Source organism: Fundulus heteroclitus, chromosome 22, assembly GCF_011125445.2.
Source record: "Fundulus heteroclitus isolate FHET01 chromosome 22, MU-UCD_Fhet_4.1, whole genome shotgun sequence".
NCBI lineage: Eukaryota > Metazoa > Chordata > Actinopteri > Cyprinodontiformes > Fundulidae > Fundulus > Fundulus heteroclitus.
In genome coordinates this window covers 20,268,657-20,412,835 of record NC_046382.1, presented here as the reverse complement: position 1 = coordinate 20,412,835, position 144,179 = coordinate 20,268,657, and the positions used below count along the sequence as shown (strand labels likewise).

The window sequence follows — 144,179 nt, the reverse complement described above, 5'->3', positions numbered from 1 at the left end:
GTGCTGGTGACACCAACGGGAAGAACAGGTTTGCTGACTGGCCTCATAAAGCCTGACGCTGCTTTTCAAGCCAACAGCTGATAAGAGCGGAGAGGCCCGTCAAGCACGGCTCTTTGTTATTCCCCGTTATCGTTCTCAGCCCCCGTAGAGAAAGAACCGCTGCTGGTGGCGTGTTTTATCTGTTTTCTGAAGCGGTCCTATGGATCTATGGAATTAGATCCTATGGATCTAATTTATCCGTCATAATCTGGTTCAGTGGTCTGGAACGGGTTTCAGTAACGGGAGACAAACACCAGCGCGTCCCTTGTCGTCAGAAGAACCGGTTTGGGGCATTTGTTTTTAAGGAGACAGAAAAGTGAAATTAAAGCAGTTAGAGCCTAAACGCCTGATCAAACATGGCGTACAGGTTTGTTTGCGCGATGAAATGATGGATTAGAGGCTGCTTAAACTGTCTTAAGATGCTGGAACGCGTTCCGCTGCGGGGCGAAGTTTGACTTTTGGACTCCTGGCTTCATTTATTGTTGCCCACGTGATCATTTCTGGATCTGAATCTGGTTCAGACCTCTTGAAGAATCCCAGTGGCAGACGTTTAGAGGTGGTTGACACCAAGATCGTTTCTCCTGGTGACTTTAGCTTGACCTTTTAGCTCTCTTCTATGGATAAAGTTTCCAGGTTCAGCTGTGAGGCGTCAGTGTTAAAAAAGTTAGGCATTTAGAGCAATGATTAAGTTGCTGAGAATCAGACACAAGCTGGCACGAAAACCTTAAGGGAAAAATTACCACAATTTCTTAATATCACAGTATTCACACCAAATACAACATGAGCTGTTGGCTTTGATTTACCACAGAAAAGCATCAATTATTCCTCCTGTTGCTAGAATCATTTATTGGTTATTACAGTCGTATTATAACATCAACGTATTCCTTTGATACATGGCCATATGCAAAGATAAAGAATAAACTCTTAAATTATGTAGCAGTTATTGAGCAAAGTATTATTCATTTTAATCATTCAGTTTTTTTTGTAGCTTAGCGCTCGTCTGACAACTTTATAGTAGGGCTAGGCAACAAATCTGTTTCATTGAGTAATTAAAATTTGCAGACTATGAAGATTTAATTTTTTGGAAAATCAAGTTTTTTTTATAATTAATGAATTCATTTATTTATTTTTTGCCAATACACTCTGCTGGACTTGCATGAAACTTTGCAACGTATCAGGCCCGAAAGGGGAAATAGTTTTGGTAAGAGCATAAAATGTTGAATATATAAGAAAATATGTTGTTGAAATACTTTAAAGAGGAGCCACTTTAATCTTGTTTTAAGATTGATTTTTGCTTAATTTTTAAAGTTAGTTTGAAGTGACACAAGGCCTGCCCTTAGAGGTATACTCAAAACTGGCTCGTTGTGTAGAACCACTGGCAGCAAACATGTCGTTTTGTCATCGTTTTCAACGGCAGGGCCGGCCGTCTTTGTCTTACAAGCATGTCTCACAGCTTGTGTTTAGTTGCACTTTGAATTCAGGTCAACTCCCTAAGATGATTGAAAAAAAAAAACAAGTTTTTCAAAATAATTTGTGTAATTTTTTGTCATAAAACGAGAGGAAGGGATTTGGTTTAATAAAATCTGAGATTTTATCTTTAAGCTATATCACTCTGGCCTACTTGATATTGGCCTGATAATAATCAGTCGAGCTTTCTGCTGTGGTAGGCCTGCTTAACACACGTGCCGCTCATAGCTTGGGTTTCTGAGCACCGATATTTTATTTAGTGTTCTCGCCTCGGCTCTGTGTTTTTTTTTCTTTTCTTTTCTTTTTTCTTTTTTTTTTTACCACCAGGGAAATATATCACAAATTCTGTAATTGGAAAGTGAAGGAGCCTTTTTTTCCCCCACCCAGCTGACTGGCAGTGTGCAGCAACATGTAGCAGGCCTTATTATTATTCAACGCATCGGGTGTTGAAGCCTAACTGCGTGCCAGCCTGGCGATAGCGAACCAAAAGGGGAACAGCTGTCTAGTTTCCTCCTTCCTAAAACTGCTCATCTTTACAGGTCTGAAGCATTCAGCTGAAGCTTTTTAAAAATCCGCACACCTCCCCGCCCCAGAAAGCATTCAGGGTGTTGTAAAAGTAGAACAAGTTAGTGCATGAAACGAGGGAAGCTTTTTCAAAGAAAATAGAGACTTACAGCTGAGCGGAGCACAGAACGTGTTACAAACTATGAGGCCGAATTTAAGGACGAGCAAGGTCCGCAAATGAAACAGCAGGTTTCACAGACAGGTCCTCGTGGGTTCATACTTACGAAGCTGAGAAAATACAAAGCCCCAAGGGGAAGCTCACAAGTTCTTCATTTCCTGCCAATATAGCTATAAAGGCGACCCAAAGCTGTATTGTTAGCTACCTGCGGCAGTGCCGTGCACGGCAGTTTCTGTCTGTTCTTGTCAACCTTTAAAAAGAACAAAAAAAAAATTATTCAGGCCTTTAAAGCCAGATCTGTATCTCTTGAGCTGATAATTATATCAGCAGGTTCTGCTTCGGTTGTTCAGACTTACGAAAACTGAACGGGAGGCTCAAAAGCCGTGGATTAAAAGCTTAAAGGGAGAACTCGTACTTCTTTGTAGCATCTGATGCGAACAATGAGGGGAAAAAGCTGTTGTGATGCCAGACCTCAGGTCCCCAGGTCCTTTCTGTTGATCTTTTTTTGTTTATTTGATTGATTTTCCTCTTTCTTCCATTAGGATTGTAGCACAGAAAAGGAAAACAAATAGTTATTTGATGAAGAATCTAGTACAAAGTGTAGGAAATACAAGAATAAACCATTTATGCATAAAAGCATTCAAATTAAAATCAATTAAACGTTCACTCAGAAAAGTGCAGAAAATTACATGCAGCTGGTTTGTGTATTTATGCACCGAAAGAAGTGAACAGAAACAAATCTGGCTTCTTATTGGTTGACCTGCTGGCGCAGAATGTCTCATTTGCCTTCGTGTTCTTAATCTTACCGTTGTGGCAAAAAAACATAAAAAACGATTAAAAAAGTAAATAAAAAAAAATTTAAAAAAGAGGAAAAACTGAATAATTCTGATTCTGGATATATATATTTTCATTAATTAAAACTATTTTCTGACCTTATTTTTTTCTAATGCACAAAACGAAGCTGATTTATTACAATAAGTATCGGACTTCCCTCAGTGCAGAGTAGGAAAGCGTAGCTGTAATATTTCAGCTGTAGACGCTATCTGGTGAGGCAGCAAAAACAATCTAAATACAAGGAAACTGTATCCAGCAGTTGTACAAAATAAGACCCCAGTGAACTGGACATAAAAACCCCTCTTTAAACCTCTCTTTTTAATCAATTTTCCAAAATAAAATTTGATAAACACAGTATACAGATGTTCAGTATGATGCCTGAGACTTTTTTTTCTAGTGTTTTTTCCACCTTAAAATAGTCTTCATATTGTGTTTCTACTGACTTTCTTCTTTTTCTCTAAATGAGAAGCATGAATGAAGTGGTACAGAAATGGTTTCAGGACAGCCTTATACTGACATCTCTGAAATCAAAGGATCCAAAATCCATTTTTAGATTTAAAAATGTAATCTAATCTAATATGCTGCCTAAAATGTAGGGAGCGGTGTTAACCTAGGGATTATAGATTGTGAATCTAAGTAGATATATTTATCTTTCTTTTCATAGATGATAAACTTTATATTCTCATGTTTTTTTTTCTTCGTCAAAATAAAAAGGGGGGTAACTATAAAAACAATGCCCCCCTATAACATTCATTTGTTCTGTTTGATAACATGAAATGTTAATTTTATTTGTGAAATCAATCAATCAAATCAAAAGCCTTATAATTAATAGTGCTTTGTATTGTCGTATTTATCGTTGCCGTTATAAACAGTAATCATTGGTCCATGATGTCCAGAGTGAAGTGTGCTGCTTACAACGGGCTTCCTCATGAAATGTTTCACTGAAAATATGCTGTTTGTTTTTTCCAGCCATTGTTCCAGCTGTTGAAACTTCGGAAACTCACCATAAGCGACAATGAAATCGCGGTTCTTCCGTCAGAAATCGGCAACTTGAGGGAGCTGGTCGAACTGGATCTTTCTCGAAACGGTAAGAAGAAACAAGCCCCCTGTGCGGATTATTCTAGTTTACCAAAGTAAACTAGAATAATCTGCACATACAGCTGTGTTTCCCTGCTTTTTTTTTTTTTCTCTTTTTGCCTGAACATTCTGCATTGAGCAACAGTGCAGAAATCAGCGAATGAATCAACTTTGACAGGTTTACTCCTCGTTCGTGAAGCTGATGTAACCGCGGAGCATGAAAACAGAGTGGTTTCCATTAGCACGAAGCTGCGTGTCTGTGTTGAAGTTAGGGTGAAGAACCACACTCAGAGAGGCAACAGAACTCACATTTCTGCTTTTTAAAATTATTTTCTGGGTTTAAGTTCAAAAATAGTTTTCATTTTTAATATATATTGGTTTGGGATCGGCTTAAAGAAACCTTTCAGTGAAATGTTGATGTGCAAAATAATGAATACTTGAACTCTTTCACCTTTTTCCGTCTTGAAGCTACACACCTCGATGTGTTTTGACAAGATTTAATCTGACAGACCAGCGTACTGCACATGTTGAAGTAGACAAAAACAGATTCATGCTTTATAAATGCTCACAAAGGAAACTCTGAAAGCTGTGACGTGCATTTCTATTTAACGCTAATTGCTCTGATAAGTCTAAGTAAAAGCTAGTCCAACCATCCAGTCATCAGAGGTCACCTAATGAGGGAGAAGAGCGTAACTGTGAGTAATTCAATCCAAGTGAGAAACAGCACCTACAAGTCCCAGGAACCCAGCAGACAGGCCAGGGATCAAGTTGTGGGGAGATTTGAAGCAGAGTTTGGTTCTTAAAACAGTATTTCACAGGGAACTGTTCAATTTATGATCCAAAAGGTATGAAACAAGTGCAAACCTACCAAGACACGGCTGTCTGCTTGGAGGTTTCAGACGTACTCAGGTCTTTAAATGTCCCAGTCAAAGTTCGGGAACAGGTTCAAAGAAGAATCTGTGGCTGGAGTAATGGTTAAGTCTGAGTTAATTTTTCAAAGAACAGGGAAAGGAAGTATGTAGATTTGCTGAGCTGCTTCACTCATACAGACTTGCAGCTTTAATTGCAGCAACAAGGTCGATGGCTGTAGAAAAGAGGATGCAACGCACAATCTTCCAAAATAAAATCCCCCCAAAAAAATCCCTAAAAGTTTTCATTTTTTATGTGTAGGGCTGTCACGATACAAAAATGTCAAACTCTCAATACTAAGAAAAACCCACTTGATACCCTTTTGCAAAACTGTGTCAACGTGTCTTTGGAGGGGCCGGTTTATTTCTGGTTAGGAGCAAAACAAATGATTAATTACAGTACGCCAAACCTAACTAACTTCCTTTATGAGGGCAAACCCAACGAGTAGGGGACAATTCAGCCCTGGTTTAGAGAAATCCATACTTTAAGTCTCACTTCCCTGTTAGCAAAACAGAAGTTAAGATCGTACTTGGTAAAAGGGTTATTATCCTTTATGATTCAGTCAGCAGTTATTCTGTTGTATTGCCGTATTTTTTGGACCATAAGGTGCAGTGGATTATTAGGCACACCGTGAATTAACGTGACTCTGTGTGTCCTCCTCCCCCTGCTGGACGAGCGGCTAGCAGGGGGAGGAGAGGCCGTCAGTGCAGCGCTGCGGTCGAAAGTGCAACAATTTGGGCAAATGTGAACGAGTCATTCACTTTTGATGCAAATTTTTATTTTTGAATAATACATGTATTTGGTATCCATTACTTACCTGACTCCGCCAGATAGATTTGCTCCAGTTTTTTAATTAGGGCAAAATTATTACAGAAAAGTTAAATTCCTGCAATTGAAAATGCAAAGTACAACACAAAGTATTAATCTTTTTATAAACACACTTTTGACATTCTCTTTAATTTGGTAACATCTACCCAATGCCATGTGATTACTCAAATGCAGACTTTGGTGCATTAAAATCATCTTTAAGTTCAAAATTAATATTAAAAAATTGAATATATAAAAATTATTATAATTTATTAAAATTAAATAGAATATTAAAATTGGCTAATTACAGCAAATGTTTTCAAAGAACAACTGACCCAAATACTGTTCTTACACTGCTACACCAAACAGAGTAAAGTTTATCATTGTTAAAGAGGGAAGGTAAAATCTGCTGGAGGTTTTTCCTTCCCGTTAAAGGGGAGTTTTTCTTTCCACTGTCGCTTCATGCTTGTTCAGTATGAGGGATTGCTGCAGAACCATGGACAATGCAGACGACTGTCCCTGTGAATGCTACTTGTGGGGACTTTGATGCAATCTACTCGGTTCTCTTATATGGGAAATTTTTGACCAATCTGTATAATCTGATTGAATTTGACTTTCGAAAGTGCCTTGAGATGACGTGTTTCTTGAATTGGCGCTATATAAATAAAATTAAGTTGAATAGATAATTAAATAGTCAAATTAATTATTCAAAATAGTTTGCAAACTGGATGATCATCTTTTAATTCAACAAATGAGCAAAACCCGTTTTTTATTTTTATTTCAGATCTACAATGATTTACACATTCATTTCCTACAAAAAATCAGACTAATTTATTTAATTAAAATTATCATATTTTGTAGAGCAGGTAACAAAAAAAATTAAGTTTCTTTGACTTGACAATTTTGGCACATGTACCTAAAAGTTTGGAAACTCCTGCATTACAGGGTTTCATCGAGAAATTTGGTCATGGAGGAGATACGGCAGAACATTCCCGAAGAAGAAAGAAGTCCTGGAAATGTTCTTTGCTCATTTTCTATCGTCTGCGTTTTATCTCTCGTTGTTACTTTATCTATTTTTTTTATCTGTCTGTCTCCGTGTTTTTCTTATTTATCCATCTTCCTGTCGCTCTCTTTATCTGTTTCTGTCTCTCCCCACCTTTCGGTCTTTATCTGCTGCATCTTTCCCTGCATCATGCATCATGGATGTATTTACTTATTATACAGCCACGGGGAGTATTTCCAGATGTCAGAGGGTGGAATAAAAACCATGCTGTGGGGATTCTTCCGGCTAATTAGGGTGATGGGCGTCGTTGGGTGTAAATATGATCCTATCCTGGATAAGAATAAAGCTTCAATAGACGGTGAGATGAATGTGTGACGTCTTTGTGTCCAAAATGGCTAAGAATTGGTGAATTTTTAATCATCCGCATTACGAGAGTTGAGTAAAACATTTAATGGGAGAACCCTGTGTACATCTAGAGCAAAGTTAGAAATCTTAAATGAACTGCAGCGATCATCACTTTGTCAGGCAGCGCTGCTGCAGCGGCAGCTCGGGTCTGTGACCCACAGATGTGTCCCTTAGACCACCTGACTGACCTGAGAGGACCATTTTAGGGTCTTCAGTGCATTTTCTCTTATTCCCTCAAGTCTTTCCGTCTTTGTAAAAGGTATGTCCATTATTCAGGCGTTAACGGCAGCCCCGCCTGTTTCTGTTTGTTATGGATGTTTTGTTTGTGTGTGCTTTATGAATGAAAAAAGGAAGGAAGGAAGGATGATGATGTGTATTTGCTTGGCCAAAAAAATGTCCAGGACGGTTCTGTGGACTCGCAAGGAAATGAGTGAATGTGTGTGCTGACTATTGTTGCCCATCTTCAACGCAGGTCCATTTAAAGGCCTCGTCTCCCTGGTGTATCCCACGTTGACCCCATGACTTTGGTTAATTTTTAAATTCGACGTGTGTTAAATCGTTTAGAAATGTTTGCATTTTTTTTTTTTAATTGACTCCACACATCCCTTGTTTGAACACAGCGCTGTATAGCCTCACTACACCATTATCTTACACATTATGTGACTAATGTAAACATTTGCTTTGTCTTTCAATCAGATGTTCAAGAAATCCCAGAGAGCATTTCGTACTGCAGAGCCCTCCAAGTGGCAGATTTCAGTGGAAATCCATTACTGAGGTAATTAACAGACATTTTTCCCAGAATACTCTAGGGCTCAGTCAATTTAACGACGGTTTCAATGATTTTTTTTTTTTCTAAGATAATGAAGCTTTGTTGCCTTTTTCAAAGCTTTTAACTCCCTTTGCTGTTCTGTTTACTGTCGGAGACGTTTGAGCTTCTAACAGTCTGCAGATTGGTTTCTGTTTTTAGCTGCGATCAGGTCCAATTTACACCTCGGCGTGAGCAGCGCCACATGCCTGTACAGTGCTGTGTTTGGGAAGCTGCAGCGGCTGGAAGCGAAAGTCATTGCAATTCAATAGTTTACACATTTAAAACCTCATCAGCCCTTTTCCGCAGTAGTAACCCAATTTCAACCCTTTGTGCACTGCTTGTTTTCTAGCTGTGGTTCAAGTTGTGGTTCAACCCTGGGTTCGTTGTGATGTGAAGTCAATCATGTCCATCTTAAATGGACATAAAAACAGGTTCAGTGCGTAGAAAGAAATTCATTATAAGAACTTAATAGGATTCTACTGGCGAATAACAAATTCAAGGTTTGTTTGAGGTCTGACCTGCTTATTCTTGACAGTGTTTCTTCTTCTTGTGTTTTGTCCTCATGGACAATAAATGTTTTAGATCCAACAGAAAATGACGGAATATTAAATTATTTTTTTGCTTAGATTGTGGTTAATGTATCTGTTTATTTTTCTTATCAGTTTAGTTTTTTTATTATTTAGAGAAGTAAATAAACATAAATATTCTGACATCTTATGTCCAATTTCTGTTAATAACTCCTAATGACCACCTTCTGGTAGGTAGTTATTGTGGTGACAAAAATCACATTTTGTTACAGGAGCCTATGAGCAGATTTCCTGAAATCACGTGTTGTCAAAGCAGGAACAAAATGTTCCCAAAGCGGGTACAAATCATTGTATGGTTGTTAGCAGAGGTGGGTTGAGTAGCCAAAAATTGTACTCAAGTAAGACTAGCTCTATTCCAACATATTTTTACTCAAGTAAAATTAAAAAGTAGTCAGCCGAGAAATTACTCAAGTAAGAGTAAAAAAAAGTATTCAGTAAGAAGGCTACTCAGGTACCGAGTAACTAATCATAACAGCTGATGATTTAATATCTAAGAATGATGTAATCGGATAGACAAAAATATAAGGTTATTTGCAAATTCTAGTATTTTAAAGACAAAACTGAAAAATATACAAAGAATAAAATAATTAAAACAACTAATTAATGCAGAAGAAACCCTTTTCTAAGTATTTTTCAACATTAAACTTGAAAGCAACACTTGCAGCAGTTAAAGTATATTAAGTATGTTGGAACAGTGAAAAGTACGTCCAATGACAATATCTACTGTTTACTGTACGTTTATTCGACTTCCAAATGGCTCAATGAGCTCAGCAGATAGAAAATAACTTTAAAACAACAAGGCTTGTGTACAAATAAGAAGTTTCACTTTAACATAAACTCTAGGTTTTTGTCGTTGGTGCATTTTGGTTAAAACAAGTTTGTTCTTTATTCGTGAAGTTACTCACAGCAGGTAGAGTAGCCACACTGCAAAAACAGAACCAAAAATAAGTAATAATTTCTTAAATTGAGTGCATTTGTCCTTTGTTTGAGCTGGTAAATAAGATGATCTGCCAATGGAATAAGATTTTTGCACTTAAAATAGGAACAACTCATCTCCATCATCTTATTTCAAGTGCAGGATGTCTAATTATCTTATTTTAGGGGTCAAAATACTCATTCCATTGGCAGATAATATTATTTACCTGCTCAAATCTACAAAAACACAAATTTTAAGAGCATTTCCCTTATTTTTAGATCTGTTTTTGCAGTGCAGAAATGTTACTTGAGAGTAGCGATACTTGAGTAATAACATAACTCAAGCAAAAAGTACAGTGCAGAAAAGCTACTCCTAAAAGTATTAGCATAATTATTTAAAAAAAAAAGCGATCTAAACAGCTATAAATTGTAGATGATTGCGGTTGCTCTTAAAAAGCAAAGCAGTTAGTAACGGTATCCTTACTGAACAACAGCAGAAGCAAACTGATGCATTCATTTTCTAACCAATCCGCCCAACTTATACGGCATGTTCTCTTGTCTTTCCTATCTTGAGGAGAGGCAAAGCGAACCCTGTGTGTCATGTCATTTTCATACCCCGGGGAAAAGGGGGGGGGGGGGTCATTTGGATTATTTATTTAGATTTCTTGGAATCTAGTTATTAAAAAGAATATTTTCAGGTACCATTACTAGTGGTAACCTGCATTTTTGTAAAAACTGCTATATTATCCTAATGTGGGATCTCCTCCCCACCTTCTAAATAGTTAAAGGTTGAATTCTTCTATTATTGTTTCTTTTTTCCTGTGTTAAATGACGCTACAGTAATAAAAAATGGATTTAGTGTAAGGCTTCTTACCCGAAGCGGTGTTACTCGTGTATTAGTTGTATCTAAGCCACTCAACGTTACTGAAGCAAGTTCAGGATGACCCATCGACTGATAAATGTTAATCTAATAGTCATCATCTGCAATGTTGAATAATGTTTGTGTCTGTAAATGTATTTGGCTTCTAAAATTCTGCTGTCTTTCTCTCTTGTTCACCCCCCCCCCCCCCCACACCCCCAGGTTACCTGAAAGCTTTGCGCAGCTTCAGCATCTAGCATGTCTGTCCATCAATGATATTACACTGCAGAGTCTTCCGGAAAACATTGGAAAGTAAGGAGATGCACTTAAAAGCTTTTGAATTACTGCGATGTCAATTATTTTATACAGAGCAATGATGTTCACTTCATTTGAGCTTTTGCTAATTGAACCCAACAAGTATGTGCGTGTTTATTTAGAAAACTTTGCTGAAATCGTAACTTTACATTTCCAGGGTGTGCTTTCTAATAAAGCTTCACCGCCAAAAGGACTAAAAACAAAAAAACAAAAACATAGCAGCCCTTCTCTTTGTGAGTAATTCTCTGTGGGCTCTGGAACAAGCCATGCCTACAATAGTTTCTGTTCTTTTAAATCCACTGGACTTTAAATCTCCCACACATTCTTGTTTTCCCTTCAGAAGGAAAAAAAAAAACATAACTATGTTGTTTCCAGATTATAACTAAACAGTAAATGATGCCAGAAACGGGGCCAGACACGGCATGGCTACTGTCTTTTATGTCTTCATTTCTTCCCCAAAAGAACCACATTAGTGCTTCCGCAGACATTAGTCACTGTCCGTTATTGGGCCGCTTTGTCTTTGTTCATAGATAGTGCCAGCAGTGAATGACGTGGCTGCCAATATTCATGCTCCGTAAGCTCTCCTTTATTGTGGAGTTTAGCTGTAAGTGAATTTAATAACAATGCTATGTGTTTTTGGATCCAGAGGCCACATGGGGATGATTTTGAAAGAGGTTAGGAATGCAGGGATAAATTGGATTTGAACCTTACAGAGAAAGGCAGTTAATGAGGAAACATACAGTGCCAGTCCAGAGTCAATATGCACTCATCTCCAGGGTGAATGTCGTGTTTTGGGGTTATAATGATGCATTTGATGGTTTTTTTTTTTTTTTTTTTTTTTACTTGGATCGCTTTGGTTATACAACAAAAAATGCAATAAATAAAAACAATAGCTTGGCACAAAGGTTTGCATTTATTGTAGACTTTCTCTAAGCCAAACACGGTCAAAATATAAATACAGACTCCAATATATGTACAGATTCTCAATTATATTCGGTTTAAATTCCCATAGCGAGAAATCACATTCCTTTAGTAGCAGTCAAGACGCTTCTGGTTTAATTCTGGCTGCATATTTGACCGTTCTCATGAAAAAAATGGTGGAGCTCTTTTCATTTGGTTGGTTTCAAGCCAAGATTCTATAAATTGTTAATAGGGTGAACTCTTTGAAGGGGCAGAGCTTAGTGACGATACATTCTTGGGTCTGTGTTTGTGATTGGTTAGAAGGATATGATACCTGTAATATTAATCTACATGGCTAGACTGGGAAAGGAAGGAAGACTTTTGAACTCTTTATTGTCCCTTTTGTTTACATCATCGATATACGTCTATCGATCGATATATATTGTTATTGAATATCGTCCAGCCCTAAATATCATCTAGCTTTTGATCAGAGGTCACAGACATTTTGCAATGCACTGGCACCACCGTCAGGGAAAAGGACCCTCAGCATGGTGCTATCACCACCATGCTTTACAATTGGTACCATACTCTTAGCTTTTAAAAAATTCACATTCAGTCCTTCAAATTTTCTTATTGTTACTGTGGCCAGAAATATCAGTCTTTCTCTCACCTGACTGTAAAACGCATCCTCAGAAGAAGTTTGTTTGGCCATGAGTGCAGCTGCAAATCTCAGTCAAGCTTGAATTTATCTATTTTGGTCCATGGTTGATGTTGATCTATCTTTACTCTAGATACTGCCAGTGTCAAATTTTACACAGTTTGGTCTTCCAATCTGACAGTGATCCCAAAGACTCATTGTAATGTTTTTATTTATTTATAAATCTGGTTACTATTAAGATCTGGAATGGCTTTGATGTCAGCCATATTCATAAATGAGATATGCTTTACAAGCCCGAGCCATGCCAAGAAACCAACCAATTTAAAGGAACTGTACCACTACTGACATGACAAGTGGCCAAATGTCCAGCCAGAATTAAAGCATAAGCTGTTAATGGATGCAGAAATATGTGGTTTCCAGAGATGAGATTTATTGTTCTTTGGAGGTAGCACAATCTCTAATTCCAAATCCAGTCATATCCAGGAGCTCTGCAAAAGTCTGACTTATTTTTATTTGTAAGTATGGGGTAATTTATTTGATCTACGAAATAATCACTGGGAGGAATGATAATTCAGACTTAAACATCCCACCAATACATATTCTAATGGTGCTATATCTTAAATTTTAATTACTTTATTAACTTAAATTTGTGATTTTTATCTGGCAAATATTGCACTTTGCCTTGTTGTATTTCGTCATCAAAAAGTGCATCTAGATGCTGCAGCATTTTCTATGGATCAGTCATTTGTGGTTTGTTGCTAGGCAATCCCTTCAGATTAATTGTGTCACGCTGTCCCTTTTAGGCCGTGTTCACATGACGATCCATTGAAAACACAGTTTTTTTCTCCCGTTTCTGTTTACACGTTCACACAACAATGTTCAAATTATAATCTCTGCTTACACGGCAGTAGAAACGTGGAAACAGTGTAATTCCCACACAGAGCCACTGGTGGTGCTATGTTCTTTGAAACTCAAAATCTGCATGCGTACTGCCTAAAAACTGCCACAAGTAATAAATGCTTGAGGTGGCAAAGAATAAAGGTTTCCTATAGACCGATAACGATGTCCAACTTCACAAGAGTCAGCAGCTAAAACAGTTCTCTACTATCCACCATCCTTTTCTTCTTCTGTGTTTTTTTTTTTTTAATTGTTGGCTGCTGTAATGTTGTTGTGCCTGTGTGCATTAATTTCTATTGATTTCTGACATACGGCGTATGAGCCTATGATTCCCTGTAAGAAAAATCAAGTTTTTCCTGTTTACGAGACAACAGAAACCAGGACATTTTCGAAACATTGTACCCTGGAACCCGTTTTTCAAATTGTTCCGATGTCAGAGAAAACATTCGGCGTTGTCACGTAAATAAAGAGCGCAAACACAGCCACACTGTTCTGTTTTCACCAGAAAATGTTGTCGTGTTAGCATGTCACATACGCACCACACGTGTAGTCTGCTACACTCCTCCCCTTGTGCCTGTTCTCCATGTCACTCAGTGATATAGCTCATAAAAACTTATTTATGTGCATTAAAAAGAAAGGGTCTTCGTCTCAGTTCTCATCATTGGTCTTAAAAAGCCAGTCAGTAGATTTTTATCCTTTCTTAAATGTCACAAGTCTGTTGGTTTTGCTGGAGCGGGATGTGTGTGTGTACATATGAGTCTCTATGTGTAATGTTGACCGTGTGGATTAGAACTTTAAAGGGTATGTAAAAGCACAATCCTGCCCCCAGAAAAATATGAAAACTTTAATTTTGGGAAAGCTGGAGCTAGCTCAGTCGGCCATATTGAATCCAGGAGAGTGAGCAGAGTGATGCTGGACGTTACGCCACAGTTCGGTCTCTTAGAGGCGGGGGATTTTCACTCTTTTTCTCTGGAAGTTGAGGGAGTGAGTGGAGCCCGGTGGGCCAGAGCCTTATCAGTTTGAGCCATCGCTGACTCAACAATGCCTGATAGGTGGTGCTGCCGAAGCAGTGGAGGACAGGATGGGTCCAGTTATTTATTATCATATTTATTTCCCACTTCGTAATCTAGAACGGGATCACCGACAGTTTTGCGCATCATGATTCATTTGTGGAAACAAAGTGTGGTGGATCTCCCCTCTGCTCTCTTTGCTCTGACTGCAGGTGGGTTTCAGGACGAGGCAGCAGCAGTCTGCCTGTGCAACAGCGCATTGGGAAGTAGGAAGGGGCTCATGGTAGCATCGCTGCTGCCTCAAGACCGTAATCGCAGAACACAAAGTCATCAATAACAGAAAAAAGTTGCTTTTTTGAAGAAAAAATGTCACTAGAGGGCAACAGTGCTTGCTACAGGGGCACAAGACAGAGCTGCTTTATTTTTTAGGCTTTTATACCCCACAGCGGCCAAGCTACTCACGTCAAATTCTCCTTTTGACGTCACGAAAACTTTTGAACCTATAGCAATACTGATTCACAATGCAATACAAGGCACCTGTTGAACCTTAGGAGGGCGCCACACTGACAGTTTTAGACACTAAAGCAGGATTTTAACAAATCTGCAGTAATTTGCCCGAGTAATGACCGTGTATGTACTATAAGACAACCGTGTTCACAGTTAAGGGAAAAGTTGATTTGGGGATGAGTTACCCTTTAAGTTGAAACTGTTTACCCAGTTCTTGTTTAAAAAATGTTGAAGCTGCATGTTGGGAAAAGAACAATAAAACACATAATTGGAAACTTGAATTTAATATGTCATTCATGTTGATGACAAAGGAATGTAAATTGCTGAGTGGCACTGTATGCTTCGTGATGATTTAATAAGAGGATTGCTAACTTCAGTGATTGCACCCCTGGCTTGTTGACTTCATATTTATCTCCTAGAAGGAATATTTTTGGTTTACTGTTCAGGTGTTGCTATGAATAAGTCCCATATATGGATGGCTTGAGATAAAAATGAGAGCGCTGTTCATGCTTTCATCCTTCAGTATTATTTTGTGTCATGCACAGCATCGCGTTCAGCGGCTTAAAACGGGGATAAAAAAACCCAACTCTAAAATGGTTTCACCAAACTAGGTGGGGATTTGGTGTTTTATTTATTTATTTATTTGGGATTACGCATTGCACTTAGAAAGACCCATTTGTGGATTTTTTTTGGGAATCCATACACTTTGAAGCGACATGGTAATCTTGCACATAAACAACTACTTTCAGATAAATATGTTTTCTGCCTTGAAATCAGTAATGGAAAGGACTAAACTGCAGCAACTTTGCACAAATGGTCTCGCTCCTCTGCCTTGTAGGAACTGCCTGTTCCCCCTACATACCTTGTGTTTATCTTTCATAATGCATTGACAGGAATGCCTGCTCTCCATCAAGGGGAGAAGCTAATGAAAAGCAGAACACAGTTGGCGTAAAAGGCTTACAGGTTTTCAGAATAGATAAGATAAATGGACGAGGGGTTAAAAGCCACAAGCAGTTTATCTCTGAGTTGGAAGTTTTTTATTTATATATTTTCCCCCCTGACAAGAAATCTGTTTGGTACCTCAGCGAGCCGCTGTGGCCAGAACAAATAATAATAAAAAAAAAAAAACGAGAAGAGAAGCACGATTAATTGTCTCTTGCATTTCATGCAGTCTCAGCTGAGGGTCACCCTGATTTTATGTGGTTTCATTTAGGGTGAACTTACTCAGCCTGCATAACAAACATTTATTTAGTGAATATAAGGGTGGAACAGGGGTGCAGTTGGTACCACTGTTGCAACAAGAAGGTCCTGGGTTTGAATCCCAGGCTGGGGTCTTTCTGCACGTTCTCCCTGTGCATGCATGAGTTCTCTTCAGGTACTCTGGCTGCCCCCCCAAAGTCCACCCCCCCCTAGGTTAATTGGTCTCTCTAAATTGCGCTTAGGTGTGAGTGTGTCTCTGTTGCCCTGTGATTGGTTGGCGACCTGTCCAGGCTAAATCCCGCCTCTCACCCAGTGACCACTGGGGATGGATGTTAACTATGACTCTGCACAGATAGGGGAGCTTATGTTACAAGCACAAAATTGTATTTATTTTATTTGGATTTTATGAAAAAAAAAATATATACATTGTTAGAAAAAGTGTCTGTACAGTGGAGCAGTGGGTAGCGCTGTTGCTATGCAGCAAGAAGGTCCTGGGTTCAAGTCCTACCCTTGCCCTGGGTCTTTCTGCATGTTCTCCCTGTGCATGCGTTGGTTCTCTCCGGGTACTCCGGCTTCCTCCCACAGTCCCAAAAAACCATGACTGTTAGGTATAATTGGTCTCTCTAAATTCTCCTTAGGTGTGAGTGTGTGTAAGAATGGTTTTGTCCTGTGTTGACAGCTGGAGATAGGCAACAGCACCCCTCGCAACCCCAAAAAGGGATAGACGTGTTAGAAAATGGATGGATGGATTTTAGAAAAGTTGTTTTTGCACCAGCAAAAAAAAAAAAAAGAAGTCTAATCTAAAGAAATCAGTGGGTATTTTTTACTCCACTGAGGTCTGATACCCTTTAATAAAATCCAGTGCAACCTCCTGCTTTCAGAGGCGATTTAGTTTCTACATAGAAGAAATCCACCTGTGTGTAGTGTTTATTTGAGGTTTATTTGAAAAACGGCGTCATGAAGGCAAAGGAGCACAGCAGACCGGTCGGGGAGGAGGTTGTAGAGAGGTTTAGATAAAGGTTAGGTTATAAAACAATACCCCAAGCTTAAAAATCTTGCAGAGCAATCCATCTTCTGAAAATAAACAAATAAAATATGTGTTAAAACTGCAATACAAATGCACACCGCACTCAGTTTGTATTTCTTTCACTCCACAGTATTTCAACTCTTTGTTGGTCTCTCATATAAAATCCTTCTAAAATACATCAGTATCTAACACATCAGTGTATGAAATACCACAAATGTTTACCGCGTTAACCGTTCACCTCAGAATCTCCCATAACAAAAACATTTTGGTTTACCTCCGACACCTCGGTTCTTAATCTAGTCAAACCTGTAGTCAACGAGATAAACGTATAAAAGTTGCTTTTAATTGGGTACATGCTGACTCAGACACGCATTGCCAACAGAAGATAACTTTTGTACTTTGGTTTCTCATAGTGGGTTAGACATTTCGCTCTGTAATTGGAAGCACGCAGCGGTTGTTTATGCTGATCCAATTTTGCAGCTCTCGATAAGACCGGCACACCTCCAAAGTACTTCCTGTTCCCTGTTATCTGATGGCAAGGCCGCGCGGCCGTCCTCATCAAGTCCTTGATTTCCAAACGTGTAATCGTCCTCCTGTCTGTTTCTGGTTGCAGCCTGACTAATTTGGTATCACTTGAGCTCAGAGAAAATTCCCTGACGTTCCTGCCAGAGTAAGTATTAAATCTACACGTGTGCATTTACTTTGCGTATCTTTGTGTCCGGATCGTAACGTATTTGTCACCCGCAGGTCATTATCACAGCTTCACAAACTTGAAATACTTGACCTAGGGAATAATGACCTCTACGATTTGGTGAGTTGGAAAAAAAAAAGAAAAAAAAAATATATACACATATTTGTTTTTCACAGATTTTGATTCTCGAGAAGAATGCCGCACTGTCAACAAAATGAGCAAATAAAAATCCTCCCATTTCCGTGTTCTCGTCGCATCCGGGCAGATTAGCATCCCCTGAGAAAAGATTTCACATCTTATTTAATTTAATTTAATTTAATTTAATTTCATGGCCTTTATTGTATATTTACATGCGCACAATGGAAATAAATGCATTCCCTATAGTTCAATTAAAAAAAAAATCCATTAAATACATAAAAAAAAAATGCAAGAAAGTTTTAAAAGTTTAAAAATGGCTCCCATGAGGTGCAGTGTGCCGTTTTAGGCATGGCTGGTTGCAGGTTTATTATCATGCAGACAGCAGGATGGCCGTCTGGTTTAAGCCTTTTAAGCTTTAATCTCATGTGAATTGCTTAACCTCAGATGGTGAATGATTTTAAAGCTAGAAAGAGGAAGGTCAGGCTGATAAGATCTTTTCTTTTGTATATACCTGAACAATATCCGAAGGACTTTTGTTATCCTTCCTAAAACTAATAAATGGGAGTGATTAATGATCTCTTAAGGTGTTCTGTCTCAGCTATCTTTTTTTTTTTATCACAACACAGGCGTTAATGATCAGGAATAAATAAAATTAAAACATGTAAAACTTTTACGGGTTTGGACAAAGTGATTTTAGCTGGATGATGAAAAGGCTCCTTCCTGCCATATATGGACAATAACAAATGGAGATGTCCATTTGTTATTGTCTCCAGTAAGGTGACGCATTAAGTGAGATTTTCCTGGGCAGCGTGAGTAAAAGCGACAGACCCTGATTATTGCTCTTTTCGTCGCTCACTGTTAAGTCTGTAGAAATGCTCTCGGTTTCTGAATTACTAACCTCCTCACTACGTTTTCCACAGCTGCTCTGTTTACTTCTAGACTCAAGCATTTATTAATTATAACCATGGACTCGTTTACGTTTTACATTACCATAATATAAAAATTAGCACAACAGATTGTTATTTTGAAGTCCCACAGGAACAAAAAAAAAGAGAATATAAGAAATTATTACTCTGTGTTTTTCTTTGTCTTAACGTCTCCGTTTTCTGTTCCCTTGTTCCTTTCTCTGGTCTTTCATTGCCTTCCTACTCCTGTAGCCCGAGTCCATTGGCTGCCTTGTCAGCCTGAAGGACTTCTGGCTGGATGGAAACAACTTGAGCAGTCTACCTGATGTAAGTCACCCAGCTGTTGTCTGCTTTAGCCATAAAAAATATTTTATGTTGGTTTTCTACATAAATCAAGAAGGAATATCTCTGATATTTTCCACATTAATCCCAAGTATCCTGTTTGAATAAGAAAAATACAACAGCCTAGAACTACAACCTCTGGTTTAATTATTGGTCATTATTTTTTTTTAACAAGAAGAGCAATATCTTGTTATAGCGAGGAAAAGGAAAGCTTGTGTTTGTAGTGAGATATTTTTCTTCAATACAGTTTTCTTCGGTACAAATCTCTAAAAAAAAAAACGAGAACAAATGAGAAATAAGTTTATGGACGTCTGTCATGCTGGAAACCGATAGACGGCAGACGCTCCTATGGCTGTCGGCCTCCAGCGAGTCACACTGAGAGCCGTTCTCCTCTGTTTCATGGAGAAAAAACGTGAAACGGTGGGGAATCTGCCCAGGAGCGGCTATTCTACCAAAACCGCTCCAAGAGCGCATTGACGACTCATCCAGCAAGTCGCAAAAGGCCCCAGAAGAATATCTAAAGCACTGCAGGCCTCGCTTGACCGAGGAAAAACCTTACATCAGTGAGAGAGCTACAAATTCTAAACCACACAAAGGTCAAGCTCACATTTCCCCATAAAAAAACATTTTAAGAATTCCCAAACACTTTGTGGACTGTTGTCACAGAAGTGGACATTTAGACTTAGACTTAGACAACTTTATTTGTCATTCTGCATGCACAGAGTGCGCACAGAACAAAATTTCGTTTGCATACATCTTGGAAAATCACGGTAGATTGCAGTAAATTACAGTAATTTACTGTAGTTTCAGTAAAGAAATTCATCTCGACAGTCAGGCGCGGTGGTAGTAATGTGATGCTCCGATGCTGCTTTGCTTCTTAAGAACCTGGAGGACTTGCAGTGATTAATGAAACCATACGGTTTGTTCTCTAGAGGGAGAATCTCTGTGATCTTAAGCTTAAGTGTAATGAGACACTGATGCAAAGCACACCAGCAAGTCCACCTCTTAATGCTTAAAAAAATCCCTGAAATATTAAGGGTTCGGTGTGACCTTGTCAAAATCTGGACTTAAATCTGATTGAGATGCTGTAGCTTGACCTTAAACAGACTTAAATATCCACCCTTGCCTGTCGAGACAAGACAAAGGGTATTAAGGTTAGGGGTCCGTTACTTTTCAGAAAGGCCTGGTTGGTTTAAATCAAGGGTTCCCAAACTTCTCACCCTGCGACCCCCATTTTATTTCTGGAAATTACGAAGTCATAAAATTACGAGGATGAAGTACTAATATTGTGAGAACTCTTATAAAAAAGTGCAGTCTTCCCCCTGTGTTAAAATTAGGAAAGTTGAGCATCTTGTAAAGTTAGACTTCAGTATCAATTTCACAAATAAGGACATACTTAATTTTTTTTTTTTGCAAATTAGCATCAAATTGTAATTATTCTCAGGTCTTTGAAATGATTGCGTGACTTTATTCTCATAATCATCTTTATTCTTGTACACCTTATAATATGATTTCATTCTTCTAATTTCCGTAAAGAAGAAAATTTGTGTTATGGCCACTGTAGATTAAAGAACATAAATTATTTGGAGTAAATTTCCATAAAGAACTCAAGAACTTTTACATCAGTTTCACATATTTACGAGAAAAAAACGTGGATCTTTCCTGATGTCGAAAAGTCATAGATTTTTTAGGAAAAACTAATTTTTCCTTGACTGAAGGCATAAATTTGCTATATTAAAAACAATTATATCTTTGATATTGTAAAGTCTGTAAAGTCACAACCCCCACTTTGGAAACCTCTGGTTTGGAAAGCTTGTTCCACAAACACACAAGATCATAGTTTAAAAACTGCATTTTGCATTCGCTCAAGTTAACTTTTTAGAATATTAAAATTACTTTGATACTTTAAAGTGCCCCAAAAAGTCAAAGCAACAAAAAAATGTACAAGGAAGCAAACACATTTTCACATCACAGTGTTTTATGAGGCCATTATTTACCTCCTACTGTATTTACCATGTTAAGAACAATTATGAGGGTAGAAATCTACCCCAGGTAAAGATGCTGGTAAGAACTTTGGTGCTTCGTCATTGTTAAATGCTCATTTGCTAACTTCCTGCATTGGTGTTACACTTTAGGAGCTGTGCCAAATTAAAAGCCTGTTGTACCTGGATGTATCCGAAAACAAGCTGGAGTTTCTTCCGGAGCAGCTGGGAGGACTGACGTCTCTCACTGATCTGCTGGTGTCACAGAACTCCCTGGAGCATATTCCAGAAAGCATCGGTAAGAATGGGGACTCCTCTGGCTCCTTTTCAGCATAACTCAACTCCTTTTTGTACGATTAGTTTTGTAAATATTTTCATGATAGTTTTGAAGTGGGTGTTTTCTAATCGAACAACTTCTCTACGGCTCGGATCAAAAGCCTTAGAGTAGGGAAACGTTACAGAGGCTTCACTCTTCACATAGCTGGATCATAACCAAGATGCAAAAACAAGAGGAAGAGCCAAAGCGCACAGAGTGGGCAAAAAACTCTAAGCTGATCAAAAGTTGAAGACCATCGATGCCTAAAAAACACTGCCGAACATAATTAAAATTTTCCAAAGAGTGTGGATATTTTCTTTACAAATCCATTCAGAAATGCTTGATCCAAGAATATCCAGTAGGTTGGTGGAAATGCTTCTCCACACGGTGACGATGTCTTCATGAAGGTCTTCCGTGGTCGGGAACTAATGCCGGTTTTATAAACCTCCATCGCCGTCCTTCGCCAAACCTTTTACATGGGATTTAGATTAAATGGGATTTAGACAAGGGACGGCAGGTTTATTTGTATTGCATATGTCAGCAGCACGACATTACAAAGGGCTTTACATGATGAAATGACAGAAAATGGCACATTGCTGTGGCATAACAACAGGCAAAAAGAAAGTTTGGACTACAGACTTGAACATTTCAGTTGATAGTTTAAATGGTACGGTCAAAGGCAACTCTAAACAAACGCGTTTTTGTCTTTGATTTAAAAGAAATGGGGCTTAGGTTCTGAATCTGGGGATGCAGAGTGGACTTGAACCGGAATACCTGAGTCGTCTAGAAGGTTGATGCAACGGCAACAAGTCTCTGATAACTTTTGGTGCTAAGGCATTCGGTGGTTTACGAACTAACACAAGTTTTTTTTTTTAAGTCTATTCTCTGTGATGCAAGGTGCAAGTGTAAGTACTCTAGATTAGAAGATTAGGCAGGATGCTTCAAGAGGTTTGACACCCCTGCAAACCCAGTGTAAATGCTTGACAGAAGAATATGAGAACCAGACGTTTGCTACGATCCAAACCTTTATGGCTCTGCTCTTACAGTCGGTTTGAATACTAATGCAGTTCTCAATAATTTGCCCATTCTGTTTTTCCTTTTGTGTTTTGAATCTCATCTTCTAACAACAGTAAATGTTAACACTTAATGCAACACTAGTAATTTGCTCCCTGCTCTTAGGATTGTGTTCAGGAGCACAGCTTCAATGAGCCTTCCTTTTATTCCTAAAGTTGTTTAAGCTAATTTTTATATTAACTGGTGGCACATAAACAATTTTGACAGCTATGGTAAAAAATATTATTTAATTCTAGGAGTTTTTGTGGTCTACTTAATTTTTGACTAAATCCTTGCAGTTGCACTTTCATGTTGCTGTTATGATTTCGTGCTTGCATTTATTGAAACCACATTAAAGCATAAAATAAGGCATAAATACAGGAACACTTGACCAAGGTGATTGCAGAGAGTTGAAAAAAACGACTCCCCTCAGGGTCCTGTTGTGACGTTTTCTGATTTCTGACAAGAGTTATGATTCCACCCTTTACGACGCACCGCATTTAACAAAATATGTTTTCTCTCTCTCTGTGTGCAGGAAAACTAAAGAAACTCGCCATCCTGAAAGCTGACCTAAACGCCATAACTGTTCTTCCAGAAACCATCGGCAACTGTGAAAGTCTTGCAGAGCTCGTGCTCACAGAGAACCAGATACAGGTCGGTCTTTCTCGCTTGTGTTTGAGGGCCTCAAAGTGACAATGGCGCTTGATTGCAGCGTGAATTAGAGAGCAGATTCTAATTGCCAGTTTGTGCGCAGGTGGAAAAGCATGATAAACATAGGCCGCCAGATCAAAAAAACCATGTCCAATGATTAATGTCTACTTTAGGTTGACCTGCTGGTAAGACAGAAAACCCTGAGTCAAAATCAGGGAAAAAGTTTTGATTGGTTCTAATTACTTCCTTACTTCCTATGCAAATAGTAAAATATTTGATAATGTACTACAAATTGCATAAGAATGCAGACAGTTTAAAAGCAATAACACATTTTTGAGAATGTTTTCACAAGGAAACACACTAATCATATGAAATTATCTTGAGCTTTTGGCACCTCTGGCAGAGATCTAAGTTGATGTGTTGTTGGAGTTATTATTATGGAGCCTAATTTATTACTGCAGGTGGTCAGCAATAAACCTGGGATTTTTTCCCCCCCAGTACCTATTGTAACAAAATCACTTGGACCACAAACTAATGGCACCCCAACCATGTCTTTAGAAATATAAAAACCTAGCTGAAGCCATTTTGAAATGAAAACCAGAACTTTTAATTGGTAATACGACTTCCTGTTTCTCTAAGGTATGTACACATGATGTTGATACAGAGGGTCATTTATTGACCATTTTTTTCAAAATAGAAAATAAAAGAGAACATGTCATTCAAAAGTGTGAATCTTAAGTGTGGGAGACCTGCCACAGGAAAAATGGCTACTGGCCTAAATTTGCCCATGTTTGGTATCTGAGCATAATGACAAAGTTTAAAAGAAGCTGACCTGGGAGGAACAGGGTGTAGTGGGGGATCCAGGTTTAGCTGGAGAACTGCAGCACAGTGCCATGCTGGGGGTCATTGTGCCGCCGTAACTATTTATTTTAATTAGTTTTATACCATTTGTAATAATAATGTTGGTAGGTGAGGCATACACATAAAACAAGTTCACTTAAGAACCTGCTTCGGCTTTATTACGCTATACCTTTAAATTTTGCTTGTACCTGTCAAAACAAACCATATTGATGTTTCAGATTTTCCAATCATGTAATTTCTAAAGCGTTTAATTCTCAGATTTAGAGAGGAAATTAAGTTTAGCCTAGACAAACAATTAAAATCTGTGCTGACATGGCCTCTGTATGTGTGAGTATTAGTAATAGTAGTATAATAGTAACCAATTCAAACCTTAATGACCCAGTTTGCTCCTTTACTGATATCTGATTAGTGTGACCAAGGTTAAAAAAAGACTCAAATATATAAAAATAGATACATCTACAAGACACAGATAAGGCGTCATGTTCGGTCACATTCAATAAATTAGAATATTATTGAAAAGTTCATTTATTTTAGTAACTCAGTTCACTAAGGGAAACACATTAAATAGATTATCACACAGTGACAATGTTTTAATGAGGATTTATTTTCCCACCTCCGACTAATAAAAAAAATGCTTTTAAGATTAGAATATCGCATTCGACCAATAAAAAGCAGAATCTTTCATGCAGAAATTGGGGTTTAATGAAAAGTATGTTTAATACCGGCTTAAAGTGTTTTTTTTTATGTTCAAAAGGTACTTTTAATCTGACAAACAAGCCTCGAACTGCTTGTTCTGAGTTATTGAACTTGACAGTATGTATTCTGTGTTTTTCTGAGGTTGCTCAGTAGGAACATGCTGATATGCTGTCTGAATGCTGTTTTATTTTTTATTTCTTTTTTTAACAGCATTTGCCTGCAAGCATTGGGAAGTTAAAGCGACTGTTCAACCTAAACTGTGACAGAAACCAGCTAACAAGTTTACCCAAGCAGGTAGGCCTTTCAAGATCCTAACATACTTAAAAAATAATCTGTTTTAGTTGCTATTGATGCTTCCTCAGTACTAAAATGGCAAAGTTGGACAAACCAAATGGCCATTTACCGTGTTTTTTTTTTTTACTTTTTAATTTTGGTTCACGCTTGTTGAAACTGAATTAATACGCATTCGTCGTTCATCACATGACCAAGCTGAACCGAAATCACAGAACACAGAACATCAAATTTTTTATAATAAAATGATATATATTTTTAAAACATTACATAGGATTTGTATCATGGCCTTCGCCGGCTAACTTGTCTCTTTTTTTGTCATTTTTGTTTTAGCAAAGTGAGGCTTACTTTTCTTTTCTCTTTTTTTACAGAAAATGTTCCCTTGTGAAATGTTTCTAACTCCTGTAAAAAAAACAAAAAAAAACAAACGTGTTTTGGTTTATAAATGTTGATGGACGGATTAATTAAAACATTGCGATGTTGGAGTTGCTCTTTAACGAAATAATAATTAAACAAGGCTTGTGATGGCGCTTGAACTGTGCTCATTAACTTGAACTACATGTGAAATAACAACCCCACACCATCATTGAGTTCAACGTTCCCCCAAAGAGTTGTAGCCGCTCATTATTGGCGCGCTCGCCCGTCTACAGGCTGCTTTCAGCCTCACATAACGATGCACCAGAAACTCTAGGGATTGAACTTTAAAACTCAAACTGAAGCTCTTTCTCTGCTTTTTTTTTCTTTCTTTCTACAATGCACTTGCTTGTTGTGCGTCCACTTGTTGGTTCAGCTTCAGCTCTTGTCTTGAGCGTCTCCATTGTGTCGGAGTGTGACATTCTTCTCCAGCCTCTTGTCTGTTTAAGTGAAGTCACGCTTGGTTTAAAGCTTCATCTGAAAAGGCTTATTTAACACGTATACAATGCCCCTGTGTGGGAAAGATGCAAAGCCTTCAGTTTGCAGGGGGGGGCGGGGGGGGGGCTCATCTCCCGTCCACGAGGCAACGTGATCACTGCCGTGGTGTAGCCATGGCCTGAGGAAGGCATAGTTTTATCGATCCTGCTGATTGTTGTTTAGATGTTCCTACCGTTTGTTTCTGGCTCTGTCATTTCTGAAGAAATCACGCGTTTATTTAGATTTGCAGAGTTGATGGTTTTGGCTTTATTTTATTTTTTTTCTTCTAATTCCTGCAAGTTTTGTGCATTTTTAAGCTGATAAATCTTAACACATAACGGGATATTCTTCACATCTGCATCAGAGCTGAAACATTCACCACAGCTGGAGTTCAACTGGCTCATCAAAGCCTGGTTCTGCATGGCTCCCGGTACTAATTGTTCCTAATTTTAGGTCGCTCTGCCCCATTCCGTTAACATATAATTGCTCTCCCTCCTCATGATTACCAGTTCTGGGAAACATTGCCACCCGCATGCTCACAACGGATTTCCTCTGCTTTCAGTAATTTCTTTTTTTTTTTTACGACTTGCACCACAGTATTTACGCTGCTTTCTTCACGGTTCTAACAAGCAGGCTTCTCAGGATTTCTGTGCCGTGACTGACTGGCAGGCTTGTGTTGTTTTTTTTCTAGATCGGAGGCTGCAGCAGTCTTAACGTCCTCTGTGTGCGAGACAACTACCTGAAGACGATCCCGGCAGAGCTGTCGCAAGCCAGCGAGCTGCACGTGCTCGATTTTTCCGGAAACCGGTACGTTCAGCAACGGCACAACTAGAACGGAGCACGGAAACACAGATATAAGATCTAATAGAAAAATAAGTAACAGTTTCATCCCGTCACTTTAGTTCACCATCGAAAAGTTAATTTGTCACAGTAATTCAGTGGCTGAATCTAATTTAGATTCATTACACACACAGTGATGTATTTAAATGTGTTAATTTTGGTAATGATTTACAGCTAATGCAAACCCAAAAGTCCTTAGAAAATCAGTACACTACATCAAAATAATTAAAGGGAATTTTATATCTGAAATGTCAGAAAGGCTAATCAATGCCAGGAACGACATGCTCTCAATACTAGGTTGAGCTCTTTTCATATAAAGTAGGTAAAAATTGATCTCTATAGCAACTTTCACAGACATTGACATGGCAAAGGGCAAACACAAAAGATGCTTAAGGAAATGCCTGCATGGATTGCTGCAGTAGTTCACCGTGGCATGGAGCCATAAGCCCGCGGCTCTCCGGAGGTGTTAGGGAGGCTCTTCGGCGGCGCAGTGAGATGCCGAGTCTTCCTGGAAGCTAGAATCATGACGTTGGTAAAGCTGGCCAGCAAAGGCTCTAAAATCTCCTGGTAGACTTTCTCAAGTCTACACTTTGATCTTGAAGACACAGTGGGCTAACCAAAGCAGATGACTGTACAAACGTCACGCTGGATCCAAAGAAACTTGGATGCCGAGCTTATAGCCTTATAGCTTACAAGTGACGTGCAGATGTCTGAGTTTAGCCTCAGAAATGCAACAGTTGCTGAGCAAAATCCTGCATACGTGCTCTTGAAGCACTGACTCCAGATAAAACCCATGTCTTGTGACTCTGTCCGTCTTACGGCAGAGTCACGAGAACACTAGAATAATCTTTGCTTCACAATCGCCCCAAGGATGCAGCCGTTATTGTTCCTTCTGCTCCTTTTTTCCTTCCACTAAACTTTCCATCTATGTGCTTGGATGCTGCACAGCAGCTTCTTTAGCAAAGACTTTTTGTGGCGTCCTCTGTTGCTGGATGCTCAACAACTGACAGCAGTTTTCCTCACCATTATTTAATTCAATTCAATTCAATTTTATTTATATAGCGCCAATTCATGAAACATGTCATCTTGAGGCACTTTACAAAGTCAAAATCAGTCATTATACAGATTGGTCAAAAATATCCTATATAAGGGAATCAGTTGATTGCTTCAAAGTCCTGACAAGCAGCATTCACTCCTGGAGAAGCGTAGAGCTACAGGAAGAGTCATCTGCATTGTCCATAGCTTTGCTGCAATCCCTCATACTGAGCAAGCATTTAGGCCTTAATATGGCCGCATTGATAGATTTATTTATTAAAAATGCATCTTTTATTGTATTTCATGCAATATTCTTTTTTTGTTGTTGTTGTTTTGGCCATAATGACAGAGCTAGCTTGATTCATTGAATATACGCGTGTCATGTTTTGAATTGAATGACTGAATGACTCTCTGCTCTCTTCAGCCTCTCGAACTTGCCGATGTCACTGACCTCACTGCACCTGAAGGCCCTTTGGCTGTCAGAAAACCAGTCCAAGCCGCTCCTCACCTTTCAGCCAGACGAGGATCCTAAGTCCGGAGAGAAGGTGCTCACCTGCGTCCTGCTGCCTCAGCAGCAAAGCGATTCAGGTGATGTATTTCGTTCGGGGAATAGCTGTGAAGTTCTGGGAAACGTTGAAGCCAGGCTCGTCATCATAGGCAGAAACTCAGATAGGAGATTTGTCTGAAACCGTCAGTTCTGCCTGAGCGAAACTACAAACTGCGTGGACCGCACGCAGAAGCAACTCATCAGTTCTCGCCTCATCCCCAAGTGCTTACTTGCCCCACGGCGTTTCCTGTCGCTATCACATGATCTGCTTTGGCGTACGGCTGCGGGTTCGGTGCCCTCTGATCCTGTGATGTCTGTCAGACGTGAGGTGCTGGGAGGGATCGCGGCGCCTTTTTGATAGATCAGACCCTCTCTTGTCCCCTGATGCCTTACTTGGCTGAGTTTTCCCGTAAATGTTGTGGATTGCGCAGCGAAAAGAGGCTTAGCGGCGGCTGGCTGGCAGGCGTTGAAAGCTCGCCCATGTGGTGCTGGGATGTGACTGACGGCAGGCTTAAAAATCTGCACACAGAATTATGTTGGTGTTTTATTTCAGATTATTGCAAATAGTAACTTTTTTTTTTTTTTTTTTAAATAAATGTGTTCCTCAAGACAAGATTACACAGCAAACGCTTGTTTTGTGACACTCTGTCCCTCTCTTGTGGTAGAAATGCAGGCGTTAAAGAGACGGCTGTCAGCCGGATGAGGCCTCGGTTGGGGGCAGGGGAGATAGTGTTGCTGTGAGACTGTGACTAAGCGGGGATTTGAAACTGTGATCTGGCAGTTTCAGTCTCTCTCTCTCTCTCTCTCTCGTTAGCAGCGGGTTCTGTGACGGTTCTCGTTTATTGTGCTGAGGGTAACAAACGTTGATTGCTGAAATGAGCTCCTGTAATTTGCACCTGCTGTTTTCATGCATCAAGTTTCTCTCTGTCAGAGCGTCACTAAGGCAAAACATCTTTTTTCCTTTTTTTTTTTTTTAAACTCTAGGCTATGACAATCTGACCCGCTTTGGAGCTATGGAGAGCCTTGTGAATGGGATGGCTGATGACGGTTGGGAGGGCAAAGCCACGAACAGGATCAGCTCCATCCACTTCCTGGATGAGGGTGAGGAGGACGACGACGACGACGCGGTGAGACCAATGAGCATTTCTACCAATTCACCTCCTGTACTGATTCCTATAATTACATTCAGCTGCTTATTGATTATATTGATTCATTACACACAGAGTGATGCATTTCAAGCATTTATTAAACGATTTTGACTCACAGCAGCTTATAGTTTACAGAATACAGGAATGATTGCACCCTACATAAGGAGTGTAAGACACACAAGACCATTGCTAAGGAAGGTGGCTGTTCACAAAGTGGTCTATACGAGAACGTTAATGGAAAGTTTAGTGGAAGGAAAACAACAAGGGAAAGCTGCAGTGCTGAGATGAATGCGCTGCCAAACCTATTTAAATATATGGAAGATGGACTGCAGCTAGAGTCGAACCAGACATAACCAGGACATGGGTGTCACCTCTCACTTTCTCTGGGTTAAGCCACGCCCAAATCAGAAATGCTAGTAGTATCTTATCTGGTGTAAGGAGAGAAAAATACTATACTAAATATTGTATATTATATATACTAAATATATTATATTTATATAAATATATAAATATTATATATTTATATATTTATATAAATATATAAATATTATATATTTATATATTTATATTATATATAAATATATTATATATATTAAATATTGTGAGTACTGCACAATAATCCAGTGCACACTTGTCAGATTACGGTAACTATTGATGGGATTTGGAAATCAAGGTTTGGAGAAAGACTGGAGAGGTTTAGAAACCGCGTTGCCTGCTGTCCCATGGGAACTTTTCACAGTCGGGGAGGATTTGGGGTCGCCGTGTAATGAATCTGTGTGCATAATATTTTTGAACCGAGTTACTGGAGTAAATCAACGTTTTCATTATTTTATTGAGATGCGGCTGTAAGGTTAATTGATAAAGCAGAGTTGAACAGAACAGTTTCTTAGAAGATGAAGCATAAAATGTACATTTTCATTTTTGTCAGCTGTTTATCCTTCAAATCGACGTCAGTCCTTAAAATAGTTTTGAGAGATTTTAAGCCCGACATGAGGCAAATGTTTAATAATTTCTCAGCTTTCAACTTCATACCCAAAAAGAGACACAGAAACTAAACACGGAAGCAGCTTGATCTTGTTTAATTAAGTATAATCCACAGTGAATTATTACATTTTGTATTATTAATTACAACCTGCAGACGTGCATCATAGGAAATATTAAGCTTTCTGACCAAACCCTGCCAACAGATACAGAGACCCCTTTCTCGTTGCTTTTACAGCTGATTTCCATTAAAAAAAACAGTTTTTCACGTGCATTACCTAACGCAACCTAGCAGCTCTTCTTCCTGTGTATCGGTGCGATGCACATTATTCCTCCTCAAGCTAAGGAGTAGCGGAAACACGTGAAGGTATTCCAACATCGCTCGGCCGAGTCCTTGTTTGCTTAAATCAGGATAATTAAGCTAAGCTGGCTTCTTTTCTGAGCTGAAGTAATAAATGCTCATTAGTTTCAGCCATTCGTTTCCTGCAACAAAAGCCTGAATTCTGTATTTCAGACATCTTTGTGCAGACTATGAATGCATGTAGGTTAAGCATATTGCTTGGATGCCAACAAGGAGGGAAATCTGGTTTGTGCTTTGTACTTTCTCTAGTCTAGATTTTGGATTTCTACTTATTTATCATGTGGATAATGAGGTTTTACTAGTTTGCCTATTTTGGTTTGGATTCTTCAGATGTTTATCCACCACCGGGTGTGCACATGATGTGGGCGGCGCCGTGGTTAGCACTCTTGCTTCACAGCAGGAAGGTCCCGGGTTTTAGTCCTGGACTCAGCAGGGACCTTTCTGTGTGGAGTTTGCATGCCCCCACCCCCCCACCCCCCTCCCCGTGTCTGCGTAGGTTTCTCCTTTCACTGAAAGACATGCTGGTCATGTCGGCCATTAGTGGCTGAGCGCTCAGTCACAGCAGCTCAGGCTAACCCTCCATCAGATCTACAACGTTTTGTTCTATGTACCTTGTATGTATGATGACAAATAAAGCATCTTATCTTATCGTCTTCCCAATGAAGATACATTCACCGTGGTCTCTGCCGTAAGTTCAGTTACGACAAAACTCCATCTGTTCTTCATCTCCCGTCCTTCCCACGGTTAAAGCTCAGGTGGCTAACAGCAGTGTTTTAGCTTCGCCCAGTCGGCCGATGCTCCAGTCGCTACCAACTCATCCACGGTAAACTTCGGTCTCCTGAACGTCTGCCCTCTCGTGAGCGAGGGTCACCTTATCCACCATCTCCTTTCTGGCCACAAGCTAGATTTTCTCTGTTTAACAGAAGCGTGGCAACAACAGAATGAATTATTACATCTTTACTAGTCCACTCTGGACATGGAGGGGAATTATCTGCAATAATTCAACTATTTAACGTCCGCCCAAACATAACAGCTCTCTTATGAATGACGTCGCTGCTTCTCTCGCCCACCTTTCAGCTCTCTCACCCGGCGTTATTCTGCTGGTTGATGTCAACATTCACGGGGATGACGACCTCCACTTGCTCTGCCAGGACTTTTCCTTATGTTTCCATTGCCACGGTTTCCTGCAGTGAGCACACCTTAGATTTATTATGCTGCTCTTAAAGGAGCAATCAGTAAAAAAAAATCACTGTAAAATCAACATAAATCATTCTCATTTGTCACCTGGGATGGGCGCAACATTCCCTAATGGCTCCTCTCCATCAACAATGTCTAAGTCAGGTTATTCTTCTTTCTAAATTAGAGGTATGGTGCAGAATAACTTTGGTTCATAGTGTAGCCCGTGTTTACTTCCTGGTTCCTGAGCCAATCATATGAAAGTTCCAAGGGTTCCCAAAACAGAGCGCGGCATTTGGTATTTAGTTTTGGCAAAAGAGGAGCAGCCTGCAAACATGGAAGTCAGTAAGAGAAGCAGCCCAGATTTAAATAAACTAAATTTAAATAAAACTAAAGTAATATTCTTTGGAAAATTACCAAGAAAATGTAGACCTAGTAATAAATATAGATGGTGTTCGTATTTATGTCATGTCTGAAATGGAATGACGCATCTACCTGGTAAGGAACCATTTATGTGAGTGAGGAGTGTTAAAGCAGGGATGTGGACTTTCTTCTAATTTCTGAAAGGAGAAGACAAATTTTACTAGAGACTAGGCGTAGAACAAAGTATCAACAAAAAGTGTCACTAATAATCCGTGTTTTTTTTTTTTTTTTGTGCTACACTGTTAGTTATGACTCTCTCGTGCATTGCTATTCTACATTAAAGCATTTAAGATCACAGCTACTGTTTAGTGAGTTTTTATTTTATTTTACCCAATCTGTCTCCCCCCCTCACAGGGGACACTACTACGGAGGGCCACGCCTCACCCGGGCGAGCTGAAAAACATGAAGAAAGTGGTCGAGAACCTCCGCAACGACCTGAACGCCGCCAAAGCCCTGGACTCCAACAAAAACGAGGTCAATAACGCTGCAGATGGTGGAGTGACCACGTCTGTCTGACCTTTACCTCAGAAGTGTTTTTATTTTTGCCCTTCTGTGTCTCGCCATATCGTCCTGCACAGCCCTGCAGCCCTCTGTTGTTGTCGTCGTAGTCGCTTTTGTTTCTCTTTTACCCACAAACCCTGCCAGTTTGGCCTTCCCTCAGTGCAGGAGCCTGAACCCGTGCTCCGTCTGCAGTCCTGTGGAAAAATCAAACCGTCTACCTGGGCCGCCGTGCCTTCCTCTTTTTAGCAAATATCCGCAGCAGCAACCTGCACAGAGATGCTTCTTTTTTTTTTTTCTGACAGTATATTTTAAAGAGGAATTACTTTTTTTTAAAAGAGATCTTTAAACAGAAATCATTAGGTAGTTGCACTATGAACCTTTTTAAATGTGTTATGTATTTGTTTTATCTTTTTTTTTTTTTTTTTTTTTTTTAAACACTGGGTCTTTCTACATTTTGGGGCAAACAAAAGCCGGAGTGTTTTTGGAACCTGATCTGAGGATTGTTGTACATCTATTGTGAATATTGATACTTTTATACGTTTTGGCAGCTCTGATGTAAATAAAAATGTATAGCAAGTATCTTTTTAATCAGTTTAAGCTTCTCCACCTTTTTACCTTGGTACGTTTTTTTTTTTTTGCTTAAATCAAGGTAATGAACAAAACCGTCACTAATGTCTTATTTAATCCGCTGTCTGGGTGAGCTTACTTCTGGATGTTTATTAGATTATTCAAATTTAAATTCGAGGACCGCACATCAAGTTTAAATCGCCATCTGCAGTGTGACTACGCTGTGTGTGTGTGTGTGGATCCTGTTTTATTTAAATGTGCTGTACCTTACCGGTTTGGATTGTTTTTCTTAATAGATCCAACACGAAAGAAAAAACAGCTGTATTTGTACTTTTAAAAGTTTCTTCCTTTTAAAGAGTACTGTGTAGAGGATTTTTTTCAGATCTTTGGGGAGATTGAGGTGTTTTTTTTTTAAATTACTATAATAATGATAACTCTAAAATTGACATTGTTCCTCTCGGATGCACTTCTCATTGTTGCTTCCCTTCTTCTTTTTTTTTTTTTAACGGTACTTGATAAACTGTGTTATTTTGTTGTTAAACTGATAGGACCAGAGAACAAAATGGTTCAAGTGTTTTTATTTCTGTTTTTAATGGCTCTCCGATAAAAGCTGCACAGAACAGATCTCAGACAGGCTCCAAACCATGAGATTTGCCAACTTCTTTTTTTTTTTTTTTTTTTTTTTTTTTTTTAAACCACTGATCAATAAAAATGAGTGCAACACTAAACCCACATGCTTGTTATTCCTTCGGACTGCTTTTTGCCTCCAGGTGATGCGAGATTAACGCGTCGGGAAATAAATGGCGCGTTGGGTTCAGACTGACGCTTGTCCAAAGACAATTGGCTGCTGAGGGGGAATTTAATTTTGAAGAGCCTTGTTCTGAGGTAATAAATCAGATCCCAGGTCCCTTTCTTTCCCCTGTTGTGTGCGACCAGCTGAGCATGATGTAGAGCAGCTCCACCCTGCATGTTGCTGCATGTTGCTCTGACACTGGCATGCATTGATCTTTTCACATTTCAGGTTGAATCGCAGGTATGTAGTCGGGAGCCAGGTCTATAATTACAGTCTGAATCTGTCACTCTATTGAAACCTCTATGTAGAAAATATGGCCAAGGGAGTAGGATTTTAATACCGCGTCGCTCCCACTGCCTCAACAGCTTGACAATACAGTCAAGATGAGGGACTTTTTTCCTCCGCAGATCTCATCACTGTCACCGGTTGGTTCCTCCTCTGAAATTAAGTTTTCAGCAACAGGTGATGTCCTCTGATTATCTATAGGAGTGTAGAAATCGTCACAGTAACCCGCCCGCCAGGACCGGCTGCCAGAGCTGGGCCGCCCCAGGCCTCGGCTGGACGGCGACCGACGAGAGGCTGCAGGGGGGACCTCAGGTGTTCGCTGTCGAGAGCAATGAGTGCGGTCGCTGCTCTGCGCCAGAGAGGAGCGCAGAAAGGGCTGGGCCAGCAGAGGAGGTCTGTTTAAGTGATGCTGTTTCCTCTACTTTACAGATTATGTGTTTGTTGATTGTTTTTTTTTATTTATTTTTTTAATCTTGAGCTGCTCCAGGATTCCTGAAGGTCTTTTAATAGACTTGGGCGGGTTGTCTCTGATTTTTTTTTCTATCCAGTGGGAAACCCGTTAACTTTGAGCCAAGGCTTATTCATGTCCGAATGTATTCTTGAGAACAATAGGAGAACCGGTGTTATTTCATGCAGCAGCTTTCAAAAGTGTTCACCCCCTTTTTAAGTGTTTTATGTGACCGATCAACATGGAGTGGTCCTTAACGTTGGAGCCCCCTGAAGTCAACACTCCGTAGAGTCTCTAGGCGGTACACCTCTGCCAGCTTTGCACGTCTAGAGACTGAAATCTTTACCCCCATCATTTGTAAAAATCCTCAGAATGTCGGGTGGGATGCTGAACATCAATTTTCAGGCATTGTCACAGATTCTGAATTAGATTTGGAGCTGATTGTTCACTGGGCCGGTCTACCACCTGAGTATCTGAGTATGGGTTGATCTGAGCCATTCCACAGTGCCGTCCTGCTGGAAGCTGGACCTTGAGTCTTTTTCAATCTCAAACAGCGCTGTCGTAATTTCATTTGACCAGCTTTTCTGTCCTTGCTGAAAAGTATTCCCACAGCATGATGTTGCCACCACCATGTTTCACCACAGAAACAATGTTTTTTGTTCATGTACAGTTAGCTTTCCAAGATGACCCGTGTTTGGTCTCATTGACCAACAAACCTTCTTTTACTTATATACTGCATCCCTACATGGCTTGTGAAAAAACTGTGAAATCCAAGTTCTCAGCTCAGACTGAGCAGAACACATTGTGACTGAAAGGAACAATAAATAAAGCACCAAAGACAAATGTATACGTTTAAAATAATAATCATGTCATAATAATGATAATAAAATGACAGTCTTTTAGAATGAAACATATCACATTTTGAACAAATATAAAAATTCTATTCAATTTAAAAGTTTTTGTGATACATTAAATAAAGACTGGTCATTTCCCCTCAGGTTTAGTTTAAAAAAAATCAAAGTTTTTGCATCTGTTTAGATTTATAGATCATACATCTTCTTTTAATGCAGTCCAGGACAAATTTCATAGTATTGTCCGTTATGGTGGAAGAAACATTTCTAAAATTAATACAACATTGAAAGTTATTCAAAAAGTCGCAAACAGCCTTGGAAATATAAATGCTTTATATTTGATACAACGTGATACAAAAAAATACAATCAGCACTGTCCAAAATCCATTTTTTTTTTGGGATAATCACTCATGGGATATATTATGAAAACTGTTCTCAAGTAAGTCTTTAATCTTGTTCCTCATAGGAAGCTGAAAAAAATGAAATATACTCTTTCCAAATCCTGAGAAAGTTTTATATTTTCACCATAAATTGGCTCCCTGTTGACCTCCTGAGAATTTCCACAAGAGTTTGATGCGTTCAGTCGACAAATGCTGTAGTCCATGATCCCTTAGCAGGCACAGCTGTTAAATCCATGGATTCTGGTCTTTTATTTCCCCCTGAAATGAAATTCTTCTGAAACTCATCTGTGAATGTAGATTTTTCTTCAATTATGCGCTGCTTTGTATTGGTCTGTCTCATAAAGCCTAATAAAACACGTGGAAGTTTGTAGTAAACCTGGCAAAATGTTCCCTGAAACACCGATAGTAAACGGCACAGAAGTGGCCACTGAGGTTGTTAGCGTTGTATTTAATTTATTGGTATCAGATGATAGGAGCCTGAGTACAAATGCACATCTTACTCTTCATATTGTAATTGGTGAACATTTTTAGAAAACTTGTGCAATTTTCCTTCCGCCCAATAGAATGGAAAAAAAAACAAACATCCGATGCCCCAAGAGGAAACCTTTGAAAGACCTTCAGAAGTTCAAGGCCACTTTAAAATATTACAAGAATACCTCTGGAAGATATCAAAATCATCTGATAAATTAAACTGGAGAGGGAAAAAACAAAACAAAACGATAGATGGACTCCGTCGGATCTCGCTGGCTGACAGTGAAAGCACCATTTTCTCTTTTTTTTTTCACCAGAGCAGTGGAGGCTGTCTTTCTGCAAGAGGAACCCCAGCTGCTCTGTTTCACCATCAGAGAGGTGAAACACACGAGGGCAAGAATTTCTCACATCCCAGAGCTCTTAACGCAGGGCCCGGTCTCCATGGAGACCCTGTCTGCAAGATAAAGACGCCATCAGTCACAGGCTTCCTGAGATCTCCTCCAGCCAGCGAGAAGACTCCTCCAGCAGAATCATCCACCTCTCAAGTGCCATTAAGAGTAAACTCACACTGCATCTTACCTAAATGTCAAAAAAAATAAACGCGGTGGCGTCTTCCAGCATACACACGATGCGTTTTCAGCTCCAGTCGGTCATGCCGAGCACTGCAAAAAGGGAACTAAAAGTAAGTAATATTTTCTAGAAATTAGTCTATTTTTCATTGATTTGAGTAGGTAAATAAGACCACTTGCCAATGGAATTAGTAGTTCTACCCCTAAAATAAGATATTTAGATATTCTGCACTTGAAATAAGATGATGGAGATGAATTGTTCCTACTTTAAGTACAAAACTCTTATTCCATTGGCAAATAATCTTATTTATCTGCTCAAATCAAGAAAAAATTCACTAATTTCAAGAATAATTTACTTAATTTTAGTTCCGTTTTTGCAGTGAGCGGCTCTTATCTCAGGGCACAATTAGACACAACCCGAGCTGCGTTTGTGAGGAAGCCGTTTCTCTCAGTTGCAGATCAAAGTGTCTGGCCAAAGCGGTCGTTTGGGGATCAGCATCGCCGGTGGGAAAGGTTCTCTGCCTTACAAAGATCACGACGAGGTGAGTGCAGGAGCCCGAGAGCAAATATAAGGCAATCTTTTGCAACATACTGTGGCTCATCAGTCATTCGCCCGGCAGCTTTTTGGCCTCTCTGAACGAGGATGATTTGAAGCGAAGCAGCCGCCTCTTAAAACACTTGTAGCTGTCTCAACAGTACGGACAACCGACAAAGACTTTCAGTATGTTGTTATTGCAACCTTCAATTAGGAAATCAAGCTTTATTTTTCCCCCTTTTTTTGTCTCCAGGGCATTTTTATTTCCAGAGTAGCTCAAGGAGGGCCATCCGAAAAGGCTGGGATCCATGTTGGGGACAGATTGCTCGAGGTACGGGGGGGAGGGAACGATATTTATTTATGTATTTATCTATTTTTTGCTATGTTTTTGATTCCCTGGGAAATTGCATGATAATGCTGCAGTGTTACAAAGTTTTGGTGTAACGCTTCTCACCAGTGGGGGGCATCATACGACCAACAGTAGACTCTCAGCGAAGGACTCCCCTCAGCGACAAGAGGAGCACAATCTGATTGGCAAAAAAAGAAACACAGAGAGGGGGGGCGGGGAAATAAATAAATCCCCAGACATGTTATTTCCAGTTATTTCCCCCGAGACACGCGCCTGCTTCCACCCGCTGCCACTAAAATTTATAAGTTGACCCCTGCCCTTCCAGGTCAACGGTCTCAGCATGCAGGGGGCGGCCCACCACGAAGCGGTCGCTGCCCTGAGGAATGCTGGGAGCTGCATCAGCCTGAAGGTGCTGAGAGAGAGGCTGCCGCCCCCAGAGCTGGAGGAGGCGGAAACCTGTTTGCCCAAGAAGATTGAGGCTGTTGTCTGCAACGGGAACATCACGGTGGGTGCTTTTACTCAATCCCCAGCATGGGCTGAGCAAACTTTTAGAAATCTGACATTGTTTTACAGCACTCAAGGCAGACAGCTGACGAATGGCACATTTCTAATATTTTCTTTCTCTTGTTCAGTTTGTTCTTGTATCTTGTAGGTATTGAAGACTTTTTTTTTTTATGTTTCAGCTCGACTCAGACAGTGATCTGAACAGAACCGCGTCTGAGATCGAAGCTGAGGTGTTAAAGCAGGACTCTCTCAAAGCGGCGACTCACACGATGACGGTCGGTAAATTTATTGATCATTTCCAGTTTGTTAGCCATGCTGCCGGTATTTGTAGCCCTTGATGTCTTGTGCAATTGTTTCTCATTTTACACCCACAAGCGTTTTATTTATTTATTCGCTTTTTAGCGATTGTCTGTGATAGACAAACGCAAAATGATGCGTCATTGTGAAGTTGGAGGAAAAAAATTCTCAAACTCTGAAAAGTGTGGCATGCATTTGCATTTAAGTCCAGTATTTCAACAATTTACGGAATATCTAGAGACTGTTTTGGGTAAAGATTTACCATATTAGCACATATAGAGACTGGCATTTTTTGCTGTTCTTTGCAAAATAGCATAAAGTCTGTCAGATTGGATGGAGAGAGTAAATCTTCCTGTCTTGTCACAGATTCTCACTTAGATTTAAGGTTGGTCTGGACTTTGACTAGGCTCTTCCAACACATGATTATGCTTTGATCTAAGTCATTAGGTTGTGGCGCATGCTGTAGGTTCAGATTCATTCTCTTGCTAGAAGAATAATCTCAGCATAAGTCAAGTCAGGTCAAGTTTATTCGCATAGCACATTTCAGCAGCAAGGCAGTTCAAAGGGCTTTACATCATGAAAACATAAAAACATCATAAACACATCAAAACAGTCACTGGTTGTGAAACCAGTAACCAACATTAAATTGTATTAGGTGAAAACATCAACACACATCAAATATGTTGTTCAGTGTTCCTGTTATTATGGGTCAAAAGCAACTCTAAACAGGTGGGTTTTCAGTCTTGATTTAAAGGAACTAACTTTGTTCCAGATTTGTGGAGCACAGGAACTAAATGCTGCTTCTCCATGTTTGGTTCTGGTTCTGGGTTTGCAGAGTTGACCAGACCCAGAAGATCTGAGTGGTCTGGATGGTTGATAGAGCAACAACAGGTCTTTAATGTATTTTGGTGCTAAGCCGTTCAGTGATTTATAAACTAACAGAAGTATTCTAAAGTCTATTCTCTGAGCTACAGTAAGCCCGTGTATGGACTTTACAACTGGGGTGATGTTCTCTATCTTCCTGGTTTTAGTGAGAACGTGAGCAGCAGCGTTCTAGATCAGCTGCAGCTGTGTGATTTTTTTGGGCAGACCTGTGAAGACACTGTTGCAGTAATCAATGCGACTAAAGATAAACGGATGGATTAGTTTTTTTTTTAGATCTCGTTCAGTCCTTTAATCCTGGAAATGTTCTTCAGGTGGTAGAAGGCTGACTTTGTAACTGTCTTTATGTGTTGTTGAAGGTTCAGGTCTGAGTCCATCACTACACCCTGATTATGGGCCTGATCACTAGTTTGTAGTTGTAATAATTGAAGCTGCATGCTGACTCTAGTTCGTTCTTGTTTAGGTCCAAAGATGATAACTTCAGTTTTGTTTCTGTTCAGATGGAGAAGGTTTTGGCACATCCATGCATTAATGTGTTCTAAGCATCCAGTAGCAGCAGCTTTCTTTAAGGATAGCCATGTATTTAAATCCATCTGTCTTCTAATCGACTGACCAGCTTCTGTGTCCACTCTGAAGAAAAAAAACATTCCCAACGTATGATTCTACCATCAGTGTTTCACTGTGAGCTGGTGTGTTCTGACCAGAGCACCTTCTCTGGCAAATAGCAAACACATCTTCTTTTGTACTATTCCACAACAACTTGGTGCTTTCCAGCTTTCCAAACAGGTCAGATTTGGGTCCTTTGGACATATTCTTCCAGCAGAGCTGTGAATTTCTGCAGCCCCTCCAGAGTTACCACAGGTCGCTATAGGCTAGTTCTGTGATTTATTCTCTCCTTGTCCGCTCTGTTTTGGATAGTAAAAGGTAAATGGGTTGTACTTGTAAAGCCCTTTATCAAGTCTGACGACCATAAAGCGCTTTACACTACAATCAGTCATTCATCCAGTCACACCCTGACGGTGGTGAGCTACGTTAGCAGCCACAGCTGCAACTGAGAGACTGAGAGAAGCGAGGCTACCATTCGTCGGCGCCAACGGATCCTCTGAAGTGTTTTGCCCAAGGACACAACAACTGAGACAGTCGTAGTGGGGTATTCAACCGGCAACCGGTCAGTTACAGGATGAACTTAACTTTTGCACCGCTGTCGCTCCATTTAATGGAGGATGAATGACACAGTGCTTCATGAGATGTTAACCATTGGGGTAATGCTTTATAACCTAATCCTGCTCTGAACCACTCCATGGCTTTCTCCCTGCCCTGTCTGCTGTGCTCTTGGTCTTCATGATGGCGTTTGTTCACTAACTCACCTCTGAGGTCTTCACAGAACCACTGGGTTGATACTGGGATTAAGCTACATGTCAATTCTACTTTCTAATTGGATGACGTTTGAAGGGAGTTAAACTTTTCTCATTTTCAATTTAAAAAGCATTTTAAAACCATGTATCCTTTACAACTTTACGATGATACTCTACTTCGTGTTTGTCTTTCATGCAATATTCCGGTGAAATACCCTGATGTTTGTGGTTGTAATATGACATACTGTGGAAAACTTCAAGGAGTATAAATACTTTTGCAAAGCACTTTAAGAGGCACATCCATTTCCCCCATGAAAAGAGTTAAAAAAAACCTGACATTTAAACACATCTTTATCAATTTAAACAATGTTGTTGTTTTTTTCCTTTTTATCTCTCAGATCCCCCGGATCATACTCACTCACCCCTCTACCTCAGATGAAGATGTGGAGCTCTTGTCACAGTATCCCAGGAGGCAGCGGCTGCGCGACTGACAAACCAGGCGAATGTGGGCTGACGTGACAGTGCTCTTTACTGTCCCTGAGCCCAGATTGGAGCTTTGTGGATGCAGGACAGAGACCATTAGTGCTTGCTCTTTTTCAGGGATATACAGTGAAGCGCAGGAGTTTACATACTCTGATCGTGGGCATGAGCTCCACATTCATTTTAGGCTTTCAAAGATTTATTTAAGACATTTTTTTCTTTAAACGTGGAGACTAAAAACACAAAATACAAACTCTCAGATCTTAAGAACAAAAATTTAATGCGGATGTTTAGATCTATAGTAGATTTCCTTCAGCCCAGGTTCAAATAAATACATACATCCCTGTCAATGACTGGCTAAATGTCCCTTAGCAAGAAATATCTGAACCCCACAGTTTTTGTAGCCATCAACAAAGACCTAAAATCCTTCTGGGTGGATGTTTGACCACTCTTCTTGGCATAATTGGCAGAGGTCATTTAAATGAATTGGTTTTCTGGCATGGACCAAGAATTTGACCACAACACTCAATGTTACTCTGCTTTGTCTATTCTGAAACCAGTCCATATCTATTTTTAGGGTCAAAAACCCAAGTATGCCCAAGTTTCAACCATCTAGCCATCAAGAAGTGAAACAGACGCTTAGCATGATACCACCGCCACCATGTTGACCCCCCTCCAATTACATTTCTTGTCATCACCGCTAAACAGCTCAACCTTGTCTGACCACACGATTTTCAGATGAACGAAGGAAATTGTGCACATGATTCAGCTTATTTGCATGGGTTTGATCCTGGGTTTAGCAGATAATAGTTGCGATAAATTTAAACAATTTTCATCTTTAGAAGTTTTTAAATTTAAACAATTTTCATCGTTAGAAGTTTTTAAATTGTACTTTTGTATCACCATTATATCTTGTAATACAACACAATAAAAAGCATCATTAAAAGCCCAAAATAAATGCAACATTCATGGCCATTTTCAGCATATGTAAACTTCAGACCAACACTGTAAGGATTATTGTAAAACAAAACGTGGAATGTATTTCTAGTGATAACCTTGATTGCTGCTGTTAGAGTTGAATTTGGATCTTTTGCAAAATGAGGAAAACCACTTTTTTTTTAAATAGAAATAATTCATGAAAGTAAAAGCACTTGTCAGTTTACCAAAAACCCTTAAACATTGACTGATTTGCAGTCTCCTCGTTATAGTGCTCTGTGTAGGTTTTTAGGTACCTCTCACTTACCTAAGTGTTTCTACCTTTGACAGTGTGAAGCTTTTAGCCTTTTTCTGATCTATACCGAGATGAAATAACTCATGAATGAAGAGACTGAAGAGCTGGAAGTCTGATCTTACTGAGGCATTACTTTCCATCTTCACAGGCTGTCAATGTACGATGAACGACGGCTCATGAGAATAAACACAGTGCAGAAAAAGATAATAAAAGAGCTTTTAACTCACTTCAAAAGCCAATGATATGCAAAATGTGGCGCATACTTACTTTATGTTAGACATTTTATATTCTCACAGTGTTAAAAGGGAACTTTTTTTCTTAATAAATTGCAACTATTTTGGTCCAACTGTTGATTTTTTTTTGTCTTTTCTTAAAGAGGCAGCAGAATAATGATGTATCATTAGAATGGTGTTTTTCTTTTTTTTTTTAAGATCCCTGAATATTATCAAAAAGTTATTCAATGCGACAACAACTTCCCCCGGGGTTTATAATAGGCGACATAAAAGCACTTGCTCTATGTGATGCTGTGCAGCAACTTTTGTGTGGAACTCCTCTGAGGACAGAACCTTGTTGGAAAGCCCGTGCATTGTCACGATCCAGTTTAGAGTCCATTAATGGAAGGTCGGGCTCGCTCTGGGAAAATGTCTCGGGAGGCCTTTCTGTGAATCAGAGAGAGAATTCATGGAAGAGCACAGATTTTATGCTCTGTGAACAAACTGTTCGAGGGAGAAAATGAGGTTTCCATCAAGGCAGCACGTTTCCCAGGTGCCTTTATTTAACATGCAATGTGTACGGTCATGCTCAAATGAAAGTGCACCCCCTGCCCTTTCTAGAGCTTTACATGACATGTAATCTAGTATTAACCAGACTGTACAATGATCTAAATCTGATCTAAAATGTACAAAATCCCCCATCACATATTCCACCGTGTCGCCATTCATTGATAAAAAAATGATTATGATGACAATACGTGTACTAACTGCAAACTAAATGGGTAAAAACTCTAACTAATTGCACTGCCAAATGGGAACTCAAAGTAAGTGAAATGTTCTTGAGAATAGTGCATTCGTCCTTGATTTCAGGAGGTAAATAAGATTATCGGTCAATGGAATGGGTATTTTAACCCATAAAATAAGATAATTAGATTGACTGCATTTGAAATAAGATGATGGAGATGAGTTGTTCCTATTTTAAGAGCAAAAATCGTATTCCATTTAAACCTGCCTGCTCAGATCAAGGACAAATACACTCATTTCATTACTTACCTGTAGTTCCCTTTTTGCAGTGTGACAATGTTCAAAAGTTCAAATATCATATTTCGATATGTAATTGACATGAAATTCTCACCAGATGTGGGGAACAACCCATCTTGTCCACACAGGCTAAGAAACCGTCCACAGATACCTATAAACGGAGTTGTGTAATGAAATGGAACTACGCTGGTGATGAAGCTGTCATCACCAACAAAAGCCTTTGTTGGTGATGACAGCTTCAAGTCTCCTCTTATATGGAGACACTAGTCACCGGCATTACTCAGGTGTGATTGTGTCCCATTCTTCCACAAAGTACTTAAATCCTTTCCTTGTTTCTGTTTTGTGCTGTTTTTCCTCATTATGCCACCTGTCAGCACTTTCTTCTTCCCACAGTTTCTGCCCTTTACCCTCTAATATCAGATTTCATTCAGTCAATCGTTCATCTCACAACCATCCCTATAACATCAAGAAAGTAACTTCTTTTCCCCCGGTGTGTCTCCTGAATCTTGGCCAGAACCAAGAAGTTTTCCTCATGGGGGGGGGGGGGGGGGGGGGGGGGGGGGTTCTAAGGGTTGGCCAACCGGGGAACTGGCCCCAGCTGAAATCTGATTGGCCCCCAGCGGGGCCCCTGTCCTGTCACTCACCAACCCAAATACTAGCGGCAGTAATGGGCAAAATGCGAATGTCTGCCGTCATTAAAGCTGGAAGAATAAAAAAAAAATCCCTCTAATTTGCATTTATGTGTTAATATTTACTAGGATGTTTGGTGGGAGCGTTGATGGTGGTGCAGAGGTAGAGAGGGTGATCCAGATTTACAGCTGAAGTAGTAAAGTCAGACATTGTTGCGCTGTGAATTCTTACATATCACGGTGATAAGATTTACCATAACTTTAATTTTTATTGGCTCCAATGTCACCACATCCACTGCAACTCTCTTTTATAATTCGAGCTTTCGAGTGTTCTTCAGTGGGACCGTCCGACATGTTTTAGACGCGTCTCTGCTGAATCAAACGATAGCATCACTTCTTCAGCAGCCGTTTAGGGCTGCAGAGGCCTCTTCATCGCCCATTCCTTTAAGACAGGTGAGTGGTGGTCTGCTTTTCATTGTGTAAATGGCATTTTCAATTTCAGTGAATTATGCACTTATTCACCTGCTGTTCCCGAATGTCACCAAAGTTAAAAGTTGAGGGATATAAACGACTGACTCCAAAGTTCCTCTAATTTGTTTTTTACCATACATTTCCATGCCAAGAGCAGGGGATCCTGCGCAGGCTGTCCTTGAGGTTTTCCCCAAGACGCAACATGGCAAAAGCATTCGATGCGTAGTGGTACAGAGACGACACAAGGTTGCAGTACTCCATCAGCAGAGACTCCGTATTTGTTATAGCCTTTATCATTTCTGCGGTTAAAATACCCCGTCCTCTTTGTTCACAACAGGAGCTGGCTTCTCCAGCAGGAGAGGAAAGCTGGGTGGCTTTTGAAGACCGCTCCATAAAAGATCACCACCGAAATGCCATGTAGATGAGGAAGCAGCACAAAATGGTAATGCGTTTAAATCTAATGCGACTCTAATAACAAAAGAGAAAATAACATTATAGAGAACCAGGAATACAATAAAACTATTGCAAAAGTCCTGCTTTTACCTGCCATACAGGAAATTTCCCTGAGGGGTCAGAGAAAGTCTGAGGACTCAGATAACCGAGGCAACCTTTAGGCTCTTTGAGAAGAGATGGCAAAGCATGATTAGTTTCTAGAGAAGCACAAAAAAAAAGAGATCTTGCTGTTACAGGCCTGAGGCGGCTCTGCCTCCATCCTTTTGTGTTATTCTTTTTATTTTTTTGTACAGCCTTTCCAGATTTTCACTTTCTGCTGGGCTGCCTCCCATGGGCTCCCTGCTTGGCCTCCAGGGTTGCCGGTCCAAGGATAATTGGCTGAAGGATGCTTGGAGAGCGCCGCCCACCCAGCAGCCGCTGCCAATGAGGAGAACAAATGACTCCGAGGCGGATTTAAAAGCCAGTCCTACCCTTCAGTCAGGGCTGCTGTGTTTCATGTATAATGTGTAATTGTTTGCTCGCTATGCTGTTTTTTTTTTTGTCCAAGGACATTTTGGCTTTGTGTCAGCTACTTTGTGACTTTTTGCTGGCAAGAAACTGTACTTTGGAAACTCAGCAGGTGGTTCAAGCCACTGGTTGTAGCTTCTTTCGCTTTGTAATTTGGATTGGGTATTTTTTTTTTCCATTTGGATATTTTCTGGGATGTAACAAGCTAAAAGCACCAGCGAAACCGTTCAACATGAAATATCCGAATGCCTGGCAGAAATGGCTGAAGAAGTAATAGGGGAAGCAACACAGAGGAGTTCAGCACAGTGGCTTCAGGAAAAGGAACGAGAGTCACTGGTCATCAGATATTATTACAGGGGGTTCATACATGAGGGCTTTTTTTGAGTTCATGAGAGCTGACAGCCTAGATGCAGCAGGGCTCACTGCTTTGATCATAAAAGGCCTTGAAAAACAGGGTCTGGAAGAGATCACCCTTTTCCTCACTTCTTCAAACAGGATATTTTTGTCAGGATCATGTGTACACGCCAAATGGCATGACATTCTAAGAGAAATGCACAACGGTCAGCCATGAACTTCCTAAGCTAAATGATGATAGGTGGACTCTTAGCAGTGCACCGTTTACTGCAAGAAATTGGGCTGGTGGTTGTGCTTCCATCCATCCATCCATCCATCCATCCATCCATCCATCCATCCATCCATCCATCCATCCATCCATCCATCCATCCATCCATCCATCCATCCATCCATCCATCCATCCATCCATCCATCCATCCATCCATCCATCCATCCATCCATCCGTTGTCTGTACCTACTCTCTCCTGCTGCTTATCTCCAGCAGTCACCAGGCGAGAGGTGGGTTACAACCTGGACAGGTTGCCAGTCCATCACAGTGGTTTACTATCCCAACTTGATCTTAGCTTTATTATAAGTTCTCTGTCATTCCAAGTTTTTGTCAGACATGCAACAGTCTCGCTCAAAGGAGCTCGCGGAGGCGATCAGTCTTGTGGAATCATTACTTCACACATTTTTTTTTGTTGTGTGAAAAGAGGTGGAGATGCTTGGCTGTAAAGTGTGATCCACTTTTATAAAAGACTGAGAGGAGGGAGCCTAAGATGAATAGATGGCTATCTGATAATGAGGGTACGGGCGATGAAATCAGTAGTGAAAACTTTAAAACATTGCTTTTATCCAGTGCTCGATTAAATGACTGAGAAAAGAGGTTTCTATAAGGCTAATGATGCAATCATGAAGGGAATCCAAACACTTTACCCCAGAAGCAGGGGCGCCCTATAAGGGAGTATGGTTAGGAGAATTCAAAGAGCATGCAAATAGATGATGATAATATATATATATATATATATATATATATATATATATATATATATATATATATATATATATCACCATTATATCGCTGCTCCCATGTGTTAAGTATTGGACTCGGCATCCTGCGTCTCACTTTTTATTGTAAGGAGTATTGTTAGATTCGAAGATCTTACATTTGAGCACAACATAACTAATATGTTGTAACAGCATAAAAATATATTTATTCATCTTTTTGTTTGAGTTAAACATTCCCGAGAGTAGTTTCAAATGATCCAATTATTGACTGCTGGTGAGGAACAGAGCTTTTGAACTCCACTCCACCGAGGCCTGCAACAAATTTGCTAACTTCTTTACTGGAAAAAAAATCCAAAAGATTAGAGGGGCGGTCTGTACATCCAAGTCAAGTTCAGCACCAAAGCTGTCACCAATTAGAACAGATTTTGACAAAATGTCCCAATTCAGCCAAATAAACTACAAAAGCTTAGAAGACCCACAGCTTTCTTTAAGAAAGTTTTGCCTGTCATAACATCTGACTTGACTCAGATAATAAACACGTCCCTTCTGTCAGCAGTTTTCCTCCAGTCTCTAAAAACAGCAATTACCAAACCACTGCTTAAAAAGAACAGTTTGGACAAACTATTACAGCAGAACTACAGGCCCATGTCAAACCTCCTCCGTTTTATCAGAAAGATTATTGAAAAAGCTGTGTTTAAACAGTTAAATGCCTTCTTAGTAATGACCAGCCATGTTTGAGGTTTTCCAGTCAGGTTTCTGTGCTCACCACAGTACAGAGACCGCCCTTGTCAAGGTGTTAATGACATCCATATAAATGCCCACTGTGGAAGAACCACAGTACTGGTATTATTGGACTTCAGTGCAGCATCCGCCTGGAAAACTGGGTCGGCCTTTCTGGTACAGCACCGACTGGTTTAGATCCTACTTAAAGGACTGGGACTAATTTCTTTAATACACATAATCCAAAAGCATTGCATGATGCAAGTCTGCTCTTCTTATATTTAAGAACAATTTCTCACTTTTATCCACAAATAGACTCTAAAAGTCCATTTTTACTTTGCCAATAAAATTATGTATCCTTTAAACTTTTCTGAACTTCAATAGCAACAGAAAGTGTTAATAAAAGCTTCCAGATCCAAATATATTTATACAATTTTGCCACGTATTTGACCTCTCAAAAAGACTCCATCTAGGAATAATGAAAATTTCTGTTATGTTTATTTTTTTGCATTTTTTCCCATTAACTTTTTTATTGGGAAAGTGTATTAAATTTAACAACAGTGTGACTTAATGCTTTAAGTTTTAGCGTTGGTTTCAACAATAATTAAACTGGAATGGGGAGAGTGGTTCTGGTTCGACAGAAATACCTTTATTTATATGTTCATGAATGTGGGAACATTAATGACGAACAGCGGTGTCTCCAGAAATGTTTCATAGAGTTGGCCAGATGGAGACACTTAAACTCTTGGGGTGGCACACTGAAACTAAAAGCTGTAATTTCAGGATTTTATTCTAGTGTTGTAGTAAAGCTGCATGTAGAAAACTATCAGAATGACTTAAGTTAAAGGCATACTATGCAACATTTTTCAGTTAATTAATATGTTCCATACCGTTTTGGATGATTAAATGAGTCATTTCAGGTTGAACTAAGGTTTTCTCGGCCGCCCTGGGGGTCTGTGGGGGAAATACCGCACTTGCAATTGCAGGAGCAGTCGGCCCGCAGTCACAGGCTCAGTAGTCTCGTGTGCATCGCGAGAGTCGGTCTTGCTTTACAGCGAGAACTGCTACAGGCCCGCAGTGAAAGGTGTGCTCGTTGGTAGCGCAGTGGCGATATTTGTGCAGTTATCATGGCGGAACCAGCAAGAAAACAGCGAAAGCCCATGTTGGAGCAGGCAAGAAAGAGGAAAAGGGCTCTGGACAGAGAGAGGAGTCGTACACGGGTGAACATAGAAGGCTGCAAGGCTGACGCGGACCTCGCGTTTCTGCTGATGCGATTGTAAGTAACATTGTAGGGTTTCCCTCACGCTACCGCCTCGCCAACGTTCCAAAAAAATAATAATAAAAAAATAAAACTAACTCGATATGCGCGCCGCTCCGCTCAGCCGGTCAGCGGTGCAAAGTTTGTCTCCCCCCCCCCTCCGCTCCGCTCTGCTCAGCCGGTCAGCGGTGCAAAGTTTGTCTCCCCCCCCCGCTCCGCTCCGCCGGTCAGCGGTGCAAAGTTTGTCTCCAGCTCCGCTCCGCTCCGCTCCGCTCAGCCGGTCAAATAAACATGCAAGCATATCGAGTTTTATTATTATTATTATTATTATTATAATAATCTTTTTTTATGTTGGCGAGACGCTACCGCGGCGGCGGCGGCGGCGGCTGCGGCTTGGCGAGGTGGTGGCGGTAGCGTCTCGCCAACATAAAAAAATAAAATAATAATAATAATAATAATAATAAAACTGGCGAGGCGGCGGCGGTCGCGGCTTGGCGAGGCGGCGGCGACCGCCTCGCCAAGATAGCGCTGCAAGAAGCTTGATGTTCATACCTTCACTGTGTTATTCATTGTTTGTACTGCCGTTTTTTCCACTTTTCGTTGCGTTCGCCTGTCTGCTAATCTCAAAACAACCGCGCCTGGCTTGACGGAGGAACCAGAACAGCTGAGCATCTTTACGACAGTGCACTTTTACTTTCGCCCTCTGGGGGAGCCTCGCTGGAAAATCAACCCCGGTTGCATAGTATACCTTTAAGTAAACGCCTACTGATATCTTTTGGTTTTTAATGGTTTTCTGAAATTTTAATGTTCCTTATGATCTAATGTGCGTAGACCAATAACAGTACATTTTGAGTTGAACAACAATTCCTTTTTATTGTGTAATTACATTAGGAATAAGGTGTACATTTGTTCATTTATTGGAAAACAAAACAGTTACTGGGAGAAAGTAGATACTGGCAGATGCAAATAAAAGCACAATAGGTCTGAAAGAGCGGCTGCCTTGCTGGCTGTGCATGATGGGATGAAATGCTAAACTGATGCTACAACAATTTACACTGGCCAGTGGGGTGGCCAGGACATGGCACGGGGGGCATGGCCACCCGTGGCCACCCCCTAATGGCGCCCCTGGTGATGAATAACTTGTCAGTCCCAAGAAATATGAAAGTGGTTGACCCTACCCACCCTACATCTCCAATAAGAGTCACCAACGCACTGATCTCTCTCCTGAATCTGCGAACAAAGTGATACTTTTGACTTTTTCAGTAAAATCCATGCTATACATTGTATCTCATTGAATCTCACATATGTGTTCCTAACATCCCAACCCTCTTTTCTCCATTACATATGCCTTAAAAGTGCTGCCTTTTTTTTTTACCCCACAAGATGGTCTTGTATGATGTGGGTAAATTTTATTGTGTGCTCCCCGTTTATTTAACGACTTAAATGTTTCCACTAAGTCTTGGTCATTTAAGTTAATCCTTAGTTCATGATTAAGATGTTGTCTGACCTGAAGAAACCTAAAAAAGTAATTAGAGCCAAGTCCATGTTTTCTTTGCAGGGTTGCAAAGCGTTGTAGCTCCCCCTTGTGGACAGATTCATAAGGATTGGTCAGGCCTTTCTTAAATTTCTTAAATCCTTAAATCTACAGTTCTATTGATTTGGGTTGAAGTGCACACCATCTTAAAATCTTTGAAGCATCCTGCAAACCACTAATTTTAATTACTTAATTTCAATCTTACCATGGAACACGGGTTCATCTGATAACTGTTGTTCTGTAGTCTGATGTCAGATAACAGGGCGTTGATTGGCGTCCCATTAATTGTTGTCCCTTCCACATCCTTCCATCCTGGCATTTAATCTGAGCAACACAAACATATCAGCGGTCAGCCCAGTAGTATCCCCTCCCTTCCCCTTCTTATCTTTCTTCAGTTGCAAGGTTTTGCATTTAACTTAAAATTTTTGGAGAGTGGCGCTTCTTAAGCATTGAAATATGAACATAATTTTGTGAAGGATATTTAAAGGGCAACCCCCCCATCCATGATGTAAATACATAAACCTGCCCTCAGACAAATTTTTTTATTTTTTTAAAGACCGAGCTGCTACACAGCGGCATTGCTTCTGACGTCACTTTCTCCTTTTGACGTCACAAAAACCTATGAACCAATAGCAACACTGATTTGAAATTCATTCTCATTTACAACACTTGCTTAATTCTTTCCAGTGGGTCATAAATTGGTTACTACCTGCATATTGTACACGTTCACTTTGCACCCTGAAAAGGGGCCATAAACTGATCGCAAGTCAATGATTGTCTGATAAAATATACTTAATAATAAATAATCAGCAATAAAGTGCTAAGTTTTGCTCCCCTCCTGCTGTTATTACTCCTGTTATATTTCTGTCTGATCCATCGGCCTAATGGTTCTATAAAGAAAGCGAAGAGGAGTGACCAAATGCAGCAAACCTGTCACTTTCCATGCTCTTATGTGAATGACTCAGTTAGGTCGCCATTCATTTTGATCCTAGCGGTTGGTTTATTGTACAATGCTGATATGACATCAATTATAGATTTATCAAAACAACATTTTCCCAGCCCTTATATAAAAAGGCCGAAACTGCATTGAATGCTTTTTCGGCATCTAAAGCTAATTTCTGTTTATCGGTCTGCCTCATTATGTGTAAAACTCCAATAATGTTATCTTGAGTTTGTCTTTGTTTGATGAAATCTATTTAATCCCTGTAGAACTGTTTCTAGTCTCTTTGCCATGATAGAGATAAAAAGTTTAGAATCTATATTTAAATGGATAACTGGATGATAGTTCAATCTATAATTTTCATCTTTTGGAAATATACAGATAGTTGCTCCCTTCCACGGGGGAGTGACCATTTTCTTTTCTTTTTTTATCATGCAATTAAACATTTTTAGCAACGTTGGGACCAAGTTCACCTGACTCTCGCCAGATGGATTTCGTGGAGCTCGGTGGAACTACATCCATCAGGTTAGAACCAAATAATCCTGCATTTTTCGTACCATTTTTTCCTACTTGCTTTGCTTCAGGAGAGAGGAGATGCTTATTATTTTCCCCCATATCACAGGCTTCATTGACATCTCATTATTATCATTGTGGTGTAATTACACATTAATTTCTTTGTCCAAACTCTCTCTAACATTTGGGTAATTTAGAATATTTGTGTTGAAACCTCCATAGGGTGGATCTATTTTTTCTGTTCAGGCAGATGCTAAAGTGAATTGGGGCGCTAAAGGCACCTATTTCAAAACTCTTTAATTTATACAGATCATTCTTAAACATTATCTAGAGTAGACATTATGTGCAAATGAGTAGTGGGAATACTATCTGTTGGATTGTAGTTTCTCTATACATTAACAAGTCCTAATTTGTCCATCAGGTGCACAAGGCTTTTAACATTATTTCTTAAATCACCTTTACTTTTTGAATCATAACATTTGGTGTTTAATGTGACATTAAAGTCATCAGCACATATTAAAGTTCTCTGTCATCTTCTTCTTGCTGTTAACCCTGGGAGCAGATTCACAAAGACGAGTCGTTGCCTGGAGGAAATTTCATGTTCAAAAAAAGCAACAATGTACCATCCGATCTTATCTTTATATTCCAATTTCTGTTTATAAATTATAGTTCTAAAATAGCCATCCTTCTTTACCTCCCTGAACTATGAGGAAAATTTACAAAAAAAAAGTTTAAAGCCCAGCCTGTTTAATTTTGCATTGTTCAACATAATCAAAAAGTTATGTTTCCTTCAATAAAACAATTTGGGCTTCATCTCTTTTGAATTTAGAAAGGGGTTTGCCCCTTTTCACCAGGTTAAGCAGTCAATTCAAGTCAATTTTAAACGTGTTCCTGCTACTATACACCTGAGTCAAATAATCAGTTCATTAGCAGGACTCTGGAGAATTTGACCTCATACTGAGGAGTTAATTCAGACATTTGATTCAGGTATGTTGGACCAAGGACACAGAAAAAGTTGCAGGAGCCCGGCCCTCAAGGACTGGACTTTGACTTCCTTGGTCTGTAGTGATAGGTAGGAAACATGGTTTAATTTCCTCCTTCTTTCTCTCTCTTCTTTTGCTCTGCATCCATCAAACCTCCTTTTCAACTCGTCTGGGATTTGGGGCAATAGTTGAGGTATTATTTGGGCTTCTTAGCTGATAATCAGTGGCTTCCGCAGCCAGAAAGCCAACACCTTGTTGCTATGGTTACTCATTATAAAAAGTATCCAAAAGTTTAAAGGTACCATCAAAAATCCCTCCAGCTGTGCAGCATCCAAAACCAAGGGGATAATCACCCAAACGAACAACGTTTCAGCTAGAAAAAGGAGGAATTAAAGTTTTCAAAAAGAATAAATCAGAACGAAAGTAACAGAGCAAATCCAGCCTGCCGCCACATTTTTAGTAATTTCCACAAGAGAGAGGTGCTGAAATGGACTCAAAGTTTTCCTTATGAACACAATAACTTCTGTCCTGGAGTTATGAACAAAAGTCAGTCTAATGTTGAAGGGGGACATTATGCTTTTATATCCTTTCAATTACTTTCATTTCACATTTAAGTTATTCAGTTGTGGTCTACGAGGATCTGCAAAGTTTGGTCTGGGGTGATTGTTGCCCCACAGCCCCATCCACGTTGCACAGGGTTCCACTCCACCCCGTTCAGGCCATTTTGTAGTGTGCTGGGGGTAGGTGCGATGAATTGTGTGGGTTAATACACCCAACAACAACATTTCCACTTATCCACTTGTAGGGGTGTGCAAAATAATCGTCATGACGATGCATCGCGATTCTAATTTTTGCGATCTACTGCATTGATTCTTGACACCAAGTATCGATTATTATATATAAAAAAATTAATAAATAAAATTGCATTAGTGGTTGGCGAACATCAGCCAAAAACAAGTGGAATACAACTTCATTGGTTTAAAGGACCACTGAGGCCATGTAAACGGCACTGATTATCCTTATTTTGTTATTTTAAGTTTTATAAATCCTAAGCACTTTTTGTCAGTGTGTCCACTCCAGTAATAGTAATATTTGTTTTCATGGCAATACCTCCAAAAGTCGTTTCAATAAATACAGTTATGTATGAATTCAGTTGCTTTCAGTTATGTATCAATTGAAGACACTATCCAGATCATACACAGCCAGTCAGCCACTGGTAATGGCTGTATTTTTTTCTAACAGTGTTCAGTGAAAATATCACAATGCATTGCAATACATCGCAATAATTCAAATATCGTGATGCATCGTGATAGAATTGGATCGTGGCAAGTGTATCGTGATTCAAATCGAATCGTGACTTCTTTGGCAATACCCACTCCATCCACTTGTAGCTTTTGCATCCTTTAGCTTGAACGACAAAGTCACGGCGACAAATAAAATAGGTGGATTGGCCAAATTGATAAGCCGGAAGTTCCTTGTTTAGCAGCTTCCCAGCAAATATTGTGACGTAAATTTTCAAAAACCGTAACAGAGGAATCTGCCTTTTGATTTTAATTTAAAAGACAATAAGCTTGTAATGAACCAGTCAAATGACCTGAAAATTCACAGGGCATAGAAAGCTGCTTGCAATGAGGAGAACAAACCAGGTTGGGGAAAACACGCTGAGCGTCTACAGGCAGGAGCTTCTGGTGAATCTGGCAGAAAGCCGAAGGCTGGAGAGCGCTTGAATTGATCAGATCAGAGGTGAGTTAAATTGTGCCGATTGCCTCGGAGGAGGTGGGCATGACGGAGCAGAGACCACGCAGACATCAAACCATAACAGCTGTTTGAAATCTCAAATGTCATGGGTGAAAAGTTTTATCAGCTGAGCCTAATCCAGAGATCGAGCATACGTTAAGTAAAAAGAGAGAGGGCATGAAGGAACTCTCCAATCTTTTAAGAGAAACTGTGCCCAAAGCCGCAAGGAGTACTTAAAAACTCTGTCTGTGAAGCGTATGTCAGGCCTGAAGAAGGAGCAGAGCATAAAAGAACGAAAACATCACAGAACAAAACCTGCAGAAGAGTCAGAGCAAAAATCAGGGACACATTTAAAATCTTACCCTAAATCTGGTAGGTTTGCAGCAATTAAATACCCCCCCCCCCCCCCAGCAATGTTGAGCACAAGCTCTCCAAGAACTGGACAATATCTACTTGGTGTTTGTTCGTGATCAGGATGAAGTTACAGATGAGGGGATGCTGATCAGACTGCGATCCCTTTTCGCATAGTGCCAGGTTGGTTTGAATAGGTTCTTTTCAAAAATGAAAATCCTTGTCAAAAAGAGCATTTCCAATGCAGTCTACTTATCTTTGTTTGATCATCTGAAACATTTAAGTGTGCAGAAAAACAAAAAACAAAGGGTTAAATACTTTTTCACAGCCCTGCATAAAATAAAGATTCCTTATTTATCTATGTTTGAGTTTTCTTAGGCTAATAATCTTTTCCTGCATCGAGTGCATTCATTCAGCATTGATCAGACTATAAGAACCACTCTGCACCAATCATTTCCAAACCAAGATGTGAGCTTCGGGAACTTGAAATGTGCAGTGACTAAGTGGGACATGTCTAGATAAAACTTTAGATTCAGCAGAGCTGTTTTTGTGCACTGCTGTTGGACCCTAAGAGAGCAGGATTGGCTTCAGTTAAGAGGCTCTAAAGGAGAATATTTTTTATTTTTTTCCTGGGGAAACATGTGGAAAGTGTAATTGGAGATGGCAAAAAAAGGCCCTGCGGGACCCTCTGGTGTATGCTCCTTTTGGCAAATATTTCAAAAGAGGTGTGGTGATGCACTTCTCGCACCTCTTTAATGCTGGAGAGACTTGAGAGGCGCCTCTGGAGAAATGTGTGGAAAGTCAGAGTTATTTTTTTTCCAGAGAGCCTAAAATGTAGATCGAGAATGACGGATTGAGAATGAGATCACATGAAAAAGATTAAAACTGAAAAATGTTTTTATTTGTTCGTTGGGTTACTTTAAAGTAATGCTAAAGACAAAAGGTGACAATTAAGGTGATGTAAATAGGGATTAAAAAAAAGAAGAGCTTTGATAAATGGGAAGATTTTTTAGAGATGTTTAGAGTCTAGATATTAGGGTCTCGTGAAGATCATAATAGGATATATCGATATCACTGGTACATTTAAAAATATTTCTATCCATTATCTATACCTCCTTATACGTCCAATTATCTCCGGTGATCATTGGGCCCTGGTAAAGTGGCCGAATTAACATAATTTTCAGAAACCTGATTAATTAGATGAGTAATTGTAGTTTTGGTTTTCACTATGTATAAGGCATAATTCTCAAAATGACAAAAAATACAGGCTTGAATTATTTCACTCTATATGTAAGGAAGCTATATACAAGTTTCTGAAAACGAGTGCAAGAAATATTGAACTTCTTCCTGATGATCAAACCTCTTGAGACGCACCTTTGCATTGGCTAATGAGGTAACCAAAATAAATCCAACAATGGCCAAAGAAAGAAACAAAGAAATTTAAATACACTTTGAAGAATTAAAAATATCTGTGATTAAAGGTAACAAAAAAAAAAAAATCAGATGCATAAAAAAATTATTTCACAATAAATTATTTCAGTTGGAAAAAAAAAGAAACTCTGCTTGAATGGTATTGGGTCAAGGTGGGAGTACAGTCAGTTTTCAGTAGTTTTCACTATTATCTTTTATATATTTCCCCACTCTGCTCCTTTCTAGTGTACACACATTACCAAGTATCCATTGAAAATTATTTAATTGAACAGCTTCTTTCAGAGCTTCTACCGTATGTTGAGCTCTGTACATGTCACACTACACACCACAGTACTGTGCAAAGGCTTTTGCAAACCTCAACAACCCTCTTAAAAGAAAGCAAAGATAACTCAATAAGAGCATTCGGATGCAGACTTTCTCTCAACGTAGTTTACTTTTTACTCCAACTTTTCCATCAGATGTCCAACCTGGATGGGATTAAAAGCACTGTAGAAATCAAAGGTGATCTTCACAGTGCTTCCATGCTTCTCCAGATGGATCAGAGCTGGATGCAGGAGGTAGATGACGGCATCTTTCACCACGATGTCCCGATGGGGAGGAACATTTCAAGTAAATTAGGATAGATTAGAATGGAATGAAAATGCCTTTATTGTTCGACGTTAGGGAAGTTTTTGCATGACAGGAGCAAAAACACATGGATAGGTTACACCAGACTAGACTAGATTAAACAATATGAGTAAAAAAAGCTAATATCTAGGAACGTTTTTACAACGTTGTATAGATTTATATTCTATTTTTTATTTCTGTATTTACTTTAAAATACTACACACAGAAGTTTTATATGAAAAGTTACAAAGTCTAGAAACCATTGAAGCTCAGGGTTTCACGATCCTGAGCCTTTTAACCAGATTATCTGGGTCTGGATCGCTCCAGGTTTCTTTTTTTTTTTAAGTAACAGATGCAACTCAGCTCTGATGCTGGAGCAGAAGAAATGTCAGTGTAAAATCCACTTTTTTACCCCATAAATACATTTTGTTGTGCAGTCGAATGTGGTCTGTCCAGGTGATGCGTAGATATCATCATAATCTATAGACTATAGACTTTGGGTCTTATTTTTTTAAGATGTTCAGTGTTCTTAGTTCTCTATTATGTTTTTTTTAACAGTAACGTCACAGTATTTGCTGCAAAGCTGCTAGACAAGGTCGTGAACATCCAGCTAACCATTTTTATTTTTGTGTCCATTTTTAAATAAAACCAAATCATGGAGTTGTTTTGACTATTTGCATTTTAAGGATTTGGATAAGTAAATGCAGGTGTCTTCCTGAGACAGCGGAGGGAAAGAAAACTGCCTCAGTAATCAGTCCTATCCTGACATAAGTGGCCTTGTTCTGCCTTCTTTCAATGACAGTGATGTCCCTGTCTATAATCATTCAGCTACCCGCTTCTCTGCAAAAAGAAAAAAAACAAGAAAAATAGAAATGGGGATTGACTGTGTCTTAAGAGTGTGAAACTGCATTTTTATCAAGTCATCTTTGACCTTTAAGTGTTTCGTTCTGAAACTGTATCTCTCCTATTCATCAAAAACACTGAAGCGTAAAGAAAAAAACAAACAGATACTCTGTGGATTTAATACGTGGGTCCAAAATGGATGTAGCAAACAGATGAAATGGCAACAAAATGGGGATGATTTTATTTTTTACAATTGTAGCGTGAGGAAAAGTGGATTATGAAATGGTCTTAACCCAAAATCCCTGTAAGACCATAAATTCATCTGTGTCAGCTTCTTAGAGGGACAGATTTAAACTCTGGAACACCCCACCCCCCCCAACCCCCAGAAAATCCTAAAGATTATATTTCTATATAAGACGTCTGTGGAAGTACTTCAAAGAAGGTCAGTAAAGTCTGGTCGGATAATCTTGGGAGGCAGCAGCTTAGTGCCCTTTTGGTGATATTCTTCTGCCCATTTCTTTCTTCCTCCAGCCACATGAAGCAAAGATGCTGCTGTCTAAAGCTGAAGAGAAAGCGGCTAAGACATTTAAAGTTAAATTTAAAGTTTTTCCCCGAGTTTCCGACTGTAGATTGGCTGTTTAGGCTTGTTGACACCCTTTGCAAATGACCGATCAACAGCCGAGTATTGATGGGTTTAGGGATGACGAGGGAAGTAATTCTGCAGAAGTAAAGCGGTTAAAAGCTTGGGTGCCACAGGAGGAGGAAATCTGTGAGCGGAGTCGAATAACCACGGCGCATCTTATTGTCGACGAAGTTGGAGTCCCCCAACAATTGCAGAAAGTTGTGAAAGGGTGGCGAATACGCAGCACTAGAGTTCTGAGTCTAGTTCACCCCACAATGTGCCACTGTATAAAATGCAGCTGGCATTTTTGCTGTGCAGCCTTGTGGCGCTGAAAAGCCATGGCAGGAATAAATGGAAGGCGGCTTGGGACCCGAACATCTGAAGAGACGCAACAGATTGGGAGTCTGCAAAGTGTAAACACCACGGTGAATCGAGCTAAGATGAGGCATCTTTATGGGAAATAAACTAGGTGACAGAGCCGGAGGCTTTCACAGCTTTGCTATTCTCCGGGGCTGAATGATTGTGTTGAATGCTGGCTGGAAGAGCACCGCTGTAATTACTGGTAACAATTTGCTGACTTTTACCTGCAGCGATTGGAGCGGCGTGATGGACCCACGGAGTAGATGAGCGGAGCGAGGCGGGAGGTGGCAAGATTGTGGATAAAGTGTAAAGGTGATTGCCATTAGAAAACACAGGTTGGACATTCGAGAAGATGAAACAAGCAGTGGTGGTAAGAAAAAAAAGCACAACCATGCTAAGACTGGAACAAAGACTATTCAATGGCATGTTGAGTTTTCAAGCAATTGGACTGTTTTCTGTTCAGGAGGAGCAGCTGTGAATCGGAGACAGAAATAGACAATTAGTCCTGTGCTACACTGGATGCTGCAAATATTAATCATGCATGAATTTCTTCTGTCATGTTGGACTTTTAAATTATTCTCTAAAGGTGTCCTGTTGTGTGAAAAGGGCTGTTTTAAAACTGCAGCAAACTGTTAGCTGATCAGTTCACACCCTCTAATGCCAAACAAACAGTTTTTATTCATAAATGTTATTTCAAAATGTACATTTTTGCACCTATTGATTATTTAAACATAAAGTACAACACAAGGCAGCAAGTCTATATTTGAGTTATAGTTATTTATGATTAGACACACAATTCTGCACACAGATGAAGATGCATTTGTTGTCACCTCAGGTAATAACGAATAAAAACCCACGAAATAATAAAGATTGTTTTTTTGCAGGACCTTTATATCCCACTAAAATAATTAGGAGAAACCAAATATTTAACTTGAATAAAATTAACTTAGTGCAGGCAATAGTTTGTTAATATCTTTTTAGTCTTATAACAAAACCACTGTGGCGACAATACTTTGGTGCCCCTGCTGTCAATACATTGTACTGGCCACTTTTCTCATTAGGACAGCACTAGATGTTTTTCTGCAGTCGTATTCACTGTAAAAATACAACTGAAAAGTTAATTTATTTCAGTGACTCAGTTCCTTAAATTAAAAACATTACATTGATTAATTACACACAGACTGGTGGTTTCAAGCTTTTTTTTTCCTGGTAATTACGAAGACTTTCTACTTACAGCTAATTAAAACATGACATGTAAGATTACAATATTACATCAGACCAATTAAAAAAAAAACATTTGAACACTATAACGGAAAATTTTCTTCGTTTGTTGCTTGTGCAGAAATCTTTGTGTGAAACAAGGTTTGTCACATTTAGCAGAAATGCGCTCAGCCTGTGTCTAGCAGAAATGTGAGGCTAATCAAAGTTCAGTATGTCAGGTGTGAGGTTGATGAGATATTCTTAGTACTTCCAGCTTCTCCACCTGTATGTCAAAGTGTAGGTTGCACATTAACGTGAAGGCCAGAGTCCACGCATGGAGATTGTTATTCCTCACTCAGGCTCTTCTGGTTTTATGTAGTTACGCTGTGTGTCTGCATCCGTTTCCTATAAAAGACATAGTGTCTTCGTAATGAAAAGTGTGTTTAAAGCCTGGTTAAAGGTTGCTGTCTTCAAAAGGTACTTTTAATCTGACAGACGAGCCTCACAGGAAAGCATAATGGGATTGATTGAGCATGACTGTGTATCATTTCACAGGGTTGCAGAGCATAGCTAGAGGGGTCTTTGATTATTCCTCTTCATATATAAAGTGTCTCGGGATCTTCTCTCAAAAATATTTTCAAATTTAACGGTCAAGAGTTAGAGTGGTTAAGCATATTCACGCTTTAAATGCTAGAAGTGTTAAAACGGTACTTTTAAACAGATAAACCCCGTTAATTGAGTCTTGATGCTGTTTGTTCTGTCACTATTAAATGGATCTTCTCTTGTGCTCTCTTCATTGACAATGATGTTCCCTCCCTCAAAAGGCCCTGGGAACTTTATCTGGGCCAGTCCCATGTGGCTGTAACAATTTACCCTCTTTTGTGCTCGTCACAGCTTAAAAAGAAATCATGACGCCTTTGACTCAGCATTTGGTTATTTATTAGTTGTTTAGCTTTTTGTTTAAGACATCGATAAATTGACACGGACAGCACGACGGGCCGCTGTAAGTGGGGCTATGTTATGCTGCTGCATGCGTCTGTAATTGTGTATCTTAGCAATACATCAGCTGCCTCGTTTCATAGATTGTCTGTGGGGCAGCAAGAAATGCTAAAGCAGATAAATGGGATCTTCCCTCTTCGATCGTTGGATTCTGTCGGCGAAGCATCGTCACTGTTCCTCTGCGTAAACAATACAAGCATCATCTCTTCTGTATGATGCCTCTTGTTACCATGAAAAACAACTTCCATCACGCATAACTTAAATAGCCCAGCAGGCCAACAAGTGGCAGACTCTTTCTGTCGATGTTGTGGTGTGGAAATTAGTGTGCCAGGCACATAGTGAACCGTGACAAGGGTTTTGTGTAGTGAAGCAGGGATAATTGCAAGAAAACCGAACGACACTCACGACACGAATGGTCTTTTATTAGATACTGGGTTTTTTTTTTCTGTAGCGTTAGTATTTTCCTCTCTCCTTTCAGAGATTTCAGGTCCAGCATTGGTAAAAAAAAAAAAAAAAAACTTTGATAGATGGAGCAAAGGAAATTCTGTCCATCTGTCCATTCAGAGCACAATAAAAACACGTATTTAGATTTTCATGCAATAGGCATGTTGCACAGAATGGCCTGGACTGCAGTAAGTTGTAGGAAATTATTTAAGTGCCGTGTATTTGGATTCTCTACGCCTGTAAGATGGGATGAAACTTCTTGTTTGTTGCAATAGAAAAAGGTTTTAGAGAGTAAAGAAGCCATAAGATGATAGTTATTAGCAAATTAAAACTAATTGTTATTGCCAAAACAGCAGACGCCAGCCAGAAACTACTTTTTCAATATAAACCTGTTAATAGAAATAAGAAATAATATTTTCTTCTTCTTATTTTTTTCTGTATAGCTGGATAGACTTATTATTACCCAGGGTCTATGTTTAGAATGAAGAAGAATCACATGAAAGCTTTTTAATTATTTATCTATTGCAAGTTGTGTGGTTACTGCAGCATTCACCGATATTGTCGTCTGTTTTCACGTTTCTATGAAGTTGTGCAGCGCCGAGATTTACCTATCTTTATTTGTGGAGCAGCTTTCAGACAGACAAAAGTCTCAGAAGTGATCTGAGGGTTAAAAACCGATGGTCAGACATAAAAACAAACCGAAGAAAACAAAGGGATAGAATAGGCAAATATGACACAGTCAATGAACTAACAATGACAGATATGATTTAACATAAATAATATAATTCATACAAAATTGTTGCTTACCAAAGTGAATGCATTAGACTGAAAAGACCGAACAAAACACTTTCACTTTTCCAATCACCACAGCTAAGATGCTCCTTATTAAAGTTTGATTAGCTTGATAAGTTCAGAAAATTTTTCTGGTTTGTAAACGTTATTGACAAAGTTGTATTTAATTTAAATGTCTGTTTTATAGAAAATTACTGTAACTTGGCAAAAATCAAACAGACAAAACTAAATAGGAAATAAAAAATAAAAAATGTAATTTACAAGACTGGTTATTTATAGTGAACTCCTTCCAGGTTTTTTTTTATTATTGTTGGCAGATTTGATGTGTTATTATTATTTATTATTAATACTTATTTAGAAACTATAAAGAGACTTCATGACACTGTTATTTATAAGTACTAAGCCCAGATGTAGACCTAGTCATAAAATATTGCAGGGAAACTCTTCAGAGCTTTGCTGTGCACCTTTGACACTCACATATGAGCCCCGCTTGATTAAAAGCTCAAACTGTCTGATTAAAGCAAGAGATATGGAGACTATAAGCTGGTGGCAGCGCCTAATTTTGGGACTACTATATGCCAGAGTACCTGGACACCAAGACTCACGTAGTTAATATGAGTCCGATCAGCTATTAGAGACATTTCCAGCACGTCGTTGCCACTGATCTGGACTTGGCTCCTCCCGCCAGCTAATCCACTTCAGCTGTAGGTGGCAATTAGCTGACAGCTTAGCTCCTCTTTTCAAGTGTCATAAGACCCCAAATCCTCTGACTCAATTAGAAACTCAGTAACCAACGTCCAATTCAAGCTGCTCTAAACCAAGATGTTGAATATGCTTAATATTTATAAAATAATGCTTAGGTTATACTGAACAGGATGTTCTTGTACTTCTGTTACTCTACCAATTCTAAAGCAGCAGGCACAGAAAAGAGTTTCTACCAGTTTCCTGACTTGAGGAAAGAGGCAGATCAGGGACCTGCAAAGTTTGGGAACCAGGTTTGCTCTAAAGCCATTACCACCCATATGTGAATGTTTTAAACCTTTATGGAAAGTTCTGGGGTAAATCTTTCCTGCTTCAGTGCACAAATGGTTTCTGATATTTCCACTTCTAGACTTGATCAGGGTTCCATCAGTTTAAGTTGTGCAGTCAGGTTGTTGCACATCAGTCTTTGGGCACCTGCTGTCAACCAAAGATATGCTTTCACTCCAGCCATTATATTATTTTACCAACAGTGGCTCTGAAACATGTTCATAACCTGTTAAATGGCCATTTGTTTAGTGATGATATTTTTTTACCATCTTAAAAACCTTTAAATAGCAAACAAAATGTATTCAGCACACTACTACTGATAATTAAACAAATGTGTTAGGATTGTTGTAAATGTAACCACACTTTTAAGCTGATACTATGTCAAAGCTCCCTACCACCACCCCACCATGTTTCCTGTCAGATTTAGTGCTGGAGTGTAGACAACACAAGTTTCTTTCTTCTCGTTATGTTGATTCTGATAAATTTTTGGACTCACTGCGATCGGATGAAATAAAATCTCTCTGCATGTTCATCTGTCTAACCCAGATCTGTACAGATCTTGGCTGATGATCAACACGGAAAGGAGGATGAAGTATGTTTGATCTCATTAACTTGAAAATCAGTTTCTCCTTCTTGTTTTGCATAAAATGTAAAAAAAAAAAAAAAAAAAAAAAAAAAGGTATAAATGTATCTTATTGTTAGGTTTCTCTATTTAGTGTTGTGTCTAAACATAGTTATGTTTTTTAGTCTGGTTGTTTGAATAATAAAAAAATATTTTTTAAATTGGGGACATGTCTCTGGCTTTTATTTTCAAAGGAGGTCCTCCCATGACCTCCTTAATGAAAAGGTTATTCTAACTAAAACATAACTCTTACACACATCCAGACTGCTAAAAAAGCTTTTCTACATGGTCTGCTACTACAATAATTGATGCATGCAAGTTTGTTTTTTAAACAGTGACTGGGCGTGACTTTGAATACACTGTTTATTTTATATGCAGCATATGCTTAACACTTAAAAAAGATTGCTTTACTTCCTGTATTTTTATTATCCTTGTGCTTATCCTTTGTTTATGTAATTTATTGCCTATTTATTTAAAAACATAATTTTAGGAAGAGAGGTGTTTTCTTTTTGCAAAAAATTGTATAACTGACATCAAAGGAGTTTTGACATCAGTTTGTATGAACAGGGCAGTAATTATTTTTCTCATGGTCAAACATTCGATTCTGAGTTTAGTTACTGTCTTTTGGGTTTTGTTGTGCATTCATCGTCCTGTTTTGCTGTTTATCTCGGAGTTATCGTTCCATTGGTTGTGTACGCGGTTTTGTTTTGCTCGGTTTTGTTGCTCTTATTGAATGTCATACTTCAAATACGACTTTTCTGTGCTTGCATCCCTTGTCAGATTTTTTTAAAGTAGTCATGATTTTAGTTCTTGTCTCAAAATTGTGTGTTGTTGCATGGGAACTCATGTTTTTCTTGCCTCACATTCTATCTTTTTTAGCTTTTTTTTTATATTTCCTTCTTTGCCTTCCTGTCACGGCAGGTTTGGTTAGATGATAATGAATACTCTACATCACACGCTCTTCCACCACCGCTGGAATATTCCCTGATTTTGGGTGCTACTCTACACTTTGCATGACAATCATCTGCCATGTTTGGTGTCTGCGACACGGAAACGTGACATAGATGAAAACAGGTGGCAGTGTTGGGCCTTGCTTCATGTCACCGTACAGTTTCCTCTGTGTGGTAGACAGGCAGGGGGAAGGAGCCAGCAGGAGGAAAAAACAGACAAGAGCAGCTGTGACAGAAACGAGGAAGGTAGTGCACATGAAGGATTAGAATAGAGGTCTGCTTTCTCTCACTGATAAGGGAACTGAGACAGAGCTGCAGGAACAAACAAGCAAGTATAGGAATTAGACTGAAGCTGCCAAACAGCTTATTATTGGAAACTACCGTATCTGTCTCACCAGACTGTTGGATGGCTCAGATTCGGATCAATTTGAAGCCAAATATAAACGTGTGATACTGTTTAGACAGATATATGAATAAAGATGTGTATTTAAAAAAGAAAACTGTTCTTTAATAAGAAGCGTGTATAGACAATTTGATGGGCACTAAATATCAAAAATAATAACAGAGCTTTTTTTTTTTTTAAATTACAATTACCCTCTTTACATTAACAAGCTGACTGACTATGCATTTGAACAATTTGTCAAAGTCCGCATGATAATGTTACCCCTTTAAACCAGAACCGGAAAAGACAGATTACGATGTGTAAATGTCATCAGAGAAAATCACTTTCATTGTTGGAGCAATTTCCTTTGGTCGGATGCAATTAAAATTGAAGCGTTTGGCAAAAATGACCTGCACTCACGATGGTAGCATCCTGCAGCTGGGATGTTCACGTCATAAAATGTATAAAAGAACATTATGTGTAAATATCGCACCACCATGTCAAGACACAAGTTGGGATGTCAGGCACACATGGGTCTTCCAAATTACTTGCAAAGGGACTTATAGACACTAAAGTCAATACCCTGATCTCTAGCCCGTAGAAAATGTATGAGCAGTGCTGAAAAGGTGCGTAGGAGCGAGGCGGCTTACTCTGCTGCATCACAATCTGTGTGGCGTTGCTGAGTGGACAGATACCCTAAGTGCTTGACCCAAATTCTTCAATTTAAAAGTTTGTTTCTACCAAATGCTAAGAAAAGCTTGGAAACTCCATTTAAAGACAGTAAAAACATATATCTGCTTCATTACTCTGGCTTATAGCAAACAGGTTATCCTAAGTCACGTAAACAGGAAAGGTTTAGCATGAAACACGGTATGTGTTTTTATACAATGCTTACAAATATGTGTTTCTAAATGTTTATCAAGGGGTCATGGTACTAAAAAAAAAATTACAAATGTATGTCATTCACTAAAAAGTAAACTAAAAGTGCTACTGTGGAACATTTAAAGCTTTCTGTTAGTAGTGGTTCCTGGCATGTAGCTCATTGTTTCTGCTTCCCAGCATACAGACTGGTGTCTGCAAGCTATTTGTGGATATTAGGCATCTATAAAAGGAAATCTGTTGGACAACACAGACCAACACCATCGCTCATTCACATTCATGACAGGAGCTAAAAAGTGGGCACCTTGCTTTGATGACATCTGAAGCCTTGTTGTTGAACCCTGGGCTGAAGTGAACCTTTTAAATGGAGACGAATCAGAGCAGAGCAATCAAATAACAACGTAGGAAAGGTAAGAAGTTTTTTTTATATATATAATTTCATCTATGCACATTTGAATACATGTAAACTACGCATCCCCTCAGGCATTTTCTGCTGAATGATCTTAGCTACCCGCGTTTGCTCTCTGATGATCTTTGGAAACATCAGGTCTGGTTTTATATTCTGAATTTATGAAAAAAGATCTCACCCTAAAGCCAAAGAGCGCTGAAATATGAAACGAGGAAACTAGGTTTTTATTTAATGTAGCAACACAGTTTGATGCGACCCTCTCACTCTGTCCCCTACTGACTGTTACCGCCCTGCAGCCAAACGCACGTAAACACACGGACAACAGATACAAACACTGTCACTTGACACCTGACTAGGCCATTAACCCCGGAGTGCAGTGGAAAATCACTTAAGATACATTTCAGTAGTTGTGGTAGTTCCTACAAATCCTGTTATTATCAGAATTAAAGGGAAGATGAGCAAAATATTAGTATGGACCTCTTATTTATACTTTTCCACATATTTTTGTGGTTATTGCTGTAAAACCGAAACTAAAAATGATACTGTGTGAAATATGTACATATGTTTTAGTTAGTCACTAAAGTTCTTACATAAGGCGCATATTATAATTATAATATTTGTTTATAGTCCAGAGATAGAACCCTGTGGGCTCAGTAGCAGCTGGCAGGGGTCTAAATTTACACCCACTTTCCCGTCTGAAAGGAGAGGCTGTGAGTTTGTCTGTAATTAAACTCTTTACATCCCGACACACCCAACTGTTCATGCATGCATGGAGCTCAACTATCTTGATACGCATTTTAAGGTCAGCGGAGCGCAGCATGCACGAGCCTAAGGCTTTAATTATGGTAATGAAATAAGCATTTAAGAACAAAGGCAGACGTTACAGCAGAATAACGTGAAACTTTGCAAAAACCGTTGCAGGGATGTGCTCAGAAACAAAGACATCATTAGACAGAAGGAAAACAGCAGGGAAACCTTTGGTGTGGTTTGATTGTCTTTCTTCTTAAAGCTTCACTAAACCTCATTTGTCACTTTCTGGAAGGTCACTGTTAATGTGTGGGGCTGTAAAAAAACCCACACGAAGTCTGGGTGGGTGGGTTCGTCCCCAGGAAGTGATTTAGGGCTTCTTGTGCTGGCCCGACATGCCGAAAGCAATAACTGGGGGCACGCACAGCGCCAACACGCAACACATTCAACCAGGACCGGCGTTAAAATGTGACCTATGAGGACGGTATGATCTCGGCAGCACTGAGAGCGATTTGTTTTCAGAGGGGGCTTCACTGGCCGAGCAGGAAACACATGCTCGGTCTGTCACAGGGTAAACTTACTCCAATGGGATCACAGATGATGAGCAAACAAGGGGTTTGGAATGACACAACCACATAAAATAAGGCAGTGAAACAGCATGTTCTCATTTTAGCTGAGGGTCGTTTTAAATTCGTTACCAATAAAGATGAACTGTACGTCACTGAAGGGTCACGCGGCTCTTGTTGTCTGAGGTAAACATTCATGATATTAACGCGCTGGATGAATCATTCTGCAGTTATTGCAGAGCTGATAGATATTCAGCTGAGGGCACTAGTCTGTTTAAAATGTGGAATATACTCACAGGACGCTTTATTATTTATACGTTTCTGTTTTTTTGCCGACACAATCAATGAATCAACCAATTTCATGTCAGTACCTGAACCCGTTTAGGCACCTAGAAGTGGTATTAATGATGTGCTGATGCTTAAACTGGATATCAGTGATTTTTGGATGTAGCTGGTCTGAAACTACTGATCTGCCGGGATTTTAATGAGAATATGTCCAGTGGCATGCAGTAGTGTGGCCAAAAATGCCTTGATGATGTCAAACAGCAAATGGGTAGACAGGTTTCAAATGGCAGAAAGCCACCAGCAGCTCAGATAACTCCTCTTCATCTCTGAATGCACAGCCCAGCCTTGAAGCGGATGGGCTACAGCAGCAGAAGAACACACCCGAAGCCACTCCTGCCAGCTAAGAACATGGTAGCTGGGGCAACAATTAAAACAGAACGGATAGGAGCAACGTTTCCTGGTCTGATTAGTCTCAATTTCAGCTTCAACATTTAGATTGTGGGGTCAGAATTTTACCCAAACAGCATCAAAGTGTGTTTATGTATTCAGCCTTGCGTCTGCAGGTAGATGGAAGAGTAAGGGTGTGGAGTGGACATTTGTCTGGAGCACTTTGGGGTCTTCAGTACTGACTGAGTCCCATTTCAATGCCACAGCCTACCTGAATATCGTTTCTTGACATGTCTCTCCCATCTTCCTATTTTCTGACCGATGTTACCAGCGGGATATTGCACCGGGTCACCAAGCTGGGTCTGTGAGGCAGACACCCTGTCTACTTTTAAGACTAGGCTTAAAACTTTCCTTTTTGACAAAGCTTATAGTTACAATGGCTCACGTTACCCTGAGCTATCTCTGTAGTTATGCTGCTATAGGCTTAGGCTGCTGGAGGACATTAAGGTCTATTTTTCTCACTCTGCTGAGTTCTCCTAGTGTTCTCCAATTTACATTGCTTGCTCATTTCAGCTTTTAACTTTTTGTTCTCTCTTATTTTCTTCATTGTAGGTACATCTGGTCTGGCGTTCTGTTAGCTGTGACATCATCCAGGGAAGACAGATCACCCGCTATTACTATCTAATGTAGAACAGATTACTGGATCAATGTGCTTTTTGTCTGTCTTGTTGTGTCTCTGCTCTGTCTTCTGTAACCCCCAGTCGGTCGAGGCAGATGACCGTTCATACTGAGCCCAGTTCTGCTGGAGGTTTTCCTTCCCGTTAAAAGGGAGTTTTTCTCTCCACTGTCGCTTCATGTTTGCTCAGTAGGAGGGATTGCTGCAAAGCCATGGACAATGCAGATGACTCTCCCTGTAGCTCTACACTTCTTAAGGAGTGAATGCTGCTTGTCAAGACTTGATGCAATCTGCTGGGTTTCCTTAGATTGGAAACATTTTGACCAATCTGCATAATCTGATTGATTTTGACTTTGGAAAGTGCCTGAGATGACATGTTTCATGAATTGGCGCTATATAAATCAACTTTAATTGCGTTGAAAAGCTCAAAGACTCTCTAAATGAGTATATCCTCGTTCTTCCACTTGCCCTCAGTTTTATCGCTCTGTGTCTGTTTAAGGCAGAATCGGCAATTTTTCCAAAAGTTTCCCCCATATCCCTTTATGAATAACTGCGCATGCCCCAGACCGTCTTACGTGCTCTTCCGCTCCTCAGTGGGATCATGTGAAAAAATCTCTCAAATCCACTCTGGTCTTATTTCTGTCTACTGAGGCCTTCTTCTCTTAAGCTTGTATGCTGATTGCTTCTTGCGACTCTCAGCCATGTTCAAAGTCTGTGGTGAGAGCAGCGGAGCTATGATGAACGGCTAACACTGAAGCTAGTGGATATATAAACACTACAAGTGCACAGCCAGCATGCGGAAACTAGCAAGAAATTTGCAGGCACATTGGTGTTACGTCAGCGTGTCAATTGGCATGTGAGACAACCAATAGATAAGGTGATACCCCCGGAGCTTGAGGGACAGAGGAGAGTAAGGGCAGAACCAATTCTCTAGCCATTCCCTGCCAGAAGGACCATTTCACCCAGCATAACAAAAAGTTTCTGAACAGGATTACCAAATATAGGATTAAGATGATGGAGAACGGGGGGTACCAGGTGTGTGTGTGTGTGTTTGTTTGTTTTTATGCGACCTGACTCATGTTAGCTTGACAAAACAGATCAGTCTCAGTGGCATGAGAGCGTATCCCCCGCTAGAGGAAACAGTAGAATGAATCACTCAGGTCTTCGTATGATTTAGGAGTGTGACAGAACGGGCAAGTCCCAGTATGTACCGGCACGCACGCTAACCTCTTCTTCAACTGAACTGAAAAATTAACAAATCAGTTAATGACGTGATTCAGTTCAGTATAACTCGCTCACGAACAACACAACACTAGTGTCATGGTTATTTTCTGCCACAGACCCTCTTTAAAGGTTTATTGCATCTCTGTCTCAACAAATCTAGACAGTGTCTAACAAAACAAACTAAACAAACTGATCAGGGGAGCCGGGGATGTTGTGGGGGAGGAACTGGGCACTCTGACGACCGTGGCAGAGAGGAGGATGCTGTCCAGGCTTCAGTCCATCTTAGACAATGTCTCACACCCTCTCCATGACACACTGGCCCAGCAGGGGAGCTCCTTTAGCAGAAGACTCCTATTACCCAGATGCACCACAGAGCGCCACAGGAAATCATTCCTGCCCGTGGTGATCAATCTCTACAACGCCTCCCTCTGAGAGTCAGACACCCCCCCTCTGTAATTCTGATGCAGAATTATAGAATTATTGACAATTATCCATTCTTTGCTCTCTTTTGCACATTGCCATTATCACTTCATTTTAGTTCTGTAAATATTATATATATATATTTCTTTTGTGGAGAATGTTGTATGTATATATAATTATGTTGTTTGTATATCTGGAGCGTGTAACGAAAATAATCTCCCTCTGGGATTATTAAAGTTCTTCTGATTCTGAAATACATTGAAATATTCAAATCACAAGAGGGAATTATGTTAGCAATCAAAGCAATAAATAATAACTGCAATAATGATTATTTAATTAGAAAGTTTTGAAATATTTATTGAGTTAGACTGGATATAAATAAATAAATCACAAGGCATTAGGGGTGATACATTAACAGTTGGTCAAATAACAGTTGCAGTCTAATTATATTTTGGCTTGTGTAACCTATTAAATGAGGCAAATATGGAGAAGACAATTCCCTTGAATATATTCCACTTCCTATTATCAGGCTGCTTTGCTTCATTCATTTGCTTCATATCATTTTCTATTGCGATCACATTGGCAGAAAGAATGTACACACAAACATATTGAACCAGGGCATTTGTCCGCTTAATGGTAACATTTCATTTCCACTCAACACATAAAAAAAGCTGTGCGTTTGGTTAAAAACAAACAATTATCTAATCTTTACAAAAAATGTATTTAACCCAAAAAAAAATAATTTTTATGGGTTAAGTGGAAATGACATGTTAGAATAAAGACTTACCGTGTTTCACTGTTTCTGACTGCACATGTTCCTGCTGTTACATCCTCGCTGTACATAAGTGGGGTGCAACATACGTTACAAAGCTACTATAGCTTAGATAGAATATATTTACAGATGCAATATAGCATTGACAGAAACATGGTTACATGTTCATACGCTGCTTTCACTATAAGGTATATAATTCCTCATATGTAAAGAATAACTTAATGTCAGGTTTGACGTTCATTCTGATGAGTTTTTGTAAGGTTCCAGCATGTACTTCAATAATTCAACACCCCTTCAACGGTAAGGCCCAACACTGGCCGTGTAATAAGGTTATCTTAAAGCAATAACTAAATTAAAATGAATGAAAATGAAAAAATGTGTCAGGTATACTGTTAAATTGAATCATCAATGATGTTAATTTCTATGACAATTGTTGAAGCCAAGGGTGGCAACACTACTTTGATTACATTTTAAAGACTTACGCAGATCACCATTGTCTGATATAAAAAAAATACTATTTTGTATCAAAAAGTGAAAAGAAGAAATCTATAAGGAGGCAAATACTGTTTCACAGCAATGGGCAACAATGTCATGTTGTTGTGGTGGTGTTATATGTTTTTTGTGCATTCAGTCAATGTAGAAGTCGGAGACAAATTTGGCCAAAGGGGACAGAGAAATACGTCACTGGAATGAAGAAAAAAAAAAGGATCCAATACCAAAATCAAATTATTGATTTTGTACACAGAGTGGCTGAACAAAGAAATGAATTGCTGCTTTCCAGACAGAATTGGAAAAGATTTATCTCAGCAAAGAGAAGATGGTGCTCAAGGTTAACAATGTTGCATGTTGTTAAGGATTTTAAAAGAGAAACTTTGATACAGATATGGAACCAAATAAAGTAGGGCTTCATAAAACATTTGCATGTCTATTATTTTGATTGTTAACTACGCATATTTGAAAACATTTCTTAGCATGGCATAAGATGACTTCATTGATAAATGTTTTCACTTTTTATTGCTTTAACAATTAGTGTGAACACAGGCCACCAGTTGTTTCTTAGTTTTCCTGGGCGTGGGTTTTTGAAGCCTCCATACCTGCCACCTCTTCTGCAAAAGGCCCCTTTCACTGGTAACCCTAACCCTAACCCTATGGTAGACTTATATTGCTTTAATATTTATGCTCTTAGTTATGTATGCCTTGTCGATGATAATATTTAAGATTTTAAGAATTTAATGCAGTTCAGGGTCCTTAAATAACTTGCGGTGCTTGTGTAACCACTACTTAATTTAATTAACAATAAATTCAGTAGGAAAGTTACTTTTGTTCTAGGGTCATACAGGAGGATGATAAGCATACACGTTTTAACAACTCAGGTTTATTTTCTTTCTCCACAAAAGAATAATTACCTCAATAAAATTAAGGTATAAAACTTAAATTGTCCACCCTTAAAAATAACTCAAATATTTAAAACAAATTAGGGTAGGTTTTATAACCTGTAGCTCTAAAGCTCATACCAACAAAGAAATTACAAATTTCAGTCAGTCTTTCCAATATAACAGTTCAGTCAGTCAGTTCAGTCAATGTGCACATAAATTGTCCAGTTTGAAAATGTTCATGAACAAGTAGTTGTGGAATAACCAAAAAAATAAAGGATTGGGGGCCCCCCTTTTTTTTTTGTGTTCAATTATCTTATCTGGTTTCAAAGCAAAATCTCCAGCTCCAGTAGCATCAGTCCCTCTGCGTCGTCCCAGGCTTCAGTCCGAGTCACAAAGATGGCGGCGGGACCCTCGTGCTTCTGGAACTCCACCGGCTTGTTCAGATATCAGTCATCCAAACAAAAAAAAACCAACCGGAGAAATCTAAGAACAGACTACACATCGTCCAGTCCAAGATAAACAGACTTCTTTCATATCACAACAGCTCTTTTGCATAGTAGCTTCTCTATTCCTGCTGAAACGTGCTTAGTCTGCCATTTCTTTTCTCTTCCTCGCTCTTACTCTTCTTCTCGTACTGACACAGGGGAAATGTGGGTCTACTGCCCCCTACAGAACATTCTAAGAACTACAAAACACATTAAACATGCAGACAGATCAGCATAGTTTATGGGGGTTACACTTGTAATGTTAAACCTAAATCAATTCTGCAAAGCCTATTGGGACATCTTGGCGGGGGAGCTGTTAGATGTCTTTAACAGAAGCTGCTCCTTCCAGAAAAAGGAAATCTGCAGGAAATCAGGCACTGCCGCCCTGTGTCCCTTCACTGCACTTATTATAACATTCTCTAAAAGGCCCTGGCAACCAGGACGAGAGGAGCAATGGAACAGGTCATCCACCGAGATCAAACCCCAGTTCTCCCTCTAAATCTTCCATTGAGGAGGGATGGTTTTAAGTATCGTGGTGTCTTTTTTGGAGATAAAACTATAGTACAAAGTAAATGGGAAAATGTAGAGCATGAAAATTAAGAACAAGCTAGCTAAGTGAAGATGGATTCACTCTCAGCTTTCTTATAAAGGCATGGTGTTGATTTTAAACCTTATTGCATCACAGTTGTAGCAGAAACTTGTTTTAGACCCACCACCAGCCCTACTGATGAAATACAATTTGACATGATGGAGTTTTTTTTACACTGGGTGCCACAATCTGTCTTGTTTTAATCAGGAGAGGAGGGGAGGGGGGGGGGAGGGCTTGTCCTCCTGGCCAGCTGAACAGTCGCTTTCAGCATGCGGTTCCTCCAGAAGTACATGGCAAGTCCTCCTGACATTGTGTGGAGGGACGTGGCAAGCTGCATTTTAAGACGCGTAAGCGGGTTGATGGATGATGCTCTGTTCTTAACCAATTTTTGCCATTTTAAGTTAAAATGGTCGCCTCAGTTTTATCATCACTCACAAACACCCACAGTGCTTTGATCAGCGACCCGTGCACTTTTAGAAGACAAAACCTTCAAAATCTGTGGATCTGAATTGAATGCAGCGTGTCCATCTTAGTCTAGAAAGCTGAAGTGTCTTTTATCTTTTTTTCTTTTAGAGGTGATTCATGGTTTGTAAACAGGAAAAGAGTTCACAGTCCACCGACTTAGGTTTACATCAAAAGTAGGAAAATATATTTTCTGTGTACAAGGAAAATTAAAAGGCTCCATGTGATTATTAATACTAATATAACAGTTAAAAAGTTTATAATTGACTTAAAATGCTGAAAACACCTGGTGAAGATTTTCACATTTGATATCTGGTAGTTGTAGATATTCCCCACAAACTTAGTAACTGCTTTATATTCATGTTTCAGCCACAACAAACAGATCCAGTCTGTGGGAAATCACAGACAGTCTGGCCGACTAAAAGCTGCACCAACGGGGTTTCCTGCTGCAGCCTCCCAGCTGAGACCAGCCTGTCAGCAGGTCTCTGCCACTCCCAACAAGTCTGAAAACAGATTCAAAATTAGCTCATAACCTTGATAAACTACTTGAGTTAAAACTACTTTTTTCTGATAAATTAATGGTATGAAATTGATAGATTTGTAAAGTTGTCATCTTCTTACTGCTCCTTACTCCCCCCTTGTGGTCGACAGTTTTTCTTGCCACACACAACCCTGCTCATTGAATGAAGCCCCAGGTGTGTTGAAAAGTCCTACCCTCAGACCGGGACCTGTTAAAGTAAAGCTCAGGAAAACCGAAATCCCCCATATGGAAACCTGCAGTAGGATTTAGAGGTCTAATGGAAAAGGGCCTGTAGGTAATAAAGGTGGACAATGGGTCCTTTTACTGTCAGTTATAGTTTGACATATGGTCTTCTTTTAGTTTATTGAGGCACCAGAATCAAGGAACGATAACAATGTAACTGCTTCTACTGACCTGTTTCGGGAAAAAAAGAGAGGATCAAAATCAAATTGGACAGCCAAAACAATAGAGCTAGAAGCTAAAAGCCCAACTTCAGAAGGACTTATTAAAAATAAATTGAATGATAAAAGAATCTCATTGAAATGGCTCTTGTACCAAGTGTGGGTGGACCTTCAAAGTAATGCTGGTATTTGGAAATATGGAGCACAATAAAACCAGCTTCAAAGCAAAACAGCAATCTAAAAATATGGAACCTTGCTCTATAAAACAGAGGGAAATGAAAAGGAATCTACAGACATGAACAGAAAGGAGCTTGAGGAAATCTCACTGCGCATATCACATGTTCAAAACACAACTCTTAAAACTTCTAAATAAAAAAGAATATTTTAAATAAACCATTTCTGCAACTGATCAATAGCACATTGCCTATTGTCATGGTTTTTATATCAGTAGCCAAGGTAAGGTCTGGCTCTAAGTCTGCAACAAATAAAGGTAAGCAACACATTGGATAACCTAGAATTAGGTTTATTTAACAAAGTCAAACAAAAACCATGTCTGGCTGGAGGAAAACGAGCAGGAGAGAGAGTGTGTTCCAGGAAGTGGTGGATCTTAAAGTCTTCTGGACACACTGGCCAGCTGCCTCCAGTTCCAATCAGTACCAATTAGGAGCTCTGAAACACAAACAAGTTAGAGACCCAGAGGAAGCTATTTTTGAAATGTGCTTTCAATAGTCCATGTGGAACACATAATGAAACTAGTTTTTTAGTCAGATATATTAATATATATATATATATTAATTATTCATTACATATTTTAAGTTATATACCAATAAACTATCCAGGTTGTGTCAGTAAGGACACTAGGTGTAAAACTTGGCCAAGACTGTGTGCAAATTGACTTGTTGGCGACCCCTGAATAAGACAGAAGCTGAAAGGTCTCACTCACATATTTTAATTTATATAATTGAGCCAGCAGATAATTAACCTATAGCATGAGTGGGGATGATGCTTCCCCCAGGAGTCCAGGATTTAAAATGAGAGAGACAGACTTATCTGAAAGAAGGCATTTCTTTCAGATAAGTTAATTTTTTCATCCCATCTTTTAAAGATCAACTCAAGTCCGCAGGGTAAGGTGCTACATGGTCTATTTGGTTTTAATTTCAGTCAGTTTAGCATTTTTGTTTTATTATTTACAATAGCTGCTAATTTGACTAATAGGGACCCACAAGGGCCATTTTCCAGACCTGCTGGCCTTGTTGCAGTACTTTTAAACTTTTAGCATAGGCTAGCAGGTTTGATTCTGAGCTGCTGAATATCTGTAGATTATGACATAAATAATTATCTTTTATTTTTAAGTCTCAATGATTCTTACGTGCATCATGGGGGATGGAATTACCTACAACCTGGAATAAAACATTTCAACATTTTCTATGTATAAATATATCAGAGCTCTGATTACCCCGTATGTTCCTAACAGAGCACTTCGCTCTCAGACTGCAGGTCTGCTGGTGGTTCCTAGAGTCTCTAAAAGTAGAATGGGAGGCAAAACCTTTAGTTATCATGCTCCTCTCCTGTGGAACCAACTCCCAGTTTTGGTCCGTGAGGCAGACACCCTGTCTACTTTTAAGACTAATCTTAAAACTTTCCTTTTTGACAAAGCTTCTAGTTAGAGTGGCTCATGTTACCCTGAGCTACCTCTATAGTTATGCTGCTGTAGGCTTAGGCTACTGGAGGACATCAGGGTCTATTTCCCTCACTCTGCTGAGTTCTCCTACTGTAATCCAATTTGCACTGTTTGTTGTTATTTAAACTTTTAGTTCTGTCTTTTTTCTCTTCATAGTAGGTACATCTGGTCTGGCGTTCAGTTAGGCATGACATCATCCAGGGGGGCAGATCATCTGCCATTACCCTATAACATGGAAAAAATTCCTGGATCAATGTGTGCTTCTGTGCTTTTTGTGTCTCTGCTCTGTCTTCTCTAACCCCCAGTCGGTCGAGGCAGATGACCGTTCACACTGAGCCTGGTTCATCTGGAGGTTTTCCTTCCCGTTAAAGGGGAGTTTTCCTCTCCACTGTCGCTTCATGCATGCTTGGTACGAGGAATTGCTGTCCCCGTGACTCTACGCTCTTTCAGGAGGAGTGAATGCTGCTTGTCAAGACTCGATGCAATCTACTGGGTTTCCTTAGATAGGAAACTTTTTGACCAATGTATGATTTGATTGAATTTAACTTTGTAAGGTGCCTTGAGATGAAATGTGTTGTGAATTGCCGCTATGTAAATAAAATTTAATTGAATTGAATTTCTATAGGTGAAAAAAAATCTGTTTTCTACCACTTGGATCAGTACTTTTTTTCTTTTCCAAGTCTTAACTATACTTCCATCTTCCTTTTTATTACAGCTAAAAGTAAAACTAAAGGTGCATTACAGCTACCTTTGCATCAACTACCAAAAAAGCTTAATTTTAATGCTTATTTGACAGTTTTAAACTGAGCTAGACGAGAGCAGGAACTGCTTCCCTGGAGTCTGGGCGTGACAGCTTTGAAGTCCACAGTGCTTAATTATCTCGCCTCCTTCTCTCTCTTTCCGTGTGTGTATGCGTGCGTGTGCGTGTGCGTGTGTGTGCGTGTGTGTGCGTGAGTAATGATAGATCATCAGTAATGAGGAATAGTTATATCATCCTGTAAATGAGGGGAAATATCCATGAAAACAACTCCCCTGTGTCCTGCCACTTTTTATTATAGCAAACATTTTCACTCATAACTCTAACTACAAGTGCGTTTTTTGTGTCCCTTTTAGCGAAAATAGTTGGAGGGATTTTCCAAGTGTATTACATTAGAATAATTTTCTCTCTCTCTTATGGCCCTAGGTTTCAGCAGGGATGCCCGCTAAGCCTGCCACATTCACCTTCGTGCCTCAGGTGCACAAGCTACCAAAGAAAAGCATTCTTGCCAAGGATGAGAGATCAGCAGGTCTGAAAGGAAAATCAGATAAGGTACAGCAGCAGCAGCAGCACACACTTATAGAGTGACAAACTAATAACTTGCGTAACTGGTTTCAGATCATGCGATGTTACAGTTCAGGTTTTAGTTTAATAAACAGAGTATGGTGCATATATTTTAAAGTTTCAGTTTGTGAAAACATTTCAAAGCTTTTCCCTTTTTTCTGCAATGAAGATGTTGAAAGAAAAATCACAAAATTCTAAAATGAATTTGAGTTTGGAAAAAATTGTTTAGCTTTTGTGTACATCGAGTTGGGTGTGGCAAAATGGCTCAACTTCACCCTCTACACAGCAAGGTCTTCTAGCAGGAGCTATGGAAACTGATAGTCATGTAAAACCCTACAGTGCAGATTTTTTTTTATGTACACCCTAAACTAAACAGTCCGCCATATTGGATCAAAGTCACCATTTTATAGGTTTACATGTGTTTTACAAAGTTCTCCAAGGCCTTTTTGTTTCAAAACTCATCAGTATCCTGCTAAAGCTATCAAAAGGCTGAGCTTTTGGGGAGGGTGGGTATGGCCATGCTTTGAACTTTTGGTTCCCAAAAAACTGGTATTGCTATTCTTACAATACCAAAGCCACCTATACTGTAAGTAGGAAGTCAAATGGTTTACACCTCAATTTTAGTTTCAACCACAACCTGTGACTTTTCATCAGAGGATGTGGTTGTGGTGGGGGATTTTTTAAAATAAAACCAATTCATAAAATCAGGCTCTAGCTTTATTAGATTTATGTGGGTGTGCTCCTGTTTGAAGTTTCCAAACAGTCAGCATTTCTTGGATTGCATGAGGTTTATGAAATTCAGTCTACATATATAATCTGTGAAGATTTGCTAAAAATCCAAAATCTACAAAATGCACTCCCACATTTATCTTTAAGACAGTTTTACTGCTGAATCTCCCTCTACAAACTGTCTTATGACAGATAAGTCAAATTAGCACAATCCAAGCCTTACACATAATTGTTCGTTCTGGATTGCAGTCCCCACCAATCCTTTGCTATCAAACAGGAAGTTGTTGTGACTCCCAAAGGAAGATTTCTACAGTTTCATTACAGAGCTCAGTGAAATGCTAATTAATGTAATTTTGAAGGTTCATGAACAGTGCTACCGTCTGGTTATGCAGTACAGTGTGTGAACATATCAAGGTGCGGTCCAAGGTCTCGCTGCCAAGGTATGAAGGCGATCTAAATAGGTATTAGCATGTTGCCTTTCAGAAAAGCAGTTTATTTAAAAAAAGGGTTGAGGAGCTGAGATTTCTTTAAAATGAAACTCCTTCAAATAGAAAAATGATGCTCCAACTCAAAAAGGTTCATGAGGCAGAAAATCTATTTCCGCAAATATCAGCTCTGTGAAAAGATTCTTGTCTCAAGTGATTAATCATGTCAGGAGTTTGAGGATTGGATTTCTTCGCTACAGGGGAATAATTAATCTCACTTTTAGCAACAGCACTAAAGAATGGCTACCTCCTTTTATACCAAATATTTGGGGACAAACAGACAAAACAATTTCAGCTGCTGCAGCAGTTGTTTAATTTGAGATCTTTCTACAGCACCATTTAAATAGAAAAAAGTTGGAGAAATGTCTAACTGTACACTGTCTGCTAAAAGTATTCACTCACCCTTCCAAACCATTGTGTTCTAGTGCCAAACATCGATTATGCAGGAATGCAGACTGCTTTTACAGACATTTGTGACAGAAAGGGTCACTATTAGGGTCCTAGTGAATTTCAGAGCATCACTGTGATAGGATGCAATCTGTGTGATATGTCCAGTCATGAAAAGACCTTGCTAATAAATACTCCAGTGAGCTGTGCAATCATGAGAAAATGGCATCGAGGGAGAGCAACAGCAAATCAGCCACTAAGTTGTAGGCCAGATAAAATAACAGAAAGGAGTCACTGGCATGCATATGGCACTGATGTCACCAGCTCCCAGTTGCTACAGACCTTCAAACTTCATGGGACCTCCAGATTAGCTCTAGAAGTACACAAAGAGAGCAGAATGGGTTTTCATGGCAGAGCAACTGCATCCCAGCCTGGCTTTACCTGGTGAGTGTGAGGCATCTGATCCAGGGATGTGAAGCTTAACTTTACCCTAAAGCAGTGGCCCTATTACCTGACTCTTGCCAGATGGATTTCTTTCCTCAGAGCTTCATAAGTGTGTGGAGCCATGGGGAGCTCTGCAGAACTACATCCATCCGGCGAGAGTCAGCTTAGTGGCCCTATGCCTGCCTGTCTGTCTGAGAATCCAATGGAGGAGCCTTGGTTTGCGTCAGGAAACCACTGTGTCACTGTAGTGTAAAGTTTGAAGCAGATGGGATTATGGTGTGTCTGTGTTTTTCAGGAGTGGGCTCAGCCCCTTAGGTCCAGTTCAAAGAACTTGAAATGCTTTAGTTGACCAAGAAATTTCAGGTAATCACATTCTACCAACATTAACAAACAGTTAGAGGATGGCACGTTCCTGTTGCAACACGACTCCACGCCAGCACACAAAGCAAGTTCTGTAAGGCATGGATGAGTGAGGTTGGTGTGAAACTGATTGGCCTCCACAGAGTGCAGAGATCAACCGGGCAGAACATCTTCAGGATGAAATAAGAGTGCAAGCCAGAGAAAGCTTATTGGGGATCAGTTGCCTGTTTCACAAGAGATTTCTATTATACATACAATAATAAACTAGCAGTGGGAATTGTGGCATTGCACATTACATCTGTGTTGGAAGCCTCTCTATGCCATCATTTTCAAAGCAATAACAGGTAGATGAACTCAGCCGAGTAACTCAGTGAACAAATCCTGTCGTTAGCAGGGGAAATGCTTCTACACACACACACACACACACACACACACACACACACACACACACACACATATATATATATATATATATATATATATATATATATATATATATATATATATATATATATATATATATATATATATAGTTGTTCACACAAACCAGATGTTATTGCTGCATCCCTCTCTTGACCTGCTAAACCATCTCTCCCCTACCCACAAGTCTGCTCATTTGGGGCTGTGATTACCTCGCTTGGCGAGTCAGTGGTGTAAAATAGTCAGGGTTACTTCTGATCCCTTGCCACATTAATCTTCTCACAAATCAAATGGAAACCTCAATCCCGCCTTGAAGTGTTTTACAAAAGGGGGAACTGTCTGACCTCACAAATGCACTTTAAAGAAAGGTCACACGTTTCTATAAACACACTCTAAAACCTGGTGGTAAGCTTTCCCAGAAAAGCCGAAGCTGTTATAGATGCCCAGGGTGGGCCCACATCATATCGGGGATGTCGCCTAAGTCCATGTGTGTCGAGGCAAATGAGGGAATACTTTTGGCAACATACCATATAAGTTAACTGCATTTAAATTACATCTCTGTTGCATCATTTCCAATCTAATGTAAGACTCTGGTTAAAAAATCTTCAAAATTGCCTCCTTGACCACAAATTTCTAGCTATGTGAGGTGTCAACATCAAAGACTTTTCTAAAGTGGCCAGCAAGATGCTCTGTTGCCAATCAGGTGAACGTTTAAAAGTTTAACGTATTATTTTAACACAAAAGTTAACCCAAGTGTTAACAGACATTAACATACACTTTGTTGACATAGAAGGATTTAATGGATACGTGGTTCCCCCTGTTTTTCCAATCAGGGCACAATGAAATGTACACTGCAACATTAAAAGTAACCTTTCTCAGGGGCTGATGCTGATCCCCTGTGGTGCAGACTGCTGGAGGGTTTAAAGTGCTAATAGATGTTTATCTAGCCTCACCATCAGAACAGCACCCGGCTGGATGCCTGAAGTCAGATTGCTGGCTGCCGGCATCTATACTTCAAAGGTTTATTTTTTTAATTTTTCCTCACTTTACTGAGGGGGGCAACACCATTAATCTTTGAATTTCCTTCAACATTATTACCCCAAGGATTGGCAGGCCTTTAGGAAGTCACAGTGAACATAGAGCTTTACAGCTTTACATAAAGAAAATGATTGGGGGTTTAAATCTCTTCTCTGTTCAGTGGTTTGTGTACCTTAATATGCTGCTGCTGTGACTCTCATATGTTCTGGACCTGGTTTTCTATTTACAAGGGGTTTTGCATTCAAAGCAGGATATGTGAAACTAGAAGTTAGAAAATGAAATGTGAACGCAAACATGAACAAAAAAAAAAAAACTACCTTAGAATTTGGGATAAAGCCTATTGGTAAAGACAAGATTCACAAGACGATATTAACATGTCCTCCATGACAAATCTAGGCATGCAGTTTTATCACAGAAAGGCAGCTTCTATAGGTTATGAAATCTAATAAATCTTAATATCATCTGCAGAAAAGTCTATTCAAATCAGGCTAACTATGATCACCTAGTGTGTTAGTCAATCTTTCGCTGCAAAAACAACCTTGAGTCGTGTATCCATGGACTGAACTACACTCCTGCAGGTGTGTGATGTGGTATCTGTACCAAGAATTTAGCAGCAGATTCTTTAGGCCCTTTTAGTCGTGAAAAATTGGTTCCAGAAATCACCTTGCTTGTCCAGCACATACCACTGATGCTTGATTGGATTGAGATCTGGAGAATTTGGTAAACCTAAAACAGGTAAAGTTCTTTTGGTGGCTTCATCCGGATGAGAAAAACAGCTAAATCCATAAGCTCTGAGTGAGCTGAGCGATTTATAGGATGAAAGAAAGTGCATGTAGTTGCTGGTAAATAATGTTGTTATTGGCAGCAATTACTGCAGATAATGCATAAAAGGAAAATGTAGTAGGAGTGACAAGCAAAATGATCAGCATGTCCTCCATCAGCCTGAGCCCACAGCAGCATAACTACAGAGATAGCTCCAGATAACCTGAGCCACTCTCACTATAAGCGTTATCAAAAGCGTTTTAAGCCTGATCCTAAAAGTAGAACTGAGAGGAGCCAGATAACTCTTGCTGGATAATTTTGTGTCATCTGAAGGCTTTTTAAATATTTCAGTGATGAACAATTTTCAATGCAATCACAAAAAAACTGAACAGAATTATACACAGACATCAAATAAAGTGACAAACACAAATGGCTGTCAGTTCCTGACAGTTCAGAGATCGAAAAAAAACCCCAACAATAAACGAGAAAATCCTACACTAGAAGCTTACGGCTTAAGGCATAGTAATAAAAAGTAAGAAAAATACACGTGTCAGTGTCCGTTTTAAAAGACCTTACAGCAAACTGTAACACCTCCTCCAAAAAATAAATAAATAATAGAGGGGGTAGAAACTGGTTATCACTCTTTCAGAAAATGCCTGTAGGCAACCACCATTGAAAATGCATGAGCCGTTTGCAGTGCACCGGAAAAAGCTAGTGACCGAGGAGAGACACCTGGGAAGATAAGGTGAATGTCTGGAGAACGGTTATTTTTTATCATGCAGAGCTGAAAAACCAACAGAACTTCTGTACCAGAGCTTCAAAAGTTTAGAACAAAAGCAAAAGGGATGCCCCGGCGGCCCAATCCCCAATTTGCCATCTGATACAGGAGATACAGCTGAAAAAATGAACTTGTGTTTAAACTGGATGAGTTGGAACCACACATTAAAAAGAACAGGTTCCAGTTCTGTCAGTTCAGCCCCAATCTCTATCAGGTGTTTCATCACGGTCCTTTTATTGCTTGACTGATAGGAGATTATATCACCTCTAGTGAGCGCTTTAAAATATTCCCTCAGTAGAATCTGATAATTAACCATTGTCGTTGATGAGAAATAAATCGTATATTTCTGATATTAAACCTCCAAATGTAGACAAGCTGACCAAGATTGAAATTAGCCGATACTGAATGTGGGGAATGTGGTCATAAATAGGGATAATCTGATTGCCAGAACTTTCTACCTTTGAAATAAAACTAGAGCTGAAAAACAAGTGATCGATTCTGGAGAAACTGCCATGAACATGGGAGACAATTAACTACGCCCATCAGAGGGATGCTGCAGCCTCCAAATTTCCACAAGATCTAATAACATAATCAGGTTGTTAAAAAACACAAGCATAGACTGCAGTGGAGGGGGAGAGAGAGGCTGAAGACAATCTATGTAACCACAGTCCCAATAAGAATTGAAAACCCCATTAATATTCATATTAAGATAAGCATTGATATCTACAAGGTTGAAAACCTTTCAGAAAAGGCACATTGTTTAAGAGAAGGAGAGGGGATGCATAACCAGAGCCAATAACAAAAGCTGGATCAGTGATCATAGACGTAAACACCAATGGGATGGTTTTGCAGAAGCTTGAAGGCATTTCACTGATTTTTCTAACAGTGGGGTTCAATTTCCTGACAGGAAACAATTCCAACAGTCCAGAACTTGAGAGCAAGAACAACTTAAAGAAGGTAGGCCTGATTACCACCTAGGTAAGCAAACAATGTGCTGTGTATAGTGTGGTGTCTGCCAGTTACATCCTGCAAGGAACTAAGAACTAGAAAGGTTTGACTTGAGAGACATGGGGGGGGGGGGGGGGGGGGATAAGTAAGTGAGGCAGCAATAAGGCTGATGATGGATTAAATCCTGTAGGGGCCTACAAATCTGGGAGCAAGATTCTTAGAATAAGATTTGAATAGGAAGTCCCTGGATGAAAGCCAAACTTCTTGTTGGGGAAAGCAGATGGGATGCGCTTAGTGTTTCTTGTGTTGAGCTGAGGTTCATTGAAGTGCGGTTTGGAGTCCAGATTTTACTTCAACGGAGAAGGTGAGTTCTGACGGAAGTAATGAAATAATCTGAAAAAAATGAAGGAAGAAGGCATGGTTGAGGAACAATGGATGCTTCAGACCGAGATACACCTGCAACTCTAGAGATATGAAAGTTGTGTGCATATTCAATCCAGACAAGTAAGTGGCTCCAGGAAGTGGGTTTGTTGGCGCATCCACAGCAAAGTGTGTTTTCCCGTTCCTGGTTAAGTCATTTGGACTGCCCAGTTCAGTTTGGGGGAGAAAACCTGAAGACCGGCTTAATTTTGGCACCAAAGTGCTGAACAAAAGTGCTACAGACTTAGGCTATGAAGTGGGAAACTCTTTCTGGAATGAGTTCGGTAGGGATGCCATGGAGTCTGAAAACATGACTGATGAGGAGTTTTAGCGGTTTCAGCAGCAGAAGGTGACTTGGTAAGTGCAATGAGATGACATGCCTGGGAGAAACGGTTTATGATGATGAGGATGACTATTGACCTTTGGATGATGGGAGACTAAAAACAAAATCAATAGCAATGTAGAGGTGTCTAGGAACAGGAAGAGGCTGGGGAAGACCTAAAGTGAGAAGTCTCATTTCTGGCACAGGTGGAGCAAGCTCAAATGAACTCTCCTTGTTAAGTGCAGGCAAGCAGAAATAGTGAAGGAAAGGTGCGACTGACAAGAGAAATTAAATGCGTAACATGGGAACAGACAGAGGATAGTACAAATGGACGGCCTGGGGGACCCCTGTGGGATCTGGCTCATCGTGTTGAGCATGTTGAACAAGGCTCTCAATAGTGCATGACTGAGAGGGGATGTCTTTACTGAAAACTGTCTAAATTGTGACTCCCAGGAGGCACATTTAAAAGATCTGAAGGGGCAGCCTGGTGGGGGAGTCCAAATTAACAGGTTGACCTGTCAGCTGAAGACAGGAGAGGTGATCGGTGCTCCAGGACGTGATACCAGATTCTGCCCATTTTATGTGGATATTATATTCTTTAAGCCAAGTCTTTAGTGGGGATGATTAAACATGAAAAGAAAATGTCAGGGACTCCAAAAATGTGTAGGTATACCAAAAAAAAAAAAAGTACAAAAAGCACAGTTTCGTGTCAGTCAGGCAGATAATGCCTTAAATCTTTTTTTACAGGACTGTGTTTTTTACTTTATCTGGATTGGAGTAGAGCACTGCATGTTGTGTTCATATTTTTGTTGTTTAAATGACAGTGTTTGATGAACTGCCGTTTGTAAAGAATATAATGACGAATATCGGAACAATGTTCAAAGAAGTGGCACTGCATCCGCCAAGAGATGAAAACATTTAGGTTTGAAGGTACAGAAATGTCAACAAAGGTTACAATGTCCGTAAATGCATAAGATGAACATAAAGGTAAGCAAACAGATAAATAATTAGCTCAAAAGCTAGATGCAAACAACTTTCCTGTCAGCAATTTCTTATCTTCACCACGATCACCCAGAGGAATGGCTCAGGAGAGTCGAGTTCAGGGTCCTGCCTTGATGTTGCACTTGCCCTGAACAGAGCGTTATTTAGCTGCTGTGCATGAACCTTAAGAGATTGAAGCCTCCGACACAAAGAATCAAACATAATGTATTACACAGGGTTCATACCCTGGCACAAAATGTCACAGACTGCACTAGAAATAACTGCCAAGGGAGATTTTCAGAAGTCCAGGAAACCACCGAGAGAAGGGAAATGTCATCAAAGATCGTAAGGATTTCAGGGGAAGATTACATTTGGACTTTTTACTGCAAATCACCTTGTTGCTCTGATATTTTCTCTGCCTTGAAAATAACAAAAAGGATTCATTCTTCTGGTTCCCAATCCACCCTGCAGCCATAATAAAGTTCGGAAAAAAGCACTCTCAAGTTCCTATTATCAATTTGCATTCAAGTCACTGACAAGAGCTTTGTAACACAAGTGTATAAATTCTCTGTCAAATTACAATGCCACTTTAAATTAGTGTGTTCTCTCTCTTTGTCCTTCGTCCTTTGTGAATCACAGATTGCCTCCAGCTCTCTCAATTACTTGAGGTGAAAGCACAAAGCCAGATATCTTTGAAAAAACACAGTATTATTTTTTTTTAACTTTACTACTGCTCTGATGTTTCAAAGCGACTGGGATTTGACAAAAGGGAAACACATTAGGCGACGAGCATTGTAGATCTCACCATATTGTTTTCACTATTCAAGATGATCTTGTAACTTTTCCTATTTCAGCTCATTACATATATTAAAATCATAAAATGGCAAGCATATTACGTAGCAGTAACTTACAACTTAATTTCATTCAGGTTCCATCGGTTTGGGACTTCCTTAACAGGGGGAGAAAAAAATGCAGCAAACTGTTATTTTTCCTGGAGGCTCTCATCTTGGAAGCCTTTCATTTCTCTGACTGGCGGTTATTTAGAGGAGAGTGGGAGCAGCTCCAAATGAAATTTTAAATTAGTTCAGATGATTGATGGCTGCCAATCAACTGATGTGTAGTTTTAGGATGATCATTTCCGCACATGAAAATGTGCCATACCATGAAGTCAAGTCCAACAGGACGTTTGGGCTCTTTTTCACATATAAATACAAGTTTTGGTAGACTTCACTTTTGCTTGTTATTATTATGCTACGAGATGAAACTGCATTTTTTACATGCAAGAAAAGACAAAAATATATATTTAAAATTTTACCAAATGTTTTTAGCCAATTCCTCAGAAAATAAAGTTTTATGAGTATCTTCTATTTCAAATCTTATTTTTTTTTTCTTTTATAAAACACTCAAGTATAATGAATATTATTTCACTTCTCTTAATTCTCCCTAAAATGTCACACATTTCTCATGAGAGAGCGATACATTTATTGGGATTTTATTTAACAGATAATCAGACAACCAGGTACAACAGTCTTAGTTGTTTTTAAAAAAATATATGAAAAGTTGGTCAAGCATGTTTTTCTCAAAAGACATGCCAAAACCTTTAAATTTTTATTTGCAAATTATTACAAAAACAAATATCATTTAGCATTACACACCCCTGCATTACTTTGTGTTGATCTATCACATTAATTTCAATACCATACAAGATACTGAAGTTTGTGGTTGTAACATGACAACGTTTTAAAAAGTTAAATTGGTTTGAATAGTTTTCAAACCAATTTACATATGCCTATAAAATAACAAGTACACTGGAAACTTGCAAAAATATTACACGCAGAAATTTGAGTTGTTTTTTTTGTACCTTTGAGGTCTGTTTACATTAAAGGTATACTATGCAACCGGGGTTGATTTTCCAGCGAGGCTCCCCCCAGAGGGCGAAAGTAAATGTGCACTGTCATAAAGATGCTCAGCTGTTCTGGTTTCTCCATCAAGCCAGGCACGGTTGTTTTGAGCTTAGCAGACAGGCGAACGCAACGAAAAGTGGAAAAAACGGCATTACAAACAATGACTAACACAGTGAAAGTATGAACATCAGGGTTTCCCGCGGCGGCCGCCGCCGTACCGCCTCGCCAACATTAAAAAAAATAAAATAATAATAATAATAATAATAAAAAACTCGATATGCTTGCATGTTTATTTGATGTTAACACGGGGTTCTTTGTTGTTGCTTTCGCGCGTGCATATAGTGAATGGCAGGGCAAAAACACATGGAGTTCTCGCCGTAAAGCAAGACCGACTCTCACGGTCTTGCACGAGACTTCTGAGCCTGTGACTGCGGGCCGACTGCTCCTGCAATTGCAAGTGCGGTATTTCCCCCACAGACCACCAGGGCGGCCGAGAAAGCCTTTGTTCGACCTGAAATGACTAATTTAATCATCCAAAACGGTATGGAACACATTAATTAACTGAAAAATGTTGCATAGTATGCCTTTAACAGAGTTACTGGACGGATTTCTTCAATGAATGTTTGAATCAACATGTTAAACGTGAGAAAAATGTAAATCTTGGTAGCCGATTAAAATAGGTCTTGTTACAGTAATTTTGCTTGATTTGCTTTATCACTTTCACGTGTATGATGTAAGTTAATATTTTTTTTTTTGTTTTGTTTCAGAAAAGTGCTTTTAGAGGAATGAGATCAAAACAGTGTGTAGTGCCCCATTATAAACACAGTTATTTCAAATGTTAAATGTTTTACACACAGATTATTATTATTATTTTACATATCCTGGTAAAAAATAAGCAAATGACAAACAAATAAATAATTTAAAAAAAAACTTTAGTAGACCAGGGGTTCCTAAAGTGGGGGTCCCGCCATGATTTGGTGCTGATGTGCTAAAAATATTCACTTTAATGTAGGGGTTATCATAAAAATACAAATTAATTTAGTAATTAATTTAGTAAGTTAAAGTCTCTGGCACTGTTATTTTGAAGGTAACAGGTGGAAAAGTTTGGGAACCCCTGTTGCAGATGAAACTGCTCATGATGCTGACTATTTTAGACGCTATACTGTACTTCCTCCTTGATGTGTTTTACTGTTAATTTTTCACTACTTACCAGAACTAAGCCTGCATGCAAATATAGAGTTGATAGTGTATGTTACTCTATATTGATGTATATAAATAAATGTGTTATCAGCATTAGTCTCAAAAGCATTCAAAAATTAGGGTGAAGGGTAAATCTGTTCCTTTCGAACAAACACTGTCACACTAGGATGAGCGAGAATATTTTCTCAGATTAAGATTTATTTTTGCACAAATCAGCAATGATTGGACTTCATTTGAGCCTAATAAGGAAAATCACCAAAAACTAAATAATGCAATCAAGGATTATTTTCACACTGATGTATTCTTGCTAATTGTGTAATTAAGTAAAAGGAGATAAAGCGTAACAACAGAGATACTAACTACTGCTTCAGCTTATATATATATTTTTTTTTGTGCAGAAGGAATTGTATGTTTAAAATATTATCTAATATGTGTTTGGAGTTCAAGTATTAATAGCAAAACCAAATTTTTTAACAAAAGTTTAATAGGTTGTTGTGAGTTTACAGAAAGGGGTTTGCAGCTAAATTCTTTCAGTTCTAATACCTAACAGTAATCTGAGGGGGAAATGAAAAGAGAGAAGAGAAATTCAAAGTTTCTCTACCAACTTTCATCCATCAGATTTCAATACCATAACGTTTCATTAAGGGTTAGGAACGTTTGCAATAACTAACGTGCAATTATATTTAATACACTGTGCAGTAATCCTGAAAGAAGTGACTTCTGCTGCTATTACACTTGAATATATGTTGAATATATATATAATTGGCACCTTCTTCTGATTACTGAGCCGATGTGACATGTGAATTTCTCCAATATGAGATCAATAAAGCCTATCTTATCTTATCTTATCTTATCTTATCTTATCTTATCTTATCTTATCTTATCTTATCTTATCTTATCTTATCTTATCTTATCTTACAGTTAACTCCCAAAATATCACCTCTCATCTCAGCTGACGGTAAAGTCTAGACACCAGCTGTAGTCATGGCTAAAAAGTCAAAAACAGTGAAAGGGTTATTGTTCTGGTTGAGGCAGATGGTTATCCTTAATTGGGATTCAGAACTGGATCAGAAACAAGTGCTCGTCTTGAAGAAAGTTGCAATATGGCATAAACACACTTCCAGTCAGTTTTTATTAAATATTTCATTTTAATCTGCCATGGCTTCACACAATAAACTGAGAAACAAAATAGCAGCAAAACGCTCATCATAGCCAACGGGAGAAAGCCATTTCTATTTAATCAATAAATATGCACTATAAAATAATCATCTCATCTCTCAAAAAATAATAAAACAATAGGTTGGCAGTTTTTTTTTTGCCAACACTGTAATCTTCATATCCCTCCACAGCTTCTTTTTCATTTACAAGCCTCACCAATCCCAAATGTTCATTTTACTTCAAACCTGAACAAAGATACTGTATTTGTAACATTAAAAGGTTACATCTAAACCTGCCAGGGGTGCAAATAATTTTGGACCTAACTGTGCTGGGCAACAGTATCTATGCTATTTTAGGAAGCTACTAACTTAGTTAAAAAGGTCTCAGAAATACTTAATGATAATGATTAATTTGGCATTACGGGGTTAATCAAAGCTATCTACTCTTAAGGTTATTGATTTTTAATACATTTAATAGACTCAGAATTTGAAGATTCTGGGACACAATCACCATGCGATGAGCTGTACTACAAACCCCATGGGTTGTAATAGCCAGATCTAAATGGTTCTTCAAGGGCATTTTCAAATGACCTGCAGGAAAGCAGTTTAATTATGTTAAAGGTCACATCTGCATGTTTGTCTACTCTACACAAGGGCTCTTATGAGGCTTGAACTCCATTCACTGGATATTAAAATATAAAACAGAGCAGAAATCTCATTGATCTTTGACTAACATCAACACTGAAATAATATTTCATAAATCTTACTCAGCTTGAAATAAACTTAAAATCAAACACATGACGACTGCAGGAAAACAAACGAGCCTCAAACACAACAGCGCCTCCCACAGACTGAGGCAGGTGCTACATGAATGTCAGATGGGATGTGGACGCACATGTGAATGATCTGGGGCTGACTCAAGCTCAGCCCTGAAGCTTAGCGAGGCTCTATGAAGTTCACCTCGACTCTTCTCGGGTTTCACTAGCTCTGCTCTGTTTCCTCCTCCTGCTCCCCCGGTCAGAGCATAGCTGCGTCCCAGGAGAGGACAACCAGAGAGACCATGTCAGAGGAGGACCTTTTCAAAGCGGAGATTGTCTTTATCAAGGACTTTTTGGAGAGAGGAGAACGAAACATGGTCCAGCTGGAGGCCAAACCCCACGTGAGTCAACAGGAGCACACGAAAGGGAATTATTATGCATAATCCTTCTATTAAATTCACACCTTTAAATGAACAGAATGGATACTGTTTTTTTTTTTCCTGCGGTGTACGTTTAGTTTCTCCTTTGTTTAACTGGAAGCTTTAAGATTAAAATTATTGTAGACATGATCAATAATGTATAAATTCTATTGATTTGTCGGGTGTAAATTCGCCATAGGTGAGAGATGTAGTAGCAAACGTTATTCTGCGTGTCCAGCAGCTTTGTTAACCTGTCTTATATGAACTGGAAGGTGAAACAGTAACAATAACACAAGTTTAATTTTTTTTTTGTTTTCAGTTCAGTCCTTCACAGGATCACCAGAGCCTCCCTCGAACCAAGGCGCCTCCTTCAGTCGGTGCCCCGTCTGAAAATACCCCCGGCCATGAGGCCACGGCGGCAGTCTCTATGGAAACAGTTGTTGATAAATGCAGAGGCAGTCTCTGGCGGCGGCGCCACGATATCTCTGGACATTCTGAACATAGCTCGGGCTGCTCTCCAAACACGGTGTCTGGGGCAGAAGACAGAGCAAGCCCCGCAAACTCTCCGGACCTCTTCCCGACCCCGTCCTCCTCCAGGGAGTCCATCCTGTGGGACGGTTTGGACAAAGAGCGGAGCTGGTGCGCCACGCAGCCGTCCTCCGTGGCTTCTCCTGCCTCGTTTAGCAGAACCGTCTCCCAGTGCTCCTCCATCCGCTCTGGAGTCTTCTCCCCTTCTGTGGTTCAGATCAGGAGGCACGTTCTCGCTCCTGGCTCTAGCCTGATTCAGACCACTCAGAGCTGTTTCTCCTCCTGTGACAGCCTGTCTTCCTCCACGTGTTCGCAGACCCGCCCTCCGCGGCACCGGCCCCCTCTCACCCGGCTCTCTCTGCTCACTGCCATCCTGAGGAAAGGCCGTCTTCCTGTGCTGTCTCCCGCGCTGCAGAGGCCTTACACCCCCTGCTGGCCCATTAACCCCGTGACTCTGTCCGTCTGCAATGCCTGCTCGGCTGCCTCCAGCGTGGCCTCCATTCCCCTGGAGAGCTCCTCTCGGTTCTCCTCGTCCACCTCCGTAGACAGTCAAAACCCTGTTTGCAAGGAGCCCCCCAGCAGGTTCCCCAGCGCCCCTCCGAAGGCGGAATCCGGCAAACGCCACGTCAAGTGCTCTGAGACTCAGGGGACGGGTGGCGAGCTTAGAAAGGCGCAGGTGATTTCACCTCCGCAGGCGAGGAGCAACGCACTCCCTGAAACGTCCCCGCCTCTCTTCCCGAATTTGAAATTCGTCTCCGCGCCGCAGCGTGAAAAACCTGCCGCGGCGGCCACAACAAACAGCTTTATTTCCAAGCTGCATGAGCCGAGGCCCGCCATGCCCCTCAAGGACAATGCAAATAATAACTTCAAACACCCCGCGTCCCCGACCTCTACATTTATTAAGGAGCCTGAGACCTCTGAGCCCAGGAAATGGCCTTCCCAACCAAATTCATCTCTTTCAAGGCTCCAAATGCTGTCTCAGCAGCTGAGATCTACGCCTGTGTTCCCCCCTCATCTGCGGCCTTCTCTGCCACACAAAGCACCTTCAAACGCAGGTTCCCCCCTCTCTCATTTACAACGCACCCCAAAGATCGGAGGACACGACTCCGAGGGGAGCTGCCCCTCTTCCAGGGGATCCACCCCCACTCAGGCGTTTCAGAAAGCCCGCAGCCTGTCGCCTTCGTGCTACTCTACCGTAGCTTTCCCCGCATGGTCGTCCCCCGCCGCTACACCCACGCCTACACCCTCTCCTGCCCCGCCAATCAGAGACCTCACTTCTTCTCCTTCCCTGTCCCTCTGCTCCACGCCCTCTCCAAGGCCGGGGAGCGGAATTTCAGACTGCAGTGGCGGGGAGGGTAAAAAGAGAAAGGTAGTGTCACAGACTGTCACAAGCATGACTTTGAGACACTAACGATGTTATTTTCTGCTCCTGGCACACACTGTTCCTCTCATGCTGGGTGGTTTAAAATGAGATGTCATCTGCTATTAGGGTATCAAGTGTCGGGCTCTGTTTTTAGACCTCTGTTTGTGTTTGTCACATGAGCTGTTGCTGCTGCTATGGATTATAAATCAGCAGAGGTATCCGCTTCGGTGCCGATGACCACACTATTTTGTTTAAAATGTGTCTCCAGCTTGAGAAAACCTCGTATTTAAATATAAAGAAAGAAAAATGACGAATAAAGTTTCTCCCTCCTGAGCCGGGGACCTCTGCAGCTCCTCTGGAGTTATTTGCTGCTTGTGGAATTAGTTTTATTTTAATTTTATCATTATTGTTTTTTTGCTGCCCTCTTTTTATTATCTGGTGATGGATTATACAGTGCAAGGAAAATCTTTGGATATTACCTTGTAGCTTTTGACCTTTTCACAGCTTTATCTCTTACAATCCTCTGTGGGCTTCAAATAACAGCTTGTATTTCTACTAATTGCAAACAGTGGGACTCTATTTATTATTATTATTTTTTTACTTCTGAAACCTGCTAGTTGAACAGGATTTGATTTTGGTATAAGAGTAAACGTGGCTTTATACATACACATTGCACTTGGAGTTGGTTATTACCTAAAATCCTGATAGAAACATTAAAGGAAAGGTGGATACGTTATAAAAACGTGTTATGGTTTGAGAGGTACAGATATTCATCTTGACTGTTTTGCATGAGCAGTGAATCAGAAGGTTTGCTCCAACACACGTTAAATGCATGATGAACTTTATCTCCAGATATTTCACAATGACATTCTTGCATAAACTGGAAGAAATCTGACTCAATATTAATTTGTATTCATTGTCTGCCCCCCCCCCCCTCCCCTGCCTCTCCCCAAACAGCAGGCACACAAGATTAAGTCAAACTACAAACTGCTGGCTGCAATCCCCACAAACACTATTCTCTTGGATCAGCAAGTGAGTTCACACGTTTAACTCTAATCCCTCTAATTAATCCAGTTATCCTGTTAAACATCCAGAAGACTGTCTTAATCCCTAACAAACTGTACAAGTGTTGGTAAGAATAATTTAGGTGTTATTATCTGTAGAAGGCCAAAGGGAAGTATATATCAAATCTACAAAGTTTTTAAATGAGTAGCGACATTATACAAAGATTTTCAAACACTATACCTGAGCACATTTTGCGGCATGTTTTTTTTTTCTACCAGTGAGTAAAATGTATTTATTTTGAAAATCTTGCAGATAACTGCAGCTTGTTTTCGGGCATTTCCCCACCACACTGTCTTTAGGCACGGACAGATTGGAGCTTTCTTCCATAAAATTGTTCAGGTTTCTATTTTTCACCTATACTTTTTTGATGGGCCATGTGCTTTCAGGTAGTTATTTAGCAGCAGTATCTGAAACATTTACATGAAATTGCAGCAGTCTTACCTCTCACATATACTGTATATTTCTCTATGAAATTATATCTGAGAAGATCACCAGAAGGCAAAAACGTAGCTCTACAGTATTGTTGAAACTCTGAATTGTGTGCAGTCGAATTTTGTTTTCCTTTTTCATCATTGGTATTTTTTACTGAAACTGAGCTTAAAAGCTCTCCATTTACAGTATCTTTTTGTTGAGCCTCCCTGGTCTTGTGTGCTTCGTGCAGTTTGGATAAAAAATAACTTTCTTAGGTTCTTTCTTTGCTTTTCATGTTTTTTCTACAATGGGCTCCATCCTTCACAGACATTTCTCATACAGGTTCTTATCTAAGATTTATACTCACAGAAATGTACTCTTAAGGAACTCCTTTTTTGTAATTTTTTGTAAGAATGACTGGCTTTATAATTTGAGATTCAGTCGAATGATCTTCTTGAATCTTGGACATTTTAGTAAAGCTGTCAATGTGGTCTTGTATTGCTTATCTTTAAAGATACATGCTTATAATTATTTTATTATATATATATCAAATATTTTTTTGATGGTGGGACAGAAAACTACCTAAGTCACCTGGCTGGCATGTCCCACTGAATGGTTGTTAAGGAGACTTTGAGACCCCAAGAGGACATCCTTTGTTTTTGTAGGATTGATATTTGATATTTTTTTCATTTCTCTTACCATCTTGCTTAGAGTACATGATGTTACTCTCCAGCCTAGCAGCCAGTAGCTAGAAGAAATGGGCGTCATGTCATATTTATAGAGCAGGAAAGCAGGAAAAGTCCTGGACTACAGATTAAAAACCCCAGAGATTCTGATCACCACCCTGACAAATCTATTAAACAAAATGTTGATTTCAAAATGCTTTAGTCACAGTTATTATTTGAATATTGTTACAAGTACCAATAAGTCTAACAGATTTGATTTTAACAGAATGAGGAAAAAGTTGCACCAGGTATTTTTTTTCAGTGCAACACTGTGTTATTGTAATAAAATATCTAAATTATGACATGCATACATGAAGCTGGTGGGGGGTAAATGTAGAGGACACAATGGTCCTCTGCCATTATTGTTCATTACAACTAGTGTTAAAAGTTAACAGTGTATGCAACTTATTTCTTTACAACAGTAATAAATCATTAGGTTTGCAAGAGAATTTTTTTTTATACAAGCCAGGTTCTGAGAGACTGAATATGACAAGCGTTTATACAACGAAGTGATTCGATCTTGCGTTAAGAATGCCAAAATGATGGCTGAGGAAACGGAGCAACTTATAATGATTTGTCACTCAGCGAGAAAACTGTCTTCTTGGGTTGTATTTTAGTCCTTTCTTTTTCTTTGTATTCACAGGCAATAGATGAACAGGTAGAAAGAAAATTGAATCACTGTAGCACCATGGACGACCCTCTTATAGACACCCACGAAGAGGTAACACAGCGCACAGCTTCTTATTGCATTCACACATCACACTCCTCAGAAAAGTGGTAATACGTCTGCTCCGTCTGCAGATGTGCTCCCCCGCTGAGCTCCGGCAAAAGTCAGAGGAGCTTTACGCAGTTATCGATGAGATATTGGCGAGTTCCAGTCCACCGGTGAGTTCGATCATTTGTTGTTAGCATTACAAGCAAATTGAGCAACAACTTGTGTTTCACAACGTTGGAAGTGAAGTAATGAGAACTATTTATTTTTTTCCAATGCCTTATTGCAAAACATCATGGTGCCAGAAGAGCTCGAAGTCATCGACTAAGAAACAACGTTTTCAGGTAACATTTGTCTCTGCAACATCACGCATGTGTTGGGTCATAATACGCACTTGATTGTCAGCCAATTCGCTGGAAGACAGATAAGAAAATTACCACGGCTGTTATTTTCGTTGGATTAGGAACAGGAAATTATTCAGAAGCAAAACACCAAAAGCAAAGACTTGTCTGTTTAGTAAATGATGTATTTGTTTCTCATGTCTGACTTTTCACATTCATTTAATTACCATTTACATCTACAAAATTGATAGTTGTTTTTTTTAAGCAAGCCAGGTAATTTACATAACACAATGCTTTAAAAAGGTGCTGAAGGCGGGAAGCTATCGCACTCCCGTTGTTTATACACGCAGGGTTGCAGGGGGCTTGGGCCACTCTCAAGCTGTCACAAAATGTACGGGGCTGCTCTGATTTTGAGTGTGGAACCAGCAGAAGATTACAGTGCTCCAAAATGATCACTGTCTGTGGAAAGGTCACTCTGGACTACCTTTGGACCACTAAGCAGCAGTTTCGTTCGCCGTCAGGCTTTTAAAGACACTCCTGGCGCTGTCTCAGGTTCAGAAGTGGCTAACCCAAGAAGTGCAACAGCTGTATCCCATGTCCTGGTTACATCTGTGTCTGGTGGCTCATGAAGCCAGAGTCCATGCTCTGACAACTTCCCCAGACTTTTTAATGAGGGTTTCATTCAAGCTCCTCTAAATACACGTACTTGTGCACCATTTCTACTACAATTTTGTCATCCACATAATTTAACATTATTATGATTGGAGGCGGCGCTCTGTAAACATCCCTCTTTTTTAGCCATTATATATTGTTTTGATAACTGTTCTTACTGGAGGGATGCAATGCACTTTTGCTGGACAATTGTCCAGCCAGCAGATTTCCTGAACATGATACAGACAGCAGTGGTAATTAGAGTTACCAGAAGCAAACACTTCCGGAAAAAAAAAAAAAAAAAAAACAACTGCTTCAGCCTTTTGTACAAAAAGAAATCTCTGTCATGCTTAACTGTGAGAGGGATTAAAGAGAATTTGGACTCTATAAAGTTGGTATGCATGAGGGAAACACATTTCTTCATTTTTGATCAAAGGAGACACATTCATGTAGTTTGCAGAGGAAACAAGATCGGTTCACAGTGTCAACCAGTGTTTGTCAGCGTGCTGTGGATTGAGAAGAGATGCTTGTCCAGACTCAACTGGGGTAAAATCTTCTAAGATACATCAGGGCTGAGGGAAAAAAAATCCTATTTAAGAAGGGGAAACGTCTTTACTTCAGAGATTAAAATATCTAAAAAGACTCTTGAAAGATACAATTGTGTTGTGCTTTTACTGTAAGCATTTTTGCCATATTTCTCATTGTCTTGTGGAAAATCTCCGAATTATGCCACTAGATTTCTGTTATTTATTTCACTTCTTGCTTTTTCATTCTCAGCACAACCCTTCATTTTCAAAGTCCTTGGGGCGTGAAACTAAATATGTGAGTAGTTGTCAATTTTTCTTTCCATTCACATCAAGGCTTTAGTCCCAGGGCTTCTGTAACAACTTGCTGCTGATAGAATTTTAACCTAAAAATTTTCATACAATATCGTTCTCTTATTTAGAAGGATCCTAAAGATGCTGAATTTAAATGTCAAGTAAGCATTTTATCATCTAAGGAATATAAGTTTCATTTGGAAGCTTGTTGATAAAAAGCTGAAAAAAGGTTGATGTTGCCTGTATATTCAAAGAATTTCTCTTCTGAAGGCAACTGTAGCCAAAACCCCAATTTTATATGATATTACATTTAAAGCAACCATTCCCTATAATGCAGTAGAGGTTTTCATGTGAGTGAGGTGAGAATATAAATAAGGGTAAGCTTATTTTGGCAGAGTGTGAACATAGAAACCAGTGGGAAAGGTCGACCAGCTTTTAGTTCAAGGCTTTTACTATACTTCTATAGATAGATAGATAGATAGATAGATAGATAGATAGATAGATAGATAGATAGATAGATAGATAGATACTTTAATGCAAAAACACAGAATAGGCAGCAGTTTGGACATTATTTTAAGCATACTTTAATAATAATGAACTGTCATATGAAAACAAATTTAGAAAATCTTTCTAAAATCCTGGCTACAGTGTGACATTTAACCTGCATTTCACCAGGACTGGTAAAAAGGAAAGATGTTATACCAAACACAGTTGATACCGAGGGAAGAGAAAAGCTTTTGCATTTTTGATGAATATGTATTAAATACATTACGGCACAGTGCATGTGTTGTTCCTGTTTATCCAAATTAGGGTATGGATAAGACTACATTTTTTTTCTTAGACAGTACTTAGTTTTTGTTCTATAAATGTACACGATGGAAAAAAATAAATCAATGAAGAGCTGTCATTGTATACACTTAGATGCAATCTTCCCTGCATCTTTTATCAATATTTCCAGCAGGCGTTCAATGCATTCTCTTTATTCAGGCATCTTTGTGCAGCTTGCACCCATCTGCCAATAAGGAGAGAAAACTGACGGATATTGAAAAGGTACAAAATCTTTTACTTGATAAAGCTGCCGCTCTAGTTTTCATAACAAAAGCTTTCTGAAGTGTATATTTAAAAAAAGGTGCCTGTAAAGAAAAAAGCTGATTGTTGTTCTTCCCGTCTAGACAAAACATGGTGGGGTTCGCCCGATGACGGCTATTCCAAGACTGAACGAGGAGGTCAGAGAGCGGTTTAAATCAATTTCCTTGAGGAAGTATTTTAAGCAGCCCAAGCATGACAGGGAAAAGGTGAGATTCATTGTGAGTTTGATAATACTGTAAAACTGAAAATGCACCAGGCAAGGTTGTTGATGCACAATGGGCACATCAGCTGTCCTGGGTGCAAAGTATGTGTGTGTTTACAGTTGTTCTAAATGGAGAAGCGGTCAAGAAACCCCTCAACCAACACAAAACTGCTTTGACAACCTATGCTAGGTGGTTAGAAACAACACAGCCTTTAAGGTTGTGTAATTACAGCGCTCATTAGCTTATATTACACACACCAGGTCACTGACAAAAATGCCTGTGTTTATGAGCTCCATCACAGCAGCGGACAAAGAAATGAGGGAGGTCCAGCTGTAATCTGTGGGCGACGGTGCAGCTGGAGAGAACAAGGTGTTGCTCAGGTGACAAGTCGTGCTAACGGAGAGGAGTAGGAGGCTCGGGTTCTTTATGTCAAACTAACGGGGTGCCTGACCCAGAGCAGGGGGACTGTTTCAGGCAGCGTACTGTCCTGTCTGTGACTGCAGATAAGCAGCCCGGAAATAAAACATAGATACTGCTTTACCTGAGGCTAAACGCGCCAAGAAAATGGAGATAAGGAATCTTTGGTGCACGGCATTTAAACCTCAATTGTAACCATGTCACACCTGCAGCTGCCATAATTTCTGGAATTCTGGATTTATGTTTTGCTTCATTTTTGGGTTCTATCACTCTTTGCCTTACATATTCAGATCACCCCCTAGTTTTAAAATTCCTTGCAATTTTGTTAGGTACTTTAGTGTTTCTTTATGTATTTATTTTCGGCTCTTGGTTCCGGTTGTTCTCTCTAGATCTTAGATCACATTTAATTTTGAAACTGGTGTTTCCTCAAGGCCTGCGTTCTGTTCACATCTTTTCTTGTAGCTCCTGCTTTCAGTGTTATTTGCTTGCTTACCTGGTTCCCCGTGTCTGTCAACCATATATTCAGCTGTGATCCAGTTCTTTACTGCAGTACGGCAGCAGGGGACTCACTGGCAGCATACCCGCAACACAGAAAGTTAGGCAGCTCTCTGTCACCACGGTGGAGAGCTCGCTCTCCGGAGTAGCGGCAGGAAAATCATGTCGCTGACAGCGGTCAGTCAACTGGATTTTTCATTTATAAACACACCTTTCTTACTTTTGACAGCATTTAGAAATTAAATAAACTTACTGGTAATGGTAAAGTTGTGGCCACTAACCTTCTTGTTGGTGCAGAAGTTTTTTTTTATATCCGTTTGTTTGAAAACCCCGACTTTAATTCCCCCACAGGGAACCATCTTCAGTAAAGTCCCCATAAAGGAACTTCAGCCACTCTTCTATGATTCTCTTGTCCTTTGGGCGTAAGTGGAAACTTCATACATTTTTGACCACCCTCGGACATATAAGCTCTCCTTTTTTGTAACCACTGTGAAGTTGAGGTTTGAGGAAGTTTGAGGTTGAATATGGGACATTGGCGCCACACGGCTTCAGCAGCGTCTGCCTCCTGTGCAAGCCGATACAGGGAGGCTGATTTAGGGCTCCCCCGCCTTCCTCCTCTCCAGTGGAGCAGTCAGACATGCTAGCAAGATGCAGGTGCATCAGCTGGGGGGGAGGGGAGGTTGTTTGCTGGATGGTGTGCTCTAATTGGAGAATATGAATTACGCAGAAAGACAACACGTTTTCTGATTTGACTGTATTTGAACAAAGAAAGCCACCAGCTTGATTTGTTATGCATTTTCCACTTGTGGTGTCTTGTGTTTTAAATCTTCAACTGGACTTGTCTACTTGAAGTGTATACTCCCCCCCCACCCCTTTATTATTCAGTTTTGACATTCACACAGCATCATCAGTGCACAACATATCATGTTATACCCCCAAAACCCCAGAAAAAAATTATATTTGTTGTCATGGCCCCGTTCAAAACACTTTGTTTACTTTTTCAGAGAACAAAAGTGATTAAAACCTTTTGATAATGTCTGTGATCAGTGCTGCAACAAAGGAACTGGGAAATAAACAGCTTGAGATAGACATCAAGGACTCGCAGAGCACTGAAATATTCTTAGTAGGGAAAATGAGACAGTTGGGTTCTGCTGTCAGTGTTTTTAGCAGAAAAACATTATTAGCGTTAATGGGCATTAATTTTCAATGTTTTTTTTTTATCTGAATTTAAATTTGACTCAATGTCAGAATCTGCTGTCCCTCAAAGGCTTTCTTCTCCTTAAAGTCTTCTTCTTACATTTTAATGGCCAGCTCAAACGGTTAACTTATAGTGGACACAAGACCAGGGTGAGTGTTTAGGTTTACTCGTTTACTGCTTTGAAAACTTGTAGTAAAATAAAAAGGCCACCCTCATGGGCTACAGGAACCGCTGCTGCTGGCTGGAGAAGAGAGAATGACTAACACACAAGATGCTCATCCTCACAGGAGCTTACCAATGAGATTATTGAGCTGACGCAAGCTCAATAATCACAATGAACTGAAACACTTGCAGTGTGAATTGAATTATCCACATCATGTAAGTAAACTTAACCGGTTGCCACACCAGTTAGTTCATCCATGATAAGCCAACGTGGGAGTGCAACATTATTCTGAGCACAGTTATGAGGTTTAAAGAGGAGGAAGAAATTTCAACGGGGTTATGAGGATATGAAATCCTAGATGTCAGGAAAAAGAATCCAGCTTAATATCTGTGAATGATGTGCAGAGATTGCAGCTGTGTTGTCATTGCAAGGCCAAACAGAATGATTGAGGAAAGAAATTTACTTTCGCCTGAGAAAATCATCTTGCAAAGGGCAAAAAAATCTGACTCCAGACCCACTTCAGGCTGAACAGCTGCAGCGTATTTTGCAAAAGGAAGATCAGTGAAATCAGTTTCTTCTTTGCCTTAGACCTTGTTTAAGAGTCTACCCTAAATGTGTCAGACAGGGTAAATTCAGCATTTTAACTGAGCAGATGAGTACACAATACCTTCAGGGTTGGGACCAGGCTGGACATTTGATTCAATTAGGTGTGGGAAATACCTTTTTGGTTTATTCAAACGCATTGCCCAAGAGAAGATTAATTCCTGTGATTATGAGTAAGACCATGTCCTGTGACCAAATCACACTTTCGATACACGGTAAGCTGAAATAAGACATGCCACAGCCGTTTATTGAAGCATAGCCACCAAGAAAATGTTTTATCTAAGAGTGACAAAACGATAAACATTTTTTTTATTTTTGTTACTTATTTAACAGGACAGTGCATATCTATGACTGTAACATGCCAGAGTTAGCCAAAGGCTAGTTTTCATCTATAGACTCAGACCCACCTGTGCCACTCACTGTCCAAATGGGTGTGTTTCTGGCTCAGAAATATGGTCATCAGGAAGAAATGGTTGAAAACCTCTATACTTCTTCTTAGCAGCTAAGCTGATCAAAATTGGCTACAGGAAGCTGACTCATTGAGCCATGGAGAGCAGCTGGTTTGGCTTTCCGCTTTTTACTAAAAGTAGGGCTTTCAGCCACAATATGACCAACAGGCTCCTTACAGCAGAAACATATTCAATCTTCTGCCAGAGGTGATACCTGCTACATTTAAAAAAGAGAGAGTAGAAAGGGGCAGAAAAAAATCAATCATTAGGATGCCTAAGAAGAAGTTCAGCTTTAATAATGAATCGATAACTATGTTTACATGGACAAAAGTAAATGTTATAAAAGGAATGCAAATACGTCATGTAAACACACCAATTGGAAATATTGTGATCAGATTAAGCTCAATCAGAAGGAAATTATATTCCAAATGAGAGAGGTGGTTTATTGATAAGCTGCCAGGAACAAGTTATTCTGAATGTTGCAAGGTGACCCGAGTGCGCATGTGCGCCCGACATAAATATGTCATATTTCTGCGTTGCTGGGTGTTGTAAATATGTCAGGAAGCAAAAACTGTCGGGGCCGATTACAACCTTTCTGTTCGAAACATTAAAAGAGCTCAAAATCATTATTTATTCAGTAACGTTTCAACAGTGATTAGAACATCGTGTAAGTCCAGCCTGGAGGCTCGGCACAGTCAGAGTGGATCTATTCTAAGTAAAGCCAGGTGCATATAAACACAATTTATGATCTGATTAATTGATTGTGTGCCCATATAAATGGTAAAATCCAATTATTTTTTGTTTTTTAATCCCAATACAGTTCAAACCGATCGTGAAGTTTTGTGCATGTAAACATACCTTTTAAGAGCCAGGATGTATTTATCAGCTAACTATCTGGCCTGTTTCAGAGGGTTTATTGTCCCTCAAAAGTTTAAACCACATCTGGGAGACAGATTTCTCTTTGAAATGTCCTTAAAGACACTGCCTATAAGTATCTAAGAATAATTCAATCTGAAAAACTCACAGAGAAAGAAATGGCAATTAGAAGGATTTTATTGATACAATATTTTAAGTCTTTGGCGCTCAGACCTCGGCAGGAACATTAATGCTGAATTATACTTTAATATGCATAAGTAGATGTATGAGAACAGGTATGTTCCCCCCGGGTCTGAAACTGGTGGTGGAGTGGAGATAGAAGAAGTTTGTTCAGTCCATATGGTGATCTGTTTAAGATAGATGTCCAACTTGATAAACACAGGTTGCATGAACTGTCCATGATGAGCAAGCTTGAAGCGACTGTGGAGAGGAAAAACTCCCCTTTGGGAAGAAACCTCTGGCAGAACCGGGCCCAACATGGTGGTCTTCTGCCGGACCAATAACAGGCGACTGAAGGGAGAAAACACTCTGATGGGTTGAGGATGGAGGAACGTCTTGGAAGCTAGATGAACTCAGCTACGATGGTGGAGAAGGGGTTGGGGGTGGGTTGAATCGGACATCTGATTCGAAATCCAACATGCAATCCGTTTGCGCTTGCTGGTTAGCAGGCTGAGACGAGGATTTGAAGTTGCTTTTAAGATGAGCGTGGGATGCTGATTGGCTTCATGGAGGTGTGGTTCGTAGCTGATTGGCTCACATCAGAGGTGTATCGGACTCTGATTGAATGGAGGCAGGCGATGAGTTTCTTCAATTGAACTTGCGCCTTCAGCTTCATTTCATAAGGATATAGAATGGCAGATGTAACGGTGTCACAACCATAATGCTTTTCTAAACTCATTAAAGATGTTGTGGCCTGAGATTTACAAAATATCCCACACCGAAGCAATGAAGCCCATGAAAGCCCAAAAAATGATCTTACCTACATAAAAGTTTATGGAAGCAACTCTGGCTACATCTCCTTCAGTTCTTTCAAATGAGCAAACCTTTTGAGGCTTAAGCTCATGCTTTTTTTCAACTGTTCTCTTTCTTTTGTCTCCACTTCCAGTTGTAAAGTTCCTACTGTTGCTTGAACTCAAGTGCTCTTCATCCTAAAAGCTGTGTCTTACTAGACATCTTGAAACTCATCCTGTTCAACTTCCTCTCCATCTTTAGGGACTGAAAATACAATGTTCAGCAAGAGCATTAATGGCAGGTTTACGTGCTGAACATCAACACCATACAGAGCTGCAATAGAGCGAAGCTCTTTGCTTGTGCAGCTTAAAAGCTCCCGAATAATATCTTATTTTATGAGGCTGATGTGATGGATGATAAATAAATGGAGTTATTGCATTTATCTATTTACAAGGCATTATCTCTATAACTACGCCAGTCAGGAGGCAATCGTATCTGTTGCACGCTGTAATGTATATACTATACTGATGTAACATAATGATGACTGCTGAGCTACTTCAAACAACCACTTCAAGCTGTACTGCTTGACACATGATGTTTGACACCATCTGCTAAATATATTAAGCATAATCCTTGGCTGGTCTATGTACGATACCAAACAACCCGCTGCTTCTGCATTTAATGCGCTGCTACTTCCAGCTGCTGCTTCTGACAGGTTCTGCTGGGTTCACTAAGGCCCCTCCACCACCCCCAGCACCCCCCTCCAAGCTCAGAGACACTCTTCTCACTTTCTGACATCCAGGGGGTAGAGGTCTGCTCATCACTCCATAACGTAATGAGCCTTAATTGTCTGACTGCAAACATTTTTTAATTGCAATTTTTATAATGTATTGAAATACCTTATAGTGTCCTTAGATGAGTTAAAAACAGAAACCCAACTATGTCCAAATGGTCAATTTTCATTTAAAACTGTAAAACTTCCTGAGGCCCCTTGGGTCCTGGAGAGGCTGCACGGTCTACTCTCTTGGTCCCTGAACAAGACCTTTAACCCCAGAATGCTCTTTGGGCACCGCACAGTGGCAGGCCACTGCTCCCTTAGGGATGGGTTAAATGCAGAGGACAAATTTAATTGGAATTCATGTTGCAATCACAAATAAAGACAAATACTGTAAGGTTTCATGTATTTTGGAACAGAATCAAGTCTTTACAAACATTTTCATTTAATTCATTACGTTGAAATTCGCGGTGCGAGATGTTGAGCTTGCAGAACACAAGGGAACATATCATGCAAAACCCACTTTTTTTAGCCCTCAAAGGAGTAATAAAAGAAATTTCACCACGAGGTGGGCTGCTGAACACTGTCTGTAGCCCAAAACAAGATGTGTGACAAATCACGTCTCTCTACCTCCACCCCCCCCCCTTCCCCTCCCCTTCTTACACGTCGCCTCATACGCGCATATGTGCAAAGATAAATACACAGCAAAACAGCATCACCTCTTAGGAAGTGAGTTAAGCAACTCATAACTTTATAATGCTGTTACCAAGAGAACGTTTCGATCCTCTGGGTGTGCTGTCTGCCATGTGGCTCCTACGGTACACTGCTCTGATGGTGGCATTTTACAGGCGGGGGGGGGGAGGGCAAAGTCCTGAGTGGCAGCTATTCAGATGGATGTACATGCACGCGTGGCCGGCCCAGCTTTGTAAACAAGAGACTGGAGAATGACACTGAGATGGTGTTTGACATCGTACCATAGTCCATCTAAAAAGATAACTATTTAGTGATTCTATCTAAAATAATGACATTTTGCTCATTTAAATATATTTTGTTGTGTACAGGGAGTTCCAAGGTGTGAGGATGTTGAGTTTGAATGTAGTCTCTCCAGGTGTTGCATAGATCTTTATGTTCTCTTTCAGTCATATTATTTAAGCTGTTCAGTTTTCTCTATTCTCTGTTATGTTTTTTTCTAACAATTATGTCACAGTAATTGCTGCAGAACTGCCAAACAAGGTCGTAGGCTTCCAGCTAAGCAATTTCAAGGATGCAAAAGCTACAAGTGAAAATCTACTATCTAATTGTTTGGTGTTTTAACCGACACAATTCATTACACCGTCCCCCAGCATACGAGAAAAATGGACGTGCTGTGCAGTTGCACTTTACACCCACCACAACTGAATGATTTAAGTGTGAAATGGAAGGGTTTTAAAACCACGAAATGACCATGTTAATGTAATATAATTCAAATCATTTCAGAACCCTGGTAGATCTACATGTTAGAAGCTCATAACGGATAGAAGGTGCACTTTCTGTTTACCATGAGAACAAATGTCGTGGCTGATGAAATTTATTTAGATTTGGCCTGATCTGATTGTCTGAATCTTTAGCCCTTATTATGCGGGGTATTGACATGAACAACAACGAAATTGCCCTGTGAGCTGTGGTTGATTAGGCTTATTGGTTTATTTGTGCACAAAGCCAGGAAGATGCATCTAATTACAGACTCCCACTAGGGATTGTGCAGATGCATTCTAATGCCAGAGCTGAAGTGATGTACATCTGTCGTGAAGTAGCTGTCTACTTAAAAGTTTTCTGGCATATCTGCAGATTGGATTCCCAAAGTAAGATCTCTGATGTGATTATGACCACGTTTTACTAATGAGAACTCAAGTCTTCTCAACTTAAGCATGCGTAGAGCCCTAGATGGGGGGATTTTATAGCAGAGATCACCACCACCGGTAGTAATGAAAGCAGCATTTTAATGCTAAGACAATAATAATGATAATAATAATAATAATAATAATAATAATAATAATAACACCTGCATCCCATTGATTTTCTAAGAGCAATGGGATGCAGATTTGAGAAAATCTACAGAAAAAAAATGGGAGATATGTTTTTATTATTTCTGAATATCCAGAGCAGACTGTAAAGAGAATATTTCCACTCCAATACATCTGTAAAGCAGTGAACAACCACAGCATGAGGCAACTGCACTGCAAATAAACTCACCAACCCCTGGCCAACAACAGTAAAACAACAATGTTGGGAAGTTACAGGTTACAACTTCTGCAGGTTTGTCATTTTTTTTATGCTGCCCACTCTTTACTATTTTGGGCCCTGGGCTTAGTGAAAGTTAGTGTGGTACAATAATTGCTCCCAAAAGGAGGCAGCAAACTCAACACTATATCTAACACTCTTGGCTCCAATTTTGAGGCTCTAGGGTGGAAAATAAACAAATTGAAAGTAAAACATTTTGTAGATTCATAAGAATGTAACTTAAGTAGAACAAGAAAGGGTTTAAAGGAGCAAGCTAAACCTTTGTACCGGACTGCTTAAATGCAGTTTTACACTGCATTTTTGCACAAAGCCCGACTTTTGGAGATGGAAGAGAAGAGAGACAGAGAAGGATAAGATCTGAGTGGAATCTCCCTGAATTAAAAAAAACAACAACAACATGCACTTAAAAATAAAGTTTTTTTCGTTAATTAACTGTCTCAACAAATTTAAAATATAATAAAATGAAAAGCACAAGATCTGGTAGAAAATCAGAGGCAACGTTCCGCTTTCATTGACTGGCTGGAATAAATTCAATTCAGGAAATTGCTGATTCAGCAATAAAATACTGATGATTGTCACCATCCGCACATCCATTGACCTAAATCTAGCTGAATATATTTATTTTTAGTGGTAAACTTTGTTTTCAATAATCAGTGATAAGAGTAGGAAAACCCAGTTACCAAATATAGTTCCCAAAGAAAGTATTCACTCCCTTCTCACTGTTTCCCCATTTTGTTATGCAACATCCACAAACTTGGGCATTCTTTTTTTTTTTTTTTTCGATCGTATGTGATAGACCAACATAAATCAGTGCAACTAGTATAGGAAAAGGAAATTGATACAAGGCTTTTAAGAAATATTTTACAAAGAAAATGTGAAAAGTGTGATGTGTATTGGCATCCATCTCCACCAAGATAATACTTCAAAGAAATATTTTTTGCTGTAAATATAGCTTGAGCTTTTTTGTAGTATGTCTCCCATTCCTCCTTGCAGAATACCAAGTTAAACCGAATTTAAAGCGTTTCTGTGATGTAGTGCCACAGATTTCTAATGTGTGTTTGACTCGGGCGGTTTAATGCATTAATATGGTTGGATAAAAATATTTCATTGTTGCTCTGGAAAAATCATCTTGTAGTTGTTCCGCGCAGCAGACTTGAGACCAAATGGGCCGAGCATTTCAATTCGCAGCACCAAGGCTGTTGAACAGTCTGCCTCTACAGCTACGTTTGGTTGACTTTTTTAAAATGCTGTTAAAAACGTTCTTGTTTAAACTGCATTTTCTTGAATGAGTATTTTCATTGTGTTTTATTGTGTAATTTTCATCTTGTTTTATCCACATTCAATTTCAAAAGTTTATTAGCTTTCTGTACAGCACATCGTGATGGTTTTGTCTGTGAAAGGCACTGAATAAATAAACTTTACTCACTCAGACCGGTGCAAGGAAAGTCAGCCCTGATGGTCCTTTGTTTGTTGGATGAACTAAATAATCAGAAATCTTTATTATCACCACGTGTTACCATGGTGAAATTTCCTTTTTTCAAAAATAAACATTAAAGCGTGCAAGTTTGTACCACAGTCCAATAAGTCTAATATGAGTCCCTTTGTGAACAATATGAATTACTGGGATGTGACATGAAATAATCCTTCAGCCCTCCTTTAGTGATGCGTTCATGCCCATAGTAATTTTTGTGCAGAAATCTTGAGGTATAATTCACAGAAATATGCAATTCGATATTCCCTGAAAAATATTAAATCACATTATGATGGATGTTCCCAAGGCAGACTGAATAATAGCAGAGTACAAGGAGACCTGCAGCTATTGTGAAAGGTTGTACTTCTTTTGTTGATGCAGGAAGTAACAATCTCTAAAGGGCCTTCTTCCTTAGAGTGTCAGTGTGTGAGGGCCATCTCAGGTTCGGAGAAAGGGTGGTGGAAATGATCCAGAAAAAACTCAGTGTTGTCAAGGATGGCGTGGGGAGGGAGAATGGGGGGGAGTTCAGTCATTTTCAGTCTTTAAGCTGCAGTTGGTTCTGATCACAACAGTGAACCCAGCCAATCTGACCGTTGTCCTGGATCAGACCAATTACATGAGTGTGTTCACAGACTGATCCGCTGTGCCACAGTCATTTTGTGTAGAGGAGAGGGGTGGGGAGAGAACGCAACCCTGGGCGGCGCCTGTGCTGAGGGTTCTCCTGTGGGAGAAGATGCTCCTCAGCCTCGCCTGCTGCTGCCTGTCAGTCAAAGAGCTGGTGATCCACTGACAGGTGGAGGTCGGCAATGTGAGACGGGTGAACTTCTGGTAGAGGAATTTTAAGGCTGACGGTGTTGACTGTGATCTGAAGAATAGTTGACTGAAAACGGTGACACAACTTGGGCAGAGAGAAACAGCATGAAGGAAACTGACAGTGAAATACAAAGGATCAGGTGGGGAGTTTAGGAAACCAACAGTTCTCTCCTCGGGCTGATGAAAGCTTAGGCTGAGGCTGTGGATACGGGTTGCGGCGTGGGAGCAAGGGTGGAGGAGTCTGCCATATCTGGCAGGGCAAGAGTTGAAGCAATCTGTCAACGGGCAGCAAGAGGGAAGTCTCCATGTCAAGTGAAGTTGATTGAGGTTCTTAGGAGCACAGGAAAATGTCACTGAGGAGGCATACAGATGGGTTTGGCAAAGGGAGGCATTTGGTCTGCTTCCACATCTGCTGGTAGTTCGACTAGGCAGGGAAAACGAAAGATGAGGAGTCCTTCTCCGCAGTTTGTCCAAACAGTCACCCACCACAGCAGGACCTCTCCAGGGGAAACAAACCTGAGCCACCGTGTCAAAGTATTACCTCGCTTCAGTTCCTCAGTGGAGAAGGGTTCTGCAGGGCCTTTGCAAAAAGATTAGTCATGTTTGATGACTTTGTTGGAGCTGGACCCAAGTGCACACAGGACAGCAGTAGCTACATGTTGGTGGCAATAGAAATAGCCGAATGAAAGAACTGAGAACATGAGAAAGCTGAAGAATAAGTGACTGGAAACAGCAGTGCACCTGGGGCAAAGAGAACCGGCATGGAGGAAACTGACAGTGATGAATAGAAAATCTGGCAAGGAGATGAGGATATAGACTTTTATATAGTAGGAGAGTATAAGAGCTGCATAAGAAACAGGTATAGCCAGTCAGGGCAGCCAGGAGAGAAACAGATTTGGAAAACTGGGGGAAAGTAAATGGACTAAATTCATACATTGCTTTTCTAATAAAATTTACCCGTTGAACCCTTTACAGTAGGGTGCTCAGTCACACTTAAACAGATTAACATTCACACACTAAGATGCAGATCAAGTATCTTGGGGTCAAATGTCAGGGGAACGTCGACATGTGCAGAAGGAAAGTGACAACTAACCCACGACTTTCAGATTTGCAAGATGACTGCTCCTCCCAATAAGCCACATTTGCCCTGGAGGTGACTAATCAACAGTGTGAACACAGAGGGATCTAGACAAGAACACAAACAGATTTACTAACTAAAATAAAAAGGACTGACACTAAATGATGGTCTAAATCCAACACATTGAGCTGAACAACAGGAACTTATTAAGAGGTACTAACTGAAACAAGACTGTAATGTTAAGTCAAATGTACTGTAAAACTCTGCTATATGTACACATGACATAAACTGGACTGAAATTACATTACTCTCACACTCATGATGCAATAACATCTAAAACGCATTATTTACAAAAAATAGAGGAATGCATATTTAATAAATGTGTGTGCCAAAGGTCCCTGGCACTGGCATCAAGATTAAATTGACATGTACAGTGATATGCATTTAATGCATATGTACAATATGAAGTGTTTGATCCTGTTTATGCTAAAAATAAAATTACACTGTATATGCAACAGAATGACCTTAATGAATCTTCATTTAACTCGGATATAAACACAAGTGCAAGTTGAATGAACCCGTATACGTTTAAAAATTTCATATAGGTCCAGATCCTGGCCAAACTGATCAGCGTTTCCTAAACATCCACAAAATAATCTAAGTACAAAACAAGCGAGAAACAAAATACAAACACTGACAATTGACAACGGCTCAGTATTCAGCCTGATTTATCTTATCATCCAGTCTGACCAGCTTCCATGTGAAAGAAAAGTATTTCCACAGCATGATGTTCCCACCACTATATTTTATCCTGGAGATCATATATACAGGGGGATTTATAGTATTTTCTGTCACACACACACACACACACACACACACACACACACACACACACACACACACACACACACACACACACACACACACACACACACACACATAAAAATAACTTATCCTTTTCCTTCCGTTTTGCAGTAATACTTTGCTCTGTGTCGGTCTATCAAATCAAATTACTGTAAAATCATTTCAGGTTTGTGGTTGAAACAAAAAAACAAAACATTTTACTTCACAACAGTAGTATTTGCTGGGCATCCATAAATTCTCCAGCAGTACTTCTGCAGCCTTTCATATTTCTCCTCCTGTTTGTTTCCCCAACATATTGCCTATCACCACAGATACTCGGAGGGTCATTCAGTTTTCCTTTCACAAGGTGTTGATTTTCTGGTTTCCCAATCTTTTTGTCATGGAAATTCAACAGGAGAGCAGCGTAAAATTGTCACTCCTCTTCTTACCGTCACGCAGTTGTGTAAAAGTACACTTCACTTAAGTGAGTCTATGAAAAAAGGAAACCGTGTTCTATTCTACAGAAGAAGACAGACAGGTTGGAGGAGTTAAGAGGAAAAAAAGTTGAGTCTGTGTTGCAATTCAGCCTACACAATAGGCACACCCATTCTCATGGATTTTCCAGACAGACGGATCCCAAATTAGTTGTCTTTACTAGGAAATCACGTGGTAGCCCGTTGCCTTAAACGTAGAGTCGACGATTTTTCTGGAAGTTTCCAAGACTGTCTTACCTTGCTCTTCCGCTCCTCTTATTTTTTTCTGTATGTATAAACAACTGCTTTCACTTTTGATGCGATATTATTAGACTTTGCCAGAATATGTATTTATAAAAGCAATACTTGTTTTTTACAGATAAAAAGTCAAATTAGTTAGAAACTGTCACTTCACTGTTCCAATATATTTCATTTTCACAGAAAATTGCTGCAAAAAAAATCATTGCAACTTGTCATCAAGCCTGTCAACCACGACACATAAGTCGTGGTTGAACTTGTCGTTGCATGTTGACACAGGGCTGAGTTTGAATAGGCCCCACACCTTCACTTCAAATATCATATTCTTAGTTATTGCTCCTTAACAAGATCATTACGCTCTATCTTTTGGCACGAAAGTACTGTTAACTAATTTGGCTTAGCGATCAGACAACATTTGGGCCAAACATTTATAAAGAATGACAGAGCAACTAACTTACAGGCAGGGCAGACAACAAAAAGGACCATAAGAGGACGTGAGGAGCAGACGAGAACAGGGGTAGCACAACGGAGGACCCGACAAGGAGGGAGAGGAAACTGGCAGGTTAAATAGGAGAGGAGACAGAGAGGAAGGCAGGTGAAAGCAATCAGCGCAAGTGAATGATATGATGGTAATGAGCTGAAGGAGAGGAAATGAATGAAATGACAGAGACCGGGGGAAAATAGACCTTAACAATAAATCTGAACATGATGATGAATAAACAGACTGTGGCAAAATAAACTCACTAACTCAACTTGACGACAGGCAGGGAGGAAATAATCTAACAGAAACAAGAGTAAAGTAACTAAACCCATAATACACAGAATACAAAATAATGACAAGAAGCAAGAAGAGAGGAATAGAATCTACAGACTAAATAACACTTAAGGTTGTCATGGTTTTCAGGTGACGAGCCCACATGCAGATACGATCGGGAGGCAAAGCACAGTTTTAAGATGTTTATTTTAGGAAACAGGCAGATATATGGACGGAACTACGGGTGAGTCGGCTGGGTCAGAACGTCAAGGCTGGCGAGTCTGTAAGAAAGAGGAAGTCAGAAACTCTGAAAGTTGAACCAGGGGAATTGCTAGAAGTGCGCTGCTTACCATTTAGCCGGGCGGACCTAACCGGGAAGAAGTAGCGTCGGGAATACTCTATGATTCTACTCAGCTGGAGTTAGGCGGCTGGTGGCTGAGGACGGCTGATGTAACTGGCGAGGGATCCTGAGCGAACCTCGTCGGCAACGGTTGACAGATGGATTGACCAGAGTGAATGCAGAACCAGCAGGAACCGGGAGAGGGGAACTCAGGCCTCGCTGGGTAACATCCAGGAAGTATGAGGGGAGCGCCAGAGCAAAATCTGAGCAGGCGGTTCTGCTGGTCTGTTTCTTCGGAACGAGACGTCAAGACGGGTGAGTGCATCCAAGCACAAAAATCTGAGGCAAACAGAGATCCAAAAATTAGTCAAAAAACGAAGAGCAAAAACTCACAAGCTGGTGTCCGAGCGTAGGGACAGAGGCCACGTCGTACCACGACTGGTTAAGGCTCTGGCGTCTTCCATCTGTCAGCGCTCTGCTTAAGAAGCCAGAGGAATCCGCCTGCAACGAGCTGCAGGTGTGGGCCACGCCTCCTCAGCCAACCAGACACACCTGAGGAATAGAGTTAGAGTAGAGCAGCACAGAGAATCCTGACACTACCCCCCCCTCAACGGCCGCCTCCTGGCGGCCCAGACGAAGAGGTGCTGGGCTGAGTAGCCCAAAAATCTGAAATCAAGTCCTTATTCAATATAGTAGCTGCGGAAACCCACGAGCGCTCCTCAGAGCTACAACCCTCCCAGTCGACGAGGTATTGGTGACCCCTACCTCGCCGACGGGCATCCACAACCCTGAGAACCCGAGGGTTCTGACTGTCCTGGGAGGGTGGAGGGGGTCCGGAAGGAGGGCACAAGTTGCTGTCCAAAACGGGCTTGATCTGGGACACATGAAAAGTAGGGTGTACTCGGGAGTGAGGGGGCAGACGTAAACGGACGGTGCTCGGGTTAATCACCGTCTCTATCTCATAGGGACCAGTGAACCGGGGAGCAAGCTTCTTAGCGGATGGGTTGGACAAAACGTCTCTGGAGGATAACCAAACCTTCTGACCGGGGCGATACTGAGGAGCTGGTCGGCGGTGCTGGTCGGCAAACCTCTTGCTCCGCTCCGCGGTGCGAGCGAGGGCAGTGATAGTTGTTCTCCAGATGTCCTGGCAGCGAGCAATGTAGTCGTTTACGGAGGTGAAGGGAATCCTGAGTTCATCTGTAGGTAGCAGTGGAGGCTGATATCCTAAAGCAACCTCAAAAGGTGAACGTCCAGTAGCTGAGGTGATGTGTGAGTTGAGGGCATACTCCACCCAGGGCAAAAACTTGTTCCAGTCTGAGGGTGAAGATGACGTCAGGCAGCGGAGAGTAGTTTCTAATTGCTGGTTCATGCGTTCCGTTTGGCCATTAGTCTGAGGATGATATCCAGAGGTGAGTGTATAACGGGCACCCAGAGCAGAGCAAAAGTGCCGCCAGACCTGGGAGATAAACTGAGGACCCCGGTCAGAGAGGATGTCAACAGGGATGCCGTGAAGTTTGAACACATGTTTGATAAGAAGCTGGGCTGTCTGGAGGGCGTTGGGTAATTTGCGGATGGGAATAAGATGACAGGACTTAGAAAACCGATCAACTACCGTCAAGATAGTTGACATACCTTGGGACAAGGGGAGACCGGTAACGAAATCAATCGCTATGTGGGACCATGGACGTCTGGGGATGGGAAGTGGATTTAACAAACCGGAGGGTGGCTGCGTAGAAGACTTATTCTGGGCGCAAACGGGACAGGCGAGAACATATTCTCTAACATCCTTAGTCCATGAAGGCCACCAGAACCGCCGGGAGACCTGGGACTGGGTTCTATAAATGCCCGGATGGGCGGAAAACTTCGTGTCATGACTCCAACGTAGGACCTCAGGACGAACAGACTGGGGAACGTACTTAAGCCCAGGTGGCCCTGTACCTGGGTCCGGGTCTAACAGTTGGGCCTGTCTGATTCTGTCCTCCAGATCCCAATGCAGCGCTCCAACAGTACAAGTGGGAGGAAGAATCGGTTCCGGCTCCCTCTCTTGTTCAGAAGATGTAAACAGACGGGACAGTGCATCAGGCTTGACATTTCTGGAGCCGGGTCTGTAGGTGATGGTGAGGTTGAATCGAGAGAAAAACAAAGACCAACGGGCCTGTCTAGAGTTGAGTTGACGGGCTGACTGCAGATAGGAGAGGTTCTTGTGATCTGTCCATATTATGATGGGCTGCTCGGATCCCTCTAACCAGTGCCGCCACTCTTCCAATGCTAGTTTAATAGCTAGTAGCTCACGATCACCTACATCATAGTTCTGCTCTGCCGGTGATAAACGACGGGAGAAGAACGCACAAGGGTGCAATTTACAGTCAACCTCCGACTGTTGGGACAAAACCGCTCCCACCCCGGTATTAGAGGCATCAATCTCTAAGATAAACTGTTTGGCTGGGTCGGGGTGAACTAGTATGGGAGCCTGGGAAAAACGGGCCTTAAGTTTACTGAAAGCCTCCTCGGCCTCTGGACTCCAGACATAAGGTACCTTGGGGGAAGTGAGAGCATGTAAAGGAGATGCTACCTGACTATAGTTCCTGATAAAGCGCCGATAGAAGTTAGCGAAACCAAGAAAGCGTTGGAGCTGTTTGCGCGACTCAGGAACAGGCCATTCCACCACTGCCCTTATCTTTTCCGGATCAGACTTCACCTGTCCGCCCTCTAAAATCAGACCAAGAAAGGAAACAGAAGACTGGTGAAAATCACACTTCTCGGCCTTAACAAATAAGCGATTCTCTAATAATCGCTGGAGAACAAGACGGACGTGTTGTTTATGTTGTTCTAGGTCACGAGAGTAAATCAGGATATCGTCAAGATAGACGAAAACAAAAACATTCAGAAAATCCCGAAGGACATCGTTCACTAATGCTTGAAAAACTGCCGGAGCATTGCACAAACCAAAAGGCATGACTAAGTATTCAAAGTGACCTAGCGGGGTCTTAAAGGCCGTTTTCCACTCATCCCCCTGTCTCACCCGAACCAAATGATAAGCGTTGCGCACATCAAGTTTAGTGAAGATCTTAGCATTCTGGACTGGTTCGAGGGCTGAGGATAATAGAGGGAGCGGATACTTATTCTTAACGGTTATTTGGTTAAGCCCTCGATAATCGATACAGGGTCGAAGGGTTCCATCCTTCTTACCAACGAAAAAAAAGCCGGCGCCAAAGGGGAGGATGAAGGACGGATTAACCCCGTAGCTAGAGATTCCCCTATATACTTCTCGAGCGCTTGACGTTCTGACCTGGAGATGTTGTAGAGCCGACTCACCGGTAGTGGAGCCCCAGGCAATAGGTCAATAGCGCAATCGTAAGGGCGATGTGGGGGAAGTGAACAAGCCTGAGTCTTACTGAATACCCTCTGAAGATCGTGGTATTCTTCCGGAACTAGCGATAGGTCAATAACGTCCCCAGATTCTGTCTCAGGGGAAGGGGTAACAGATACAGGGCGAGCGGACTGTAAGCAACGAGAATGACAAGCTGGAGACCAAGATTCTAATCGGGACTCGGCCCAGTTAAACTGCGGGCTGTGGACGCTTAACCAGGCTAAACCCAAAACAACGGGTGAACGCTTTACAGGGAACACGAAAAACGAAAGTTGTTCCCGGTGGTTACCCGAAACTATCACTACTAGAGGTCGAGTGCGATGGGTGATTAAGGTTAAACTCTGCCCATCCAAGGACGACACCCGGAGAGGCTCGGGTAAAGGTTCGACCGGCACACGAAGCTGATCCACTACGGTTTGGTCAATTAAGTTGAAGTCCGAACCGGAATCAACTAGAGCCGAGACATCGAAAGTATCTTGATCAAACATTAACGTCACTGGTAAATGTAAGCGAGAAAGAGATGGCGCCTTAGTGACTACTCGGGGGCTAGAACTACTAACGTCCACCGTTCTCCCCGTTACGAACGGTGGACTGGATCTTTTGGCCGAACCGGACAATCCTTAAGGAAATGACCTTCCCCTCCACAGTATAGACATAAGTTGCCCGCGAAGCGCTGTTGCCGCTCCTTATTGGTTAAACCAACCTGGCCCAACTGCATGGGTTCGGGAGGTGATGGAGCGGACCGCGGTTCCCTATGGGTGAGCGTAGAAGAGGTGGATGATCGCATGACTTGGTTCGGTCTAACTCGGCTCCGACTACGTAGCCGGGTATCCAACCGGATAGCTAGCGCCACAAAATCCTCAAAATTCTCGGGTTCCTCCACCCGGACTAGTTCATCCTTAAGGGATTCATCAAGAGCCTGAAAAAATACTGCCTTTAACGGTCTTGGTTGCCAATCCGCCGCTGCGGCAACCGTACGAAACTCCACTGAGAAGTCAGATACGCGTCGACCACGCTGTCTTAACGAGAGGAGATGACGAGACTGGTGAGCCGAATCTAACTCGGGCGAAAAAATAGTTTTAAACTCGGTAACGAATTCCTGAAAAGTAACCCCGAATGACTGACAATCAGGGAATCGAGCCTCAGCCCAACTAAGTGCCTTACCTGTTAGGAGTCGTAATACATAAGATATCTTAACCTCATCTGAGGCGAAAGTCTGGGGGGATCGGTTAAACACCAGTTTACACTGAAAAAGGAAACCTCCGCAACTCCCATGGTCACCAGAGAATTTCTCCGGACTAGGTGACGCGCCCTCAAGTGGCGGAGCCCAAAGCTGATTATCAGTACTCGGAGCGGCGGGAGGCGGGGTGCTAATGTTTTGAGTGACAGGCGACGTCATCGCGGAAGTAACTGTGTCCATGAGCTGGCTAAACTGAGCGGCTAATCTATGAAGCTGTTCCTGTGTTGAATTGACGGCTAAACCTAGCGACTGCATCTGCTCTTGCTGTGCGGCTAACTGCCGCCCGAACGTATCCGCTGGACTTTGGTGGCCAGAGCCTTCTTCTGTCATGGTTTTCAGGTGACGAGCCCACATGCAGATACGATCGGGAGGCAAAGCACAGTTTTAAGATGTTTATTTTAGGAAACAGGCAGATATATGGACGGAACTACGGGTGAGTCGGCTGGGTCAGAACGTCAAGGCTGGCGAGTCTGTAAGAAAGAGGAAGTCAGAAACTCTGAAAGTTGAACCAGGGGAATTGCTAGAAGTGCGCTGCTTACCATTTAGCCGGGCGGACCTAACCGGGAAGAAGTAGCGTCGGGAATACTCTATGATTCTACTCAGCTGGAGTTAGGCGGCTGGTGGCTGAGGACGGCTGATGTAACTGGCGAGGGATCCTGAGCGAACCTCGTCGGCAACGGTTGACAGATGGATTGACCAGAGTGAATGCAGAACCAGCAGGAACCGGGAGAGGGGAACTCAGGCCTCGCTGGGTAACATCCAGGAAGTATGAGGGGAGCGCCAGACCAAAATCTGAGCAGGCGGTTCTGCTGGTCTGTTTCTTCGGAACGAGACGTCAAGACGGGTGAGTGCATCCAAGCACAAAAATCTGAGGCAAACAGAGATCCAAAAATTAGTCAAAAAACGAAGAGCAAAAACTCACAAGCTGGTGTCCGAGCGTAGGGACAGAGGCCACGTCGTACCACGACTGGTTAAGGCTCTGGCGTCTTCCATCTGTCAGCGCTCTGCTTAAGAAGCCAGAGGAATCCGCCTGCAACGAGCTGCAGGTGTGGGCCACGCCTCCTCAGCCAACCAGACACACCTGAGGAATAGAGTTAGAGTAGAGCAGCACAGAGAATCCTGACAAAGGTGAAAAAGGTGCACAATCTCCAGGAATTTAAAAAAATAATGAAAGACCTGGGGATTGTGACTATATATATATATATATATATATATATATATATATATATATATATATATATATATATATATATATATATATATAGTCACAAGTCACAATGACAACTGGTTCAAGGACTGATACCCCATGACTAATTCAGTTGTGTGACAGAAACGTAACATAAATATGCCCAAGCTGGAATATGTCAGGCAAATCTGATCTAAAACCAGCCCAGCTAGGTTCCTTTTGTCCCAAAACCCTGTACATGCTTATATAACACATTAATGTTATCCAAAATGCATAAATGTATGATTTTTATGACAGCTTGACCTTTTTCTTATACACTTTAAGCTCAGTTTGAAGTGCCCAAAAATTGAAACCGGGCCATAACATCTGTGACATCAATTAAGCACAGAGACCTAAAGGCAAGGTCTTTGCCAAAAGCAAACAGACCAAGTGGCAAAATATGTAGATTTAGGCTGTAGCAAAGATGTCAGTTCTGACAAGGTTTTGTTTTGGGTCACATACAAAATCAACAATTAAACCAGGTGGTAAGAAGCAACAACCACTGAATTAATGTGTGTTTGTTGCTGTCTGAACGTTGCAAGGATGATCGATCTTTAGCTAAAAACAATACCTTAAAAAACCCTTTAAGATAAACGTAAAATAAATAAATAAAATAAAATCAGCAGGTGCCTCTCCAGATTTCAAGAATAACACACAATGATTCAGGACAGTGCTTTTAATAATTCAGACAACACAATGAGTTATAAAGGAGGTTCAACAATATAAAAAAGACATGAATTCAAGGAATCCAACACCAATTGAGGCGTAAATGAATTGTGGACAGCTGGAAAAGTATCTTCACAGCAGAACTGGCAGACTTGACCGGATTAGTCCTTGAAACATGCCGCATAGCTGTGGGACAACAAACAAATGAGATACAATCACTTAGCCATCAGAGAAATTACATGTCTCAGACTGTTTTAAGGGAACAAAATGGAATCAAGGCGTCACTTTACTTGCCATTTTTGATGCAAAAATTATTGTTTTTTCATGAGAAAGAGCAGCCTGTGTCTGGCTTTTCATTTCCTTACATTTCTCTTTGAAATGCTTCACTAAAGCTTACACATAATCCTTAGGCAGCACTAAAAACAAATATGTTGATCTAAAAAAAGAAATATAATACTTCAACATTTTTAAACTGTCTGTGTGAAGGGAAATTTTGTCCATCAGGAAACCTGAACTGCTCATTTCATGACAGGAATGAGAAGATTTATTACAAACATATATTCTCTGAATCATTTTAACTGTTAAACAGTTAACTGCATATTTCAGTAAGCATAACGAGTACGATAATCATTATATAAAGCGTACCGGATTATAAGGCGGACCAGATTATAAGCCGCGCCATCAATTTTTGGGAACATTAGAGGATTTTAAGTGAGCCTTATAGTCCGAACAATACAGTAGTTTCCACAACCCAGCGTAGGAACCAGCTGCTAATAAACATCAAGGAGTTGGACTGCACAAAAGTATCTTGACATTTTGGATTCAGTTTTAACCTTAGCAAACAAACAAAAAGAACAAAAAAAAAAACTTTAACAAAATTTGTTTTAGCATTTTGACCTACCCCCTTTACAGTTATGGGATTTGGATACTTTCAGAAACAGTAAGTGGAACAGAACATTATTAGCTCAATGTCACCTCAAGGCATTTTGGCATCAGGTTTATTGGTCAAGATTGCGTGCAAATCCATTGCATCATAACATCTGTCAAATAGCCATAATTACTGTGAGCCAAAGCATGTATAGGTCCTTCAAGTTATGACTTTGTTTTCTTTACACAATATATTGCTGCAGAGGAGAGGAAAAGGTAATTAGAAAAAAATGCATTTCTTACATTTTAGTCAGTGATGCCTGTCATGTAATTTTAGGCTACACCCTGTAAATCAAAAGCAGTTTAGTGAATCAGAAACACACCCATGGCCTGGCCCTGGCAGAGCGGCAGTTCTTCGGGCACAAATTCAACTCATTACAAGAAAAAGAAAGCAACATTGACTCCATGTTATCAAAGTACATTGTCTTAAACTGTCACAAAATATCCAAAACCTGAAGTCCTGTCAAACTATCCTCAACTTTTTAAGCAAAAGCAAAGATATGGTTTCTTTCAGCCACAAGGCTGTTTTTAGGGGAAACATTCAAATCACAATGAGTCTGTGAGAAATCCGTCAAATCCATTATGAACCTCAAAATAATCACTTTACTGCTTGCAGTGGGAGGAAGTTACCTATAACTCAGCAACCTTTAGCTTTTCTGAGCTTTAAAAAGGGCAAAAGATGTTTTCTAAACACATAAATAATTTCTTTGCAACAAAAGCATGAGAAATAAGTTTTAAGAGATATAATAGAAGATTGAAAAGAAAAAAAAAAGAATGTACATTTCACCTTTGAGTTTTCCTTTGTTTTACGAACCTTGATGGGATGTGAACCTTGGTGACTAGTATAATTTTATCTGCTACATTGAAGGCCCGATGCTTTCTCTTAATAAATCTACAATCTTAAAAGTAAATACAACAATGTATGTGTTTTTGAATCCTTTTCTAAAATACATTATTGTTATAATTCATTTGACCTTTTATAGATTCAAACCAACAGGCATATGTGGAAAAAACTGCTACTTGTACCTAATTCTTTATAAAAACTAAAATAAAAGCCTTTGTCAGTAGAAACGGGTAAATTGTAAATGGAACTGGATAAATGCTAAAATTAAATCAGTTTCTTGTGACACCTTTAACTGCCTGACATCGACTAACAGTAAGGTATTATTGGCTTTTCTGGCATGCTTTTTCTGCTTTGATGCCTTTTCTGATGAACCTCAATCGACATCACAGTGTGTGACATTTTAGTTATAAAATGGAGGGAAAAACATACATTCATTGTATATGGAAAGAAATCTTTGCCCATTATTTTTTACAGTAATAGCAAAAGCTCAGTTAGATTTAGTTTAGTTTCTTCAGTGCCAAAGGATATTTTGTGGATGACTGAAAGAACACATTTCCTAAAGTAAAACCAGGTGAAGGCAGCATAACTGGGCTGGGATGTTTTTTTAAATTTTATTGTTGTTGTTCATGGAACTGGGGTTTATGTCAAGCTGGATGAAATGTGAAAAAAAAAAAAAAAAATACCAGCCAGTTTTGACCCAAAAACCTTCAGGTGCCTGTTGGCAGAAGATAAAGAGGCATTTATCTTTTCAGCATCACTGTGAGTCCAGCATGTGTTGAAATCTGCAAAAGAAAAGCTGCACAGTCAGAACACGCAGAAAGGTAAAGGTTTTAGAAGGAGCCAATTTATTTATATTTATTTTTTTACAGTTTTTGGCATGTTTGATCCAAGGTTGGTACAATTACAATTTGGTATTAAAAAGGTCACTCTAAAATTAAATACGCATATAAATACGGTAATGAATGACTAAAGTGAATATTTTCCCTACTTGTGCAGCTCTGCGCCTGTGGTTTGGCGCTTTTGAATAGAGAACTGGTGCTAGAAAGAGAAAGCAGCGGGTGGTAAGAAGAAACACATCTTCCAATCACTCCAAAGCTTTTTCCTCTGTTCGGTTCACAGTAAACTCTAGCTATCTATTCTCCTTTCTCACACGACACAATAGAAGCAATATTTGTGGTTCAGTCACAAGCTACGTCGCCTGTCAAACCGTTCCTGGTGAAGACCCAATAGTCTAACCTCACCCAGAATATATGTATTGTTGTATGACTTAAAAATAAATGAGCTGACCACATAAATTTTATATCAATAGGACTGTGTGATTTGGTGTGAAGGGGTGGGTGAGAAAAACATCAGTGGCTTTGTAGAAGTAAAAAAAAAAGTCAGAACTGCTCAGAATGGGACATTTTCTAATTGCAGCATTTTCTTTTTTAAATACTATAATGTTTTTTTCCTGCTAATGCCTCAAGGCTTTTTTGCGCAGCATAAATGAGGCCCTAAGCAGACTGCAGAATGATGAAGTCTGTATTGATCATTTCTCCCTACCTGTGGGAATCAATACAAGTTTTTCCAGAAAATTCAGTGCCAATGATTTTTAAGAGCTTTGTCAGCGGTATATTTTAAAAGGCAATACTTTGCCCTGTGGAGGTACTGTGCAGAATAAGAATTTGTATCTGCGTGAGCCCCTTAAATGCCACAGCAGCTTAGAGAAGCTTAATTTGTTGATAAGCTTAAAAGGCAGCCGTTAAAAAAAAAAAAAAAATCAACAAGGAATTTGTATCTTTTAGATGGAAAGCAGTATGCAAAGATCAACCTTTGGAATTTCATGTTTTTAACCGGTTAAAGATAGCATGCCTTTAAGTAGGGCTGGGTATCATCTAGGATGAGCCGATTCGATACGATTCTCGATACACAGCTCACGATACGATACGATTCTCGATACATAGCTCAGCTTGATTTGATTCCAATATCAATATTTATTACTTTGAATTAATGCTCAGTGATTCAATCACCAAAATCAGCCAAATATTATGTTTATGTTCTATTTATTGATCACAGACATATTAACAGGAAAATAAAGTGCATTTGCTTCAATGCATTTAACGTGTCACAGAAACCAAAAATGTGCCCAAACATCTGATTTTAGGGTCAAAGGAGCTTCTAAAATCCTGTCGGCCGTTCCACAAATTCGTCTCACTCGCTCTCCTTCGCTGTGAACTGTAATGGTTGCGCTGTAATAACGCCCCCTAGGGTCTTCGGTTCTCCACAATCACTATCAAGCTATTTCTGGATAATCTTCACCTAAACTAGTGCACTTTCACATCTCCCACAGGTGCTGGGTCCCAGGTATTAAGTGTTCACTTATATACAGTAATCTTGTAATTTATTTATTTATGTTCTTTCACTTTCTTTTTTCAAATATCACATTACACATGTCAGCTTACATAATAATATATATGATTTAGCAATGGCATCTAGGTGTTATTCGAGTGTATCTGTTGCTTTATGTCTGTTGGTTGTGCTGTTCTTTTTGTGTCTCTTTCCAGGTGATGGAGCAGACAAAGAAGGTTTTATCATTCTCTCCCTTTTATCTCCTCTTTCTTTCACCTCTACTCTTTTTTTTTCTTTTCTTTCACTTTTTGTTCTTCCTTTACTCTCCCATTGTCATGTCCATATAATTTGAAATTCTCCTTGCAGGAATCATAATAAAGCTATTTACAAGCATAAATCAAGTGGAGCACTATGGCGAAAGCCGTTTGCTCCACTTGTAAAAGCAAAATCTGTCGAGCTCTATCTGGCATTGAGACATCAATTCCTATTGCCATATTGCTAGACAGGACACTGGAAAAAAAAAAAAAAAAACGCCCCCTAGAGGTTGGGAGGTATATCGATATTGAAAGCCAGAATATCGATATTAAATCGTTTTTAAAAATATCGATATTAATCTTTATATCGATTTTTATGCACAGCCCTACCTTTAAGATCATATTATGTGTTAGATCAAAGGGTCATACTTAAAATAAATTGAACAAATATAGAACATTTTGGCAGATTTGTTAGTTATGTAATAAAACATTTATTCACCCATAAAGAGATAATATTCTCTCCAGTACAGCGACAAGAAAACTTACAATAAGCCCAAACTTGTCACTACAACATTAGGTTTTCTCCATCCTTATGTTGTGTTGTATTAACAACCATTTGAACTTTAACATTTTACCCTCAAAGACTCTCTGCTCTTCTGTCGATTTTGCTTAACCGGCAAATAATCATTATTTTAGAAAAATTGGACAATTGCCTGAGGCAAATTAAAGCAGCTTGTGGAAAAGTGGTCTCTCAAAGTAGCTTTGTACCTGTACAAAACAAAACAACCAGGCACAAATGTTACAAACTGCTTTTCCCTTTTGGATAAAGTAATCCTAAAGTTCTAAAGCTGCATTTTCAGAAGTAACGGAGGAACAATTTGGTAATTGGCTATCTTTTGGTTGTTGGTTGAATCATTACAAAACGGTTTCATGTCACAAGATTAACTCATGATCAGTTGTCCCCCCCCATTTGAGTCTCATTCACAGTAGATTATGTCTTATATGAGACTGAACTATAATAGAGCAAAGCTTTCAGTGAAGCTAGAAACCGGACCCAACTGGGACACCAGGACCTGGTCGGTATCTGTAGCTACCACACAGTAAATGTTTATTTTCCCTCGTACACTGCACCAAGTTTATCAAACCGCTATAAGTCCCTGCAAAGAATTTTGCCCACACTTTTGACATGCTTAACATCAGTCAGTGATTTTTTTTTTAAGCTCGTCACTCACTTTAGGATCCAAACTGAGGAGCTCTCTGAACATTAAAAAGCTAGAATCAAGAGACACCAGCCTTGGTTCCCTTAGTGGGAATCACATTTGGCTAGGCAAAACCGAAGCGATAATCCCTCCAGACAGATTGAGGAGGATGTGATCTAAATGGCGTCCTCTGACCCTCTGTCAGCACATCCTTTACTAATCTGTCTCTGAAGTTCTGGCCTGGGTCATTGGATGTCCAGGCAGGTCTAGAAATTTCAGTTCAATGATGTTTTTACAGTTCAAGTTCTTTCTTTTCGTTTTTTTTCTCTCCCACTGTTCAAGTCTATGCTACCTTCTCAGCCTGTAAGTAACTGTAAGTGACACAGAATAAGACATTTCAAATATTTCTGCTCACAGAATTAAACAGATGCATTAAAACCTTTCACTCCCCCCCGTTGTATTTTAACTCTTAGTTAATAACAAGTGTGTGTCTGTGCAAATTCTCAGCTATCTGGGTCATAGTAACAACAAATAGGCCTAAATCAGAGGCAACCGGACTTTTGCTCACAAGTGTGTGGTTTACAATTACTTCTCTCAGTTATTGTTTCCTTGGTTTTCTAGTCTTTTGGCTTGATGTGATTTAGCTTTGTTCATAACCAGTAAGAATTGGACGGCGTTGTTAAAATAATATTATATGGGACTTTTTTCTCTGTCTTTTACAAAATGTGATATTTTACACAATAATTCTTTCAATGAATATTAATCATGTAAATCAAGAAATATTTTTTTTATTTTTTATTTTTACTACAAATGCAATCAGTGATTTGGGGGAAATGTCAAGAATTATTTGTTAGATTTTTTTTTTTTTCATTAGCAATGAAACTGCTCAGACCCCCCCCCCCCCCCCCCCCCCCCCCCCAAATAGTGACATTTGTTCCGTCATGCATATTAAAGTCATCTAAAGAAGATGATAGTTACCATAATTGTTATTATAAAAATTTCCTCCCTAATCTGTATCATAACAGCATTAACCGAGCGACCATCATTTCATTCCAGATGGAAAATAACAGACTTGAAGTGGCGCAGACAGATTCGTCCGTGGGCTCTAAAGGAAAACTGGTGGAGGATAAGACGACGGCTGAGAGGAGAGGTCTGTTCTCGGATTGTGAGCTGCACATTAAAGAGCTTGATGAGCAGCCCTGTCCGACCGGAAAAGAAGCAGGAATATCTTTCGGCACCGCTGACAGGAACATGGAAGTGTTTAAAGCTTGGATGTAGAGCATTGCATTCAATTGTTTCTTATCTGTAATTGGCTACCAGCCAAGTCAGACTATCACAGCTAAGTATGAAGAAGCTGATTTTCACCTTGTCAGAGCAGATAAATTAATGTTTCTGCATGACTGCGAACAGTTGCACCCAGTTAATGTAAAAAAAAAAAAAAAAAGAGATAATACAACCGCCATAAATTGAAGGCTTCACACGTGATAAGATGAACCACTCAAAATTCTTTGTAATCTTTTAAACAATAAGTCCTTTACTACAGAATAAAGCTGCTGTCTATTGGTCTATGGCTAACTTATTGGTGCTTTCTTCTGACGTGTTGAGATTCAGGCTTGTCAACTTGAAAGGGGTTCAGAAATGTGATGTTTCTTTTTTTAAACAGAGAAATATAGAAGCATGGGTGGAAATATGATTCTCACACACAGAAGTTGGTAAAATGTCTCCTAGAAAGGGGGTTGGTGAGGTATGAATTCATACGTTTTACAGAAAACACCAGTGGGTAATTCATATCTGACACAGACTTGTTCAGCTTTAGGGTCCTATGACACTCAATAAATAGCTTGTTGTGCAGCAAAGGTTACCGCATCCTTTTATGAAGAGGCTTCTGGCCTCCATCATGCCGCATTGTGTCGTTATACAATGTAAAACTTCTTTATTGTATACATTTCCTATTAAGGTTAACAAGAGAAAATGTAGCTTTGATATTGATCTGGTTTTGTTTTAACAGTAATTAAAATTATTGATAATATGTATGATTAAATCATGTGTGGTGCATCCTTTTGCCCATACATTTAGTCCTAGAAAGTCTGGAGATAGACTTAGCTCTGAGGTTTCTCACAGCTAAGTCTTAATCAGTACAGTTTCCACTTACGTTAGTTACCCATTCTCAGTTTTCTGTCGGCTGCCTCCAGATTTGCGTTGAAAATGTCTTCATAAAGTTCACTCTGACAAGGTTCCAGGGGCCTTTGGAAGAGAACCGGTACCACAGCATCACAGATCCTCGGCTTTACTTAACAGTCAAGCTCACATAAAACTCAACTAGAGTGTTTGTTGCTGTCCAGCTGAATATTACTCTCACATCAGACGATGTTTTCATGACATGTCTTTGGAAAAAAAAGCTCAGAGCAGATAAACAACTAGCATAAAGATAGTTAGCAATAGTATGTGTCCCTAACATGGAAACCTTTGCAGCAATTTATTGAATAACCTGTGGAGACGTTGTTAACCCTCCTTGCCATCCTCGTTTTGTGGAGGTGGGATAGACGTACATCCTCGTCCAGCCTCGACTGCCAGTTCCAGATGTTTTAAACTTTTCATCATTTCCCTGACTGTACAAAGGAGCAAATTTAGGCAATGCTTCCTTAATTACCTGCCTTACCTGAATGCCATGTTCTCTTCTGGTTCTCGTTTTGAAGAACTGATCAAAGAAATGGCTCCACACCACATAGAAACAACAAGCCATGGATTAGTAGTTAAACGAAATTATTTTGCGCAAATGTCATGGATGTGCTGATAAACTTAAAAAAAAAGTGTATGAATAAATAAATACATTCAAATGAAGTTAGTGTGAGATTATGCCATTGCAATTATAGATACGTTTAAATAAAGTATTTTTTACAGTTTTTTTTTTTTTATAAGGAAGGACACTATAGCAATAAATGTGAGCCTACAAGCCAGTGGATGTTTTTGTCACATCATAGGAGGATGTCCTAAATAATTGAGGTACATTTGGGAGTCCTGCAAGATAAGTGGTTTATTCCTTTCTACAAGTATTGCTCAGAGAGGCTTCAGTTCCATCACTCTGTCCTTACGTCCTTTATTTGTACCTCATGTTGTGACAGCAACTTAAATTTTTGTGGCGTAGTTACCAAAATATTCTGTCAAAGGATGAGCCACACTAAGACTAGTGTGTGTCCTTTAATATGGAAAACTGGCGTGTTACAGCTGCCAAGATCTTACTATTTTACTTGAAGTTGTTGATTTAGAGATGTGACGCTGGAATAGCAAAGTTAGTTCTCTAGAAAGTCACCGCTGAGAAAAAGCCAACTCCCTCTACAAGTCCGTACATGTCCGTTCTGTCACCTCAGCTGCTTCACCCCAATGACATACAGCGAAAACCAGGCATGCAGACGTAAGAAAACTTCCTGTGCAGTGTTTACTTTTATGTATTTCAATTTTAGTGAACCTCATTCTCGGCTGATGAGATGGCAGTCAGCTAACGCTTAACAAATGTGTTTTCCCTCTGTAGCCCACCTCACTGATTTCCTCTTGATCATGAATCTTCAAATACAAGACTTCAATCTACTTCAATCACTGCTGTGCGATCGAGTGCGGCACTACAGCGGGCTCCTATAGTCTCTGTAGATCTTTCAATGTATTTCAGAAAAGCTTGCAGTGTCTTGGTCAATTTGGTTTGGAGGAAGCTATTTATACGCTACCTTGCAAAAGTGAACTAAGTTTACTTGTGTGTGCCTTAAACTCTGTAGAAACTCAACTATTCTGCGAAGGCCTCACATGTTTGTTAGAGAGAATTAGTGGAAAAACAGACCGCCATTAAGATGAAGGAACAAACCGGACAGGTCAGGGACAAAGATGTAGAGAACCTTAAATCAGGTTTAGGTTAGAAAACAGTATTAAATAAAACAGAGAGTGGTGACCTAATAGTCGTTAGATCATTGCGCTTGTGTCCTGAAGGTTCTGGGTTCAACTCCCACAGACTGCCATTCTGGGTCCTTGAGCAAGACCCGTAGCCCCAGGATGATCCTCGGGCGCCACACAGTAGCAACCCACTGCTCCTTAAGAGGATGAGTTGAATGCAGAGAACAAATTTCACTGGAATGTATGTTGAAATGATAACAAAGATGATTATTATTTTTAATCTCAGTGCGATCAGACACTGTAGAGGTGTTTCAGAATCAGGGTTGACCCAGATGAAGGCTACATGCTAAAACAGGATGGTCAGCAAATTATGTTATTGCTGGAGTCTTTACTTCACCAAACTATTATGTAGCAATAATCGTTGTTTCTTTGTCATTTATCACTTCAGGAGCTAAAAGGCCAGGACAAGTTGGCCTTGAATACAGCAGCACCGTTCTGGCAGCGCTATTAGTTGCTTTAACAGCAGTGGATTGACAGTTAACCACAAGGAGCAATAAATGGTCATGGTCATACAATTTAGAATTTGTTTTTTTAAAGTTTTAGCAGCAAATTACCATGGGAAGCAGTGTACAAGAATATTAAATAAATACTAAATATGTATGTTGGTTTTGTCTTTGGATAAGGCCTGCAACCATCGGAGCTCCCTACCATCCTCTTAAAGTCGCAAGTAAAAGGAATGAAACGTCTCTTTCGTTTTTTTATTATAAAACTGCATTTTTCTTCCATTAGAAAATTCCAGCAGACAATTTCATGAAACTGGCCTTGCTTGAATTTTCAGCAAGTGGAAATTTAAACGTCAGCAGATGACTAGACCTGTATTTTTCCTGATGGTCTGCTGCTGCTCTGGGCACAATTATGCATTCACACGTTTTGTACACTTTTAGGTCACCCTACTCAGTTGCACATTTCATTTAATCTGAGTATACCAGTTAAAAAAAAAAAAAAATATAATTTTGTGGACTTTTTCTCATGCTTGCTGCTGATACACCTGCATTTCGTATGCCAAACAAAAAAGGATTATTAGTCTTTCCTCTAGTTTTTCTCTAGTCTTTTCTATTTATAGCTGTATAACATCAACCAAAAGGTGACGAGAGCATTTGCATGTGTCTAACAATAAAGCAAGAAAACACTTCTACCACGTTTTAAGCAAAATGACTTAAGGCAATTTTATAAATTTCCTTAGGCAGCTGTTCCGTTGCCTTCCAGAGAGATACTTAATGTTTTCCTTCCCTTTGTTGTTTGAGCAACTCTAACACTTTATGTATGACTACATTGGATCAGGTTCCAGCAGCTGGAGGCAGTAATTTCTCATATCCCTTGCAGTCAAAACTACTGCCATGGCCACTTTATGTTTAGCAAAGTGAAAAATAAAGCTGAAAAGAATTTGGCATTTTGTCATCCCAGTGAACCCAAAATTCAAATTCATTTTCGGTGATTAAATTTCCATTTTAATTGACAGCTAAACAGGGTCGACACTGCTGTTGGGTTTAATTTCTGGTCCCATTTCTCAAGGCTTTAGTCAACAACTGTGTGGAAGTGGAAGCTCAGCAAAGGTAAGATAAAAAGCCTCCAGAGAGACTCCTAGGCATTGTGATTACATCGCGGCAGAGTGAATTAGCCTAGCCAAATCCTCTATAAGCATGTTAGGATCTAAATCATGATCAGAGAGATATTTTTGTACTTCTGTAATTAGACTTTGCTTTGTTAGAATTGCATCCTGAGAAAGATTATATTAACATTTCAATACCCCCTAACGGCATTTGTGAATAAAGTTCCAGACAATAATGAAGGTGAAAAGAGGAAAACGTCCTATTTTTTTTTTTTTTTACCACTACATTAGGATGTAGGCCGTAGGACTCAATTTATTGTAGCTCCCTCCATTGTCATTGCAGCTATTTCAGAGAGCTGTTCGCTGAAAATTCTTCTTTTGTGATACAAGTGTGGAAAACCGGAATATGTCAGAGGAAAGAGTCAAATGTCAAATACGTGCCACAAGATTCATGTAGCATAAAAAAGACAAAATGAAAATGCTTTGGTGCGCTCTCCTGGCTTACTAAGGAGTCAGGGGAGTGTAAAGCCAGCTTCACACTGACTATATTCTCTGTGCGGTGTCATCCATTGCAAAATGTGCTGTAGGGCAATCCAAACTGGATGCGTTAGGGTCTGTTCATGCATGGCTCACATCCTATCTGCTTTTAGCTTTGTTTCTTTCCTAAACACAACCACCTGTGGAGCTAATCTGCCATTCCCCTCTCCAACAGAAAGTATTCCTGGATCAGTGCTTCTGGTTTCTTTTTGTATCTCTGCTCTGTCTTCTCAGACCTCCAGTCGGTCGCTGTATATGGCCGTTCACACTGAACCTGGTTCAGCTCTCTCTCTCAGCGTCAGCGGTGTTGATGATTATTTATTTTACTGATTCATATTTTGTGGTTCGCTGTTTGTCTGATCCAAAGTCAGATCAAATTGCGACGTTCATGCCTGCTCATGTCAACCAAACTGGCCCTAGATCTGCGCTACACGTTTAGTAGAAAGGCTCATACCCATAAAACCTGTGGCTCTTTAATCATGCAATTTGATTGGTCGAATTGGACACTGCGTGTAACTCAGGTCGCTGGTCAGGCACTGGCTACAAGCCACTGGTCAGTGTGAACAAAACTGATTTTATTATACCTACTCGTTCCACCATAACCTGACAATGAGTAAAAAAAAAAAAAAAAGAAAAAAAAAAAAAAGGTTATTTGCACACACATGACATCGTGACTGTGTGACCATGAGCACAGGCTGAGGTGGACAGGCCGTCTAAGGCTGTCAGCCTGCCTCCTACATCACTAAAACAGGGATACAACGGAGGACACAGCTCATATCAGAGCTGCCACGGAGCCAACCAGAGAAGGCAGCCTGCTGCGTGTGGGCGCACAGGTGGAAGCGGCACAACCCAGGCTGAAGTTAGCGGTAAAACCTGAATGCTGACTCAGAATGGGCTGATTGTAAATTACAGCTAATCACTTATATTCACCCAGGGAGAAATGAGCATCACCAGGGTCATCGTGAGGAACAGAGAGCAGAGGGACGTTTACCTGAGCAACAGTTAGTCTTAAAAGCTCTGGTTATGACTGAAAAAAACAGGAACCCTTTGTGGGAGCTTCTAGCAGGATTTGCATCAAGATGTGAAAAGTATCTTGTGCTTTAGTTCAATGAAAACCAAAGCACTTATTCCTAATGTAGCTGCACACATTAAAATGTCCTTCAGATCACCAAATCGCTTCTTATTACTGCAGCAGGTCCGATCTTACATATTGACAAAAAATAAAAGGTTTTACTCAATAATCCAGGGAAATGTAACCTCAGTGCTGGGAAGGCATATGGTAAGTGCAAAAACTTTTGCATGTTTTCTGTGCTGATTCTATATATTCAGCTCTGGGTTGTCTAAACGTGCAGTATTAAAAAGAAGTGAACCATAGAAATTGAACACAAATGTACAATTAATTAATATGTAATATTAGATAAACTAAGCCACCTAAAAAAGAGTACTGTTTTATTCAAAGTAAAACAGACATCATTTTATGTATACAGTATTGATAGCTAAACATTAATACTGATAACAGAACAAAGGATGAGGCTCCAAGAAAGGTCCGGGTTGATGCTCTTAAATCTTTCACTTTTGTGAAGTGTAATGAATCAGAGGCAAGGGACCCAGAATTCAACCAGAACAGCAGAGGTTCAGATCAGGTTCTTTATTAACAAAAATCTAAGACTGGGGCAAAAACCAAAAAGACCTCACAACCAAAAGACTGCACAAAAATAAACAGATTAGCTGGACCGGCAGGGCAGGAACAGACATAAACAGGATGGCTCAGATCACTGGAGACAAGGGGTCAGAAATCCAAAAGCAAACCAATAAACAGAAACTTGCATGATGAGACTCACCCATACTCAAACAGATGACCTGGCACCAGACAAACAACTAAGGTAGGCTTAAATAAGAGGACGGAACAGGTGGGCAGGGCGGGACCCATTAACCAAAACAGATGAAAGCAATTAAGGGAACATACAGACTAATAAAGAATAAACCTAGGATAGAAAGCAAGACAAAGACTAACGAACTCGAGCTGACATAAAATAACAACAAAGACCAGATAACTTAAAACAGACCAAGCATAAATCCAAAACAATACAAACAGAAATAAATCCTTAGACAGAAAAGTTGGCTAACTGAAAAAATAACCTAAACCACAACAGAACGTTACATGAAGAGGTTTCCTGCGGTTTGTTTCAGCTTAGTTTTAGCTTGTTGTTTGGTATTTATTGAATCATTAAAAGCAGTTGGTTAATTGCCTTCTCAAATCTCTTCACCTCTCCTCTGAGGGCTGTCCAGGAACCTGCTGTCTGGGCTCCTTACCAAGTTTGCGCTCACTCACCTGCCTGTCCGCCCTCCAATGTGTCACCTTATCTCCACACCATCCTGAAAGAAAAAGAAGAGGAAGGAAAACTTTAACTCTGCCAAAGGCCAATCCCTTCAACAAGTAAAACCCCTTGCTGCCCTGGAATCCAGTTCTTGAACCAAGAAAAATGTATCGATGTACACCTTCTCCAATAAACCTTTAATACCTCTACTGTTGTCCATAATTGGTCCTTGGGGCACAGTCTCATTTTCTAACATGAGAGGTACAGGATGAACAATAAGTATGCACTACATCACCACCAGTAAGGTGATCAAACAGGATCCTATATTAAAGCAATCAATCATGCGCTGGTCACACCATTCATTTTGAGTACAATTCTTTTGATGAAATCCATCTAGACATGTTCATTTCTTAATCCGGCAAAAAAAAAAAATGGCAGCTACATTTCATCATGTTTCATACAGCTACCTTTCAAAGTCAGTGAGTTCAAGTTCCTCTTTCACTTAATGTTTCAAAATCAGACAGAAGTATCTTTTAAAAGCTACATTTCTCAGGCAGAAGTATGACTGCCTCACTGAATTCCTAATTCTTGTTCTCTTTTGTCCACATAATTTATTTATTTTTTTCTCTGATGTGCATAAAACTTAGTGAACTGCCCAAATACGAACTGCCCTCTTCATCCCCCTTTCCCATCAAGAAAATATGAGCTACTTTTCTAGGAACCTTCTCCATGCCTTTCATTGGACCTGAAGTACATTTTGAAAACCCCTTCTGAGCATCAGGGAAAACATTACCGTACTACTGTATTCCCTCAGAAATAAATTTTTCATATTATAAGAATCCATTGCAACGGTAATGGCCAAAAACATCATACCACACAGTGAAAAGTTTTTTTTTTTAACATTTACTTTCTGGCAGCTAGATGCCGGTAAATTACTGTTCAAGTGTTTATACTATTGTTATAGCAATCTAAAGTAAAACAAATCTTTACTGTAATATAATTTATTGTAAAATAATTACTATTACTCAGTTACAGTTTTAATGCAATGTTATAATTAGAAAGTGTTATTGCTGTTCATTCATCTACAGTATCAAAATCCCTGCTGTAATAAATTGACAATATTATTCCTTTGTTTGTAATGACAGTACCTTTACTTTATTGTCATTTCCCCCCGTAATTTATTTAAAAAAACTGTACTTTACTTATGAGAGATGGATTAATCTACTAGATTTTCAGTCAGAGAATATTTAAACAAATCTTATGGTAAAAATATTTCAGAAACACAATGAAAAATAACATCCTATTAACAATCAAACATGGTGGTAGAATGATGGTCAGATGTTGGCTTTCAACTGATGATGTCTCTTGTCATGAAATGTGGGAAGCTGCAGACTCCTTCCCTTAAGGAACTGACCCCATCACAGTAGGGGGACAACACTGCTATGTACCAAGCTCCCCCAGGCTTATTTTCCTCTTTCGCCGCTGTTCATCAGCCGCAACGGGGAGGAAGTCTCTCTCTCTCTGTCCGTGGACTCAACTGGAGTTTGGAGACCCGCCACATGTGCAGGTTGGACCAAGCTAAGTACAGCCTGCCTTTTCAACATCAGGGCCTAAGTAGCCAATTGCCATGAAAAAGGCAATAGTTAGTAATGGCAGTGGTCACCGCTGCAGTTCTAAACATCAGAATGTCCCAGTGAGCACCATTGGACAATTTGACTATAATCCAGAGGTATTTTACCACAAGTCATCCTCAGAAATAATTAGATTCAGACAGGGAATAGTAAATCCTATCAATTTACATAAAGGGGCTTTGAAGCAATTCAGATTTACAAAAATTCCACTCATCCTTTGCAATCCCCCTTTCAGCCACTGCCATCTGGCAGGAGACTAAGAGCCCCGTTAACAAAGACATACAGGTATAAAAATTCCTTCGTTCTCTCTGCTGTGACCATTTTAAATAAGGAATACTTTAGTTAGTCACTGCTCAGATCATTGTGAGTCTCACCTAAATTAATTATTCATTCATTGATTCTAGTGTTGTCTTTTATGGAACTGTTTTAAGTGTGTTAGATATTGTTTTTCAATGACGCTGTTCTTTTAGATATGCCTCTTAAATTATATGTTTTTATGTATGAACCATTGGCAGATGTCAAAGACAAATCTCCATCTTAGGAAACGTGATGAACAATAACGTTATCTTATCTAAATAATTAAACCCCACTTATATAAATTTACAATAAACCTTATTAAAAAAAAAAAAAAAAAAACATTGTTGGTAATGACAACTTGAGACATTTCCAGTATAGAGAAACTAGACACATGCATTTTTTTTACCCTTTCTTTCAAAAAAACTATCTTTGAATATTGAAGAGTCTGTTTTGTTGTGTTTTGTTTTTATCATTTCTTTGACTGCGTGCTGGGGACTATTATCTTGTTTGGAAATCCCAACTTGTTTCACCTTCTGGTTCTTTTGAAGAATGTTTGGTTCATCTCCCCGTTCATCCTTCTTCAAATTGCCTTGCAAGGCATTTGCAAGTGGTAATTGATATGCTGCAACAATAAATGCAAATAACCATGATGTGCCCATAGAAGTTTTGTTCATGCTTATAACATTCAGGAAATTATCTAACTCCCTGTTGTGTAAGAAAAGTGCATTGCATTCTTGATGCACCACAGGCTACCTCTGCAGAAACTATCTGCTTATTGCTGATTTTTAATATCGGCCCTTTCATTCCAGACTTAGTTCTCAGTCCAGGATGAAAGGGGCCTTACACTTAATGCAATAACATTGTTAATTTTATCTTCGACTGGCATACCTTTTTAACTCAAAGACAAATTAAACAAGAGCCATGGCAGAATAATAGATGTATTATTCTGTCTGGTTTGCTTTAAAGAAATATATATATATATAATAAAAAATATATATATATAATATATATATATATATATATATATATATATATATATATATATATATATACATAAAGGACTTGGGATCAACATATTTTTACTTCAGCCAAAGCTCTTGAAATCCAAAGCAGTAAACATTATTTGTTAAAGAAGGGCCAAAGGAATCAGTAATTTGTTGGCATTAATTAACCTCTTTTGATGTTTTTCATCCCTGGACCGTACCACTCATGACTAAGTTAGTATAGTATATTTTATGAAGCATCACATTTTTCATACCTTTAGTGTATTATATTTTATGTTATTTGTTTGTAGTTATACTACAAGCAGAAAATCCTCTTGTTGACGATGCAAATTTCAAATTACTTTACTGTCATGCTTCAGTGCTAAATCATATACGTCTGTATTATGATGCATATTTAAACATAAAAATTGGTGGACAATATTTTTTAAAACCCTTTACTTGGTATTGTGGAATTGCTCCATTTCATCCTGTGTCTAATTTGAGTTTTACTTTTCATGTTGTGAATAATTGTGCCAGTTATTAACCATAATGGTCAGAACATGATCAGACATTAGATTTAAGTGGAACTTAGGTTGAACTAAAGTCATTCTCGTCCTGTACCATAAAGGTTTGCACAGCCATGCCTGACTAACAGTGACTTATTCCAGTGATTAAGCTCAGCCTAAGCTTAATCCCCTTTATAGCACTAAATAGGTATTTTAAACGGTTACATTTGGACAACTATAAGGATTCATTTTATATTTCCTTGACTCTAAGTGGCTTATTTGACATGCTGGATCAGATGACATTCTTTTGACATGCATCAAGCAGTGAATCGTTATTAGGAGCTCAGCAACTAAAAGGTAAATGGTCTGCATAACATTTTATTGCCCCTTTTACCCTCATCTCTATTCCATAAACTGGCTTGAAATGTGTTTCTTAATTACCCTTTTATTCACCCACAGAAAGGACAAAAAGCACTTATTGTTCTGTGCACTACACTGAAGATGCTGCACCATTTTATTTATCATGGATATTGCTGCGCGCACACATTGTGATTGAGTAGGATTCTCAAGGAGACTGGCGCTGAGGACCAAACCACTAGACATTTGATAGGCCGACAAACACTCTCAAAGCCCAACACTGTCAATTATTATATAAGCTGTACCACAATGCATGCAATGCACTCACATGTCTTTACATTAAATGGATTTTCATGGCTGTTGACCTTCTTTACCCTGGACAAAGAAAAAAAAATGAAAATCTGAATAGTGTGTATTCATGACATTCCACAGAGACGGAGGCGGCTAGAAGAATCTGACATCTGTTATCTTTCAAGAACAATTTTCAGTTTTTCTTCTAGTGACAACATCAGTTTGAGGGAATCCTGACACCACCAATTGTTCCCTGCAGATGACAAACTTCAGCTTTAGAAATGACAAGGTCTGACTGTTTTTCAGATGTCACTTTCTCCATTTCTTTCATATAGTCTAATTTTATCATACATGCTGTCAAGTTGTACAGTTACAAGAAATCTGTCAAGCTCTATCATTTCATTATTTGTCTTAATGTCAGAGGCACTCCTGATAGATGATTTTAATAATTTTTTAGCAAATTATTCTCGAACTGCCTTTATCGTTATTTTGGTTATTTGGACTCTCCAAACTTGTTCTGAGATCTTTTCTAGTTATCTTTATTCTCAATGCTCTAAAACAGTTGTAAACAATTTTTGAAGCACAGTTTAACCAGTCCACTTAAAATTATGTTACCCTCTTCTTCCTGGCTCTATTAACCATTATTCTTGCTTCCTGTCTCAATTTGACCGCTGTCTTTTAGGTAACATTAAAATAGTGTTTTAGCGGTTTTGCTTTTCATTTTGACTCTATGGCAGTTACAGATTTAGGGAGGAAATTAGAAGGGGAGCTTAAGGCGGGATTTCAATCTGAAGAAACTCTATTGCCTACCTCCCATCCAATCAGAGACTCATCTGCCTTCGTCGCAAGCCTATCAGCTTTGAACTGATCCTCCTCAAAGCCAATCAGCATCCTGGGTTCATCTTAAAAGAACTCCACATCCTCATCTCAGCCTTCTGCACAGCGGGCAAGCGGTGGCTGCGCCGAGTCTGGTTTGGACTCTGATGACTGGATTCAACCCACCTCCATCCCCTTCTCCACCATCATAGCCAAGCTCCGCCTGGCTTTCCCATGGTGCTGCTACAACCTCGTCCCTATCAGAGTGTAATTCCTCCTGGACTCTTGTGGATTTCCCAGTCACTCCTTAAAACGGTCCGGCAGAAGACCGCCATGTTGAGCCTGGTTCTGCCAGAGGTTTCTTCCCATAGGGGAGTTTTTCCTCTCCACAGTCGCTTCATGCTTGCTCTTCATGGACAGTTCATGCAAACCTGTGTTTATCAAGTCGGACATCAGGCTCAAACAGATCATATGGACTGAACAAACTTTGCTTATCTCCACTCCACCACCAGTTTCAGGCCTGGGGGGAAATATCCCTATTCTCATACGCCTGCTTATGCATACTAAAGTATAATTCAGCTTGAATGTTTCCGGCCGAGGTCTGAGCGCCAAAGTCTTAAAATATTGTATCATTAAATTCTTCTAATTGCCTTTTCTATCCGTGTGAGTTTTTCAGATTGAAATGTTTATTAATATTAAATGAATAATGTTTGAAGCGTGCGAAAGGTCACACAGACAGGAGAAATTTCTACAAGGTGTGTGTACATGAACATTTCTGGGAAAAAAAAAGACAGGAGTGCTCAGACAGTGTTTAAAAGGAGTTTTGTTTCAAATTATTGGAAGGGGGTTTAGGGTTATGTGATTACCTTTTAAGACGTGGTTGGTGGAAAAATGTTGCGTTTGATGAAAGAGTAAAGATAGTACAGGACAGACGAGCAGGTAAATAGTTTAGGCTTGCACTTTGTCAAGGATTCTGACCTTAAGTGTTAGAGCTGCTGAGGGAGAAGGATGAACAGTCACAGGAGACTTGCAGGTGAGAGTACGGCTAATTAGGGAGGAATTTCTAAAACCCTGCATCATTCAATACATTGTCTAAACCCACTTGTGCTTGCAGGGTCACAAAGGCTGATGCCAGTCTCCATCAGTCATTGGGCTAGAGGTGCGATACACTCTGTAGAAGTCACAAGTATGTTTCAGAACATCATTTTATTATCAGACAATGCCATTTAAAACAGAGTAAACACAAAATGTAACTTTCAAATGATAATTTACTGTTATTGAGGGAAAAAGCTGCCCAAAACATTCCTGACCTAATGTAAAAAAGTTATTCCCCCCCCCTAACTTGATCAGTGGTTGTGCGACCTTTGGTGGCAACAGCTGCCATCAAGAAATTGTAATAACTGGGAATAAGTCTTTTACATTGAGCGTGAAGAGTCTGATTAAGGTCCTGCCACAGCTGCTTTGACTGGGCTGCTCTGAAAGATTTATTTAGGTCACAAACTGATGCCTCTCCTTCAGGATTTTTCTGCTAAAAGATGAGAATGTCTAGTTTCATCAGGTACAGCAAGTTGTCCTGAAGAAGAAAAGCAGCCACAGACATCTGTACAACTTACCACCATGTTTGACTTAAAATATGGTCTTCTTTACCTTAAATGCTGTATTAGTTTATTCCAGACTTAACACACACCCTATCAAAAATGTCCACTTACATCTTGTTAAACTACAATATATTTTCCAAAAATTTGTGGGATCCATAAGATTTATTTTAACAAATCTGAGACAAGTCTTTGCATTTGTCTTGATCAGCAGTAGCTATATGTAAACTGCTAAAATTTGACTTCTTGGGTGAGTTGTTGATTGCTTCTACCCTCGAGCAATTTTGGTCAGCCAGCCATTCCCTTGAAACCATGTTTCATGTGTTATCCATTCATGGATAATGCCTCTCACTGTGAGTCGCTTGACTCCCAAATCCTTCGAAACGGCTTCCAAACTATTTAAAGGGGCCATGACATCACTGCATAAACTATTTCATGTAGTTGATATTGCTGCATATGTGAGTTCTTCAAATAATTTATTCAAAAAGTAAGTAAATAAATAAATAAAGTGACCTTTTGGTAGGGAGTTGTTTTGTCAGGTCAGATTTCCCTCCTCAGCAAAAGTGTTGTGTACAGACAGGCCTGGGGAGCAAACAAGAGGGCGCGTGTCATGTACAGTGGGGAGGCAAGTCCATTTTTTTTTTCCAGAAACAATTCTAAATGGTAAACACATAACATTACACACTATTGCAGGCATATTCTGAGCTTGCATTTACATGACACACGATCTTAAAACATTAAATGTCACAGTCCTTGAGCTTTGTGCTGGACTCTGCTAATTTGGATTGTGCCTTTAGTTGATATTCCAAGTGCTCTGTGCTGTTGTTTTAGTTCCTTGTATCCCGTGTCACTGCCCTTGGGTAATTTTTATTTATTTTGGATTAGGCTCTTAGAGATCAAAAGGGAATTGAATGACAAGGCTCTCATAACACGGTGAAACATTCAGAATAACTAGCTGTTTTCTCTCTGTGGCCTGTAACCTTCTTGCTTGCACCTGTTACTCTGATTAGTGGCTCATTGTCTTCACCTGCACTCCTAATTTCACCTTTGTTCTTCCACTCCATTTAAGCCACCTGTCTCCCTTCACTAGTTGTCCGATCCTCCGTGATACAACCCTCTGTTCTGTCCTCACCAGGATTCGACTCCCTGCTCTACAGTTTGGATTTATGTAAGTTTGATTTTATCTCATTAAATGATTCATTCCTCACATCAACATGCAGCTTCCTGGCTCTTGTCTGCGCTCTGGTCCGACAACCACTCCTCAGATCATGACATATAAAATTAACAACTGGAGTTCAAATAACAAAGTGATTCTCTTTTAACTTCAGCGGGTGGCTACGCTCATCACAGCGGCTGTGTTTTATTATGGGGTAGCAAGAGGTCGGGAGGGTAGTTCAACCACCGACCGGCTAGCCTGAAACAGACAGGCCAGTCAGGAATCCTTCTGAACCTCCCTGACCACCTCGCTCCTTGGTGTGCACCTGTTTGATCCACCGCACAACATTAGCCGTTTGCGTGGAGTGTGCAATAGAACATTAAAAAAACAACTAGATAGATCAATAACTTTTTATACATTTTAAAGCGCATAACATATCTTGCTGTAGGGACTCTCCTTGTGAACCCTGAGAGATGAACAATACTTTTTTTTTCTTAAAGAGTAAAAACCATAGCAAAACAGACATCTGTAAGCAGGTTTACCTGCTTATTTAAATAAGAAAAAAGTGCAAAACATTTCTTATTACTTATACATACTTGGGTTCTTCTGAAACTTTTGTGTTTCTCTGGTCTGTGGAGTTGACTAGATTTAAACAGAAAACCGATTTCCCACTTCTGCACACTGAGCTACTTCTTTCTCCAAGTGTACTTCTTGTTACTCCTTGCAGCAGTGAGCAACTCCTTGATTTTCAAAGCACTGTTGTAAAACTCTGAACAAGTCTGGTCAAAGTTGAGAGTGATCCAGAAATCCACTACATGGAGCACCTGCTCCTGCAGTCACTCCATTTGTTGGTCTTTCTTGGAAATATTCTTTCCCCATATCCAGTGAAGGCTGGGATGCTGAGGATGTGGCCGACGGAGCATTCATCATAAAGTTAATCCTGACTTTATGGATGAGGTTGAGCTTGGTGGTCACCCTCTCAATATCACTGAAGGTCCATGGCGTAGAGAGAAAGAGGCTGCAGTGAGAACAGCCAGTTGTCTTCTGAAAGGTCAAACCATTTCTTAACATATGAGACTGCTGTGTTGAGAAATGCAGTGAATTCTGCCCTTGCTATTTTTGCATCAAGTGGAAGGAGACGCTGCAGCTTGACTTTAGTTAAGTAGCCATGAAACTGATCATATCGGCTCTCTCTGAGTTTTTGCTTGAAGTTCTCCATGATGGCGTATAACTCAAGACAAGTGATTTCATCACTCTCCAGCTTCTTCACAACATCCTCAAAAAAAGAGAGGATATTATTGCAAAAAAGAGGGTAAACCTCCATAATGTCTCCATCTTCCTCAGTTGAGTCCTCACTGAGCTTTAACAAAGCTTGAAGTTCTTTAGGGAACTCCTCCCCCTGGCTAATGAAGTAAGATTTCACGCCTGTCCAGGTTTGCATTAGCCGGGTGATAACTGGATTAAGAGAAAGCCACCTGGTTGTGACATGTCGCAGAATTTCCTGGAACTCAACACCACAAAACCTACAAAACTGAATGCTAAAAAATAGAAATGGAAATGAAATCAATCGTAA

The 144,179-nt window shown here is 39.9% G+C and overlaps 3 protein-coding genes across 4 annotated transcripts in view; all 3 read left to right on the top strand.

Annotated features, from left to right (window-relative positions):
* The window catches only part of lrrc1 (leucine rich repeat containing 1), a 40,189-nt gene extending 6,159 nt beyond the window's left edge, over window positions 1-34,030 (top strand). The window contains exons 2-14 of the mRNA XM_036126404.1: window positions 3,992-4,109; window positions 7,920-7,998; window positions 10,615-10,704; window positions 17,520-17,576; window positions 17,654-17,717; window positions 18,893-18,967; window positions 21,118-21,262; window positions 22,869-22,987; window positions 24,752-24,835; window positions 26,415-26,530; window positions 28,023-28,186; window positions 29,130-29,272; window positions 32,589-34,030. Coding sequence (XP_035982297.1) covers window positions 3,992-4,109; window positions 7,920-7,998; window positions 10,615-10,704; window positions 17,520-17,576; window positions 17,654-17,717; window positions 18,893-18,967; window positions 21,118-21,262; window positions 22,869-22,987; window positions 24,752-24,835; window positions 26,415-26,530; window positions 28,023-28,186; window positions 29,130-29,272; window positions 32,589-32,750 — 1,416 coding nt within the window. The 3' untranslated portion in view covers window positions 32,751-34,030. The remainder of the gene's footprint in view (window positions 1-3,991; window positions 4,110-7,919; window positions 7,999-10,614; window positions 10,705-17,519; window positions 17,577-17,653; window positions 17,718-18,892; window positions 18,968-21,117; window positions 21,263-22,868; window positions 22,988-24,751; window positions 24,836-26,414; window positions 26,531-28,022; window positions 28,187-29,129; window positions 29,273-32,588) is intronic.
* A 378-nt stretch (window positions 34,031-34,408) lies between these two features.
* LOC118557056 (protein lap4) lies at window positions 34,409-43,101 on the top strand. The gene is made up of 8 exons (XM_036126017.1): window positions 34,409-34,420; window positions 34,582-34,773; window positions 36,869-37,108; window positions 37,573-37,662; window positions 37,909-37,986; window positions 38,330-38,509; window positions 38,688-38,783; window positions 41,441-43,101. Exons 1-8 carry the CDS (start codon window positions 34,409-34,411, stop codon window positions 41,531-41,533), a joined length of 981 nt encoding a protein of 326 aa, XP_035981910.1. The 3' UTR covers window positions 41,534-43,101.
* A 23,754-nt stretch (window positions 43,102-66,855) lies between these two features.
* LOC105936783 (muscular LMNA-interacting protein) lies at window positions 66,856-128,196 on the top strand. Of its 2 annotated transcripts, none has more exons than XM_012877776.3 (12): window positions 66,856-67,012; window positions 78,786-78,911; window positions 92,280-92,417; window positions 92,755-94,332; window positions 95,284-95,358; window positions 97,171-97,248; window positions 97,329-97,412; window positions 97,548-97,583; window positions 99,009-99,053; window positions 100,037-100,099; window positions 100,222-100,344; window positions 127,688-128,196. In XM_012877776.3, exons 2-12 carry the CDS (start codon window positions 78,798-78,800, stop codon window positions 127,907-127,909), a joined length of 2,556 nt encoding a protein of 851 aa, XP_012733230.2. In that variant the 5' UTR covers window positions 66,856-67,012; window positions 78,786-78,797; the 3' UTR covers window positions 127,910-128,196. The 2 variants fall into 2 exon arrangements, with proteins under 2 accessions (XP_012733230.2, XP_012733216.2); XM_012877762.3 differs by having other exon boundaries at window positions 97,545-97,583.
* The last annotated feature ends 15,983 nt before the right edge of the window (window positions 128,197-144,179 follow it).

Bases quoted from the DNA above. Each gene is read 5' to 3' on its own strand.
- LOC105936783 (XM_012877762.3), top strand. From the start codon at position 78,798: ATGCCCGCTAAGCCTGCCACATTCACCTTCGTGCCTCAGGTGCACAAG. The intron at 94,333-95,283 runs GTAGTGTCACAG...CTCCCCAAACAG, and splicing joins GGGAGGGTAAAAAGAGAAAG to CAGGCACACAAGATTAAGTC. The intron at 97,249-97,328 runs GTAACACAGCGC...CTCCGTCTGCAG, and splicing joins TTATAGACACCCACGAAGAG to ATGTGCTCCCCCGCTGAGCT.
- LOC118557056 (XM_036126017.1), top strand. The intron at 37,987-38,329 runs GTACGGGGGGGA...CTGCCCTTCCAG, and splicing joins TTGGGGACAGATTGCTCGAG to GTCAACGGTCTCAGCATGCA. The intron at 38,784-41,440 runs GTCGGTAAATTT...TTTATCTCTCAG, and splicing joins CGGCGACTCACACGATGACG to ATCCCCCGGATCATACTCAC.